Source organism: Rhopalosiphum padi, chromosome 3 (genome assembly GCF_020882245.1).
Source record: "Rhopalosiphum padi isolate XX-2018 chromosome 3, ASM2088224v1, whole genome shotgun sequence".
NCBI classification, from domain to species: Eukaryota; Metazoa; Arthropoda; class Insecta; order Hemiptera; family Aphididae; genus Rhopalosiphum; species Rhopalosiphum padi.
The window spans coordinates 74,749,114-74,850,565 of NC_083599.1; the positions used below are offsets into that span (position 1 = coordinate 74,749,114).

At 27.6% G+C, this 101,452-nt stretch overlaps 6 protein-coding genes, 1 long non-coding RNA gene, 1 other non-coding gene and 3 pseudogenes across 8 annotated transcripts; 6 read left to right on the forward strand and 5 right to left on the reverse strand.

The window, feature by feature from the left end:
* Positions 1 to 5,106: 5,106 nt before the first annotated feature.
* Positions 5,107 to 6,063, forward strand: LOC132925663 (zinc finger BED domain-containing protein 4-like). The gene is made up of 3 exons (XM_060990036.1): positions 5,107 to 5,395; positions 5,454 to 5,818; positions 6,055 to 6,063. Exons 1-3 carry the CDS (start codon positions 5,107 to 5,109, stop codon positions 6,061 to 6,063), a joined length of 663 nt encoding a protein of 220 aa, XP_060846019.1.
* A 5,710-nt stretch (positions 6,064 to 11,773) lies between these two features.
* Positions 11,774 to 13,784, reverse strand: LOC132925664 (uncharacterized). The gene is made up of 4 exons (XM_060990037.1): positions 13,682 to 13,784; positions 13,114 to 13,377; positions 12,620 to 13,006; positions 11,774 to 12,306 (listed from the first exon to the last, which is right to left on the reverse strand). The coding sequence occupies exons 1-4, from the start codon at positions 13,782 to 13,784 to the stop codon at positions 11,774 to 11,776; spliced, it is 1,287 nt and encodes a 428-aa protein (XP_060846020.1).
* A 12-nt stretch (positions 13,785 to 13,796) lies between these two features.
* Positions 13,797 to 15,391, reverse strand: LOC132925665 (uncharacterized; the record flags this gene model as incomplete). Its single annotated transcript, XM_060990039.1, has 6 exons — positions 15,282 to 15,391; positions 15,126 to 15,215; positions 14,875 to 14,964; positions 14,666 to 14,772; positions 13,978 to 14,504; positions 13,797 to 13,904 (listed from the first exon to the last, which is right to left on the reverse strand). Coding segments are annotated over exons 1-6 (1,032 nt in total), but the record flags the coding sequence as incomplete, so codon positions are not given.
* A 9,355-nt stretch (positions 15,392 to 24,746) lies between these two features.
* Positions 24,747 to 27,437, reverse strand: LOC132925666 (uncharacterized; annotated as a pseudogene).
* A 6,104-nt stretch (positions 27,438 to 33,541) lies between these two features.
* LOC132927937 (uncharacterized) lies at positions 33,542 to 41,550 on the forward strand. The gene is made up of 3 exons (XR_009661906.1): positions 33,542 to 33,825; positions 35,695 to 35,893; positions 41,497 to 41,550. It is a non-coding gene; the product is annotated as an uncharacterized LOC132927937 (long non-coding RNA).
* A 451-nt stretch (positions 41,551 to 42,001) lies between these two features.
* Positions 42,002 to 44,267, forward strand: LOC132925667 (uncharacterized; annotated as a pseudogene).
* A 3,265-nt stretch (positions 44,268 to 47,532) lies between these two features.
* Positions 47,533 to 47,604, forward strand: Trnad-guc (transfer RNA aspartic acid (anticodon GUC)). The gene has a single exon. It is a non-coding gene; the product is annotated as a tRNA-Asp (tRNA).
* A 3,032-nt stretch (positions 47,605 to 50,636) lies between these two features.
* Positions 50,637 to 52,596, forward strand: LOC132927314 (uncharacterized). Its single transcript, XM_060991827.1, has 2 exons — positions 50,637 to 50,943; positions 51,051 to 52,596. The coding sequence occupies exons 1-2, from the start codon at positions 50,824 to 50,826 to the stop codon at positions 52,371 to 52,373; spliced, it is 1,443 nt and encodes a 480-aa protein (XP_060847810.1). The 5' UTR covers positions 50,637 to 50,823; the 3' UTR covers positions 52,374 to 52,596.
* Positions 52,597 to 53,682: 1,086 nt separating this feature from the next.
* On the reverse strand, positions 53,683 to 54,753 carry LOC132925668 (zinc finger MYM-type protein 5-like). The gene has a single exon (XM_060990040.1). The coding sequence runs from the start codon at positions 54,751 to 54,753 to the stop codon at positions 53,683 to 53,685; it is 1,071 nt and encodes a 356-aa protein (XP_060846023.1).
* A 13,379-nt stretch (positions 54,754 to 68,132) lies between these two features.
* LOC132925669 (E3 SUMO-protein ligase ZBED1-like) lies at positions 68,133 to 69,717 on the forward strand. Its single transcript, XM_060990041.1, has 2 exons — positions 68,133 to 69,316; positions 69,383 to 69,717. Exons 1-2 carry the CDS (start codon positions 68,383 to 68,385, stop codon positions 69,715 to 69,717), a joined length of 1,269 nt encoding a protein of 422 aa, XP_060846024.1. The 5' UTR covers positions 68,133 to 68,382.
* Positions 69,718 to 86,771: 17,054 nt separating this feature from the next.
* Positions 86,772 to 95,313, reverse strand: LOC132925670 (uncharacterized; annotated as a pseudogene).
* Between the last annotated feature and the right edge of the window lie 6,139 nt (positions 95,314 to 101,452).

Consider the following 101,452-nt stretch of genomic DNA (forward strand, 5'->3'; position numbering starts at 1 on the left):
TATCTAATGATTTAATCAGTATTGGATAAGCTGAACTTTTTGTATGTGGAATTGTGGAAGTGTAGATTTTAAAATATGTTCAAAAATATATATATATCATAGTCTATAAACGGGTATCAATAACACACGGATAAATACGACAATAATTCCATTAGATAAGACAAATAATAGCAGAGATATTTATAATTTATAGATTTGAACTGGCGAAAAAGACATGAAATTAGTTTCATATATTGATATTAGTATCAGTTATTCTCAGCGGGGAAATTTCTAATACTATTTCTATCCCTATTGTTGAACAAATATTTGATTTATTACGCCATAATATATAACTGTATCTTCCTACGTCAATTTGATCACTTTTTTTTTAATATATAATTTTTTTTTTTTAACTTAAATAAATTATAATTATATTTGTTCTGATTTTATAAATATAAGTAATTGTATTATAAAATACGTAAATCTGGTTTTTAATTTCTTGTAAATGTACACATTTAACTGAACCGTCTATTATTATTAAAAACCCAATATTCACTCATACCTAGTCCTGTCAGGTCCAGAACGAGCATTCTATACATTAGTTTCAATTTCAAGTGCTTACAATATTGGTTATATATAGGGTTCGGATTTGAAGGCAAATGCCTTTCTTTTATTAATAATAATAGAAAAATAATTTTTATACAAAAATGTGTTTCATTTAATTTCTTAGACGATGGATTTTTTTTTTTTGCCTTTTTGCCTTTTTTACCTTTTGTACTTATAAATGCCTATTTTAGTAGCAATCTTAATTTAGATAATTATTTAAGTATGAAATACGCCCCGATAACTTCGATGGACGTAGAAAGATCCTTTTCGATGTACAAAAATATTTTGAGTCCTAACCGTAACCGTTTTTCTGAAGACAGCTTATCAAAATACATGGTAGTCAATTTTTTTTTAATACCAACTAGTTTATTTTGCATTAAATTAACTGGTATAACTCAAGTCAGTTAATATTTAAAATTGTTTGTAATTTGTATTTTTCTCAAAATGTGTGCATTTAAAAGTGTTTAAAAAATGTTCACTATTTTATTTTGTAGTTTATTTATGAATTGCCTTTTTATATAAATTAAATGCCTTTTTTTACATTTTAAATGCTTTTTTTTATTGATTATATAGCCTTCAAATCCGAACCCTAGTTATATACTAAATAGCTATAGATAATAATAAAATGTATAGAAAACCCAACGAACATTTTCGACGCACCGGTCGGTGATATTCAACGTATCATAAAATACCGGTCGTATATAAACTGCGTCAAAACCGATAAGATACATTATACAAACTGCGACAATGTAATTATATATATAAATATATATAGATACTATTTACACACCGATACCATAACATATATAGGTATATAAATGCATCATATAGGTATACCAGGGATGGGCAACTGAGCAACTGAAAGTTATTAGAGGGTCAATTTTTAAAAAATTAATATTCAGCGGGTCAGAGTATATAGAGAGCAAAAAAAAAGTCATTCAAAATACACATTTTAATTTAGCATAGACGTAGCATAGAATTAGACGATTGACTTTGAAATTGTATGATGTAATTTGAAAATGTAGCGCGAGCCGCCGTTGTCCCCCGGGGTGACATGAATTTGCTCAAAGAAAACATGCAGAGCCAAATTGGTCTTAAACAACGAAAACATTACTCAGTATTGGCAATACTATAACATATATATTATGTATTTAGTTAAATTATTAACTTATATGTGTTATAGTATCGGTTATGTACATAGTATTTATATACATTATACATATAAAATAAATGTCGTAGTTTGTATAATGACATAATGTCAATTTTTTGGCGCAGTTTACATATCGGCTTTTAGAAAAGGTGTAATTTTGTCGCAGTTTACCATCTCCCAAAATACCTAAGTTTCAGAATATTATTTTTACACGCGATGTAAGCTATTTTTTTTTATTCGTATACATAATTGAAAAATACGATTATTTTTACAGGCGACGATAATAATATTATATGCAAAGGTCGAGGCATTAACTTGTTCAATACTTCAATAGTTATTTTTTTTTAACTTTTTAACTTACCTAGTCATTTATTTTTGTTTTTAACTTATTCAGTTAAAATTGTTATTGTATTAATTTAATTTTTTATAGTTATCCCATAAATCAATTACTTAACATTAATATTATTAAAATTGTAGTAGGTGCCTTATACTTGGTTATATTTAAAATATTATAATTTTTACGTCATAATAACATTATTCGATGTTTAAAAATGTAATATAATAACTGAAATATTTCTTAAATGTGCTCGCTACATTTTTTTATAACATTAAAATTTAAAATTTAAATCAAATAAGAGTATTGTAATAAAATGTATTTTTTAAACTTAAAGAAATATTATATATAATTACAAAATAAATAAATATATATTATGATCTAATCATTTTATTTTACATAGTTATTACCAATACTAACAAAACCATCATATATCTCCTAAGATGATTAACAAAAAATAACAGAACTTGATCAAACGAAGGTTTATTACTAACTGAACTAAAGTGGATAAATAAACAATTTATAACTTTTTTTAAAAATACAGTGTAACCAATATGTATGATATACAGGGAAAAAAATGGCTTGAGGGGGAAACTCCTGCTTAAACTTTTAAAATCTCCCTGCCTAAAAGTGCTCAGAACATACATTATGGTTTTTGAAAAACAGTATTTTTTTCGTGTTACAGGGAAAAAAAATGGCTTGAGCGGGAAACTCTTCCTTGAATTTTTAAAATCTCCCTGCCCAAAAGTGCTCAGAACATACAAATACATACTATTCAGGATTATCTAAAATAAGAACTATTCTATACTATATTTTAGTATTTAATATTTATTATTCATATCTATTTCGATATAATTATTTATAGTTTACATTTAATATTTTATTGGTACACATATTTAAACATACAAATAATAATAATACATACACAATAAGAAAACTAATAAAGAATTATTTTAGTTTCTTATTTCTTTCCCTGATGTGGTCTGATATGCACGTGCCAGTTTTTGTTACATTATAATATAATTTTGATTTTTTTCAACTTTAAATTGAAAGAGTATAATTAGTGATTACATACAATATAGGTATACTAACATTTTTATTGCATTGCATACCTAAATATCGCATATATTTTAATAGGTAAGTAATAAAATAAATTGTTTAAATATGATTTCTTGGATTTGTAATTTTAAATATTATTATTCTATAGTCTATATTCTCCATATTTTCACTGCAGGTTTTTACACTTTCGTATATATAAACATTTTCTTGCCTAATAGTATTTTTTTTAAATGCGACCAGGTAATAGGCAGCGATCTGTAGTGTGGGAACATTTTAAAAAATATACAAATAAAACTGTTATTTGCCAGATATGCAAAAAAAGTTTCAATTATTATGGAAATACAACTAATTTAAAAGGTAAGCTTAAATTAATCTTCTGGACTTTGAAAAATAGTTCTATACTTTAACTATTAGCTAATACGTATTGTATATTGTTACAAGAGCTACCAGTTTTATTTTAGCGCCTATATTAAATCAATAAAATAATACCTATAAATAATTAAAAATTAAATAATGGTGTTTTTTTAAAAAAAAAATAGTAATTTTTAATATATAAAAGAAGTACATTATTAAGTATTTATTTCAATAGTAAGTTCTTACAATTTATTTTAAAACAGAACATTTATTTAAGCAAATACATACAAGGTGATCACTGATCATTGATCAATATAAGACATGCACTTATTTTTTCAAAGTTAAAATATTTCGAAAATATTATCTTAGATAATTTTAGGTCATTATAAAACATAATTTTTTTAAAATAATCATTATATTTTCATTTTTTTTATCGTTAAATATTTGAGTTTTTACTTTTTTGAATTTTGAATTTTATATCTAAGGCAAAATATTTTTCGATGTATTTCTATAGATAAAAATTAAAAATTAAATATTATTTTGCAAAATAATGAATAATAATTAATAACAATATAAATATATAATTGTTTATCTTATATAACATTATTTTTCAAAGCTTAGAGCAAATATATAATATTATAATTTTAGTATAACTATCAACGATCTATTTTTAATTTTAATTTGTTATACCTTCCCAAGACCATCTAAAATGAAAACACCCAACTGCACTAAATGTTACACTTACTAATGAAGATGATCCCGACTCTGAAGTGCAAAATGTCCAAAATTTAGCAAGTACATCTGCATCAATTACTTTTCCAACATCATCTCTAACTTTAGAACAAAATTGTATTCCCCCTGCTAAGCGTCAACGACAACTTAAATTATTTGGTTCAACGAAAAAAAAACAACTTAGTGACACAGAAAATAAATCTATTGACAAGGCTTTAATAAAATTGATTATTGTTGACTATCAACCTCTGTCTATAGTAGAAAATATCGGTTTTTTAGAATACTCCAAAATGTTGCAACCTTTATATTCTCCCCCGAGTAGGAAATTGCTTACAATAAAATTATTATACCGGACGAGTATAATACAATAGTCTCTAAATTAAAACGTATGCTTGTAACCATTGATTATGTGTCAATTACAACCGATATGTGGACTTCAGATTCTAATAAAGGCTATATTACTGTAACATGACATTTTATATTCGACGACAAATTATACTCGCCAGTTTTGGCCACTAGAGAAGTACATGGAGCACATACCGGAGAGAATATTGCGGCTGTGCTTTCGGAGATATTTAATGAGTGGGAAATAAATAATAAAATTGTAACTATAGTGTCTGATAACGGCTCAAATATTAAAAACGCTATCAACACACATCTTCAAAAGTATCACCATCCTTGCGTAGCACACACAATAAATTTAAGTGTTAATGAAGCGATCACAAACAATACAGAGCTAAGTCGAGTGGTAAAATCATGTAAAATAATAGTATGGCACTTTAAACATAGTACTTTTGCTGATGAAAAATTAAAAAATTACCAAATCCAAACGGGTTTACCATAACTAAAAGTCAAACAAGACGTACCTACAAGATGGAACTCGAGTTTAATTATGATGGAAAAACTCCTCGAGATTAAAGCCCCTTTATCTGTTGCATTAACATCACTTCCACGTGCTCCAAACGGCTTAACTGCTATAGAATGGCAATTAATTGAAGATTGTATTCCACTATTGAAACCATTTGAGAGCATGACCACTGAACTATCTGGACAAACTTATCCAACTTTATCTATGGTAATACCACTTGTACGAGGCCTGCAGTATACTATTGGAAAGAGAACGCCAAAGACTGCCACAGGTCAAATATTAAAAACAACACTATCAAATGCAGTTTCCAGACGTTTGGGGTCTTTGGAAGGCAATAAAATAATTGCCAAATCTACATTTATTGATCCTAGATTTAAAAAAAAATGCTTTTGGTCTGACTGAAAATGCGAGCAACGTCCAAAAATGGATATGTGATGAACTATGTGCCATAACTTCCGAACCAGATAATTTAAATACTACAACTGTAAGTGCTAATATTAATGCTCATAAACAAGAACAATCGAATTCGCTATGGCAACAATTTGACTCAAAAGTATTACAAGTAAAAACTACAATCACTCCAAGTGTGATGAGCACACTGATGTTACGCCAGTACTTAGACATTCCACACTTGGAAAGAACAAAAAATCCATTGGAATATTGGCAACAATATAAACAAACGTTTCCAGAAATGTACAAGTTAAGTTTAAAATATTTATCTATTCCAGCAACTTCAGTACCTTCAGAACGTGTCTTTTCTATAACTGGACAAATCACAAATGACCGCCGAAATAGACTTTCACCGAAAAATTTGGATATTATAATTTTTTTAAATTCAAATTTAAACATATTTTAATTTTTTTTTTTAGATTTCATTATTATATAAAATATTAAGTTGTATCATAATAATTAATAAAGTAATCATGTTAAAATTATGAGTTATTGCTAATAATAAACTTTAAATATGTCCAGGAAATATGACTATACTAATATAATAATAAAAAATAAAAATAAATAAGTAGTATACAATGTTTGGTAAGTTTGGTTTGCTTTATTAAGAGGCCGTCTTGGTAAAAGTGTTACGTATACAACGCTCAAGAGATGGCGTTGAATTCCATCTCGCCGCCGTCGCGGTAGGCCGTAACCACGCCCATCGTGTACGCGACGGGGTCCGCGTGTTGTAATCGCGGGAGAGGTGCATTATTATTTCACGGACGGTCGTGCTGAACGTTTCGCGTCATACGTCATTACAGGCCGTTACGTAAATTGTCACCCGTGAATTCTATACGGTGCGCTGGCTCGCTACTAGCTCGCGTGTCGCAAACCTATTTTTTAATTAAAGCTCCTGTTTGCTTAAAAACATTAACCAATAAATTAAGCATACAAATTATTATACACCAGAACTCGATTTATATTTCTAACCCAATTACTTTTTAAAATACATGTAAAATAATAATTTCATTACGATTAAATAGATTTTTTAGTAAAAGTATTGCGTATTTTACGTTGTAACTTATAAGTGACATGAAGCAATTTTTGTACAATAATTTAAACTTCTAAATAAATATTAGTAACATTTTAAATAGTTCTAATTAGTAAATATTGATGTATTTACTTATTTTAATTTTAAACATAATCCTACATAAAATATGAAGTTGATTGTTGTACATAATATTTATTAAATAAATACCTACTATAATACTATAATTATTTATATTATTGCAATTGCAGTACCTATATGTAAAAAAAAACAATCCATATAAACTAAACATTTTCATTGTTCATATAATGTATATAAATTAAAATTAAATTATGTAGTACTTACAAATGTTCAGAACATATTTATTGATACATAATAATTAATTAAAACACAACATTTGGATTAATGACAATTTATTATAAGTGATGACTTAAATTAATGCTAGCGTTCATATAGATAATGGATAACTGACGTACTATATAATATTATATTACACCTATGCTTTTATTTTTTAAATGTATTTATAATATGTTATATGTACATGAAATTATCCATGTAAAAAGTGCATAGTTATGTGTACAATAATAAAATGAAATATAATACATAACATTATGCAATTAACATTTTACGTATTTATTTTGCGTTGTAATAAAAAAAAAAAACCATATGTATCAATATTTATAGTTACATATAAAATTAATTTTTATACAAATTAAATAATTTAATATATTAATTAATACATTAATTCACATGATACAAATATTTTTAAATAAAAATGGTTACAAATATTTTTTTATTTTTTAATTTTGACGGTTTTAAACCATTTCAAGCGGAAGATTTGGATAAATATTGTTTTTATTATTATAACGCCGAACATTTTTTCTTTCCAAAGAGTCTTCATCAAACTCTTGATTTTTAATATATTTTTGTTTATGATGGGACCGGAGTATTAAGTTATGGGTAATGCTAGAAAAAAATCCTGCTAGAAGCTTTGTACTCCACCCAAAGGTTTGATATAAAAAAGTTATATTAATACCTGTGTCAACAAGTGTTAATATTAATTTAGCAACAAAGAACATTCCCATTAGCCCAGACACAAAAGTTCCAATTGTCGTAAACCAACCCCATAGTTTATACAACTTATCTTCTACCATTTTTCCAAGCGTGTTTTCATCTATTAAATATTTAAATTGCAGACCTTGGTTAGTGGTATCATATCCCATAGATTGTCTGATTATATTATTCGTAGCAGCTTTCACTTCTTGTGGAAACAATATATGCTGTTGAAAAGCTTTCATTGTATCCTGCGTATATATGCCGGCATTCATAAGAAAATCTGGACTTTTATACGACCATGTCCAGGACATGGCCGGTTTAAGCCTTTGTGGTTTTTTGATTTCTTGTATATTTGGTAGAACGGCAAACCAATCACCGCCCAATTCGAATGCAGGTGGTAGTAGTACATTACAGTCCACTTGCGTTCCAAATTGCTGTAAAATATGGGTTTTGGGCGCCATAAATAATGTTTTGTTATTGTACAACACTGGCAGTTCATTAAAACAATTTTTTTTTTGTGAAATTTCTACGTTAACTTTTTTGCATTTTATCAAGTAGATAATTTCACTGACTTTTATTGCCGTAAACCCCGGTCCACCGCCCATGAAATATGCAAACTCCGAAAGACTAGAAGACGCTAATGTGAGTCGTTGCTCTAATAATTTTCTGTCTAGCTCACATTGTTTAAGTATTAAATCGTTATACAACGATGTAATTGTTGATTTGAAGAAATTTTCGACATAAACAAATTTTGTGTTTATGTAGGCTAACAAATCAGTATTTTGAGCAGTTATGGTTTTTCGTGTAAAATAATTAAAAAATGTAGGATCTGTTAAAATTAATAACTGCATATGTTCAGTCTGAATAACTGGGATTCCTGTGCAGGCGAACGTTTTTTTGACTTTTTTTAAAGCAAAGACTATTTTGTCAGTCTCCACAATATAAGTATATGTATTTGAAATTTCATCAATAGTATTTGACGTAATTAATGACGCTGGTCCATCATATAGGACACTGAAATCGTGTTCTTCGCAGTTGATGTTATTGTTTGACCAGATAATTTCACCTTTAAAGGCATCAATGCCGTAATTGTCTGATAATTTAAGTTTTGTACCCGTTGGAAGTATAAGAACGTTATCTTTGGTGTTTGCTGTAGCCATACCTTCCGATAGCAATATTTTAAATTTTGCTTGGACAACGACGTTTTCCCAATCCCCTTTACTTGATTTAAAAGTTGAGCCTTTACAATTGCCATACTTATCTAGTGACCCTACCATTGTATTTGAAACATATGTTGTTTCGTTTATTTTTAAGTCTGTCACTACACCTCCTAGTGGGAAATTATAAGATTGTTTCTGATGAACCTCGGAACATCGAGCACTTCCTAGTTCAATAATGTCAGAAAAGTAACCGCCATCCACCACTTGCGCGTCTTCAAATGCCGAGCATCTCGTTATTAAATAATCCACAGATATTAAACACGATTTAAAAATAACTGGATATGTTTCAACTTTTTGTAATAATTGTATTCGTTGTATCTGTTGCGTTTGTGTTGGTATTGGAATATCACATTTTTCTACTTCCAGGCTGTCAAATGAAGTGATATTTAGATTCGACCCTCCACAATCGTACGCAATAAATCCAAGAGTGAAATTCATAATATTTGCAATAAGTACTAATAGTATTTGGTTAAAATACATATTGACTGATTACCTATAATAACAACAGAATATAAATATTACCTACAATTTTAAGTAATAAATATTTAAAGTATAAAATAAAAATTGAATTAATAATGTTATTATTATTATTATTAATTAATAATTTCTAATTTCCTAAAAAGCCTGAGCTTCACGAGCGTCTGAAGTTAGAATTTTGACAAAAATGATAATTATTATATATCTAAATTAAATGATAAAAATATTAAAAAATATGCACAAAAAAATAGAAATAAGTAAAATATTCAAAATATAATTTTGTATTTATATCTGTTGAGACGTAATTCACATTCCCAACGGAAAATATACTGAAGTTGAAAATCGATGCATTATTTTTCAACTGTTATTGTAACAATATATCGGGAATCTTGTATTACATTTAGGAATCTTAGATTTAAAAAGCAAAATTTTCATGAATTTCTCACTTAAAATAATTTGCACACTTTCGTTGTTTTTACGTATTTTTTATTTTGTCCAAATTCTAACTTTAAATGCTTATAAAAAAAATGTAACTACTGTATGTATTATTAATATTTTATGTATTATAAAAAATAATTTGACTTACAACAAATTTCAAGTTATCAAAATTTTAATGTGTTATTGTTATTTAAATGAGAATTTTATTTGTTCGAGATGTCGAGACTTTCGAGTTATCAAGGTTCGAGTTACCGTGAGTACACTGTATAAGCATTAATTTGTTTATAACTGTTTACGGATATACTCAGTTTCAAACTTTTTTAGGTTTTTTTCTATAAATGTCAATAAAATATTATTTGTTGTGTAAAAAAGCTTGAAAAATTTAATAGAAGGCTCCTAACAGTAGTTGAAAAATATTAATAATACATAGTCAGTACTTCAGTAGTCACATTTTTTTTTATAAGCATTTAAAGTTCGAATTTTGACAAAATAGAATCACGAATGAGTTACTACAAATAAAAATAATTTAAAAAATATGTAATACTTTTATTATAATATTAGTATAAAAATATATCGTACCTGATTTTTAGTGTTTCCGTTTGTTTTTATTAATTACGACGACACGACGTGTATTCAACTTAGTTTGAGCTCGAACTGTGAAAGAACACTAACGACACTATGAACTGCTGCACTAATATTTGTATCATATATAATTAAATAATTATTGAGATGATGATTAACAGAATCATATGATATTTTAACTCTAAAATATTATCTCATCATATATATTATGTTATTATAATGTCATCAGACAATCAATGGTGACTTATCATGCAATGTTTTATGACGTTGTATCAATACTGCGGCTTATGATAATTGATTTAATAATATTATTTTATTTAACGAAATGTCATGATAATATTATATACATAGTAATATCATCGATTAGGAAATAGATATATATTATATACAATTTAAATAACCAATTATATTATTATTTATGTAAAAAGGGTATAATTGTGTGTAAAATAATAAAAATAATCGTAACGCTGGTTCGTAACTATAACATAACTTAATCTGACTTAACCTTTGAAGTGACAATGCGTCAATGCTTGTTGCTTTACGACTTCGTAGGATAAAAACCTAATATACGAGTAATAAATTAAACGATGTATTTTTTGTTAATCGTATTTATAATCAATTAAAATATTTCTTTACAGTACTATATAATATTATAAAATTAATACAAAATTATTCATAATTTACAATTTATTTCAAATTTTTGTTTATTTTGTTTTTTGTTTTAATGTTTTCCAAAATGTGTTCAGGATCTTTTATATCATCTACTAACAAACGTTTTCCATACTGAGGATTGATTATCTCTGGTAGTAAGCATTCCATATAAAAACTTAAAAAAAGTCCAACGAGTATACAATTAATAAACTAGTAATTGATAAACAGACCCTGAGATTAAAATGAAATAATTTTTTTAACTTACATTTTTAACTTGTCAATCATTTTGTTGTACCAGAAAGATTCATCATAATTTATTAATTGTATTTTCGTCCAATTTTTTGAGTGGACGACGAAATAACAAAATTTTCGTTTAGAAATGTGCATTTGTCCCTGGACTTGATAATAATAATGATGATCAATTTTTAATTCCATCGTTCCATTGTCATTGAGACGACAAAATAATAGCTAAACAAAAAAAAAATATAAAAAAGTAATGAAAACCTTTTACATTTCTTTATACTAAAACTATAATATTTTAATAATTAAATTAATTATAGATTTGGTACCTATATTATAGGATATTATAATATTATAGTTATACTCACTTTTTTACTGCTTATCGCTTCCGAGAATGTAATTGAATCTCTGACTGCAAATGGACATTTGATTTCAACTAAGAAATCATCATCAATTATACCATCTGTGTATTATACAAAAAAAATGTGTTGATTAGTATTTTAATGTTTATTTTGGATTTTGATAAAATATCTCTTGATTTTCCAAATTATATATTACCTGGAGTTGTTGCTAAGTAAGGTAAATGTTCATCAATGATAAGTCCACATGGATTGACTTTGCATTTTAATATGTTTTCCAATGCAACAATAGCTTCTGGTTCGGTGGCTTTACCATAATCAGTTGCCTTTGAAAAAAATGTTCGGTATAATATATCGTAAACTGTTTTTTTACAAGACGTAGTTGGTCGTAATTTACAAACACGACCAAAATTTGATGTTGTAAGTCTATTTCTTCGTTCAGAATGCCAAATTTGAGAGTTAGCCTGTTGTCTAGTTAGTGTTTCAATATTTAAGCGACCACTTCTATCTAATTTCAAGGAATTGATAAAATCTTCTTTTAATTTATGTAGTGTTTCTTTAGACATATTTTCTTCCTCGGGTAGTGGTTCGGCCAAACCATAATGTTCATCTGGGCCAACATGACTTTTTTTCTTAATATGTTTTGGAAAAAGAAGTTTTCTAGATTTTAATTGTACCCTTTTTTTTTCAGTCAATGTTAGGAACTTCTTTCCTATAATACCTATATATAAATACAATTTATCATAACTATTATTTTAAATAGTGGTTCTAACTTATTTATTTTTTATTTTTATGGGCAATTAACTTTGTTTTAAACCTATCACGCATTTATTTATATATCTTTAAAACTTTTCAACATTTTGACGTAATTTTTTTTATCTTAAAGCTATTGAGTACAAATTTGAAAAATTAAACATTTCTCAACAAAATTTAGAATTTTTAAAAGGATTACAAATAATTTAGTATTTACTACGTGTTCATTTTTAAATGGTCACTTTTTTAGTAAAATATTTGACACAAAAACTCATAGTTACCTGGGCTTATATCATTTACAATATTTTTGTGTAATAATCGAAGAAATTGTCCATTTGAATTGTACGATATTACTGCAGCTTCAACTCGAGAATTGTACGAATTTCTTTGTGAATAATTTATACGTTTACCCGCTAAATATTTATTGATCACACTATTAAATTGTTCACACACGTTGTTATCGACATTCATGAGTAAACTATCAACATTTGTGACCAAACGAGATATTATTTGAGATATATCGCTCAAGAACCCTGATTCCTCGGCAGATTTAATCATATTTTTTTCATTTGGTAAATTGCGGTTAGCGGGCTTACAAAAATATTCCTCACATTGATCATGACTACCCAAAATGTGACGAAAACTATTATTTATATCTTTCCGTAATCCTATAATAGTTATATAACATAAAAAATAATACAATTAAATTCAATAGAACAATTATATAAAAAACAAAATTATACGAAAAAAAAATTGTATTTTTCGCTCAGCTTACCAACTTCTTTTTCGTAATCTAATTGCCCCTGTAAACTATTACGATATTCAATTGCCTTAGTTATGGCATATCTAAAACGTAATATATTTGCCTTTACATGGTTTCTTAGTGGAATTGGATATTTTTTATTTATTGTCATAGCCATTAATTTTGTTCCATAATTTCGCAATAAATGATTACGACATTCTATTTTTTTTATAAGCAGTCTACAACCATAAGGCATGATTTCAGCAAGCCTTTTTGAAACACTTGAATCTCCATCTCCTGGTAAAATTATTTAATTGTACTACATTTATTAATAATTATAAATATATTTTAAAAAGTAGATAGTCGCAACTATATGAGTATTTAATTTTATTACTACCCAATGATATTATTATTATTATTATTTAACCACGTAAGTGATACAGTCATTGTGAACTATGCCGAAAGGGCCGTTATTTATTATCTATAATAAAGTTCACTATGATAAGTTGATAACTCTTATTATAATGTTGAATTATTATGTGTCAAACATGTATTTAGGAATATCGGTATCGCAGCTAATATAATAAACGTTATAACGTACCTATTAGTTTATTGTATTTGAGTCCGTGCAGTTCTACACTTTGTTTAAACCCATCAGCGATGGCATCAGCTTCCATGCTAGTAGCGCCTTTTTTCCAATTCATAAAACATGTATGTTCAGGAGGAGATGACTTCTTATTTTTGGCTCTTTGGCAAATGATACAATAACGGTTTCTAATACCCACAAACAAAATTTTTCTCGATTTGTAACCAATTATTGTTGCCTATAGAATAATACAAACTGTAATTCAAAACCGGTACCTATACATTTTTATAATATTATATATGTAATATTACCACTCCGGATAATGCATCGTATTTGGTCTTGTAACTGCGTTTGGACCATTGTCCGTCAGCAACTACAGTGCACATCGGGGTTCCGTCAGTATCTATCTCACCAGCTTCTATTGCTAACTGACGTTCCTCATCACCAGCAATTTTCATTTGCACCTCGGCGACTTCATGGATTCTTTTGCTAATAAATTCTTGTACTAAGAGAAAAGTAGACGAAGACATACAAGGGATATCCATAACCGCACACATTTCTGATAATTGTGTAAAACCAATTCCAGCTGCTATTGATCCGTTTACGGCGGCATCGTTAATCGGCATAAAGGTCTCAGGTTTCAACTTTTCTGAGTTAATAAACGTAATAATGTTACATACATCGCACTGAAACCTAAATGTTGATCTAAATCCGTGTCTTTTTTCAGAAATAAATGTCATGTTCAAAAATGAACAACCAAATGACCCTTGATGAACACTATTTTTAATTTGACTAAAAACGTAATGTATATCCACTATTCGTCTTCCCGAACTTTCATTTACATCGCATGGCCTGTTGTAACAATTAAATAATAATGTTTAATTTTTAAAACTGTTATAACCAATATCCGAAATGAATGAAATACGCTAATTTTTGGTTCAAAAATAATAACAAATTAGTAGGCTCATCTATTCAATCAAATTTTAAATTAAAAATCATACTTGGTTTCTTGATTACTAGATATAGATTCATCAAATGTCAAGTTATGTAAAATGTCTTCAGTACCCCAATCATTAGTTTCGTTATCCCTCAAATCCACCATTTTGCTAAAAAATTAAAAAAAAACATATGTATTATAAATAAAAAATAAATATAGTTTTAGTTTACATACAATAAAACTTAGATGGCTATAAATTATTAAAATTTACCTAATTGTTTCTTTCGATGAGCATGGTGGTTGATTGTCAGCACCTAAGAAAAAAGGTTCCACAACAGATTCTACAGTCTCTGAGTTGTGACTTAAAAAAAAAAAAAAAAAATGCTATTATAAAATAATCACACTAATACATACGTATTTATAATTATTATTATAAGTAGATATGTTATTTATAATAACCTAATTAAAATAAATTTAAATAGCAACCTAGCTACAATTAGTTATTACATTTTAAAACTTTACCTAATCGTTTCCCTCGATGAGCATGGTGGTTGATTGTCAGCACCTAAGAAAAAAGGTTCCACAACAGGTTCTACGACATCTGGGTTGGGACTTTGTTAACACAAATTTAGTAAAATTAATAACCATATTTGAAAATAATATAATAAATAGTTATACTTAGTTTTGGCACGAATTCCTAGAACATTCATCACTCGAGAACTCAGCGATTTTTTAACTGATAATTTTTTTGATGGGAAGCGATGAGTTGTTTTTTTAGGTTGATCCATTTTCACGTTAAAAAAAATTGAAAAAATATAAAACCGTAATAAAATTCCGGCGAAAATCTAAGTTGTTACTGGTGTTAACAGTTGGACAGAATGACAATGTTTGTGTCCATTTACTTTGATATATACTGTCATCGTTTATAATCAATAATTGAATAATTAAATAATTATTATTTAGATACTTACCCTCTTTCATGTTACCGACGGGCGACGACGTGAATATGATAAGTGTCGATAACAAATAAAAATATAAAATTTATACGGATCAAGCGAATGATTGACCTTTGCCATATAATAGGCTATATGGATTATTTATCTGTTATATCATACATTTATTCAAATCGTATTAACTCATGATTAGGATACTATATACATCTAGCTATCAATGAATGCGAGTATAGGAGATAGATAGTTAGACTAAAAGACGCGAGTACATCTTCGAATACAATATAAATTAATAAATGACGTAATACGTAATATTGGTAAAATATATTTGTAAATAATATATAAATTATTGTTTTATGTATTAGGCATTAGCAAATCGTGTTTGATAGAAAATAACAAAATTTCCGTGTATTATCACAGAATAGAAAATACGTAAAAATGAAGAAATGTGCAAATTATTTTGTTGGAAATTTATAACAATTTTTCTTTTTAAATCTAAGATTTAAAAATTTAGTATAAGATTCTTTGTAATGTTGTCTAGTTTTATCAAAAAAATATCTCTACCAGAAATACAAATTTAATTTTTATGAGCGTTTGAAGTTCAAATTTTTACAACATTGGATATTCATTCGATATATCATGTAGCGATTTTCTTATATTGTTGTAATTAAAAAAAAACGAATAACTGTAGATACTTTTAATAATTTACACTATTTATCTATTTTATCAATTCCTATACTTGATACATTTTCACTCTTTCTGAGCTGTTTACGGACATTTACAAATTTTTTTTTCTATAGTTGTTGATAAATTAGTAATTAAATTTGTTGGGTCAAGAAGCGTGAAAATTTAATTCAAGGCTCCTGCAGATAATATATTGTTACAATAGCAGTTGAAAAATATTAAAAATCAATGTGCACAAGTTTTTTTTTATAAGTATTTTATGTTTTAATTTTGAAAAAATTTTTCAAATTTTAAATTATTGTAGTTAAAAATATATATTATAATATATCATAGGCTGACTCTCCATCTTTGCTAAGATTCGTTTTTCTTATACAATGATATTATATCATTGAATTCAAATTTAACACAATAATCCAGTAAGTATATAGTGACTCACTTGTAACCTACTGTAAAGCAGATCGACACCCACTTGCCTACCTTTTTTTACTTATACAGTTATACTAATTTAAATTTAAAAAATTTCGTCTTGAATGTCAATACGCTAATTTTATAGAACAATTGTCTATAATTGAAAAAAAAAATTGTTTAAATCGTACGTTTTCTAGCCGATTTGTGACAATTTTACGATATAGTATTATGTCGTAGTTCCATTTTGCGTAAAATACGATAGTAAATAAAATTACGAATTATAACATCGAAAAATAAAATAATATTATTTATTGACAAAATTATTATTTTCGTATTGACGTACTTGGCTATTTATAACCAGTGCGCGGTTGCGATAAATAACCAGTTTTGACCTATGGTGCGGTACGGCTGCATATGCAAGCGGGGTGGTGGAAGAAGTACTATTTCAGAACGCTGCCGCTGTAATCGCTTTAGCAGCACATGACGACGGCAAATTCGTAATTTTTTTGCCAAAAACATGCTTTCGTACTTCCAATAGTACTCAGGCCTCGTTGATCATAGAAACATGATTTTGGTATCAAAATAATCACGAGAAGTTGTACTAAATATTCTTGGAACAGATTTTTGATATCTAAATTTGCCGATTTTATATGATTTTTTAAAAAAAAGAAAAATTTTACAAATTTCAAATGCAAATATCTCCGGTTTGAAAAAAAAATTTAAAATTCTGTTCCAAGAATATTTAGTACAACTTCTCGTGATTATTTTGATACCAAAATCATGTTTCTACGATCAACGAGGCCTGAGTACTATTGGAAGTACGAAAGCATGTTTTTCGGTCGATTTTTTTCTACTGGGACGGCCTCTTAATGAGATAAGTGAGCGAGCGAAATCCCACACTACCTAGTAGGCTAGTACCTACCATCTATTTAGTATTTGTAGTAACCGAGTGATTTTTTCGAGTACAGAGTAAGTGAGTGGATTGAGTGTAATAATACTAAATTAATAAAATACTTAATTGACCGAGAGGTTTTTTCGAGTGAATCTCTCGATTGTTATAACTTCTCGATTATTGAAATCACTCGATTGTTCCCATCACTAATATATACTGTATACATACAGGTCTTTGGGGGAAATCTGCATCATAACACATATCAAACATTGAATTTTTATCTGATCAGTTTGATACTAATTCCATTAGATTCAGTGAATTATTTTTAGTAAGTATGACTGTACATTATGTTATGTTTAAGGAAATTTGAATTAATATTAAAAGTATTATTTTTGTTTACTTTATTGAATTAAAAGTATGACTGTATAAAATGTTATTAAAAGTTGAATTATCATAAATTTAAAACCTAATACATACGTATACTGCGATACATATGGATTGTAGGATTGATTTTCAATCAATTTACACCTCTATATATCCACCTTGAACATAAGATTTTGATGATCTCCATCAATAATAATAATAATTTGTAGATTTATAAATAATAATGGAACAAAAACAGAAAGAACGATATTTTACCCACCATCGTCTAATAACATTGCACATAATAATATTTCAGTTCAATTCAATTATATTTGCACAATTTTAATAATAATACCTAACAATATAAAATTAAATCAATTTTCACTTTTCCCCTGTTCAATCTAAATTACAGCTATATTATTAATTTTATGCTATAATATGTTGACAGCCCGTCGGGCAGCGCAACGAGAACAGTTGCGAATAGTTTCGTCGGGTTCTATCGCGCATTGAACAATGACGGCATACCAATGCCAATGAGCGCGACGCGTTATCTGGCCTCTGCAGAACGAACGAATTAATATTATACAACGCGTCGTCCGGATAAGCAGTTTTGGGCGGCACGTGAATAATAATTTATTATCAGAACGATAGTAGGTGTACACGATGTACCGCCAGCGACAACGGCTTGGTATAACGCGTACGTAAGTCGGCAAAACGGCACAACGACTTGAAGCACAATAAACGCGTTGTCCGCACACGCGGTTTGGTTGCACAACACGGCGCGAGGCGGAGATCGAACCCAACGATGCGTCGGGATCGTCCGCCTGAAAAAGGGTAAACAAAATTAGACAAATTTAAAAGGCTGGCGGCACAGCTTATAGTCAGCACTCACGGCAGACGAGGTGGCGGCGACCTTTGGAGAGGAGATAAAACCGATTCTATAGAAGATTCGACACTCGTTGCATCGTCTAGTTGTCTAGTACCACTGTCCACGGAGATTATCGATGATGGTAATGTGGCGCGATAACGGACCCGCGTTCAACAAGTTCATTTTTCCCATGTTTTATCTACAGGAATTGTATTTGTTATTATTGCTAGTTTAATTCCCTGATTCCCTATTTTTACTGGATATTCAATAAATAATTTTATTCTAATATTTTCTAGAGTAGTAAATATAATTTTTTCCAACGTTATTTTTTAAGTTTAAATGGTATACCTTGATGGGCTCGATGATATACTGATTATCCTAATAACTTTTTATTATGAAATATAATTTCATCAATTGGATCAATAATTTCTACGTTTAGAATTATTATTTTAATTTACTGTAATTGAAAGATAATTTTTTCTATATTTTTTTTTTAATGATCATGCAATTTTTATTATTAATACAATTATAAATATAACAATTACTTTCATAATAATATTTATTAATATTAAAATTTCTGAATTTTAAATTATTGAATTTATTTGAATTACGACTCTCCATTATTCTTATTTTTATTGCCATACTTTCTGAACTTAATTTATTTTTAAAATTTTATTGATTATTAAAATGAATAATCATATGCATTTCAAGTTTTTCTTCTGTGAAGCTGTGTCATTTATCGCCTTATCTGTTAACATATTTTTAAAGACTGAGAACGAACGTTCGACGTCAACCGAAGTTATTGGGGCATATTTGAAGCAACTTAGTATTGTCGGGTCTTGATCTTCGAGCAGAATGTTTTCGCCTAATAACACTGAATTAATTTTTACGTTGTAATCGATTATTTATCTTATAACGAAATATATATATAAATTATTATTTAATGACTATGAAATTTGGTTTTAATTTTTCTACTTGACAAAATATTATTTTATACATTTTTTAAATTTTTGCTTCAATATGCAATAAATTTTGAATTTTTCCAAAATATGCAAAAATATTCAATAACCTTTAATTAATATGCAGAAATATGCAAAATTGCAAATTTCACCATTAGCTTCTAATTATGATGATTTGTGGAGATAACTGATAAAAATCCAAAACTATTAAAAGGAAAAAAATATGCAATTGCATAGAAATCCGTGCTCTAATAATAAATAAAGAAAATTTCAAACTAATAGAAGTAGATAATAAAACTGTTTTCCCATTTAAATTTAAATAATTTAATATTCGACTTTTAATTTCATCAGATTCAATTTTATGAGCAATTCCTAATAAATTAGGAGGGGTAATTTCATGAAAAAACTAAAACAAAAAAAAAACCAAGTATTTTTAATTTACATACATACTTTGTTTTTAATCATTAATAAGAAAATACAAAAAATACAGAATAAAAACAAATAAAATGCTATATTTTTGTGTTTAACAGATTATTGATAATGGCAGATAGTAACAATTATCTTTATAACCATATAAAATTGAATCTATTTTTAGTTTATACTTTATTTAATGTTTTTATTTGTACAGTTTGTACAATTAGAGCATATGGTTTTTGAGTTATTTATTTTCCAATTTTATAATTTGCTTTTCATTCGACAAGTGTTTATTAAAAAAAAATAATAATTTTAAACATTTAAGAGCTTAATAAAATAAAAATGAATGATAGACAAATTGACAGACCTATACATTTAATATTTAATTACTACTAACTTCATTATACAGGTTGATTCTTTTACAATTATACACTCATTATTTTTTCAAGTGTTGACTTTTTTTCATTTTTTTTTTTCATATTATTTAAACATTTTTTATTTAAAATGTATTTTTACACCCAAATTTTAGTATAATACAACAGTTTGAATCATGATATAAAATCTTTAGTACCTATTACATTGCACTTTGATTTGCAAAGACTTTAAATGTTTTAAGTATTTGGTTTAAATTTAAATTTTTTTTATTTCCATGTATGCAAAACAATAATAAATTCAATACTAAGAGTATTAAGTTGTATAATATATGTCAATTTTATACTGGCAATTTGATAAAAGAACAATTTTTTTTTATAATTTATTTTTCCTAACTGTAGGGCACTAATTTATTTTTTAAATTTACCACTAGGGGAGCAGTAAACACAAATATTTCATGTTGATTTATTTATTTTCCAATTTTATAATTTGCTTTTCATTTGACAATTCCCAACTTAAGAAAATATATAATAGTTCAATGTATTGCTGAAGGTAATTAGTACTATATTAAAAATATACAAATGTATTCAATTTAAGATTTAAAAAACTTTAAAAATGTTTGTTTTAGACTAAAACACAATATAAGATGAAAATAAATCTGAAAAAAAGAAAATAATTATCTCAGAATTAATCAAATTAATCTGTATAATCAAATTTATCTATTTATGTATCATATCTATAAATAATATTATTATTTATTACAAATATACTTTATTTAAATGCATATCTAATGATTCTTTATGGCATAAATACATGCATATTTTAAGATTTTTAAGGGCATGAAGTCCCTAGCCCTAATTATTACATTGTCCAAAATGTTTTCTACTTTGCCCGTAACATACATATCGTCTACCAAATTTATACATAATATTAAGCACATGACTCTATCCCACAAACTAAAATTGCTTATTATATTGCCTAACTAAATTCATATTCAATATTCATTATATTAATTTAAAGAAATTGAATGTGGTATAGGTCCTTTTAACATTTTTATTTTTACTAATACTCTCTTAAACATATCATTATTAATGGTGTATATATATATGCACATTATTTCAACTTAACTTTTCAAATTATTCTTCAAATTAAATTTACTACTGGACACAACTACAACCATTTAATATACATTTAAACTTTTCCAAACTCAAATTGTCTTTTGTACAGTTATTAATAGTAGCAGTTTGATGTTCAAACCTTTGAGACCACTCTCTTAATAACTCAATCCTTCCTACATACTCCCTGAATTCATTTATCTTCTCGACATTGTTAAGTTGTGTATAAGCTTTAATCAATTGGTCAGAAACTCTTCATATGAAGGATCACTGATATTTTCATCTACAATAAAATAATTTGGTTTGTAATATAATTTGATATTTTTAAATAATTATTAATATGATATTGATTAACTTATTGTAACTTACAAATGTTTATTGATTGCAATAAAAATTCTTCAGCCTGTTGAAAGTTCTGCAAGTAATTTAAGGACAAATCACCCAATTGGCTTAAAGATAGAGCAACTTCTTGATGGTTTCTACCTAAAATTGTTTGTTTGATTTCCAATGCTTTTGAAAACAATTCTACGGATTTCTGTGAGCATATAAACAATAATTATCAAGTATAACAAATTAATTTCTCTAAAGAGAAAAAAAATTTAAATATTACCGAATAATTGTCATTATAAATATAAAAAGTTCCTAGCAAAGTGTATGCATTTGCTGCAAGTAAAGAGTTTGCTCTAGATGAATTCAAAATAAAGTTTAATATATCTTTATGAATTAATTCAGCTTCTTGTAATACGTAATTCTTCCACAGTGTTGTTACTCTATTTTGACTAGGATCTAAAAAATGATTTTTTTATTTTAAGAACCATAAAAAAACCCAACTAACATATTTAAAATATCCAAATGCTATAATAAAAATTCAACTGATACATTAAAATATAATTATTATAATAATTAAACAGTGATGGGAAAGTTCTTTTTAAAAATAAGCTAGTTAAAGTTAAGTTCAAGACATTAAAATAAGAATAAGTTCAAATTCTAGTTCACATATATAAATTTTTTTTTTAATTTAAAATTTATATGTGAAAATAAAAATAACCATAGGTTAATACATATTTAGCAATGGGAAATAACTAATAAGCTAATTAATTTATTAAATTGCTTGATCTTTTTTCTGTTGAGATGTTATCACTTTATCAGTTTTAATTTTTATTAATTTATAATGATAACTGAACGTCTAAGGGTTTACCTATGTTTTCTATATGTTGTTATTTATAGGATAAAAAATATTAAATATTATAAATATTACTAGGGTCTATAAAAATTTTAATTGTCAATTAACAAACCTAAAACGTTCAAGATCATAATAAATAAGAACTTAGTTAACGTTCAAGTTCATTTCTTGAAAGTTGAACTCATTCATGTCATGTTTACACGATCTTTCCCATCACTGTAATTAAATAAATAAATGAGTAAATGCATATAATTCAACCATAATTGCTAACTAAGGCAAGAATATTTTTCATTTACCTTATACTATCAAAGGGCTGCTAGAAAGTTTTTAAATGATCATTAAAATGTATAAATAAATGTCTCTATCTATTGCTATGAAACGAACATTTTATCCAAAGATCAAACAAAAATCTACATTTGTAAATCAGTAGTTAGTTATAAAGTTAACATATTTTTGGTAATTCTCACAAATGTTTTAATTATTTAAACAAAATTGATATAATTTTGAAAATATCAACACATTATAGAATTACGTTAATTACTTAACTGATAATAATTGATACTTTTTAAGCCACTATTATAATTAGAATATTATACTGAAATAATCAAATTTCGTTTAGTTTAATCATTTAGTTTAGTCAAAATCATTGAAATATGCAAAAAATAATTATTTATTTTGTAGATTCTGAACAGAGTGATGAATGTATTGATTGTACAATGATGTATGTTTTTTTTTTTTGTGTGTCATCACGTTTTGGAGTAGAAATAATGCTTTGATTTTTTACTTCAGCCCTTCTTTGAAAAGGAAAATTCATCTAGTTGGTACTTTGGGAGGGCAAAAGTAAAAAATTTCCAGTATTTTTCTAATATTTAGGCATAACCAATTTTTGACAAAATCGATTTTTTATTTTGCTGTAACTCAAAAACGAATCATTTTAAATACTAGAAATTTTAACCAAATGTTTATATTAGCGTTATCTATTTATTATACAAATTTTCAAATTTTGACTTTTTTAAGCTATTTGCAGACATTTGAAATTTTTGATTATTCTAAAAATTTTTTATTGAAATGCCGATAAAATTAATTTGGCTATCCAAAAAATTTTTAAAATTTAATACAAGGTGTATTATAAGTTGTACTTATTGTATTAAAAAAAAATCAAAAATCGTTAATCACAGTTTTTGTTTATAAGAATTTAAAGTTCAAATGTTTACGAAATATGTCAAAATCGCAAAAATTTGCAAAGCATGTTTCTAACTTCTAAATAATCATGTATAATATCAATTATGCAAAATATTTTATATATTTTATATTTAATTTATTATTATACATTTACTTATCTGAGGATATTACATAAAATAATTAAAAAGTAAAATAATAAATGCACAATTAATGAACATGAATGTTAAAATTGGAACAACACTTACGTACAAGGAGTGCTGTTTCTCCTAGTATTAATGATTTCATCAGACAAGCATTCTTTAAAAACATATTATTTTCTGGTATACCAATTTTACTCATAATGGATAAAGCTTGAAGTGTGCACCACCTGAGACAGTTGTAATTGTTAAACAAAGTTTAAATTTATCATTAAAAAATATATAAATACATTTTTTGCTTTACACAGATTCGCCGTTTTCAACTGATGGTTCACTTAAATTAAAATAAGCAAGTGCATACTCGGCCAAAACCATTGCAGTATTTAAATTGTAGTAACCAAATACAATTCGTGCTGAATTTAATGTAATCTAAAATGTAATAAAGCTTAATTAATAATTTCATTTTATGATGTTTAAAAAAAAAAAATTCTTACATAGTATTGCTTAATAGCTTCATCTGTGTATTCTAAAGTATTAAAGTAATATGCGATATTCCACATCATATTAATATTATGAATACAAGAGATGGACATGTTGTGTGATACATTTATCTGTTCTAACAACCGTCGTTTATGAATGCACTAACTCTAATGGCATGACTTATAACCATAATTTTTAAGACTCCACTATCTTCATGAAGTTCAAGGATAGCTTTAACTACCCAAAACCAAGCCTAAATAGTCACATTTCATATAAAAATATAAAATTAAATACCCCCAAAAAGTAACAAACTTCATTAAATGCCATTAATGTATAATGGTATTGCGAAACAGCTAAATACGCATGTGCTATACACAATGTTCTTTCTTCTATTTGTTCAATGATGTTGATAGTGCGAAGCATATGTTGTAAAACTACATCATCAAAATTTTGATATTTTGATGTCACTATTAACCACCTAGGAAAATATGTTTTTGTAAAATCAACTATTATTTGATAGTAAATCATTTTTAATTCAAGGTTTTCTATAACTTGGTCAAGCATTCAATAGTCTTGAGCAGTTGTACATTTTGGTCGTGACACACCCATTTTGTGGTAATTATTTTGTATGCGTGTGATAAGACTAGGGCACTTTCATTGAACCAGCCAGCGTCACCAAGAAAAATGCCTATGTATTAATCATGATTTTAATACATTTTCAAAAAAAAAAAATAATAATTTATTTACCAAACTTAATTTAAGACCTTTTTCTAGATGCGGAAAATAGAAGTCTTCATTGCCATCTTGTATTACTGTTTTGATCTATTCTTGAGCAAAGTTTGATGGCAAATTAAAACCTTTAATTTGTACACAAAACTAAAACATACATTTTTAAATAAAATCATATACCTAACTGAAGATTTCTAAATAATAAGTGTCCACCAACTGTTTCAGTTTTGTTTTATTTAAATACCTGAAATAAAATAATTAGTTGATCGTGATTGACTCCTTCCCTTTCAGCTAATTTAAAGAATAATCCTTTGTCACAAAGACTAGACCAATTAAAATAATTAGCAACTTTAATCTAAAACATAAAAATAAATATATAATTAATAAGAATTACAATTTAATTCTAAAACAATATTGATAAATTATTGATTATAAAAAAAAAAATGAATAGAGACTTAAAAATAACATAATAATATTATTTATTTGACAAATCAACAAACAAAACACGAATAATATATACATAATAAAAGATTTGTAACTTCCCTATAAGCATAGATTGTATTGGGGAGTGTTAATTGTTTTAAATGAGTTGCGATACATCTAATAAGATATTTACAATTAATTATAAATATATATGAATAAAATGAACATTTTTTAAGTATAACTTAAGAGTATTTACTTAATTACTGATTATATTATTTATTTTAAGATATGTTCAATATTAAATAAGTATATAAATGAAGCATATTATTTATTCAACTTTTATTATTCCACTATATACAAAATTATTTAATAATTTAATTTATTGTAAAAAAAAAAATTTAATTTGAAGAAATGCATTTTAATATTACTAAACATTATGAACAATATTCTGTTGGTATTTATTCAGAAAAATATGTTATTTAGCACAATATGAACCTTATATTTAATATATTAATTGTAAAATAAATATTAAAAACTAATTAACTTTTGCAACATATTTTTTTTAAATAAAATGAAATAACTTCTAAACAATTAATGATATTTTGAGTTTTACCTTTTTATATTTTTTTAGCAATTTTTAATATGTAAAACTAAAATTGTTGGCAGTGCCTATCGTAAAAAAATGATCTACATAAATCAGATTGAAAGTAGTTAATTTAATATATTTAAATTTTCAAGTTAACATAAAATAAAAATATAATTTAAGGTTAACAATTATTTTTAAACAATTAACCACAGTATAAAATAATTATTAAACGATTCAACTATATTGAAATTACATTGATGTATAATATTTTCTCGGTTGAACTATCTTTATTGATGCTGTGAATTCTCTATTTATGGAAACATATCAATAAAAAATATTTTAAAAATCCTATTAAATATATGTATAAATTAAGCATATTTAATAACTTGTACTATATTAAGTTCAGTAGCAGAATTATGGGAGGGGATCTATGGGGTTTGAACCCCCTCAGACACTTTTATAATATTATACAATTTATAATAATACATATAATACATAATATTATAAAATATACTTTTTACATTATATTTTTCAGAACCACCCTCCCCCAAATGTTGATTAAATTAATCCTGAAATTACATGAATTTATATTCAAATACTATGCAAGTATGTTCATTTCATACTATCCGCATTTAGTTAGTACAGTATCATTATAGTGTTTATTGTTAATGTTATCCTTTTTTAAGTTAATATAATTTGTACCATTGTTTTATTATAAGTTATCATACTAACCCAAATGTATTGTGAGTTAAAGATAATGCAGAACTACTATAATTAAGTACTATGAACAAAAATGTATTTAATATACTTGTTGAGTTATCCCAAATTCTTCAATTTTTTCATCGGTTATATGGAAAATATCATATAAACAAAGTTGAGCTATTTCAGATCCTGCATCAACTTGATTCCTATCAGCATTATTGTGGTAATTCTCACTGGCACCCTAGACCTATATACAACAAAAATTGATATTTTTTATTTAACAAATAAAATTGTATGTATAAAATCATTTCTAACCTGCCATAAGACATCTAAACATATTTTTGGTGGTAACTGTTTTAACACATACTGCAGTGTACTTTCATTCATCGTATTACATATTTCACTTAATGATAGGTAGTAAAGGGGCATAATGCCAAGATTTGAAAAATTCATAATAAACTAGAAAATAAAAATATTTCAACAAAATTACAATAAAAATATAATATGTTGGTATCTACATACTTTCTTAGTTTAGCGTGTAGTTTTAATTACCAACAATGAAACAAATCAATAATATTTCGCAGGCACCGTATTTGGCACCTACTTAGTTCAACAGTTTGATGTTGAATAAAAATCGAATTGTGTGATAGGTTTATGTTATGACCACCAGTATCTCAACTCTTGGGAAAGTTCCAATAAAAAAGATAACGATGTCGACGATCGAACACGTTGTCTGAGAATCGCTGCACAATAATACTGACATGACCGCGCAAAATTGCAAAGCGTTTCTTCGCCTACTGGATTTCATCGATCCATGACTTTTTATAGATTTTTCGTGCTGTTGCTCGGCGTAAACGTAGGTTGCACTTGCGCACAGACGCGTAAAATGACGAGAAAAGGATTTCATCAACAGTGCACGTCCGCCAATTGTCGCACTGATAATATTTACGTCGGGTGGGTGCGATAACTGTTGAACGGCTTATCGGAGCCGTCTGGTACTCTGGTTACTTAATACTGTGAAACGGTGAACCGTCACCACTTAATTCCCCTCCGGGTTAGGTAAACTTGTTAGACGGTTGGTCACCATGTTTCAGGCGGCACAACCGGTCGCCTACTCGGGCGGCGGCCGGCCTACCGCCAGTGGCGCCAGTTCCATTCGATTCGAGCGTACCGACTCACCGCAAGAGCGACTCGCGACCGACCGCCATTTTTTGGTTACCTTTAACGCGCTCTCCCCAAAACCTCGTGACCACCGTCATCGCGTCTCGTACGCATTCGTCTGTATATAAAATTAGCCTCTTGCTAAACTAATAAACGTTGAATACCTATATCTACGATATTGTTCACTCATTAGCAGCTCCTACCTCCATACGGAAATCACGTGTTGGTGATCGTCGGGGGTCAGAGCGACGTCGGTCATATTCGTCCTCCATACGGCGTGACCGAGTCGTTTCGTCGACGTTGGAGATACCGCGGGGGAAACTCGTCGTACCTCGCCCGTGGATCTCCACAATACCATTGATTATAGAATAGACAGATAGCCCACGGCATAGGAGTATTCGGTGACTAAAATAATGTTTTACCGGGTTGCCTATAGATGGCGTTGTATCAATTAACAGTTATTAATTACAGCAACCACGATCAAACGATAAACATCGCGTTCAATTATTATTATTATTATTATCACCATTATTACCATTTTGTAGTTTTTGTACAATACGAATACGACAATATTGTTTATAAATTTTACCAAGATTTATTTTTATGTATTAAGATTTAAAATTTACTCTAATGAAAAAATATTACAATACTTAAATTAATGACTAGTGTAATAATAGGTAATTGGATTTGGAATAAAATACTAGGCTTAAAGAACAAACACATTGGAAATTTCGTAAGAATATATTTAATTCATACAATGAAAAATAATATATTACATTAAAAGAATACATACATTTTATTATAAAAATACTAAAAGGCTCGCTGTAATAAAAGAATACATCGATTTTATTAATTTTTCATATGATCACAGTTGTTAGTCCTAAAAAGAACTGTTTAAGTAAAGTATTCGCTTTCTGAATCAATATAATAAAAGACTATTCAATTGTATTATTTGTTACATGACCAGAGGATAGTCCTAAAAAGAACTGGTTAAGTAAAGTATTCGCTTTCTGAATCAATATAATAAAAGACTATTCAATTTTATTATTTGTTACATGACCAGAGGTTAGTCCTAAAAAGAACAATTTTAGTGAAATGTAATTGGCTAATAATACTGAAATTACTATAAGTTATTTCTAGTTGCCTTTAATAAATGAGGTGGGTCAAATATTATATTATAAATTATAATGCTCAATTTTTACATTTTAACAAGGGTTACAATAAAATATATATCTTGAGTCTCCTAGTGACTCCTGTAGCATGTAGACACTGGTTGCAATTCTCATAGGTAGGTACATTGTCAGAACCAAGAATAATTAATGAAAATATTATTATTATTTAAATGTGGTTTAATATTTTTAATTTTGAAAGTTTAGCTAATTTTGATGTGGTTGAAAACATTTTCGTTTTATTAAATATTTTACAAATTAAAAGTTGATCAATTATATACATTTTATGCTCTATACAATTTTTAATTGATTCTTCTAACCATTTTATAACTGTTTCATTATTTTTTACCCGCTCGGTTAATTGAAATCTAATTTTCTTTTTATTTAAATAGTTTTCATAGTTGTTTTCAAAAATATTTAAAACTTTATTTATGATATTATTGAAATTATTTGATGGTGCCTTAAGTCCACTTTCATTATAAATAGAAGTATAATTTTTATTAAGTAAAAGTAATTGTTTTTTATCGTTTAAGTTTTTATCTGTGAATAATTCAAGTTGACAATGGTTACAATTAAATTTTTTCATACATTTATAGCCCAAATATCCTGCAAAATATGTAACAGAGCAGTCTTCTAAAGTAACATCAGTATTTTTATCAATATTAACTGAGTCCTCATCAGATGATGAAAAACAGAGAGATAAATTAGAATTAGATTCTTTATTTGAATCTGAAGATAATGTTGAAATGTTAAAATTTATTTTATTTAGTGGTCTAACTGGATCAATTATAACTGGATTATCATCTTATTGGGTTACCTCACAATTTGTCCCTTTAGATGTACATAAAGAAAAAATACAATTACTTCTTATTGAAGTTCTAATCGTTCTCGCTGTTGGGTTTTTGTTATAACCACCATTTTGTCGAAAAATACTAAAAAGATTTTCTAACTTATCCTGATTTAAACGATTAGTGATTAAAAATACAATATTATTAGATTTCTCTGCTTCAAAAAATTGCAATATACCATTAATGGTCTGCGTAAAACCTTTAAAACAGGGAGGTTGTGTTAATTTTCCTTTTTTTAATTTTTCCAAATTTATGAAATATTGTGAAGCTCCCGTTAAAAAAGTTTTTACAGTACCTACATCAGTTAATGCACAGAGATATGGATTATTGCTATATAAAGACTCAAATCTTTTTTGTATATGACTGAAAAATAATTTACTAAAACCTGGTAAGAATTTTGATTGACCAATCCAACGACGAATAGTTGATGGCCCGGGTAAATTGACTTTTTGTGTACGTAAAAATTTATATGCTGTTGGCGATTATAATATAAATTTAAAGCCAAATTTTTTTCATTTAATGTCCATGGACGACGCCTATCTTTTAATTGCATTGTTACGATTGCCTTGGAATTAATTGATGGAAAGTTATGCATATTTATTGAGTTCTTAACATTATTATGGGTGTTAAAAGTATTAACTCTTTTTTTTTAATTTTGAAATGTGAGATATTTTATTATGAATTAATTTGGTTTTTTAGTTTTCATTTTTGTCTTAGGTTTATTTTTCTAGGTGTATCTATTTCAATCAAATCAGATTTCCTTTTTAAATTTGGACTAGGCATGTCTATTATATTTGTTATTTTTATTTTTTGAGGAGTAGAAAACATTGAAGGGGGGCTTGGAAAAACTAACTCTACCATGTCTGATTTTGAGCGTATATATGTTTTAGTTGGGGTTGACTTTAAAATATTATACTCCTGTGTTCAGATTTGTCATTTTGGTCAAAGCCTAATTATTGAAGTATTATATAATTGGCTGTCCGATTTATTTTGTACAATAGTGACTTATAGTGTCACTTGTGAAAATGAGGTCAGGATTATAGCCTCTTTTCCATCTTCCACTGTTGAAGGATGCCGGTAATTTGGGGTCATAAATTAAAGATAAATTTTCACCTTCAGCCCATTCTTCCACCTTTTGTCCATCATGGTTCATATTTCCGTAACCCCAATCGGGCTGTGACTATTGAAATCGCCAATTACTACTCTGATCTTCTGTTTTACGTCTTGATTAGATATCGTGGTTGAATTGAATGTTGTATTTGGAGGTTTATATATAGATGAAATTGAAATGGTTCCCAAATCAATTGTTAATACTTCCATATCCCCTGCTCCATGTATTTGCGTTGATTTGATAGCTATCGTGTTCTTTATAAACACGGCACTTCCATGTTTTTTGTGGTGGATGATGTTGACGAGCTTCATTCCATCAATCTTGGGTGTGTTCATATTCTGGTCTCCGTGTGTTTCTTGTACACACAGTACGTCACATTAAGCATCTTTACACAATTGCGCTAGTAGAGTTTCTTTTTCTTGTGATATACCTTCGATATTTATCGAAGCGATCGTCATAGTTGGCCCTGATAAGGGCCGTTTGTTGTTCATCATTCTTTATATTTTATTGTTTAAGTAATATACTATACTATGAAAGGCATAAGAGGATACATACATAGACAAGTGTGCGTGTCTGTGTTTGGAAAAATTAGCCGTTAAAAACGTTGCCTCGGGTACACCACGTAGAGGTTTTTTCCACGTACCCGGTACAAAATAAATAATATTTATTGCTGTTTATTTTGTAGATTTTTAAATATAAATTTAATAAAAAAAATATAAAGACATAAAAACTATTATTTTATTTAAATAATAATGATTTTTGTAATAATGTCGATGTTGATACATATTTATCTAATGCTTCTTATAAATCAATTGGAATATCCTTTTCACATGATAATAAAATTAAACATTCCAAGCAAGTTTGATGCATAGTTGACCTTAATCTGGTTTTAATTAATTTAAGTTTGGAGAAAGATCGCTCATTTGACACTGAAGTGGATGGAATGGTACACAAATATTTATAAGCTGTATATAAATTGGGAAATGCTGCAATTAAGTTATAAGAATTTAAAAGTTTTAATATTTGTAGTGAATTGAGTTTGTTTTTATTAGTTGTACTATCTTCATTTTCAGAATTTTCACACATTGATCAGTTGTATTTTCACCTGGCATCCTTTTTTTCTTCGAACTCGTTCTTGAAGAAAACCAATTTCAGTAAGACCTTTACTTATAGCGAATTGTTTAGCTTCCATCAATAGATCATCTGCACACTTAACTGTTCTGATATTTTTTATTTTTTTTGTAGTTGAATCAACAATGCATAGTGCTTGTATAAAGTCAATAGATGGTGATTGAAGGTATTTTGATAAAGGAAAGGTAAATGCAAAAATATTTTACAAAAGATTTGTAACAAATATAAAAGAAGACATGATTTCTAACAAGTTTTTAGCTGTAGATGAACATTCACGATCCATAGATTTTGACAATATTTCTAAAGTGTTTATTACAGCATCATATTTTTTTTCAATAACTAAAATGGCTTTATCATGTGATCATGTGATGTCCAACATGTTGAAGAAAAATTCTTTATTCTGAGAACTCTATCATTTGGATAACATTTTTTTGTTCTTCTAAAAATATTACAGTTCGTTTTCTTGCTCTCACGGCCTATCATTGTACGTTCCCGGTCTGAACACTATTATTTCCTTGATTTGCATTGCAACTTCTGCTTGTCATGATAATATTATGTTTATTTTTGTAAATACATATTGCAGTTATTCTAAGAATAGCATTATATTGAAAATACTATTATTTATATTTAAAATATTATTACAATTTACTCTATGGAAATATCAAATTTATGTGTACAATAACAGTATTTACATCATATTATCTTAGTGTACTCTTTTCATTTTTGCAGTATAGTTATTAATTTAAGTACCAACACAACCACAACATACTCTTTTTGTACAAATGTAGTGTGATATTTATTTATTTTTTCTTATATAGGTACTAGGTAGTAGGTACCTATGCGCCTCTTAAGTGTTTTGTGCCTGGGTGTAATTCTGAGTTATGCAAATAAAATAAAATATAATAGAAACAGCAGGGAATAAAACTGCAGAAGACATGAGCTTAAAGTAAGAATAAATGCTAAAATGCATTATACCTATGTATATAATATGTGCCATACAAACTTTATTATGTTTGAGCCCTCATCGGGTAGTGAGCGCTCCAGGTGGCAGTTACGAGTGGTGTACTAAGGTACCTATATATCCATAGAGCATTGAGATGACGTGAGAGAGTGACTTTAAATAAGACGATACATGTGAGATAATCAGATAAACATTAAACTAGTAACAACTATATTATTTAAGAAAAATTAAGTTTTGTCAGTGATTTAACACAACAATGAAACTTGTTAGCTATTTTATAAAATAATATTTTACCCACCGTAATAAATATTGTCGTTCGTGGTTGACTACTGTGATTGTTGAACTTTGAAGGAGATTTGTCATGTTCAAGCCCCCGTACGTATGAGTGGAATTGGTGAGTAAAACCATTTTGTTCGTTAATTAAGCCTGCTATAAAATCGAATTCAAATTAATTATTTTCTGTTATTTTATTTTCTTGATTCAACGGGTACAGTAAACCATATAAACTTTGACTGTAAACAAAATTATATATTATTAGAGTAATGTGAAAAAAATCATCCACCGAATAATTTAATTGTAATATTTATTTATTGTGACTTTTTAAATATGTGTACCTCCTTAATTCCAAATTAAAAACATCATACCTTTTTTTTTTTTTTTTTATTAAGAAAAATATATTTACAATCTATTTTACAATAATCAGTAAGTATGATGACAAAGTTTATATAACATTATAAAATATTCGAATAGGAAGACCCTCAGTAGTGTCACCTGACCAGAGATTACATTAAGTTATTGTTTAGTTAGGTCATAAGTTATGACTCGTATCATTATAATTTTATGCTTTGAGCAAGTCTCGGGGCCATAGCCTTTTTAGTCTTTTAGGGACGTGTGTTGCAGAGGATAATTTTTGGATTAAAGGATTATAATGAGAGTGTAGCTTAGAAAAGAATTTGGTATAATGGGACTTGGCCAATTCGTTAAGAGTGGGTAGTTTTAAATCTTTGTGGAGATTTTTATTTGTTACGTACCAGGGGGAGGAGGTGATTAGGCGTAAGCATATTGATTGAAGTGCTTGTAGTGTTCTAGTGTTTGAAGGCTTTGAAGACCCCCATAACTGGATGCCATAGAGCCAGACCGGACGGATTATCACTTTATATATTGTCACCTTGTTTGTTAGGGATAGTTTGGATTTTAAAAGAGGTCTAAGGAGGTGCAGCCTGGAGTTGACTTGTTTACGCTTTAGTTTCAGGTGAGGGCCCCACGTTAGACGTTTGTCAGTACTTAACTTCATTTGCTGTTGGAAGGACTTTGTTGTTGAGCATAACTGGGGGGCAGTCAGAGTTTCGTAAAGTGAATGTTACGTGAGTTGATTTGGTTTCGTTAAACATCATACCTAAGTATGTAATTTATACTTTGTCTGAAATTTACTTTAAATGTGTGTCGAAAACATTTATAATGCTTAAATTACCTACTTACAATATTTTGTGTTATTATTTTATTGTGGAGCAGTCTTATCTTTGTTCTGGGTTTAGAGTAAAATTTGGTTTGAACTCAGGATTTTTGTTGTTGACCAACTTTTTTTTTACTCTGTCCCTTGCAACTTGTCCTTTGTTGATGAATTTAAAATTGTTTCTGTTGTATGCTTTTTCTGATTTGAAATAATACATATGCAAGTGTTTATACTTTATATGAATAACAAGTATTAGTTAGTAGATTAGTGTTAATAATGCAAATACTATTATTAAAAAAACATTATTTATCCGGTCAGCATTCACCAATTGCGTACATTCATAGTAATATATATTTTAAATTATATCATATATTATTTCATTCTATTTTTTTCTTTAGTTTGAATTATTAATATTATTTTATAATATGCATTTCTTAATTTTATTTTTTATAAATTTAACAGTTAGGTATATGCATTATAAAATATTATATTATGATACCTATGAAGAACATAACTACTTAATATTTTCGATTTTATTAATTAAATCAAATTATATAACTTGTTGTGTGCAAAATTATCTAGTGATAATACAGACTAAAATAGGTATGTAAAAAGATGATCGCGTCTACGATAGATATGTATATTATAATAATAAAATACAAACACTGTAATGGTGTTTCATACCATTATTCCTACATATATATATATATATATATATATATATATAAATATGTAATATATGTTAATATAGTGAAATATTACCTTTCCATCATAATCATTACCTGTTATTTATTATTATTATTATTTCAGTTTTGAAAATAGTGTAAAGTGGTATACTGTATGATCTCATCTAAAAGAATTGTAAGAATTTTATGGAGTGTTAACAAGAAAATTGTACGACTTAACATTGCTAAAATTTGTGACATACATGACAATTTGAGTAAAGAAATTTTAGAGGCATGAAATAATGAATAAATAGCAAAAGCATTGAAAATGGTCATTTGAATATGTAAGTATTCATTGGTTTTAGTTATTATTTAATGTTTTTAATTTGTTTGTACATTGGTAATTTAGAAGCAAATCATAATTTGACATGACCTAAAAAATATGAAATTGACTACACAAGTATGTGTAATAAACAAATGCAAACAGATCACAAAAAAATTGTTTCATACGTGTTATAATGCAAATTTTATCCTACAACCCATATGTATCACAATATATGTGAGGTATTAAATTTATGACTATTCAAATTTTGATAAACTCAACAATTTGTACAGTAATACATACTGAAATTTACTTGCTAAATCCAGTGGCATGGGTAACAAACTAATCAGATAATAATTAAATGTTTGATATTTGTTGTGATACAGATTTTCTCCAGAGACCCGTATGTATACAGTATAATATGTGATTTTTTAGATTTATAATAACTTAAATTTTAAGAAAATCGACACTGTGTACAGTTAAGCTTACTGAAAGTTACTCACTGATGTTAATAGAATAGGTTTCAATCTGATCAGATAAAAAGTAAAAGTTTTAAAATTATTATAGTACTCATTTTGTCCAACTGCTCATTAGTATAAAAGAATATGTGAGGTTTTAATTTATAAAATTATCAAATTTTTAACAAAATATCATATAATCTATACATAATGCATATTAATAATGTTAAAGGTAAACAAACAAAGGTTAATATATTATACAAAATACAATATACACAATACATTAGTAAAGTTATAATTACAAAAAAAGTTTACAAATATTTACATAACTATATATATTAGAATCTTCTGGAACGGGACAACAGATAAAGAAATAATATGTAACATGATTCACTTTTTTTATATACTTAATGTTGAGCATCACATCTTATAGTGATAACAACGACAGTAAATTCAATTTAAAAGCTTATGATGTGACAGAAAAAACAAACAAATTGTTATACTTTGCAGGAACATATTGTTACCATGAAACAAATGAGATGATGCTGAACCTTAATGAAACGCACAATTTAATATGCATAACAGACCATAAAATAATACATAGCCAATACATGATCCGGTAGCAGTCTAATTATATCAATAAATATATATATATTCAATCATATTATTGGTAAAAATGAGACAAATATAAGTTTATAAGACATGCAAAACAATTTTAAAATATTTAGTTTTTATTATAAACTTGTTTGGCACGCTTTGATTAATTGTATAAGGCCCATTTTTTTAATAATATTATTAAAAATACATTTTGTAATTATAACATCTGCTACCGGGTCATGACTATGTGTTATTTTGTGTTTTATATTACATATTGCGTCATGAGTTTCCATCAAATTTAACATTCGCCCATTTTTTTCATGGTACCCAATGCTCGACGAATATAATAATTTATGTGTATTTTCTGTCATGTCAAATAATTTTAAATTAAAATAACTATCATTGTTATCACTATAGGACGTGATATTTAATATTTTCTTCATATTTAATTTTAACCGATTTATTATTTCTTTATCCGTTGTGCCGTTCCATAATACAATAATAGGTTCTCTATTATCAGATTGCAAATAATTATTTATAAATGTAGGTGATAAATTAGACCCCTTCTTAATTTCTAAACTTAATTGAAGTTGCTCCAATATTGGATTTAAAACATTTGTTTTATTTTTAAAAATTTTTTTTAAATGTGTTTTTAGTGGAGCAACTTCATGATTTTTTAATATTTCAATTTTATTCTTTGTTAAAACTAGCGGTCTTCCTGCTAATTTTATTGGAATACAATTCTCTTTGTTGTCTGCCATAGACCCCGATACTAGAAGTAGATCTATTCGATGTATCATTGTGAATTCAAAATCCACAATGATAAATTTAATCTTGTCACTGTAACATAAAATCATTGTGTTATTATTAAGTTTTATAATATTTATAATAATTTTCTATAATATAAAATAAATTCTAATTTACAATGGACTAATAATAGTCGAAAGAAAACAAATATAATTTATGCTTACAATATTGATTTGTTATTTATCCATTTTTTTGATTCTAAAAGATCTTCTGTGGGTGTATCTAGACAAATAAAAAAAACGTATTAAAATAATATGACCACAAATGTCTATAAATTAAAATACAATCTTTATTGTTAAATTATTTAAATCAATGATTCATTATTAATATAATATGCATTGATATGCATTAAAACTTAAAATATGTAACATTATATATTGATAGAATTAAAACTTATAATTTAATAACTAAAAAAAATCTTCAACTGTTAAAGATTTTCATTAAATTTATCAAAAAAAAAAAAAAAAATCAATGTATAAATATATTATTTTATATAATACATTATTTTTAAAATAAAATGAAATTAATGAATTATAATTATTTTTATATTTAAAAAGAAAAAGATGACAAGTCATTGAGGGATTTAATACACATAGTTAAGATAGCTGAAACAAGAGTAGAAAAACTGAGTGAATGAAAGACAGAATTCAGAAACTAATAAAGATTTAATATTGAAATGGCCGAACAAAATAAAGGAAGAAAATTAACTAAAAACATTTTTATCAAATAAAGTCAGAATTAGTAGTTAAAGATGAATAGTATATATTGAAAATATACCAAGAGCTTTGAGAGATGAAATATTAAAGAGAATTCATGAAAGTCATCGTGTGGAAAAAACAAAACAATTGTCTAAACATAAAAAAAATATATTATGACAATAAAGGGACTACCTATAAAAGAAATAGTATTTGAGGAAAAAGAAATGGTATGGTTATAGGATAAAAAAAAAACATCGAGAGAGGCGACATTATTGAATAAATTGAAACGGTTAAGATATTATTTAGTTAAGGATTAGAAAGGAAGAGAGTTGAGAAGAAATATAATATTTATTAGGAAAATGAAAACGGTAAGTTTAGTTTGATGAGGAAGAAGTAAAGAGTAAAGAAGGGAGGACCAGGAAAAAACCTGAGAGGTTAATGTATAATGAATATGATATGTATTTTATTTTAAATTAGTTATTAGTTAAGTTATAAAAATTGTATTTCATTTTTATTGCCATTTGTTTAAAAAAAAAAGTGTTTATAACTTAATATTATGATTAGCAAAGGGGAATGATAATGATAATGTTATGATAATATATATATATATATATATATTATTATTATTACGTTTATGTGACATTTGTAGGTTATTTTCAAACTAATATTAAAAACTAATGTGCTTTTGGTGCTTATTATGAGATCGACTCATGCTCCATATTATGCGTGTATTATTTAAACATTAATAAATGTTTTCTTTATAAATTATACTTAGTATATTTAATATAATAATAATACCTAAGTATAACCTGGCACAGTCACAAGGATGAACTAGATTGATCAGATATTCAACGATCAAAACGATGGAATTGGAATTTAATAGATTCAATTTTTTTTTTTCAAATAAAATGTCACTTACTCATAATAAATATTTTTATATATTTTTAAAACCGACACTTATGTGGTACTAGGCCATACATAAATTAATAATCCTTAGCCATACTCAAATCTAATAAATTATTAATCTTTAACAAAAAAATAAAAGTATAATTATTATATAAAATCAAATGATATGCACGAATTATTTATATTTTTATACATATATTTTAAAACAAAATTTATGTAGTACCAAGCTTTAAATTATAAACACTTAGTTTTTCAACAAGAATAACCTAATAAATTTTTAACTATAAAATTTCTTTCTAAATATTTGAAATTATTTTTTTGAAATATTTATTTAAAAAATGTAAAGTATAAATGTTTTTTTTTAAATAAAAATGATCGTCACTACGAATAATAATTACATTTTTTAACTATGAAAGAAGGAGAATATTATTTTAAAAAAACTTTAAATATATTGTATTTTTTACTCACCAGTAGTCTTGGCTATGTCATGCGAAACTACGTCCATCTTTGTATGAATATAATGTTATATTGAATATCGACAAGTGTTGGTGAACCTTGTTCGTGTTGTTCGTAAGGGATGTCTAAATTGACTGATCTAGAGATGCGCGTTTTGTCAGTTGCTCTAGTGCCGTTCCGACGATCGTCTTCGTCTATTGGTCAACACCAAAACAAAACACTGGCAACGTCGCACATAATTTCGTTCGCCTTAGAATAGTTAAAATCATGCTCTTTGTTATTCTGACACTGGCAGCACTGCTTGCTATCTTGCCGGTGTACCGTAAGCTCGTCCAATCAGAAAATTAAATTTCTTATCAAGCCTTGCCTTGATGGGCAACATCGATCGGTGTTCCGTACCGCACTGTCACGTTTTCGTTATCGGGATTGATATGAACATATTATTACTATTAAGGACTGGTGTGATTCGCTTATTGTCGCCAGTTCATTAATATCCCGCTAGGAGCGCTACGCATACGTTTGCCCTAGAGTGCCTTGATAGAGAGAGTGTAGCCACGGTTTAAGATATATTGGTTAGCTATCGGCGGCCCATCACCCGAACAGATTGTGTACGGTTCGGTAGTTCATATTTTCACCACAAGCGTTCATCGCTAGTAGTAATAAGGGCTATATTTTACTATTGGTATATCCCACGATTAAAGATAATACTGGTTACACATCGAAATTGTAAAACGCGACTCGAAATGCGCGATTGTAAATGTACTGACTAGTAGCACTATCTAGTGGTCTTCTCAACTTATTTTAACCGCGTAAATTTATCAACTATAAAAACTTAGTATCTACTAAGTACTATAATTAGTAATTAGTATCTACTATTTACTATTAATATTAAAACAGTATTACTCAATAACTTTAAGACACTTTAAGTCAATAAACAACACAATGAATTGTTATATAAAAAGGCCCCACGAAGTTTCCAAAATAACATTTGGCATACCTAAAGATGAAGAAGAAAAATAATGGGATGTAGCTTTAGGTGTAGTGTTTAAAAATCAAATCGGGTTTGTTCAAATCACTTTTATAAAGAAGACATAAATAGTGCACGGACGTCAGGTTCCACAAACCCTTTAACAGTACCTAAGCTATACTCGCCGCGGAATAAGAACGTACCTCGTCGCGCCGGCGGCAGACCAGTTCCCCACCGCAACCTTGTCATAGTTAGGCACCACTGATATTGCATACAGAACGTCGATATTAATTAACTATTAATTATTATACACCACGCTCAAGTGACGACGCGTACGAGTGTAAGACATGACCGTTATTTAAAATTTTTACTATTTGTAAAATAATAACTTAATAACAATTATTATATGAATTTATTTATATATTATTATTAATATGCATTAAGCTGTGTACAAGGTGCATATTTGACACAGCGCTATATATCAATTTCATTTCGTTCTTGTTAGCCAATTAGCGACGACCTGCGCGCGACGAACCTGTTTTGGTCCGCCGCCCAGGTACGTTCTTATTCCGCGGCTGGTATATTATGTCTAATTTAAATATTTTTTTTTGTTTATAGGTACCCACCTAATAAAATATCGATAAAGATTATGTTTATTCTATAATACAATCAAAATTTATTTTAATAATAAAACAATAAAAAATTGATATGGTTAATATTAGTTTCTTATTTTTAGGTTTGCTTGATGAGATGGCAACTAAAAAAAGGGGCATTACCATTTATATATCCTATAAAAAAAATAGAAAGTGATAATATAGAGGTTTGTTAATTTGTAATGTAATAATTAATAGTAGTACCTATGTAATATTATTTAATTGAATATGTTTGGTGTATTGTTTATATAACAGGATGATCCAATTGATCCATATTTTAGTGATTTACCATTACAATTGTCAAAGAGACAAAAAGTATGTAAATTTCAAGCATATAGTAAAAACAATATAATATAAGCCAAATTGCAATATAATAAGATAGGTACCTATTTTAAAAATAAAATGTATCAAATTTTTCTTTAGATTGAACTCATTGATTATCACAAATCATTATTCCAACAATGTTTTTATATTTATATATGTATGTTCATGGTGTAAGCGTTTGACATTTTCTGTTCAAAGAAAGTGTACAAAAATTAAAAAAGAAGAAAACACCAGAGTATATTTTTCACCAAATAAAAAAAAATTGTACAAACACTTCAAAAGGCCAAAGCAATCATAAAAAAAAGACATTTTCAGGCTATTAGAAAAATCATTCAACTAGAAAATCAATTAAATAAAGTAAAAAATGAAATGAGTGCATTTGGAGAATGGAGACAAAGAGTTAAATGCAATTTTTGAGAGGTTAAATATATCAAATGAACAATCTGAATTAATTAAAGAAATAGTTGCTGTTGTTAAAGTTAAAAACCCTAAAAATCGACATTATATTAAAAACTGGATGATGCTGTGTTTGCTATTTCAAATAAGATATCAGGAGAAATAAAGTTTTTTAAATAGGTATTTATTTTTAATTTGTAAATTTCTTTCGTAGATCTCCTTGCTGCTATACATTTTTGTTAGAACAAAAGATTTTGCCATTACCTTGTGTAAATACACTGAGAAATCACTTATTGGCTATTAAAGTTGGTTCTTTGGATTGTTCAAGAAAAAATTTTCCAATAAAACTGATCATCAAAAAAAGGTAATGTGTTCGACGAGATATTTTTTAGGGAGAGCATTAGTGTCAACACTAGAACACTAACATATCTCGGACTACAAGATTTTGGTGAAGGCTTTGAGTCTAGAGAATATAAGAAGGCTAACCATGAGTTAGTACTAATGATTCAAAGTTTAGCAGATAATGTCCATATGTCAATAGCAGTGTTTGCTTCAAATGGTTCAATAAAAGGTTTATATTTAAGAAAAACAGGTTAGATATTATATATATTTTTTTTTAATTTATTTGGTTTTTTTTTTTTTGTAGGTGTAGATTTGGCTAAAATAGTTTTAAAATCAATTTTATTACTTGAGAATGCTGGAATTCAAGTGATGGAGCAACTACAAATAGGAATATGTGGAGCTGGTTGGGCATAAGTGCAAAAAGCCACAACTTTAAAAATAGTTTTGAAAATCCTTTCGATAACCAACGCAGTGTCTATGTATTTTCAGATGCCCCTCATTTGATGAAGACCATCAGAAATAGGTTGTATACAAAAAAAGCATTAAAGGTACCTTTAAACCTATTATAATAATACTTAAAATTAGTTAAATACACTTTTTATTTGTTTGTTTTAGATTCACCCAACAAAGTCATTTATAAAATGGAAAGTTTATGAAGATCTTTATATACATGATTCCAAAAATATAACTAAAGTATGTCCAAGATTGACTAAGAATCATTTTGAACTTAACAACTTCTCAAAAATGAAAGTTAAATTTGCCGTACAAGTAATTTGTTACCATTTTTTTTAAAAAATATTTCTTCAGTAAATTTTTAATACTGATAGTCAATTAATTAAATGTTATTTATTTTAACATTTAACAATTTAAGTGTACCAATTATATATAATTTAATTTAACATTTACATTTAGGATTAAGTAAATAAATAATATACTATCAAAGGTCACATAGATAAATGTTTTGTAAGATGTAATGATATATACAATATATTAATTTTCATATACTAATATTAAATTAGAACATTATACCTTATTTTTAATTCATTAGAATAAACTAGCTGACCCGGCAAACGTTGTTTTGCCAAAAAGAAAATACTCTTAAAAAAAAACTGCAAAAAAGTTTTGATACCTTGGGCGGGTTCACCACTCTTTAAATGACACCTTAACCCATTCGCCCTACTGTTGGAATTATGGGAGCTACGAAAGCATGTTTTTACGGTCGAATTTTGCTACCAGAAAGGCCTTTTAAAGGATTACCTACTAAGGACCAGTATTACATTTCCGGTTACCTGACCGTCCATTTAAGCCTTGATTATCGATGGCATATATTATTGGCTAGAGCTGTAAATTCTTTATAATTTATAATTTCATATTCATTAAGTGCCTTTGACATATTATTATAATATTATTAGTCTATGGTGTGTTGTTTTTTTGTAATGTTACACTCGTATGTGGCTTTAATCGATGGTGAGATAAATCAAGAAAATAATACTTTAAAAATGTGTCTAAACTACAATTGAAAGTTACACTGTAACAGTGTTTTATTATGTACTGGAAAAATATCATAATTTTTAAGTACTTATAAATATATTATTTATAAAATCTCATAATTTTATAAAATGTTACCCTATTTTTTACGGATAAAACCCGTCAATTAAAAAAAATAATAATAATTATAAAGATTTGTTTGATTATATTATATTTGTCTATACATCTGTACTTATGTTAATTGTATTACAACATAATTTTTCTAATTAAATTACAGGGGCAAGTTGTAAAATTGAAAATTTAATCCAAAAATAAACGCTATGGCTTTTAAAACAACAGTGATTCTTGCACTAATTATTTTTTAAATAAACCGTCTCCACCATCTAACCTAGTCCCTACTTCCTTCAATGCAACAAGATACTGTTATTCATTCTACTACTACCATACAGTTGAAAAGAAGTTTTAAACAGATGTGATATGGCACATAAAAAAATTGGGAATACCCGGTACCTAAATATTTATTATTATGAGATTAGCTGTAGCCTGTAGATGTAATACTCTAAAATAAAATAATATTATTTTTCACAGCTTTATAACATATTAATGCTTAATACTGTTGTATATTTTCTTCTCCATTTATATACTACTACTCAAAAATAAGCAGAAAAAAAATAAATGTACATAAAATCCTTTAATAATTTAACATGTTTAATATAAAAGTATAAGTACTTGAAAAATGTTTACACTTTTGCCAACAACCGACAATATAGTAGACCCCTTGCTCAATATTATTGTGTTGATTTGGCAATAGTAATAATTTGGTCAACTCGTCGATAGCTTAACTAACCTGTATACTAAATTAACAACTTAGTTTGCTATTCTGAATAAGAATATTATTATATTGTGAAATACCAATCAATGGCTGTAATCTACAATAATATATTATTTTTATATTTATTTACAAAGATCAAATTCAATTTTGTAGATCATAGATAAATAGTAGATAAATAGATAATTTTCATAAAATACAATATATTATAAGATTTATACGAGATAAAGTTTAAATTAAAACTATTATAATTTTATTAGGTACACTATTTTATGTTTCTCTAGATAGATGATTTCGATTTGTATACTATTTTTGTTAACGAGATGACGTATGTTTTGTGTTTAGTAATTAAGTTATTATTCATATAATTTAAATGTTTTTAATATTTGTGATATATTTTCAAATTACATACATAACAATAGTTAACTACTATATTTATTATTTTAAGAGGACACTAAACCCGTGTGTGTTGTCTCCGTCTTACACATGTAAAACATAGCAAAAGCTGTTTTGCACGGAATAGAGCCACTCAGACTGAAGTGATAGCAGTGGCGACTCGTACATATTTGCGATGGTGCGGTCGCACTCCCTACAATAATTAACAATTTATAGTACAAATATATTATTTACAAAATAAATAGGTACATATTTTAGTACATGGTATATTATACATTAACAAATTAACAATTAAATATATTTTTAATCATTATTAAAATTATTTTCATAATTTATTAGAATATCGTTACGAACTCACGATGTTATTATACGGGTATACATTCTTTTCGTATATTAACAATATAACGACTTGGTGATTCGATTTGATGGTACTTATTTCACATTTATAATAATATAATAGTGTGTTAAAAGTATTTAATAATATAAATGCTTAAATTCCAGTCTTAATGTCTAATTGAAAATTAAGTATACCTACGTAGTTAATGTGATTGAATTCCTTTTTATAAGTTATGCATTAAACATTAAACGAATAATAATGAATCATTATTAATGATCAATGATTAATGATTTTAGTTGAGATATTGTGAGAAAAAAAAAATACCACAAAAAATAATTTCTAGACGTATCGTATTTTAAAAAGTTGAGACAAAATTTAGTCCACCGTGTTCATTCCTGTTTTTAAACAACTGAGTAATGCATTTGACGAAATTCGTCAAAATCGCAAAGTATTATCAACTGTTATGTAGTTAAAAATTCGTAAAAATTTTTCTTTTTATATGTAAGTTTTGAAAATGTAGTAGAAGATTCCTCTCATAATGGAATCATACATTCGAAAATATTTCAAACAATTATTTGTATAGATATTTAAAGTTCTAATTTGGACATAAGTACTTATTGAAACGATAAATAACGATTTTAATTATTTTGTTATTACTTAAAAAAGTTATTCTAGGGAACTTAAACCTTTACGTATTTTATATTAGGTATTATGAATTTTACTTTAAGCAATAATATTTTTGATTAAATTTAAAATATATCTATTTTTATTGTTTTATGATATTTACAGAAAGGTGTTATATTTTGACTATTTTGAGGTATATTGGTTGATATATCCTATGGAATAAATATATATTATTTTAATAATTAAATACATACTAAAAATATGATAAATGCAATAGTTTTAAAAAAAATGATATCAACCTTCCATTATAATAGATACTAAAAGTAAAATAAATGACTAATAGTTATATTAGAAAAACGTATCACTTTGTGATATTATAGGTTGATAGATCGTTTTCGTTTAGAGTTGTTATTTATTTAATCGTTTTACAATTGTTTGTACCTATTCAAATTTAACACGCCTATATAGTTATGACTCATTCGACACCTTATGTACAATGTACAGCAGAGCGGTACCCACTTACCTACCTTTTTTTAATTTTTTTATCTCCTAAATTTCATGGTCTTGATTATACAAAACAATAGATCAGTATTTTTGCTTTCTGTTATGTTATTGTATTATCTATATAAAATCGAAATGATGAGTAATGGATTCAGAATTCGTATACTAAGTCTTCGATACTTACTGAGCGAAGTGATGATTATATTAATTCTACAATGTATCATATTATTTTAAAATCATTTACTATCAAATAATACTGCTTAGAAATTCAAAAAACGTATAGCGAAAAGTGGTTCAATATATCATACCTAACACTTATAACTACTAAAGTAGACAACAAAATATGCCTTGTACATAATAATATTATATAATATTAATAAATAATATATGATAAGTGTCACAGAAAATAGTAAGAAAAATAAAATTAATAAAAAAGTAAGAAGCGTCGCCGTGCTAGATATACAGATAAAATTCAGAAAAAGTATGTTTTGCTATGACAATAAATAAATCACAAGGACAAACCTTGAAAATTGCAGGGAACGATGTAAGAGAAGATTGTTTTTCACATGGACAATTTTATGTGGCATGCTCCAGAGTAAGTATGCCCACAAATTTAGTTATTTTGGCACCACCAGAAAAAACATCAAATGTAGTTAATAGAGAAATTTTGTAATAAGATTGTTGTCATACATTATTATTTTTTATTATATACCTATTAAAATTAATCGTCTGTCTTGGTCTGCGGCCGTCCGGTTAAAGTTGGGCTGTAGACATTTTTTATACTTAAACCCGGCAACGACGGGTAATTCAGCTAGTATTATATAATGTTAAAAATACAACGAATACAATGAAAAGACATTAAATTCGGTCACATAGACACAATCCTCGGTAGTATAGTGGTAAGTATCCCCGCCTGTCACGCGGGAGACCGGGGTTCGATTCCCCGCCGGGGAGGAACATTTTTTACATGTTTAAAATATTTTTACGTAAAAAATATTTCAATATATTTTCTTATATGAAAGTGAATCTTGTTAATAATAAATGGACTGTTAACAGGACGCCAGCGTAGTATTTGTTATCTCTCTCTAACCCATGCGTAACATGACAAATTTTACGTTCACAAAAATGACTATAACCATATTAATTTCTCAAATTAGAGTGAAATGACCTATTATAAAATTTAAAGTGAGTAATGAGTATTTTAAAATTGTAAATTGTTTATACATCTTCAAAAACTCATAACTCGCTTTAAAATAAAAATTTAATAAAACGCTTATGAGATGCCCTAGATAATGTTCTTAACTATAAATTCTATATTTTGTCATTTCACTCATCATAATGATTATAGTCATTTTTGTGAACGTAAAATTTTCTATGTTTCGCGTGGGTTAGAGAGAGATAACAAATACTACGCTGGCATCCTCTTAAAATAAAAATAGTTTTAAAAAATAGAATTATTGAAACAAAAAAAAAAATCATACCATGTTAAATTTATTTTAGGTTATTTAATCTGAGGAAGGAAGGTGGAGGGGTTAAACCCCTAAGCAGTAAGCACCCAATAAGACCTTGAGCATTGTATTATTATATTATTATAATTTATAATGTTTGAAAGGACGGTGGTAAACTCTCCCGATTTTATGTTAAACTCTTCCGATTTTTAAAAATAGTACTCTCCCGATGTTAAGCTCTCCCGGCTCAACATTATGTTTACCTGAAGTAAATGTGTAAACTCTCTCAGTCTCTCGGGTCAACATTTTCAAACTGAAATATATATTAAAATTCAAAGTTGCAATAAATTAAACAAAACAAGTAAAACTGTAATACCAAAAATAATGAAAAAACTACATCTCAAAAAATATTAGATTAGGATTTAGGATTGGATACTATAAGTTTTTTAATTTTAATTTTTTATTGTATTTTGACTATAATATTATAGCTCATAGCAGCTAAAGGCATTAATTTATATTATTATTATTATTATATGATTGACTATTTTTAAATCATTAATTTATATTAGATTTATTTTATGATTTTTATTAAATTAAATAAGTAGTATTGAAGAAACGGGAGAGTTTACATGTTTCCGTCAGGTAGTACTGGAGTAGACCCGGGAGAGTTTACCATCGGGATAGTTTACAATCGCCCGTATGAAATATAGTAAAAGGGTAAAATTACTAAAATTACATACGTTAAGTCTTACATATGTGATTTATAAGTTCTTACACGGAAGAAAAAGGCATTTGCGCCAAATCTAAAAATGAATTTTGGTAATTTGCGCCACTTTTTAAGATTGTATGGTTTGCGCTTTTGTACCTTGGTAGTGGGATAAAAGCGTAAAAATAAATTGTATTACCTTATACAATATTTTACAGACCTAACGCGCGACGCTTCCATGTACGCGTGGCCTTACCCGTTCCACGAGTCACGACAGATAGCAGCAACATGTCGCGACGGTTATTGCATTTATCTGTGCATTAAAGATAACTATATTTCAAATTTAATTTTAAGGTGCCTACTCATTATATTATTCATGCTCACTTATATTAGTTAAATATATTTATTTGTTTATTCATGATACGAATATCATTTAACATGATATGTTTAACTAAATTATAAAATATCACTAATTTTGATATCACTGTAAATGTTTAATTTAATATTAGTAATAACTACAATTTTAATTAAATACACGTTATTATAAAATCGATTTGCGCTTATAGCCCGTCTTGGTGCAACTAGATATAATTGTTAAAACCTTAAATTGTAATATTTTATATTTATACAACAGTTTAAACATAGAAAAAACAATTTTTTTAAATATTTTTTTATGGTTTGCCATTTCTAGCACAGTAGCCAGAGCCGTCTTAAGGTTTTATGGGGCCCTGGGCCAAACATATTTCGGGGGCCTTATAATACTAAATTATAATATATACATTTTTTAACACATAATGTATTATTATTTATTAAATATTACACTTTATTAGTAAAAAGTGAATTTTTGTTTAAATCTCTGTTACATTATTCTTTATTTTACTTTCAAAATAAACGGTCAAAAAATACTTTCCTATTAATTATAACGTCAAGATATTAATTATTCATACATCAATATGTTTTATAGTTAAAAAATAAATGTAATTCATTAAACAAAATTAATATAATTTTAAAAAAAACATGATATAAATTTGTCAATTATTAAATACTCTTTAATGGTTTCTTCCTAGCTTTTTCATTCGCAAAGTCTTCAATAACATTTTCATAATCTAAACTTGATAGTAGTTCATGTTCAATACTCATTAAAGATAGGGAGTTTAACCGTTTCTGGCTCATTGTACTTCTAAGCTCTTCTTTAATTAAATTTAACTTAGAAAATGAACGTTCCCCACTGCAGTTGGTAATCATCATTGATAAAAAAATTCGGAAAGATATTATTATGTTTGGAAATGTTTCTTCTAGTCTATTTGATTTTAAACATTTGTATGTACTAGAAATACTGAATTCAGAAATATCAAGTTCCGATAGATACGCTTTTAAGTGTATACATTCTAAAATTAATTCATTTTCATTAATATCTACGTGATAAAATTCCGCAAATGTTTTACAATGGACTTGTACTTCTTTTGTCTCTAAATTTTTTAAATTAAAGAAAAATCCAAACAGTTTATTTATTGATTTGTATGATTTACCACGAATTTTTAACTGAGTTATTAATGTATCTATTATTGGGAAGTAAGTTTCTATTTTGAATTTTTCACTACCTGAAAACGATGTACTTTTGTTTGTCAGTTCACCGGGTAATGTTAAATGAATACTCCTCTTCTTAGTTCGTTGGTGTAAATCTTTATAGTCAGAATCTGGAAATTTTTCTCTAGCGGAACTTTCATAACTATAAAAGTTATCTCTATAGTCTATTCCAAATGAGATCAGCCTTGCGCGGCAACCAGTTTTCGTCCGGAGGCGGTTCTGGCTCCCCCACCTAGTAGTTGTTCGACTGGAGCTCTACCAGCGGCGGCGGCCGATGTCGACGCCGCCGGTATGTGTGTATCGTGTTTACGTGCCTGGCGCCTGCATTTAACGACTCGACGCCTTCGTGTTTGCCGCTGAATTACGCGCCTGTCCGTTTTATTTTACTGATTTATTTGTTTGTTATTGAAATTGTGTTTTGCATATTGTATAATGAGTGATAATAACGAAATAAATACGGGTGATATCCCTGAAATAGAAGGTTGTATGCCTCTGCAGCCTGAAGAAGGTGTACCTACTACTTCTCCAAAAACAAAAAATAAAAATGGAAAAGTAAGTAACAATGATTAATATAATATTCAAATATTTACTTATTTAATATTTGATATTTCAAAATGTATTACGTATATATTATTATTTATATAATATGTTTTTTACAGTTTGTGTCCAGTCGTCAAAAAATAATGATAGTCAATATTTATAAAGATATCATTTCTAATACACCAGACAAAAAATATGGGGACATTATTAACCGTATTAGAGAGTTAACTGGTTTGGGACGAGACACAATAAGGAATACCATCAGCGAATATAAAACGACGAAAACAGTATCATCTCCTAACAGAAAAAGATTAAAGGCTTCACTATTTGAAAAAATTGATGATCTGGACCGCACAGGATTACGTCGGACAATTCATTCTATTTGGTTAAAACGTGAACTACCAACTATCGATCGAATTTTATTCGATGTAAACGCAGATCCATCGCTTCCAAATTTTAAAAGGACGTCTCTGTATCGGGTTATCAAAAAATTGGACTTCGTATTTACAAAAAGAAAAAGGTGCAGTGTGCTGACCGAGAGGGAGGACTTAATTGTTTGGCGTCGTAAGTATTTATACGACATTCGGAAATATAGAGCTGAAGGTCGATCTATATATTATCTGGATGAAACATGGTTGAACGCCGGCGATTGTGTCGATCGTGTTTGGAAGGACAATACGGTTCTCTCTAAACACGATGCATTCAACAAAGGTCTTTCAACCGGTTTACCAAATCCATCAGGTAAAGGGAAACGACTCATTGTATTACACATTGGGTCAGAGCATGGTTTTCTGCCAGGTGGCCTACTATGTTTCGTTTCCAAAAAAAATACAGGAGACTACCACGACGAGATGAATGGGGATAACTTTAAACAGTGGTTTGAGTCCATTATCCCTGTACTCGATCCAAATTCAATCATCGTCATGGACAATGCGCCGTACCATTCAGTAGAGCAAGAAAAATATCCAAATAGTTCTTGGAAAAAGGCTGATATATTGGAGTGGCTCATTTCCAGAGACGTTGTTCGTGAACGACCGCTATCGTCATTGTTGAAGCCCGAACTTCTGGCGATATCAAAAGAAATGCGACCACAACAAAAATCGTATGTAATCGACAACTTGGCAAAAGACAACGGGCACACCGTACTCCGATTGCCACCGTACCATTGCGAATTCAATCCCATTGAATTAGCATGGGCGATGGTAAAAGGATACGTGAAACAAAAAAACACGACTTTTAAAATCGACGATGTTCGCCAACTGCTAAATACAGCGATTGAAAGGGTTACACCTGAAAACTGGAAAAACTTTATAAAGCACGTAATTGAAGAAGAGGACAAAATATGGAAAGCGGACGATATCATGGATGAATTGATAGATGCAATGGAACCTTGTATTATGACGATAACAGGAGAAACAACCTCAACAGATGATTCGGAGTAATTAATTTTTATTTTTTTATCATGTATTATATTTTTTATCATGCTTTATGTTTTATCATTTTTTTATCATGTATTATATTTATCATTTTTTTTATCATGTATTATATTTATCATTGTTTTATCATGTATTATATTTTTTTATCATGCTTTATGTTTTATAATTTTTTATCATGTATTATACTTTTTTTATCATGCTTAAATATAATAAATTGTTACTAATTAAATTATAGGAATTTGTTTTTACATACCTATAACATTAGGTAATAAAAAAAATATATAGGTGTTAAAAATTGAACAAAAGAAATTGGTGTTGTACCGATAGCGTACACTGACGTACGTGTGATCATGCGGCGCGCGCGACTGTGCGAGTGACGGTACGGAAAAATACATCACGACGTACAGCTCCGCAGTCCATCTGTTTCAGAGTATACAATGCAATTTAAGTTATTTGTACAGGTCGCTGGTCTATAATAGACTAATTACGTCGCTCTAGTCATGCGCCGCGACGACAAAGTTCGAGACCGTGCTCGTAGTGAAGCCACGCCTCCGTGCGCACAACCGGCCGCCGAAGGCTGATCTCATTTGGAATGGACTATAATCTCACTTAGAAAACCAGCAAGAGAATCAAATAATTTTGAACCAACGTCAATAGTAAGGTTTTCTTTTTGTAAATTTTTGTTTGTTTCATTTATTCTTGATAAGATTTTACTCCAAATTTCAGTAAGAACAATATTTTCCAACTTTTTCATTTTCTTAATTAAGCCATGGGTTTCGTTTTTAACATTTGGTGAAGTCTTATCATCTATTTCAATTGTTTTTAGAGCATCTAAAATTTCCTTGTAACCATTACACAAAGCAGTAACAGCATCAGCTCGAGCAGACCATCTAGTTTCTGATAGTGACTTTAAAACATGATGTGAGTCTAGGCACTTTTTCATGATACTCCAACGATAGATAGAATTTGAAAAAAAATTATACAAATTTTGTACAAATTGAAAATAACTTACTGCTTCCATAACACATTCTGCTGCACGAACCCCTACCAAGTTCAAAGAATGAGCTGCAAATGGAATAAAAATAGCAAAATTACACTTTTCTTTTATTCTAGCTTGTAGACCAGCATATTGTCCTGACATATTTGCAGCATTGTCATACGACTGGCCACGACAGTTATTCAAACTAATCTGATTTTTTTTCAAGAAAAGATAAAATAACTTTAAATAAATACTCAGATCCATGTTCATCAATAGGAATAAATTCAAAAAAACGTTCAACTGGAGTATCATCATTAACATACCGAATAATGAATGTCATTTGATCAATATGAGAAAGATCAGGAGTGGAATCAACACTAATTGAATAATATTAGCCACTTTTAATTCCGAAAGAATTGCATTTAGCACTTGTCTCCCCATTATGTTAATAAATTCATTACAAATATTAGCTGACAAATATGAAGGATTTCCTTTGCCTTGATTTCCATATTTATTTAAATGTTCTAAAAGAAATGGATCAAATTGGCTTATTAACTCTAAACAGCCCAAATAGTTCCCATTGTGTTGAGATCCAATTATTTGATTTTCTCCGCGAAACGCAATTCCTCGTGACGACAAAAATTTTATTACAGCAACAATTCTCTTTAATACTTCTTTCCAATAATTTACTTCTAAGTTTATTTGATAAGATATTTCTTGATCTATGCGACCATTATTTTTGGTCCTAACAGAAAAAGTCATGACAGATTCTCTGTGCATTAAGCTATTTTCATGCTCCAAGACAACCGTATGAACATGTTTCCAGTCATTAAATCCTTGTTCACAACTAAATCCAGTTTTTGTAGAAGAAAAGAGACGACATACAAAACAAAACAAAGCTTTTTTCGAGGGAGAATATAAAAGCCACGATCTATCGACATTTTCACCATTTTTTAGTTGACGAGTGAATATTGACTTGGTTAAGTGTCTCACTTTAATTTTACCATTTGATTCTGTATAATTTCGTGTGGAATTTAAAAAGTCACTATCTTTATTTTGAAAAAATTTGGAACCTTTTTTAATATACATATTTCGTTTTTCCTCAGTTAATGTATTCCAATTTCCGGGATCATTTGATACTAATGAATTGTCCTCAACTGTTTCTGGAGAATCAACGAAATATTTATTAGGGCTTAAAGTAGGATTTTGAGATACTTGTGATTGTTGGTTAATTGTTATCGTTTCTTGGGATATTGGTAAAACTAAATTAGTTTCTTCTTTGGGAGGAACAGAAGAAAAAAAATCTGTAAGCTTAGGTAAAGAATTTATGATTTTTTTTTCGTTGATATCTTTTACGATTGCTCTCTGCCTTTTTGAAGCACCACTAGGATATGAACGCTTTGACATTTTGAAATGACAATATTTTTGTCGATAGTTAGAACATCTGGAAAAAATACAGTCGTCTTCTACAAATATTCGATTCTGCTCTATCAATTTTAAACAGTAACTACTAGACCTACATGACTACGTCATATGACAAATTAAATACCTATTTTATAATAATACTAAGGAAACAGTTTGTATCAAATTCGCAACATTTTTAATAAATTAAATAATAATTTTAAATAAACTCTCGTCTTGAGCGTATCGAATATATCATAGATAAAATAATAGGTACACAGGAACTGAATACGATTCACGGTCGGCAAATTGTCAATCACTGGTGATGTAGAAATAATAGAAAGAAAAACAATCGTTAAAAACCTAATATTTTTCACACAAACAGATTTAATTATTGAGGTTCAGCACCTCCATTTCGACAATCATTCTTACACAGTTACACATTGATTATTTTCTTCGTCATAAACGCATAATTAAGAACCGTTCTTAAATTGTTATTTTCTATTTAGTTGAGTGTGTAATTTATTAATTTATAATTATAATAATAAAGAAAATAATAAATATTAAAGTTAGTATAAAGTTTACTTACGTAAGACAAATTTTTTTTGAATTAAAAATTAAACGCACACGAGCCAAAATGTAGATATTTATGTGGATTATCCGATTATATGTGTGTGTAATGTTCTATGAACTGCAGCTGTACAGTCAACAATGACGATTGACGACGGCGTCGACGCTACAGCTTATAAGATAAGATATTTCATATTATTTTATAAATAGCACTCGCAATACTTCTATGTGCTTCTACGTAAAACAAATCGAAATAACCGATAACATAGCGCACGTAATAATAATGTACGTGTTATGTGGACCAGAAATAACAATACAATTTAGAAATTAATCAAATTGTATTATTTTGATACAAAGCTAATTTAAAAATTTTTTCGTTCGAGATTTATATTAAAAACATTCAAAAAAATGTAAAATTATGATATTCGGTAAATAATGTAATCTATGTGAATTTGGGGCCCTTAAAATTTCGGGGCCCCGGGCCCGGGCCCTACGGGCCCATGCCTTAAGACGGCACTGACAGTAGCACTTGAAGAAGTTGGTGAATGACGCACGATGACGATTGTTTTGTAGAAGATTTAATAGCGTACAACAAAATGACGAGCAAATACAGATATTTTGCGAATATATAATAGACACTTACACTGATGCTACATTTCCTGCAAATAATTGGTCTGAATTGTGTAATACATCATTATATACCTATCATTATTTAAATTTTCATAAAATATCAGTGCAGCTGCACAAACATAGACTAAGCAAATACATATTATTGTGAACTAAATTAATCAACTATAAGATAAAATTACAATTAATTAAATTACCCTTAGACTTAGAAATAATCACAATCATTGCAGCTGTACAAATATGGGCTATTTAGTAAATAAGATACTAATGATGAGCAACGCCGCAATCTCGTCGTCGGTTCGCAGCTCGTATATCTGATCGGCCAAAGACCGACCTTACACAAACACGCGTCATAGTAGATACACTTTTTATTATATATAAAATATAATAGTTATCGACTTATCGTATATCAACTTATTAATACAAAAAACTTGGTATTCCAATCAATGATTTATTAATGATTTATAAATTTATCATTATTTTTACTAACACCACGATTAGCACAATGGTCACTATTTTTTCAGTTATTTGAGTTCAAATATCAATGAATTATTTAATCAATTTTATTTTACATTTTACGAATCTGCTAATAGTATAATAATAGTTTTTACATTTTAGAAATTAGATGTACATTGAATAGTTAAACATTTAAGAGTTTCTGGCTTAAACCATTTTCGAAATAAAACTCGTAAATTAATAAAAAAAAAAACCTCTATTATTTTCATTGAATATCCGGGACGAATTAACTTTTACTTGGATTTTTATTTTTTCTTTAAAACATGCATTAACAATCTAACAACTATTACTCACATTTGTATGCATTAGATGTAATTTGAATTTTTTCCGTGTAAGTAGGTATACAAATTGTCATAAATATACTTATATTATATACACTAGCTAAATAACCCGGCTTCGCTCGTGTGTTAAATAATCGATTCGTACCTAACCTAAGCAACATGTTTAGACGGCTATAACACGATTCCGCAAATTTTACGAAATCGTGTTGATTTTAATAGCCACTGATATACCATAGATTAAATATACATAGATAGCCCATAGGCATGGGCGATATGGAAACCGATAATTTAATTGAACAATACGTCTACAGATAGCGCAAATTGTTTTGTCAATATAGACATAGATATAGAATTTCAAAGTTTATATTTTGGCATTCATCATAATGCGTATATACTTTGTCCAGCGAGAGAACACGATGCCGCTCGATCACAATCGGCTCGGTCTGCCGGCTGCGCGTCTAAAAATAAATCTATATTGTATAATTTTATATTAATATCCCAAACACTACGACTTTTAATCAATTTATTATTATGTTATTAGTTAGAATCTATAAACAATTATAGTTCCCGATCACACGTTCACAAATAATGTGACAGTGACAACAGCAACTTATGACACCACTCATACATACAATACGTATTTTGACGAGTTTTATAAAAATACTAACTTCAATCGGTCATTTAAATATGTTTTTTTTTAATTCTTAGGTAATATCTTACTCGCTGATTTGAGTTTCGAACAACTAAATAACCGTCATGTTTGCCATTTGCATTTCAAACCCACGGATTATAATAATATTAACACACAGCAACGACTAAAATCAACTGCAATTCCAATGAAATATGATTCATCCGAATTTAATACATCTCCTGTAACTAATGTTTTAGTAAATGCATTGCCAAACCAAAATTATAATCCTGAATCGCCAAACTTACACGTAAAAACACCACTGAAGACGTATAAAAAAAAATCTCAAAGAACGCCAATTGAATCTCCACATCTTCCGGCTACTTTAAATAAATCTCCGTTTTCACCGATTTTAAACTTTGAATGTTCACCATCAACTAGTTTAATGGTTAAAACGTTTATAGATATGCCTTCTCCTATCAGTACATATACAAATAAAGCAAAAAAAGTTCTTTTTCCTACCAAATATAGTTTAGAAACGAGCGAAAAAAATTTAAAAGAAATAATTAAAAAAAAAAATATTTTGTTAAAAAATAAATCGTCCACTATTTGTAAATTGAAAAAGATAATACAAATGACTCGTAATAAATTTAAGTTGTGTAAATTAAAGAACGAAGTGTTATTTCCCAGTTTAGGCTCTAAAGTTATTGCAGAAATGCAAATTTTTCGTAAACATAATTCAAGGTTACCGTGGACATTAACAGAAAAAAATTTTGCAATTAATTTATATTATAAATCTGCAACTAAATACAAATATCTTAGGAAATACCAACAAATTATTTTACCAAGTGAGACAACTATACGTAGGTGGATTGGAAATTCAAAATTTTGTCCTGGTTTTAATTCTCTTTGGCTAAAACAAATTAAAAATAAATTAAATACTATGTCAAATGAGGAAAAGTATTGTGTTATAGTATTTGATGAGATGAAAATTAAATCGTTTTTAGAATATTCAAAATATTTAGATATGGTTGAAGGCTTTGAGGATTTGGGGCACAAAGGAAGAACAAAAAAAATGGCTACACAGTCCATGGTTTTTTTAGTTCGAGGTTTATATAGTACATGGAAATTACCTTTAGCTTATTTTTTATCTGGTTCATCAATGAATAGTGTGATATTAAAAGATTTAATAGTAGATATTATTGAAAAATGTATTGAACTGGGTTTTCATCCTGTGGCACTAGTTTGTGACCAAGGTTCTAACAATTATTCAGCTTTAAAACATTTAGGATTTAATAAAGATAAACCATTCATTGAAATAAAACAACATACAATTTTTTCTATTTTCGATGTACCACATATTATCAAAAATTTTTGAAATAATTTTTTAAAAAATAATTTTAAATTTAAAGGTCAAGAAGTTTCTTTTTCGGATATAAAATTAGCTTATAACAGATAAATCTAGTAGTACCAGTAGAGCCCTTTTAAAACTCACCGACAGCCATATGAATCCCGGACCGTTTCAAAAAATGAACTGTAAACTAGCTCTACAAGTTTTTGGTAACTCTGTAGCAGCTGTTTTAAAAACGTGTGTAACTACGGGTCAAATAAAATCTAAAACTGCTCCCGCGACCGCTGAATTTGTTAGAGAAATGAATAATCTATTCGACTGTCTTAACTCTAAAACTTTGTATAGTTCAAATACGTATGCATGTGCTTTAAATGAAGATAAACCTCAAATATATAATTTTTTGATGTCAGCTAAAGAGTGGTGTGAACAATTAGAGTTGGTAAAACCTATAAAAATATATGGAAAAGTCCTCCCATGTTTTGATGCAATGGTGTGGTCTATAAATGCTATAAGTATGCTTTTTATTCAACAAAAAAATGAAAGTTTTAAATATCTCCTTACTAGTCGCTTAAACCAAGACATAATAGAAAATACTTTTTCAGTTTTTTGTCAACGAGGAGGTTTTAACAGAAATCCTACCGCTCGTACTTTTAGAACTTCATTTCGATTTCAAGCTAAACACAACCTTATGAAATCTACTGATTTATCAAACTGTGAAACTAATTATGAATATAATTTATTTGATAATAGTAGTTCACAGAGTACGACTATTTCAAATACATGTGATAACTCTAATGATTCTGACTCATGTAAATCTTTATCTGATAATGATGGTTACGATGATGAGTACAAAAATATTAACAACGATGATGAACAATATATAACCCTTGAAAGCTGTTCAAACACCTATTTTGCGGGATATTTGGCTAAAAAATGTATGGACCAATTTAAATGCACTAAATGTGAACTGATAATATTAAAATGTAATGAATTTTTTTTTGACGATCAAGAATATTTAATTTTTTATAAACAGTTCAAAAGTACCGATCCTGAAAAATTTAGTCTGAAAAAACCTTCAGTCTTATTTACAAAATTTGTTATGCAAGCTCAGATAATTTTAAAACATTTCATAGAAGTTAACCCTCAAAAGAGAAAATTGTACACAACAATCCAACTAAAAATTAAAAACGAAATTTTTTTTGATTTAAATGTTGATAAAGATTGTGAACAACATTTTGATTTTATTATTCAAAAATTAATTTATTGCAAATTATTGAGACATTTTAACTGGACTTCTAAACATTTAAAAGGGCGATCCAATAAATCGACAGTTAGTAAGTTAAACATTTTGAAAAATTTGTAGATTTGTTAACTATTTATCTATATGTTTTAACTTTAATTATTTTAAAACAATTACAACTTATAAATTGGTTAATAAAAACAAAAAACCCAAAAAGCAATTTATTTTATTTTAATTTGCAAAATAATATCTACAATAACAATTATTTTTATAATTATTAGTTTTTTGTATTTTTTTTGTGGACTATTTATTTTTTGATTGTATTTTAATATTATTATATACCTTTATTTACAAGGCGCATAATTTATATATTTAATTGATTTATATAGGAATTAAATACCTATATTAATTATTATATATATATTTTAATCTATAAAAATAACTATTTGTGTTATGGCTACTTTTGTTATATTATATTTTACTAGTGTAAATAGTGTTATATAATATTATACCAGCTACCATTATTATGTTGTTTTTAAATAAAAGTAATTTGTTGATATTAAATTAAAAGTTTATAAATGATATTGTAATTGTTTGTAATATTAATTGAAAATATTTTTTGAATTGTAATATAAATTACATAGGTATATTTATATATTATGTAATTCATATTACTTATTTATAAATCTGCCAAGTTGTCAATATTTTAATATGATTAATCGAAAATCGGTAAAAAATATTAGGAAAAAGAAATATGTTTATTAAATATGTTTATTTTTATTTTGTTTTTTTTCTATTTTATGTTAGAAATAGAAATCATAATAATAATCTCAATGTTAAACAGCAATAAAGGTGCGGCGCTGCGTGAGAAGCCTACATACGCTAGTGGCGCCCCCAACAATCCTATCGGCGTCCAGTGGAACTTTGATGCCGGGGTCCAAATAGTTGGCATATGTGGTTGCCGCTTTTCCCCTTGGCATGGGCTATCTATGTATATTTAATCTATGGATATACATACATGACTTCGCAAATTTAATATCTATATATATTATATACACGATTTCGCATAATTTTAAATGCAACGTTGCCATACAAATATATAAATAATTACTCTTGTTATATAAATTGTAATTTTTTTTTAGCAATAAATATAGTCAAAAAAAGTTATAAAAATTATCAGCTATTAATTATACAATTTAAAACATTTGTTATTATAAAACATATAAAAATATTATAGTTATCAAAATGATATGGGGTAATAATATATTAGATTTGCTATTCACTTCATACAAAAAAATATTAAAATTATCAATATAGTCAAAAAAGTTATAAAAATAAAAGTTATAATAATATATAAAATATATGATGTATGTAAATAAAAATTTTAATATGTAAGTTAAAAATAATAATGAGTATAATAATTTTAAAAATATATGTAATATGAATTATAATGATTTACCTTGATAAGTATGGCCAGTTAGTGATAAATAATATAATAAATGATCTTGGGATTTACAAGATTTATACCTATCGTATGCCCTAATAATAGTTTCAATACGTTCTGTTTCTCTAAGAGTCATTTTCTTTTTTTCATTATTAGAAATAATTGAATATATTTTTACATCTGTTTCGGACTGTGTTTCTAATAAGACTGTTAGCACTGAATAAAATGGGTGGATGTGAGTATAGTAAAATTGGCCATTGTATGTTCGATGAAAACTTTCGGCTGCATTTGTTGTTCTGTGATAACATTATAATAATTAATAATATTATAAAAATTATACAGTTTAAATAATAATTATAGAACCTACCTTGGGTTTTTTGATGGTTCTTCAGCCCAAATTAGTGGTGGAAAAGGACAGTCTTTGTCAATATAATTGTTTAAAACATAATCAGAAAATACAAAACCAGACTCATCAGGACATGTACTTATTAAATCTGCAAATGCATCTTCAACATCATTGCTTGATAGAAATGGTAAACCAAAAAAATGTTTTAACCACTTTCCAAGGTATCGCCTGAGTACCACGCGTCATTTTAACGCGCGTACCAGGTGCCACCATCGTATGCGTACCGCGCGCCAAAATCACTCAAGTGTGGCTCGGCCCTTACAATAATATAGATTTTGTTTTCGGAATGGCAACGTTGCATTTAAAGTTATGCGGAATCGTGTATACATATATTAAATTTGCGGAATCGTTCTCCACCGGTTTAGACCATAATTAAGAACAACGTGCCACGTGGAGATATACTCGAGAGAGAGTATTTGGAACAACTCACTATACAGTCTTTATCTTTAAATGTTATAGTATCTCTGTATATAAGTATTTTTTAAATTTAATAATTGATTATTTTTTGTCTTGACACTAAATCTCAAATCACAATTTTTTATTGTTACCATGATTTGAGTGGGTATTCAGGTCTCAAGTCACCTATAAATATTATGGAACTACAACCTGTACCCAGACTATCATCTATTCTGTATAAATATACAGGATACTACGATACATAAACATAATACTTTTTACTCGTGAAAAGAGAGACATAATATTATTTTTAATTACTCTATATTATTATTTATTACCTATAAATAAAAATAATAATATGATTAAAACGTATAACTGAATCTCCATGAGTATATCTATATAATAGCATTGTAATAATTAATAAAACACTTATTGTGCTATTTAAGAAAAAATAAAATAAAACTAAATAATATTGTACAGTCAATTACTCATATTATGGATAACAATATCCCATGTCGGAAGACGGAAATTATTTAGATAATAAATAATTATTGATACTTGGAAATAATTATTATGTTGAATATTATTATCACTAACCAATTAATAACTGTAAAATTTAATGTACCTAATCCGTTCAAATAAATTATACAGTTTAAAATGTAATTATTTTAATTATATTTGTTACAATATATTATAACAAAAATTATGGAATTTATCCCATATTTGACTTTTCCAAACGTATTTTCAACAGATATCGTGTTATAATTGTGTTTAATCATTATCTGATGCTTCTGTAAATATATATTATCAACTATCAAACTATGTACATAATATTACGAATAACTGTATATAGTATAATGCTAAGAATTATTAGTGTAACTTGAAATTTTAAATTTGTATAGATGTACATACAAATATAATGTGTATACTATGTATAAATTTTTTTAAGTATGATATATACCTATTATTGGAGTCAAAATTAAAATCATCGAAACTAAACGTTTAAATATGAAACACTTAGTTATTTTCACAAACCATATCTTATAAATACAGATAATCGTTATTCATTTCTGTTTTATTGCGATTGGTAATTTGCGCATGTACTCAAAACGTGTTATACATTTATGGCTTTATGTACCCAAATGTGTTCTACATTGTATTTGTTTTTTTCTAATAGCTCCCTTAAACCTAAATTTCACATTTTAACACATTATGGTCGCTTACTTCTTAAAAATGGTCCTATTTCACTTATTTCCTCATTAAGATATGAAGCAAAACACAAAGTTTTAAAGGTATATGCCAACACTATACCATGTAGAATAAATTTAGAACATACATTATCACACAAACTTCAAATAGCAATGATTCATCGTTTTCTAGTTCAAAAAGGGCTGGAACTAGATTTAAAAATGAGGTCATGTTTAAAAATGATTACTGCTGAAGATTTCAATATCGATTTTTTTAATTCATTCCCTAATGAATTAAAAAGTGATACATTTTCAGTTTCATGGGTCAATTTTAAAGGAGTTAAGTATAAACCTGGAATGTTATTAATAATTGATATTGATTTAAACGGTTGTATTTTTGATGAGATACTTAATATACTTGTTAACAAGTCTAGGATGCCATATTTAGTGTGTAAATTATTTTTAACAGTGGGTTTTGATAGCCATTTTTATGCTTATGAAATTAAAAAATATAATGAAAGAGAATCTAACCTTATTGGTTGTTATTTAAAAGATTTAAAATATTCTACCCCAACTATTCTTCGTGTTCTTGAAAATGGTAAGTTATTTGCAAGTTTAAGATATGCATTATAAATAATTATTTATGATTCTTATTATCTATGCAGGCAGGTAGGTTGCTTTAAGGCTACAAACTAGCTTTATTAGGTAGGTACCTATTTGTTTATTATGTATTACGTTTTTATTATATTATATTTTTAAAATTTACATTAATATTGTATGAGTAAAATGTTAATTTGAAAAATTATATATGCTTATGTACTTATTTATCTATATGGAATAAAGTAAACTGTTAATTTTTTATTTATGGCTTGATTTGTGTTGTCAAAAATGCAAGTATTCATATTATGAATATATAATATTATATAATGGAGATATGCTGTATACTGGTTGAATGGACTAAATCCTTTTTTCTATATATATCAGTGCACATATATTATAATTATAATTATACTGGGACTACACTAATGATGGATTTGATTTATCATCAGGTTGTTGTTATTTTAACAATTTGATAATAAATTCTAGAGTTAATTTAGCTTTTGTTGATACAAATTACATAACTATTTATTAGTGTTATTTCTACAACAATCTTCAAATTTCAAATTTACACCTTATGGACTATTTTTAACATTTAATAGTTGCTATTTCTACATTTAACTATAGTAGTAACTAATTGTTTCAAAGTTAATGTGACTGTTATAATACTATATTTTAACATAAGTTGTTGTTATTTTAACAATATACTATGACTATGGTCAAAACGAATTAATTAAGTGTTTATTCTACACTTGACGTTTAAGTGCAGACGTGTTGGTGTTGTATCAACACCAAACTCGTCTAAGCTGGAAAATAACGTGCAAATGTGTATAATATTAACAGTTAACACCATTTAGTATTGAATCGACTGCAATTTTCTAAGTGTGCACTCAGACTGTAGTGAAAGCAGTGGCGGCTCGTACATATGTCGCACTCCCTACAAAAATTAAGAATTTATAGTACAAATATATTATTTACAAAATAAATAGGTACATATTTTAGTACATAGTATATTATACATTAACAATTGGATGTTTTGGCTAAAATAAATGTCCGCCACCGATCCCCTTAAATATATTTTTAATTATTATAAAAATTATTTTCATAATTTATTAGAATATCGTTACGAACTCGCGATGTTATTATACGTGTATATGGATACTGCCATACTGGATAGCTATATAGGCCTATGCAACGCTGCAGCTTGTGCGACATTTTGAATCGCACATAAAAATATCGGTTTCCCGTATAAACTATAGATATAATATTAATATACGAGTAATAAAGTAATAATAAGATTATCACGATGACGCGGCGACTATAGAAGCTTATGATGTGTGGTGAATTTTGTCGCTCAAATCGGACGGCAACGACGCGCGACGTGTTTAATTTTAAATTATTATTTTATCATTTTAATTTTTTGTGTGATGTATTATAGTTCTTAAATTTTTTCATCGCACTCCTGTGCTAAACTACTACGAGTCGCCACTGTAGTTAAGACTCCAAATTGATATATAATATAGTTAAGAATATTATCTGTGAAATATCGTTTTTATTTTTTTAATATTACTTATACGAAAAAATGTCTTATTGTTTCAAAATCCATTATTCTTGAACTTGTATAACTTTTTTTTTAGTTACAATATTTAAAAAATAAAAACGATATTTTACAGCCAAAGTTCTCCTTTTTATGTGATGCAAGTTTTTTTTTTTTTTAGTTATTAGTTATTAGTTATTACTGTAGCCTTCTCGGTTTTTTCTCAAAACAGTTTTTGCCATGTCTTACATTTGTAAGACGGAGACAACATATTCGGGTATACTTAGCGTCTTCTTAGTAATATAATAATAATAGTAATAATTATGTTTATTCAAATAATTAAATAATTGAATAAAACGGGCCTAGGCCCAGTGGTAGATAGTACTTAAAATTACACTATGACTAATATATATACAGAAATAATAATAACTAAAATAATAAACTGTACAACTTATAAAAAGATTAAGCTCGTGTTTTTATTAATATTAAAATATTAATATTTTACTTCAATTTTCAATTGAAAATATTCTATTAACGATATTCTTTTTTTTTTCAAAAAGATTTTCAATCTTTTTTAAGGATTTATCGTTTAGTTAAATATTCTTTCAGCTTTAAAAAATTGTTTTTTGATTTATAATAACCGAGGACTAATATATTGTTTAACGGTGCCCATATAGATAATCAATCAGAGGAAAAAATAGCCAACTGTGTTCATTATTGTATTCTTTTTGGATAAAATATTTTTTTGGCGTAGATACGGTTTTAATGAAATATTTTTGTACATTTTATTCGTGAGGACAACATACTTATATATTGCGTTTTTCACTGGAAATTAAATTTAATTGTTTAAAATTCCTGTTTTACTGCCATCACGTTTCCATGGGTGTGTCAAATACACATTAGCTGTCTAGACGAATTTAATGTAAATATAATAGTAAGTTTTGCTCGATAAGGATAGTGGATACTAGTGATGGGCAGCACCAACTAATGACTATCGACTTAGTCGGTAGTAAACAATAAGAAAATAAGTCGGTTATTAACACTGACTAATCACTACCGAATAAAAAACCAACTAACGAATAATAAACCAACTAATGAATCATTTTTCATTTTTCTAATGAATAAATGAATAAAATATAAATAATCAAATAATTATCTTATGAAAATAAACACTAGTTATTACCTACCAGGCTACCAAAATAAAATCCAGCTGAAATAACACATAAATAGAACGATATTAGATTATCAGAGCCTATTAATATTTACCAAACTATTTATAGAAAACAATGAGTTAATTCCGTCCGTCTTTATTTTATTTGGTCATTTTTATTTATTTTGGTAATCAGTAATCACTAATCGCTCAGTCAGTACTCACTAGTTGACTAGTGACTACTGACTACTCAGTATATCGTGGTCCGCAATATTTTAAAGTTTAAACAATCATGTCCAGAAAAAATACGTCGGACGTTTGGAAATACTTCAAAAAATTGCCAAACACCCCAAATGAAGCAGTTTGCTTAATTTGTTCAACCCATTATAAACATGGTCATGGGACATCTAATTTGCACGAACATTTGCGGCGTGTTCATCAATCCAAATTAGATGCTGATAAACGCAATGCAGAATTAGAAAAAGATTTAGATATGTCAAGTAGTAACCAACCAAGTAGTTCAAAAACCTTAAATTATGGTAAGTACTAACTACTAAGTAGTATGCTAAAACTATAATTCGCCTAGTGTAAATAATAAGAAATTAGTTAGTTAAAAATTATATTTAATTGGAAAAATTAATGTAGGGGAGAGTGTAAGTTGTACCTTGGACCGCAGTCCGCAATACCGCATGTACCTTGGTCCATTTTTTTATTTTTTTTAAAAATAAAATTATCTCAAAAGGCAGTTGATTTAGGATTTGGAAAAAAAATACTCATGTATAGATTTATTATATCTACAATATTTATAATATGCATTAACGTGAAATATTAACAATTTGAGCTGTTAGGGGACATTTAATAAAAATGGTCCCAAGGTACAACACTCTCCCCTATTATTTATTACTTTTTATAATATTTATTATAGACTACAAAATAAATATTTTTATAATTAAATTTACTAATATATTCCAATTTATAAATGAAACAGATCAAGAACCGGACCAAGAACAGCCACCTACCAAAAAAACCAAGCAATTGTTGTTATCAAAACGGTAAGAAATTAATTATTGCACTTGTTTAATTATATACAAAATTTATTAATATTAAATTTTGGACAAGTTTTAATACTTCACACTTCACAGCAGTAGAGGTGGAGTAATTTAGTTCTTTAAATATTATAGACTATTATAGTACTTCATTGCACGGGTACATTGTACAACTATACAACATTTTATATATTTAGTGTTTACATTATATTTTTAATTTTTTTTTTTTTAAATTTTAACATTTATTACTATCAAATAAAAATTTATTTTTTTCTTTGACAGTATTATAAAATATTGTATATTTTGTTATTAAATTACCAAAATTCCAACTTACATGGAGGTGCTTAAAAATAATTATTTCCTCCATAAAATATTTTTATACATTTTATTTTAATATTTTATTGTACTTCCAAATATTCTCTAATGTATTGAGTATTCGCTAACCCCTAAAACATGCTTTTTAATGCAAAGTAAATTTTTTCCTATGAAGTTGGCATTTCACGAATCGTTAAGAAATCTTACTCCCATTTAACTGCATAGGCCATAAATACCTACTACCTCTAATTATCAATTTAAAAATAATAATTATTATTTGTATTTAATGTAACAGATTTAACGAACCATCAACAAAACAAAAAAATGACTTCATATCTATTATAATGGATATGATAGCAGGAGATTTACAACCCATTTCATACTTGGAAAATAATGGTTTTCGAAAAATTGTCAGTTTTTTAGATTCCCGTTATTTGGAGCATATTCCTAGTCGTCGTACCCTTACTAGGAAAATAATGCCTGACATTTATCAATCTACCAAAGTAAAAGTGCAACAAATGTTAATTGAATCTAATTATGTTGCCATTACATCAGATATTTGGACATCTTTAAATGCTGATTCTTTTTTAACAGTTACTGCTCATGTATATAATACAAATTATGTACTGAAAACATTTGTACTAACAACAGAAAAACTTAATAAAAATCATACAGCACAATACTTATATGAAACATTGATTGAAATATTTGAAGAATGGAAAATAATTAATAAAGTAGTAGCTATTGTAACCGATTCTGGTGCTAACATAAAGGCTGCAATAAAAAAAATGAATGGCATACCTCATATTCCATGTACTGCACATAAGTTGAACTTAGTGGTGACAAACGCACTAAAAATTCAGTGTGGTGCAGATGAAAGTGACGTAGATAACAATATTGGTTGGGATGGAGTTAACGATTTAAACATTTTATTAAAAAAATGTCGTTCAATAGTAACATTTTTTAAAAAAAGTGAAATTGGACATCGCTGTTTACAAGACAAGTTAAAACAACTAAGTTTACCCGATTTGAAATTAAAGCAAGATGTGTCAACCCGTTGGAACAGTAGCCTCTTAATGCTTGAAAGGTTGGTAACATTAAAAGAACCACTTACTTGTGTCATGATGTCGCTAAAGGATGGTCCAACAATGCTCCTACCAATGGAATGGAGAATTATAGAGGATATTATACCACTGCTAACACCATTTAATTTAATGACAACAGAACTTTCAGGAGAAAAATACCCAACACTTGCCATGGTTATACCTTTAGTGAGAGGTATTAAAATTTATTATAAATTTAATTTTTTATAGTATGTCTAATTATTAACAAACTTTTTTGTAGGTGTGAATATTGCTCTTAATTCTAAAATAATGGAGACAGAATTAGGTGTAGCATTAAAAACTAAATTGATAAAAAATATGTCAGATCGTTTTAATCTGATTGAAGATAATGATGTTTCACCTTGTTTTTCAATTTCAACAGTTCTTGACCCAAGGTTTAAGAAAGTAGCTTTTACAAATATAGAGTTGGCCAATAAAGCTATACAGAGTATAAATAATGAATTAGCTGCATCAATTGGTAATGAACTAATGAATAATGATTATTTGAGAACCCACTGGCTACTGCCTACTACCTATTATTTTCATATATATGCTAACCTTAATATTATTTTCTAAGGAGAAAACAGAGAGCATTCAGCACCCATAGTAAATCATGAACCCCAAGAAAATCAATGCTCTGACTTATGGGCATTTTTGGCAACTGAAGTAGAAGAAGAAAGGACAACTTTAACGTCAAACACAACCGCGCAAACACTTATAAATCAATATATAAGTCTTCCTCTGGAAAAACGGTCAAGTATTCCACTAGATTTCTGGATCAAACATCAGTCACTTCTGGACTCATTATTTAAAATAGCTGTGAAATACTCTATAATTCCAGCGACTTCGGTTCCCTCAGAAAGAGTTTTTTCAAAAGCAGGGGAAATAATGAGTGCCAAAAGGAATCGGCTAGATCCAAAAAATTTAGATGTTTTAATTTTTTTAAACAAAAATTTAAAAGAATTAGCATAGACATAATATTGCTATGCTATTGTCTTTTTGTGTTTTATTTAAATAAAAGATAAAATTTCATTACTATAAAAAGTACTTACAATATTTTTTCTTGTAAAAATATCTAATTATGCTAATGAACCATTAAATACATTTATTTATTAGCTTTAAGATAAATATTTATTTTTGGTGGTAATATCATAAGTTGACAAATTTCTCCTTTAGTTATTTAGTCGGTTTTCGTTAGTTACCTAGTTGTTTTTTTAAAAGTCATAAGTCGTTAGTCGTTTTTCGATAGTTTATAGTCATTAGTCGTTTTTTGTTAGTGTTAGTCATTGAGCAGTTTGTTAGTTGGCCATGATAATTGTAAATTTGTAACCAACTGTTAGTCGGTTTTTTGTAGTAAAATATAACTATTAGTCGGTTATTCAAATTATTCGGTTGTGCCCATCACTAGTGGATACCCAAGAAATAATAACGCGTGTATAAATATATAGTCGCTTATATATAAACGTCGTCTAATAGAAATTTAAGTTCCGTAAAAGAATACGGGCACATTTTAGCAACGCTAAGTGCATGCGTACACAGGATAATTAATATAATAGTACATGGTTTGCTTACAGTATGAATACTAAATTACATATTATTATTTTTATCGTGTTACATTTATAAATATATTATTATTATCATTATTATTATATATTTATATATTATAATATTTAAACTATAAAATATCAACTTATGTACGAGTAGGTACCTTAACACAGCAAAAATAAGTTGAAAAATAAAAATATAATATACGTAAAAGTTTTAAGTTTCCACGAATACTGTTTTTAAATTATAACGATATAATAAAAATCGTTATTTATCGTTTAAATAAGTAATTTAGTACAAATTTGAACTTAGAATTTCTACGAAAAATAATTGTCACATTTACTTTTCAATTGCAAATAATGTCATTAAATTTTTTTTTAACATTTATAAGACAAATATATAATCTGTAATAACAGTTACAATATAAAGATATGAGTGATGAAAAAAAAGAATAATTACCCAGCAGTATAACACTCAGATAAAATAAAAAATCAAGGTATATCTTTTATTTATAAACTCACAACACATTTTATAAAGAAATATAATATAGTACCTACTTCTAAGTTTAGTAAAATATTTACCATTAACTATATTTAAAAATTCACTTTGAATTATATTAGGTATATAGGACTTTTAATAGTTCACCAACTTAACCAAATAACTTTTAAAAACAAATAATTTTTCACTAATATAATAGTACATAAATATTAATGTGACAGTGTGTTTTATTCGTAAATTATACATAAAAAAAAATTTGTAGGTATTTGGTTAAGTATTTACGTTAATACGTATAAATAAAAGTAAATCATTGGCGGCGTATATGAAAAATGAAAGGTGACATTTCAAATCGTACTATTTCCTATAATAAAAATGAGATAAAACGCACCAACTCCTAATATTTTGACAAAGCGAACTATATTCATATTATTTCAGTTTGCACTATATTATAAATATATATACATAATAACAAACGAAATTAAAGTAACATAAAATGTACTATTTCCAGTTGTTTTAAAATACATAAAACCTTTTTTGTAGATTTTTAATAATTAATTAATTTAAACGATGTATTTATTTCTATTTGTACATCTGACATTTTGACAACATTATCGTCATACACTGTCATCGAGTACCTATTGTTATTATTGATAGTAAATTGTGCTTAAAGTTTAGATGATCGGTGATATCACCTATCTTATTATTATATTGATTATTCATCTAAAAAAAATAGATAGAAAGAATTTATATTTAATCCAATATATTAGTGAATAGGTTTCTATCAGCAATGATGTAATGCAACACAACAATAATTAATTAATTAATGTAAATTTAATAATACAATAAATTATAAAATTAGTTATTTATACATGGACACATAAAGGTACATGCCTACTAGGTAACTATCAGGAAACCTACTAGATTATGAAAATTTAAAAGTTGTAATATTTTACATAGCTATAATTCACTTTAAAATTATAATATCAATAAAAGCAGCCTATGTCATTTTCTAATATTCTTGCCTATAAATTTGATAATAGGTAAATTTACTCTAATATTAACTATACTCTAATTTACACTAACATCACAGAATGTGTTCTACAGTACTCAAATTTTTTATGATGTACATTAGGCCGGGGTTATACATGGCGTATTCGGATGAAAACGCGGCGTATTACGCCCATCGTGTATAATAGTTACTCCGATATAAGACAATGAATCTTGAATTCGACGGAAAACGCGGCGGAATATGCCATATATAGCCCCAGCCCAAGGCCTTACTGCCTGTACCAACTGTAGCCGCACTCGGCTTTAATATTAAATAGTAGTGAATATTAAGGCGCCTTTACGGCAGGAAGGTAGGCCACCCAAGGTGCTGCACTACCAACCAGATAAATAATAAGGAATAGTGAAAAGTAATAATATAATATAGTATGTATAATAATAATTGATTTTTATGCAAACAGTAGTGTATAATTAAACAAATGTAAATTGTTAAAAAAAATGAATAACGTAGTATGTATAATAATTGAGTTTTGACAGTGAAAGTGTATAATTAATTAAATAAATGTAAATACTGTAAACAATAATAATATCAGGCCTCACAATGGCTCAGGTAATGAGGAACAATACAATTTTTTAATGGTGAATAATAAGTAACAGCCCGTCGGCTATAAAGAAAAATTAAATATATAATATAACACAATTAATGGTCGACCAATACTCACATGTGGCTATGTCAGGTAATGCGCGCACCGGTTACGTAATAATAATTTAATACAATAAAAAAATGACAACCGCGTGCGCGATTAGCTAGCCACAGCCACCAACGATGAATTCAAACACAAAGCACAGACGTGCACACAGCAGGAGTAGAAGAATACGAAAACCACGACTCACAATGACTGTTGGTAACAATAATGACTACCCTAGACTGGGGAAATAAAATATGAAAATGTTGACAATATAAATTGTTCGAACGATATTTACCAACAACCAATTCACGAAATCACAGACAACGTGGTTTTCGACAGCGGACAATGGACAACACGGAGCTCTTCACCACAGCAAAACGACGAAAAGAAAAGAGAACGAGCCGGTCTGTCACACGGTTTTAACGAACCGGTCCCGAAGACAAAAGAAGTACGAAACGAAAGCTCAGTGCCATCTACACAAATGAAAACACGCGAACTTATGGAACTGTCGGTGACACTGAGGTGAATGACTTGAAAAAATACACAAAACATAACCGAATTTATTTCAACCGCACACACATGACACGAAATAACGAAAAACATTTTAAACGAAAACGAGATAACGGCCGCACGCACGCACCGGACGGTTATCACACAACAGTTGTTGTCAACCGCACCGCGGTGCCACACGATACGAACCGATACCTCAACACGAAATTGACAGAACGAAAACCCCGCCGAAAGACTGTATACCAATGTTGGCGACAACACGTTCATTAATCATTCCCGATATTCTTTTGTATTGCGATAGTGAGTTTATCTGCGTATTTTTCTACTATAGAGGACAATATTATTATAACACTACTTCTGTCTTCTGTTATTTTATACCTACTACTAAAATGTATAGATTAGTTGACCGTCGACAATTAATTGACACTAACACTGACACTGTAATAACGCAATAGCATATATTATACAGAAAATCATAAGTGAGTACGAACTTATTTAAAAGTTAAAAAAACTTATTTCAATAAAATGTCGTCTAAAAACTAAACTATTAAAAAAATTTTTTTACCTATTCAAATTTCAAATGTTAATCAAACTAGTACCTTTAAAGAAAATGTATCAACTAAAAGACCACTTTCACCTAATGATGTTACTGATATTAGTGCAAAAAAATCTATGTATGATTTAGCAACTTCGTCTTCGTCCTTAACTTATAATAATTATGATATCAGTTAATTCTGCAACAAAACAGTTTTTAATATTTATTTTTATAATTTTTTTTTGAATATAGTATATATACTGCATAAACATAATATAATATAAACCATTTGTTTTTATAAAAATAAAAATAATACATTTGAAATACATATTATTTTTAGGACCCCCCCAGAAAAATTTTGAAAATCCGCCACTGCTCTCAATCTCAATTTTTTCTATATTATTGACACACTCTTTACCGGCTTTACTCCTCTAGATCTTAAAATATTTGTATTAAATGTTTATATTTGAATATTTGATGATAGAGTATAGGTACTCTCAAAAAAATAAATGAGAACACCACTGAATATATAATTAATTAGTTAAATAAATGTATTTTATTTTAACATTTAACAATTTAAAAATACCAATTATATATAATTTAATTTAATATTTACATTTAGGATTAAGTAAATAAATATATCAAAGGTCATATAAATAAATCCTTTGTAAGATGTAATGATATATATAATATAACATTATTAAATAATAAATTAAATATAATTTAATGTTACATTCACATTTAGGATTAAGTAGATAAATAATATACTATCAAAGGTCACATAGATAAATGTTTTGTAAGATGTAATGATATATACAATATATTAATTTTCATATACTAATATTAAATTAGAACATACCTTATTTTTAACTCATTACAATAAACTAGCTGACCCGGCAAACGCTGTTTTGCCAAAAAGAAAATACTCTTAAAAAAAAACTGCAAAAAAGTTTTGATAGGTACCTTGGGCGGGTTCACCACTCTTTAAATGACACCTTAACCCATTCGGCCTACTGTTGGAATTATGGGAGTTCAACTACACCTCTGTTATGTACAAATATAATATTTATATAACGTATGTATAAATAAATTGTATACATAGACAGTCGAATCGCAATAACTCGAAGTTGAAGGGAGATAAAAATTAGCTTTGAGATATCTAACTTGAATTGATATTAATTTATATTTATAGAAGAATAAAAAAAAAATTTGAGTTATCGCCACTCGAGTGTTTATTATACATATATGGACAAATATCATGGGCAATTTGTATGTATATATGTTACTATAAATGTCCGCAATTGGTGAATGTTAAAAAATTATAATAATTTATACATTTTCATCAGAATTTTGGTCAATGCTGACATAAACAGTTTTGGTTAATGTTAACATAGGTATTCGCACATATTGTTATAGTATAATACTATAGTTGAATACTTAAATATATAATAGAAAATAGAAACAACAAATTATTATTATTATTAATTAATAATAAATTATTATATATATTTGTATTATTTAAATTATGATTATTTTACTATACAAAAACTATTATTTTTAAAAAAATGGGGAAAATTATTCTACTCATTATAACATTAACTGTTATGTTATGTTAACATTGACATAAACTGTCATGACATTGTGTACTACATAAAATTCCAAAATTTCTACAATCTAACTTTTTGAGGTGAATTTGATGCAGGTGCTTGCTTTAAGGAAATTTGTTGATCCCTTTGTGCACCAGTAATTGATATTAAATTTTCTTTACACATTGAAAACTGATTGCTAGTGTATAATTGATTTATAATATCATTTTTGGTACCTAATTTATAAAAATCATTATCTACTTTATCTAATAAATAATAATACTAGTACTACAGCTAAAATATTTTGGAGATCCATTTTACTACGATCAACATCTAGAACTTGAATACAGATAGTTTCTCCAACGTTTATATATTAATATGTTTGAATATCAACAAGATCTATTTGATATCGGAAATTCAACTTTGAGCTTATTAAAGGCTTTACAACAATGCCTTTTCTGAGTGTTTTTTAATTTGTTTACCTTTGAACTCCAATACTGTATAACAATTACATACATGTAATATTTTTGTACCTTTATTGCAATTATTTAATCATCTGAGGTTAAGTTACTTACTCTTCTGTTATCCCTAAATTAGATAAAATATTATGGACATTATCAACATTTACTAATCGTTGTATTAATTTCGACATTCACTAATGAATGTTTAACTAAAATACAAATTTAATCAATATGTCAACATTCAGCAATGACTTTGGTGTACTGCGACATTATTTATCCGGTAACTGTCAACATTCACCAATTGCGTACATTCATTGTAATATATATTTTAAATTAATTAATACATAAAATACATTTTAAATTATAGCATATATTTCCTTCTGTTTTTTTCTTTAGTTTGATTTATTAATATTATTTTTTAATATGCATTTCTTAATTTTATTTTTTATAAATTTAACAGTATTATAAAATATTATATTATGATACCTATGAAAAACATAACTACTTATTATTTTCGATTTTATTAATTAAATCAAATTATATAACTTGTTGTGTGCAAAATTATCTAGTGATAATGCGTCTACCATAGATATGTATATTATAATAATAAAATACAAACACTGTAATGGTGTTTCATACCATTATACCTACATATATATATATATAAATATGTAATATATGTTAATATAGTGAAATATTACTTTTCCATCATAATCATTACCTGTTATTTATTATTATTATTATATCAGTTTTGAAAATAGTGCAGAGTGATACTGTATGAACTCATCTAAAAGAATTTTAAGAATTTTATCCAGATGGAGTGTTAACAAGAAACCTATACGACTTAACATTGCTAAAATTTGTGATACACATGGCAATCTGAGTAAAGAAATTATAGTGGTATGGAATAATGAATAAATAGCAAAATTATTCAAAATGGTCATTTAAATATGTAAGTATTTATTGGGTTTAGTTATTATTTAATGTTTTTAATTTGTTTATACGTTGGTAAACCTTTTTTAGTATACTAAATTTTAAAAGTACGCTTTTGAAATTATATCCAAGCCAATTTGTTCTTGTATTAGAGCTATTTGGATTATTTCAATATACAGTATTTAAGAGACTCCAATCTAAATAAGAAATAATTATGATTAATGGTTATAGATACAGTTACATTAAATATATATATATTTATCATATTTTTTTATTTTAGTGGTTGTGTATTCAGAATCTTCTGGATAAATTTACTCCATGTATGGTATCAAATGTAGCAAATGAAACTTGTAAAAATCTGTCATTTGAAATTGGATCCATCCTGATGTTTGAAGATTGTACATCAAAGCAGCTATTCTGCCTATTCTTCACATTTACAATGTTTTTTTAATAAAATGTTGCTCTTTTAAAATTTATAAAAATATATAGCATTGATTTTAAAATATACAGATAAATCATGCATTAGACAATAGTAATGGCCGATTCTGTACTGTTAGCTGCCTTACAGTCTTGTTATTGTTGTTGTTGTAAGCTCAATAGGAAACTAACTTGCTTTAGTAGGAGCATTGTTATTCAAACAATTTTCCGGGGACAATAAAAAAAATAATATTGTTTCCATCTATTTTTATTATTTTTTTTTATTTGAAATTAATACTGGATTTGGCAATAAATGTCTGTATTTTAATTATTAATCAAATAACCTGGCTTAAATATGTTCCAATTCCCTACAGACAGAATAATATCTGAAATCTGGTAATTGTACTTACTAGCTACTGTTCATTTAAAAATATTAAATTACTAAAATAGTTTGTGATTGCAGATAAAATATAACTTATACGACACCAACAATACCTACTGACTAATTAATAAACAACATTTTACTCACCGAAAACTACTATTCTATTGGCTTACAGTGGCGGATTACATGTTTTTTTCAACACTGGGCAGTGTTTTAGCACCCCCTTCCTACCACAACATAAGTAGTCTGTATAAAATATTTCAACTTGAACTGGACAGATCGACAAACTTTTGACTGCAGTTGTGACCTATATTGATACTTTTTCTTAAAATTTTTTCCAAAAAATGAAGCTATATTATATATTGAGCTCTGCTTCAGTTATCTGCTGTTCGTTGGCCTCTACGGTCGTGTTGCATTTTTCGTTGGTCGCTTATCGCTTTTTCTATATTTATTACCTATACTCCAGTGTATATCGATATATCATTTGTTTTTTACGTACTTTATATTTATTTTATTCTTTCTCCGTCTATTTAAGATGCCCATATGCAATAAATGTTCCGTTAATATTACTAAAGCATCCTCCATACAATGCAATGATTGTGACTTAACATGGCACGCAAAATGCCAACAACTCACTAAAGAGGATATCGACTACTTAAAAGAAGCCAATAACATATGGCGATGCAGCAAATGCGCTAGCGCCAAAAGAGCCTCTTTTAGACTCGAAAATCCAACCAACATAGAAAGTAACGAACTACATGAGATCAAAGAAATTATTTTACAACTCAGGGATTGCTTTCAAAATCACAAGGACGATACAGCCAAAAATTTTGAAATTCTGAATACTAAATTCAACGCTATTGATAAAATTATCACAGAAAACCAAGCACTGAAAACACACATATCTCAATTGGAAAAACAGATTGAATCCATAGAACGTCGCCAAATCGCCAACGACATTATCATTGATGGTGTCCCCGAAAATAAAAATGAAAACTGCGCAATACTTATTAAAAATATTGGTAAACAGCTAAGCGTAAACATAAATGACTCTATGATTAATGATTGTCATAGAATTGGTTTTAACCATAATAATACGCGCCCTAGAAGAATCCTAGTCAGCTTTAGTAACCACCAACTTAAAGTTGATTTTCTCAAAGCTCGACAAATATTTAGGAATTTCTCTAGTAAATATATTGACATCCAACCGGATGTACCCATATATATTAGAGAAAACTTAACAACCAAGGGAAATAAATTATTCAAAGAAGCCAGAGACCTAAAAAAACAGCTTAACTTTCAATTTGTGTGGACAAAAAACGCCATAATCTTCTTACGCAAAAACGAAACAGATAAGATAATACGTGTCGACAGCGAGGACACAATTCAAAACATCAAAGGACAATATGAAGATTTAAACTCCTACAACAAAAATTCGTAAATACTAATCCTACATATTTATTACTGATTTACTATATATATCTTTCTCCTCAAATTGTAACTCTAATACTCATAACATACCATATAATTTGCTCTTATCTCACTAAATTACCTATCATTATTACCATGTATCAAACCTTTTATAATCGCTATTTTAATGTTAAACAATTTATCAACTATTATTATTTAATATTAGCTTTAATGGATTTATCTGTTAACACCATATTCATATCGATTCCAGAATTACAAATTACATTTAGCCAGCTTATATTACTTTCTCTCAAATCATTATTTGAACGATATCGCTATCTGCGTTTCCATAACAATAATTGGCTCTACGATCAGTTTTACGTCATAAATAACAAATTGTATATTATACCCTACACCATATTATAATGAATGATAACACTAATTACGCATTTGTTCACGAAAGAGTAAATAACGTGAACTCGGTTAGTTGCTCTTTTGATAGTCTGGATACCTTTGTATACAAACAAAACTCACTCAATATATTGACAACAAATATCTGTAGTATTAAAAAACACTTCGATGAACTATGTATTATTCTTGATAACATTGAAACCAAATTTGAAGTGATCGTTTTAACTGAAGCATGGCTAGGTTTAGATAACATATCAATTAATAACTTCGCAATAAACGGCTATACAACATACTCCACCACAAACAATAAAAATCAAAATGATGGTGTTGTAGTTTACCTAAAGGACACATTAAGTAATATCATTGTTACCGAAACCAATACACAAGCATTAACAGCACTAGAGATTTCTTTTAAGATGTCAAATATTGATTTCCTGATTTACGCGATTTATAGATCACCCAATAGTAATACAGACGTAACGCTACTCGAGCTTAATGATATACTACTTTTAAATTCCACTTTAAAAACAGCTAGTTACAAAATGTTATTAGGTGACTTAAATATTGATTTGATCAAGCATTCTAAAATACGAGAAGAGTACCTACTAGCAATGGCACAGTTCGGTTTTGCATCGCTTATCGATACCATCACTAGACCAATTTCAAATACCTGTATAGATCATATTTTTATTAAAACAAAGTCCCATGCTAACATAGTACCAATAATTGTACTCTCTAACATTACGGACCACTACCCGACAATACTTAGCTTAGGCAATATATTAGATAAAAGAAATAATATGCCAAATCCACTTAAAATATTAAAAACTGATAATCAAAAACTATCAAACTCAATTGAAAATCACAATTGGTCAGAATTACTTGAATTCACTGATGTAAATAAAGCCACTGAATATTTCACTAGCACTTTAAATAACCTAAAAAACCAAGCCTCGGCTGAAATATCCATCCCCTCAAAAACCAAAAAACTGAAACCATGGGCCACTACCGCGATTATTAACTCAATAAGACAAAGAGACCGTCTCCATTTACAAGTTAAGAAACACCCCCTTAATTTAAAATTAAAAGATTACTACGTAAAATTTAGAAACAAAATTACAAAAATAATAAAAAATGCAAAGATCCTTTACTATAAATCAGAATTATTAAAATCTGGAAATAACACAAAACTTAAATGGCAGACTATTAACAATATCTTAGCAAAAAATAAGAAATCAAGTAACCTTAAAGAATTATTAAATAACTCTAAAAACAAAAATGATTATACTGATGAAAACCCCGAATATATTCTGGCTGAAAAATTTAATAAGTATTTTACAAATGTAGCTACCGATTTAATTACGTCACTAAAAAACCGTAAAAATACCTATAATTGCACTACAAACTTCGACAACAATTCACAAAACAAAGTTTGCTTTAATAAATTCGACCCAATCACTCATACTGAAATTTTTGAAGCTATCTCTAAATTAAAAAACGGATCTTCACCCGGTCTTGATAAGATATCCTCCGATTTACTAAAAAAACATAGTTTAACATTTTGTAAACCATTAAGTCATATTTTTAATCTATGCATATCACAAAATAAAGTACCAGATGCCTTTAAAGTAGCTATAATAACCCCCATACATAAGAAAGGTCCTATCTCAGCTCTCGAAAACTTTCGTCCGATATCAGTTATCTCAAACATAGCTAAAACATTTGAAAAAATTCTAAAAAAAAAACTTATATTCTACTTAGAATCAAATAACCTTCTTTTTGAATATCAATTCGGTTTTAGACCTCATAGAAGCACGGACCAAGCAATAGCTAATGTCACAAAACTTATCTATACTGCACTCGATGAAAAAAAAAAATGTGCTACAATTTATTTAGATCTGGCTAAAGCCTTCGATACAGTGGATCACTATAAACTTCTAAATAAAACTCAGAACATAGGCATAACTGGATCGGCCTTGTCTCTCATTAAATCCTATCTAGAAAACAGAAAACAGAGGGTAAAAATAAACAGTACTATTTCTAATGAAAATACTATAAAATGCGGAGTACCTCAAGGTACTACACTATCTCCGGTTCTCTTTAACATCCATTTAAACGATATAAAATTACTTAAGTTAAATAGCAAAATAGTGTGTTATGCAGACGACACCGTACTGATCTGTGTTGGTAGCTCTTGGAATGAAGTATTAAAAAACATTGAAGTCGATCTTAAATCTATCCATAATTGGTTGAGCGATAACAGTTTATTTCTAAATCTCAATAAATCAACCATCTTACTCCACTCACTGTCTGAGCAAACTTTACCACCCATACACAATATAAAAATCCACGAATCGAACTGTAATACATTAGATAGCTGTGATTGTAACTCGGTTAGTATTGTCAAAAACTGTAAGTATTTAGGCATAGAAATGTGCTCTGATATGAAATGGATAAACCAGATTACATCCGTCACAAATAAACTAAAAAAAATGATATACATAATGAAAGAATTACGTGAAATATTGCCTTTCAAAGACATCAGAACTATATACCTAACACTATTCGAGTCAATAATATCGTATGGCATAATCGGATGGGGTGGTGCCTACAACAACGCCCTTCTAACGCTCCAGAAATGCCAAAACACTATACTCAGGGTCGCATACAAAAAAAATTGGAGATTTCCAACCGAAAAACTATTCGAAGACTTTAATGTCCTCAATATAGAACTCTTATACCTAAAAACAATCACCATATATCTGAAAAAACATAATCAGTTGGATTCTATAAACCATGGGGTGAACACCAGGTATGCAGCTAGTAATTTTTCCTTAGATTGGCCCTCTAAAACTAGTTGCCGAAAAGTTTATTATTTTTTGGGCAAACAGATACTTAACTTGATGCCCAATGATATGGTTATATTACCGTTACCCATATTCAAAAAAAAAATTAACCACTGGTTACGATATGAATATGTGTGTAAAACTAAAAATTGTATGTAACATTCTAATTCACCACTTATTTTAGTGATTTAATGTGATTTATTTATGAAAAACTCATTATCTGTATTTTAAAAATGTAACATGTACCTTAAAACATTAATAATTATTTGTAATCTAAGATAACCCATGGGCCTCCACACGAGTTTTTTTCTCAGTGAGGCCCATTAATCTGTTGATATTAATTTAAATAAAAAATAAAAAAAAAAATAATATGGCGTAATCATTTAACAAATCTTCATTTAATACCATTGGATTATCTGTATATTATAAAATTAGTGGTTATAACAGTTTTAAGTATACCAGTAATCTATTAATCACATGGTATGTAAAATATTATTAGTGCAGAATAATTGGAATTTTGGTTAATTTGAATAATAATTATGTTGAAGAAAGTGCAAAGATATATTATTAACACATAAACATAGTTTTTTAATCAAGTCAATTTGTTGAAATCTATTATAACTAATGCTGTTTTTTAAAAGTTAAAGAACATTTATTTGCAGAAATAAACACAAAATATGAACATTGTCAAATTTCTTCAAATTGTATATCTGAAATTAGATTAATTGAAGTGGATTATAAAGAATCATTCAGGAAGATCTACATAAGCTCGATGATATTGTCTGGTGATGTAATTTATAAAATCTTCAGTTTGTATATTATTTTTAAATCATTATTTATGCTTTAAAAACGGTTTTCAACTAATTATTTTTAATAGTGTACATTTATTTTCAGTGGATTTGCAGTGAAAGCAGAAAATCTTATCAATTTAAATAGTTAAATGTGAATATGGCAGTTTGTTTTAATATTTTAATCGTGTCTTAACCATACTATATTAGATATAAATATACAACTAAATGCTGTTTGGTTATTATTATTTAAATCATGAAGACAGTTTTATTTATATGCACACTAAAAAGTAAACCATACTAAAGCTAACTTTAATCAATATTACATATTACATATATAATATAAATATTAATAGTTATGGCTTTAACTAATTAAGCATACATTTTTATACTCTGAAATAAATTATAATAAAATTGGGTGTTAAAATAATCAAATGTAAAATTATGGACTCATTAAATACTTAAATAGTTTAAAAATATTTTATTATCACTTATAAATTAGAATTTATTAAATAGATAAAATAAAACAAAATTTCAGATATAAGATATTGATTATAACGTGGTATGATAAATTATTAAATCAAAACTTTAGTATACAATTAGAAAATGTTCAACTAGAAATAATAATAATATTTAAAGCAGACATAGATACTTTAAAATAAAAGAGGAAGTTTGTTTAATTTAGAAGCAAGACATTATTTGATATGACCTAAAAAATATGAAATTGACTAGCCAATATGTGTAATACACAGATGCAAACAGATCAAAAAAAAAATTAAGTTAATTATGTAAATTATGTTAAATATGTATGTAAAGAAAACAATACACAGAAATTAATAAATTAAAATTAACTTACACACAGAAAATCAAAGTGATCGTTTGGAACTTGAATTTGGCCCGCTTCATTTTTTTTTTTTATGTTTCAATGACGTGTTGTAATGCAAATTTTGTCCTATGACCCATACGTATCACAGTTTATGTGAGGTTTTCATTCTATAATGATTTAAATTTTTACAAACTCAACAATATGTATAGTCATACTTTCTGAGACTTGCTGAATTTAATGGTATGGGTATCAAACTGATCAGATAAATAATGAATGTTCTATAGATGTGTTATGATGCAAATTTTGTCCGACTATAGGCATGAGTAAAATTGCCTATACACCACGCCGCTTTATAAATTTTTTTATTTTTTTACATTAAAAATGTTTTGAAAACGAACCTGTCCGTATCTCAGTGTATCCAATACACACACACTAACGGGCTCATGTCGTAGATAATCAAAGTGACTGTTTCTAACGTGAATTTGGACCGCTTAAATATTTTAGTCGAGTTGCCTATACTTAGCGCCGTATTATGGTTATTTTGACATTAATAAAATGAAATGAATAACTTACCTAACTAGAATAACTAGCCGTCATTAGCCCAACACATCAAACACACACACGCACACACCGTTGAAAAGGAAAGTAATTATTGCAACCGTGAATTTGGTATGCTGTATCATTTTAACGTTTCATGTGTGTTATGATGCAATTTGTTTCAATGACCCTTATGTATTACAATATATGTTAGGTTTTAAATTCATTATAATTCCAATTTGGACTAACTCGATATTTTATGAGCAGTTCTACTTATTGAAAATTATACGGTCAATCTATATAATAATCCCTAATATAGGTCTCAAAATCATCAGTTAAAAATTAAATGTTTTATGTGTGTTATGATGCACATTTTGTTCTGCGGCCCACACGTATTACAGTATATGTGAGGTTTTAAATTTATGATTATTCAAATTTTCTTAAACTCAACATTATATAGAGTCATGCTTACTAAAAATTAATCGCCGAATCTAATGGTATCGGTATCAAACTGATCAGGTTACTATTGAATGTTCTATGGATATGTTTTGATACAATTTTTTTTGCAATTGAATGTATAAGTCAAATTGCCTATACAACACGCCGCTTTATAGTAATTTTAGATTTTGAGTGATGAACAATGACGTGTTTATTTTTGTGTCTGTCATCATGTTTTGGAGTAGTAATAGACAATAGTGCTTAGATTTTTGACTTCAGCCTCTCTTTGAAAAGGAAAATTAATCTTGTTAGTACTTTCCAAGTAGGGTCAATAGTATAAAATGTTCAGTAGTTTTCAAAAGCGTCAAGAAAAACCCTAAAAAAGTATCGGAAAAACTGAAAATTTTACTCATAATCAGTTTTCGACGAAATCAATTTTTTTATTTTGTTGTAACTCAAAAACGAATACATGTAAATACTTGAAATTTAAACCAAATGTTTATTTGAGCATTATCTATTTATGATTAAGCTTTTAAAATATTTTGACTTTTTAAAGCTATTTATGGGCAATTTATTTTCGATTTTTCCGAGTTTTTTTTTTTGAAATGCAACAATTTAGCAATAATTTTTTTAATTAAATATAAGGTTTATTATAAGTTGTACTTATTGTAGTAAAAAAAAGATCAAAAATAGTTACTCACAATTTTTGTTTATAAACATTAAAAGTTCAAATATTTACGAAATATGTAATTATAAATATGTATTCATAATATTTTTATGATTTATACCCAAGGTTAAAAAACCCAACACAAGGTTCTCCTTAATTTTTTTTCATATAACTGTAAAAATAAATTCTAGCGTCATTAAAGAAAAAATGTTATTAGCGTATGAAATTTAATTTATTACGAAATTGCGTAAAATAAGAATAACGATATATTACAATTAAAATATATAGCTTATATTCTAATAATATAATCTTACTCACTATCCTAGACTGACAAAAAAATCATCTCCGTTCAGAATCGTTTTTCGTATAGAATATCCCACCATGCAAAAAACAGTTACAATTATATAAAAGGAATATTCCAAATTCCAACGGAATTCTAACGGAACTTCCATTAAAGTTCTAAAAACATTCCGATAACGCCATATGCCGTGTTGTTTGAAACAGTAAATAAAACATAAATGTAGTATATTAAGTTTATATTCCATTTATAGTAGGTACTCTGGAATATAAAATTAATATTACTAAAAACCATCACAGTTTTTTTTTTATTTTGTTTCGGTAAATATAATAAAATGTTATATTCTTTTCACGTTTTTTTTTATTGAATTCATAATTTAAATGTTGTAATTCAAAATGCTAAAAAAGGCTCGTTATGCTATTAAGTTCTTTTTTACATAAAAAAAACTTAGTCATTTTTAATGTAATAATAAAATTTATTAGATGAAATAATTAATTCTTAAATTACTAAGTAACAAAAAAAAAAAAAAAAAATTGTTAACTGCCTAATTTTTAATTTTGATTATAAAAATAGTATAAAATATAATAACCAGTTAATTTTAAAATAAAATAATATTGAAATTTTTAACTTTTTTTATATTATAATCATAAAAAATTATAAAAAATAAAAATATTATATATACATATATAATATAATGACTAGTTCATTTGAAAATAAAATAATACTAAAATTGTTTTTTTTTTAATTATAAAAAATATATAATTAATAATAATATAGTATAATAACAAGTTAACCTGAAAATAAAATAATACTGAAATAGTGAAATTGTATTTATAATATTCATAATCTTAAAGCCCTACATCTGATAAGAATGTGTTAACTGCGGTGAAGTTTTTATCAAATGGTGTTTGTAAATTATAAAAACCCTTTTGAATAAAATACCAAACTGCTTCACATTCTATAGAATACTCTGCATTAAATGTTATAATAATTTTGAAACAACAGTCAATTGAGGCAGCAATTGTATTCAATTGATAAAATATGTTATCAATGACAACTAAGGGCCGGTATTTCAATGTAAACTTAAGCTTAAGCTTAAGACTAAATAAAGCTTAACTATAGTTTTCTGTATTTCAATTGAGGTTTAAGAGATAAGCTCCACTTTTTTGTGGTTTATCTTAAGGAACGATCAAGGTATGGTTTAAGCTAATAAGTGTGGTTTATCTATGATTTTTTTTTTATCATAAACAATATTATAATCAAAATTCAAATAAACAGTTTACTTAACCTCGTATAGTCGTACAATTATGGATTCTTCGTCAAGTTCAAGTGATGATGAATCCATAATTGCATTTGTAACTAGACTTGGTCAGCCAAGAAAACAACGAGTTTTTCGAAACAGAACCGATAATTTTCTCGAGTGGAACGAAAATGAATTTTTTAATCGATTTTGTTTAACTAAACGATGTGTGAATATTGTATTGGGCCTAATCACATTCAAAATTCAATCGTCTACTGACCGGTAAAAATGGATTCCTAATATATATTTTTTTATAATAAGAACTAACTTACTATATAACATATTTTATATATTTAGGAATCATGCAGTTACACCGGCACAAATGATTCTACTTGCAATTCGTTTCCTTGCGTCTGGTGGTATGTTAATTACAGTAGGAGATTTTGCAGGAATACATAAAACAACTGCTGGAAAACATATATGGAAGGTTTTACAAGCTATAGCTAAATTAAAAACTACATTTTTAATGTTTCCAAATGATCCAATGATTATTCAAAATATTAAAAAAGATTTTTATAGTATTTCAAAATTTCCAAAAGTTGTTGGTGCATTGGATTGTACATGTAAAAATACAGTCACCTGGTATGTACCTACATAAGTACATAACAATTAATAGTTCTTATAAATTAAGAATACTTTGTTTTATAGGTGGATTAAATGCAGAGATATACAGAAATAGGAAACAGTTTTTTTCAATTAATGTTCAGGCTATTTGTGATTCTCATCTAAATTTTCATGATGTAGTTTCAAGGTGGCAGGGGTCAGCTCACGATTCGCGAATTTTTCAACATTCCAAAATTTACTCACGTTTTCAAAACGGAGAATTCGGTGACAGTATTCTCTTAGGAGATAGTGGCTATCCTCTGAAAATCTTTTGTATTACTCGACTTCAAAATGTAAATACTCCAGCGGAGAACTTATTTAATGAGGCACAAATCAGAACTAGAAATCCTATCGAAAGGGCATTTGGTGTCTGGAAACGACGATTCCCTATTTTATCTACTGGAATAAGGTTAAACATAAGTAAAGCGTAATGTTTAATTATAGCAACAGCTATTTTGCATAACATTGCAACAATAGATAATGAACAAAATCATGCATTACCTCCATTACCAGTAGAAATTGAAGAAGTCATTAACTTTGTAAATAATGTTCCAAATAATATACACATTAATAATAATAATTATTTAAGAAATAGATATGTACAATATTTTGAACATTTATTGTAAAAATTATACAAAATATAACATATTAAAACATTTAAAAGTTAAACAATGTAAATAAAAATAAGAAAATATAATATTTATGTTACTTAATAATAAGGTATAAAAGTTTTTTAAGAAATTATTAAAATTTTAATAATATTAAAAACAGTTTATAAAATTAAAACAATATAACTAAAAATAAAAAAATATAATAAAATTTAAACAAGGAACTTTTTGTTACTAATAAGACTCTTTTTTTTAAGAAACTATTAAAATTTTAATATTATTAAAAACATTTTATAAAATTTAAACAATATAAATAAAAAATTAAAAAATATAATAAAAATTAAACAACAAGGAACTTTTTGTTACTTTTAGAAGGTTATATTGTAATGTATATGTTTGATTAAATTAATTCATAAAATATATTTAGTTCATTAGTTCTAATTTCCTTTTTTTAATTTCTAATTCAATTTTTAATATTTCCATTTCAACAAAATATTTTTCTTTCATTTGAGAAATTTCAAGCTCAATTTTGGTCTTGTTTAAACATGCAATTTTCATTTTCTCATCTGCAAGATTGCACCATTTTTTATTGGTAGTTGTGCCTGTGCACTTTTTGGGTGTCTTTTCAATTACAAAAGTAATTTCTTCCTATAGAAAAAAATTATAACAGTACTAAAATGTACTTACTTAAATGATTCTTACATTAGTAGTTGTTAGTTAGTTAATTAATTACTTAAAAACTTTATTTAAGTTCAACAGAAAATAATTTTGATATAGGATGGTTATAGAGTTAACAAGAGTAAAAATTACAACAATATTAAATTACAAAATGTAATGTGATAAACTGATAACAATAATAACCTGTACAGGATCTGATGGTGAAGACACGAATGTCACTAATTGTTTAGATAATGGAGTCTTTAATAATGCTGGCGAATAATCATCCCAATCTTGCTTTCCAGGATTACTGGATACTGAATTAAATTCTAGTTTTGATGTTGATTGATTGTTTGAAATTTCATTATTATCGTTATTATAAGTAATATCTATAAAAAAATGTTTGATTTCATTAAACCTTTTAAAATATATTTTATTATACATCTATAAAATACAACTAATCTGGTTCATTGTCCCCATCGCAATCAAATACTGCATAATCTCCAGTTGCTTGAATAGTAAGATTATCAAGTGTTTCCAATTCTGATTGACTATACACCAATAAATTTTTGGCTGGTCCACCACCAGTTCCTTTAAGATATGACTTTTCAGCAGTCACTTTTTGTTTTAATGTTTTTTTTATATTATCCCATTTCTTTTTTAGTATATTCACTGGACGGTGTTCAAGAGATTTACTGTTGCAATTATATTCTTTAGCTAAGTCTTCCCAACTAGACTGTTTTTGTTTCCATGTTAATGAATCCGATTTTTTGCATTCAATTTTGTCCCATCTTTTATGTATTAATGTTTTCAGCAACTCGATTTCGTCTGATGAAAAATTAGCACTCCTCTTTGCCATCTTTCTTCTCTAAACAACTATATAAAACTATTATAATATTTATTAGTTAACAACATTGAACTTGGTTAAAACAAAATGCATTGACTTTTACTTACTGTCTAAAACAATTTCACAAATTAAATTAAAATATTAAAAAATGATCACATTAACAATAATTATATATCACATTATCACTGATAACATACTGTTATGTACACTATCGCGTGCGCTTAACATGATATTATAATGATAAGCCATGGAACAATAAACAATATAGTCATAGTAAGGCTTAAACTAAAGCTTAGTTAAGTAGAAGATTGAAATACTCGTTCTAATTTAAGGTTCACCTTAATCATAGTTTTTGGTTTATCCTAATCCTAAGATAAACCCCCATTGAAATACCGGCCCTAAATAATTAGAAATTTCTTTTAACGTAGGACCTACAATTATAATAAATGGCTGAAGTGTATGGCCCAATCCTACCAGTTTTTCTCTCCTACGTGTAATAGTTGCTTGAACCTCAGCGTTGCTTCTTACATGAGTTATAAATCCATCTCTAGTTTCTAGTTTAGATGGTCGCCATTGTATTTTTGATTTCTTCCCTCACGAAATCGAAACACCAATCAAAAATGAGAGACAGAGTAATACAGCAATATTAGAATATTAGACACTTCTTCATTATCTGTGAACATAGTGATTAATATGTATTATTATTACTATTATGAACCAAAAATGTAATTAATTAAAATTAAATTAATAGGTATTACTAACCTTCAACCCCTGATTATTGTACATATTCTTTTAAAATTTGTTTGATTGTATTTTCTTTAGTTTTTTTAATTTTTTCATCGGTTAGTTCAAATATCTTTTTTGAATAATGATAAACTTTGATATAGTTTGTTGGAATAACCAGGATAAGCTACATCAAAATCTTTTAAAATCTGTAACCATAATAGAATAATTATAAAAGTTCACAATTATGTAAATAATATATATTACTTACAAGAAAATATCCTGTCGGTTTTTTTAATGCAGGGTACTCAGCCATATATGAACAGACATATATGTCTGGCCATCTTTAGATATTTGTGTTTTTAAACGAGTAACTGCTGTTAGACTCCAATTTTCCTCAACTAGTGATCAAGGGTCACTACAGTTACGTAGCCAATTTAAACTGTCTTCCACAGATTAAGAATTTTCTACCAGATTTTCCAAAGATTTTTGTAGTGCTTCTGGAAGCAACATAGCAGGAGAGGCACGCCCAGAAGAAGGAGTTGAACTTCGTCTTAATGATTTTATAATTCCAGATTTTCTAAATCCCCTACGACGGTTATTAAGGCAATCTAAAAGCTTACCTTTTGCAGCTATTTTTAAACCCGGCCCATAAGATAAATACGGTATAAAATAAGTAGGGGTTCGTACTTTATTAAATATTGTTGTTATTTCGTATGCAAGCTCTTGTAACCTAACTGAAGAAACCCTAACATTTACATCTACACTAAGTTCATTACTAATTATTAAATTGCAAAAACGTTTGCGACCAATGCTATCCAACAGACCACTTTTTTGGTAGGAGGCCAATAAAGACCTACCTTCATTGGTATTCTTGAGTAATTCCAATAACCTCTGCAAAAAAAAATAATGTATAAAAATATTATAAACTACAATGCTATTAAAATGGTCAACATACAATTGTATTGCTCCTAGAACTACACCATAATTGTATCATTACTTACAGAAGTTGGTAGTGGAGGAACAGATAATATAGTCGTCTTTTGAGGTTGTGTGGACTTTGTGTTATTGGTTATAGTTTAAAGATCTTCATAAAATAATTTATCTGTATCAATCAACTGTTGAAATATGAAAAAAAATATTTTTAGATTTGTAACAAAACAAATTATAGAACATAAATACACTAAATTAAATATTTTTATTGATAATTACCTCAGAAGAAGTGCTGGGGATGTCACAGTAATGACTAATTAATAAAGATTCACTATGAGATGATTGATTAAGCTGAAATAAAAACATAAATATAAATGGTGAAAAATATTAAAATGGAATTTTTTGAAGTTTGATAAACCATTCATAACAAAAGCATTTCAAATATAAATTTTAACTAGGACCGATATAATTATAGTATTAAGAAAATATAACTTATATTCACCTCAGACAATGTACTTGGTTGAGTAAAAACATTATCACAAGATTCAACAACCTATAAATGTAAAATCACAAATTAAAATTATTGTGACAGATTAATAAAAAAAAACATTGTAAAACCAATTAATTCGTTGCTTCGTTCAGAATCTACAAAACATGTATATACCAATATTAGGTTAGGTTCAGTTAGTATATATTAGTGGGTAAATTAATAAACTAATAAATTAATGAATATCTTATCCACTAATCATATATATATATATATATATTTAAATGTATATACATAATACACATTCAACTTTAAACAAATATGCATAATTAATAGGATTTACATTGGGTATTCCTTGAATTATAATAGATTTCCATTGTTCCAAATTTGATATAAATCGAGCTCTATGTCCAATAACAGGTATTAATTCTTTGATCATATTGTTATTTAAACATGGAAGTGTTTTCATGTCAATTTCATTAGCTATATTTAAAACAAAAAAATCTTGAAATCGTAATAAACATTCTGTTACTAACTTATATTATGGAGTAGTTTTTAAAAAAAATTTTTGCTTTTTTAAATAAAAATAGAAAGTATTCTATAGATGTGTTATGATGCAAATTTTGTCCAACTATAGGCATGAGTAAAATTGCCTATACACCACGCCGCTTTATAAAAATTTTTATTTTTTTACATTAAAAATGTTTTGAAAACGAACCTGTCCGTATCTCAGTGTATCCAATACACACACTAACGGGCTCATGTCGTAGATAATCAAAGTGACTGTTTCTAACGTGAATTTGGACCGCTTAAATATTTTAGTCGAGTTGCCTATACTTAGCGCCGTATTATGGTTATTTTGACATTAATAAAATGATATGAATAACTAGCCGTCATTAGCCCAACACATCAAACACACACACGCACACACCGTTGAAAAGGAAAGTAATTATTGCAACCGTGAATTTGGTATGCTGTATCATTTTAACGTTTCATGTGTGTTATGATGAAATTTGTTTCAATGACCCTTATGTATTACAATATATGTTAGGTTTTAAATTCATTATAATTCCAATTTGGACTAACTCGACATTTTATGAGCAGTTCTACTTACTGAAAATAACCTGCTGAATCTAGTAATATAGGTTTCAAACTAATCAGTATAATATTGAATGTTCTATATGTGTGATGAAAAAATTTGTTCAACTACAATTTGAGTCAAATTGCCTATACACTGCGCCGCTTTATAGTAATTTTTATTTTTTTACTTTAATAATTTTTTGAAAACGAACGTGTCCGTACCTCAGTGTATCTAACACACACACACACACGTACTCATGCGGTAATAAATCAAAGTAATTGTTTCTTTTGTGAATTTGGAGCGCTAAAAATGTATTAGTCAAATTGCTTTTATAAAGCGCCGTATTATGGTCTTTTTGACGTTAAATAAGTATTTGAATAACTACCTGTCATTAGCCCAATGCACCAAACACACAGTTAAATAGAAAATTAATCATTTCAACCACAAATTTGGACCGCCTAGCCATTTTAACATTTCATGTGTGTTATCATGCAATTCGTTCCAATGACCCATTTATGGCCATGTTATGTATCACAGTATATTATACGAGGTTTTAATTCTATAATAATTCCAATTTGGACCAACTCAACATTATGAGCAGTCATAATTACTGTAAACCATCTGCTGATGATGAATCTATTGGATTAGGTTTCATTCTGATCAGATAAATATTGAATGTACTATAGATGTGTTATAAGGCAAATTTTGTCCTATATGACCATTATATTACAGAGTATGTTAGGTTTTAGATTTGTGATACAAATTTTGATAAACTCAACACTTTGTACAATTATATTTACTGAAAATTACTCGCTAAATCTAATGATATTGGTATTAAACTGATTAGATAAAAATTAAATGTTTGATATGTGTTGTGATACAGATTTTCTCCAGAGACCCGTATGCATGCAGTATAATGTGTGATTTTTTAGATTTATAATTACTTAAATATTGAGAAAATCGACATTGTTTACAGTTAAGCTTACTGAAAGTTACTCACTAATGTTAATGGAATAGGTTTCAATATGATCAGATAAAAACTAAAAGTTTTATAATTATTATAATACTCATTTTGTCCACCGGCTCATAAGTATAAAAGTATATGTGATTATGTGAGGTTTTAATTTATAAAATGATCAAATTTTTGACAAAATGTCATACAATATACAAAATACAATCTATACATAATGCATATTTATAATGACAAAGGTATACAAACAAAGTTTAATATATTATACAAAATACAATATAAACAATACATTAGTTATAATTACAAAAATAGTGCACAATTATGTACATAATTATATATATATATATTAGAGTCTTCTGGAACGGGACAGCAGATAAAGAAATAATAGATAACTCGATTAAATTTCTTTTATAAGCTTAATGTTGAGCATCACGTCTTATAGTGAAATCGACAACAGTAATTTCAACATAAAAGTTTACGATTTGACAGAAAAAACAAACAAATTGTTATGATCTGCAAGAACATATTGTTACCGTGAAACGAATGAGATGACGTAGTTGAACCTTAATGAAACGTACAATTTAATATGCAAAACAGACCATGGTTTATGCAGACCATAAAATAATACATAGCCATGATCCGGAAGCAGTCTAACTATATCAAAATATTTATTCAATCACGTAATTGGTCAAAATGAGACAAATTCAAGTTTATAAGATATGCAAAACAATTTTAAAATAACAAGACGTCGTTCAGTTTGTAGATTATGCATTATACCTTATGAGTGGGTGATAGGAATCTACATATTTGAATGGACGGAACTTGGGTACATAATAATAATTAATAAAGTAAGACGTACATTTAGGAACAATATATATTTTTTATTATAAACTTGTTTTGCAAGCTTTGTATAATTGTTTCGGGCCTATTTTTTTATAATATAATTAAAAACACATTTTGTTATCATAACGTCTGCTACCAGGTTATGACTAGGTATGTCATTTCGTGTTTTATATTATGAGTACATATCGAGTCATGGGTTTCCATCAAATTTAAAGCCGGGATCCCACGGCGCGTGGCGCGGCGCAAGGCGCGAAACGCGGTATAGCGCGGTATTATACACGCGCCGTGGGATCGGTGAGGCTCGGCGCGTCTCGTGTAAGCGCGGCGCAGCTTAACATTCGCACGGTTTCTCATCATGGTACCCAATGCTCGACGAATATAATAATTTATGTATTTTTTCAGTTATGTCAAACAGTTTTAAATTAAAATAACTATCATCGTTGTCACTATAGGACGTGATATTTAATATTTTTTTAATATTTATCTAATATTTCTTTATCCGTTGTGCCGATCCATAGAATAACAAAATTGGTCCCATATCGCCAGAATGAAGGTATTGGTTCATAAATGTTGACGATATAGGGTTGAACAATCATTAATATTTAAACTTAATTGAAATTGACACAAATATGGTTTTAATAATTCCGGTATGTTTTTAAAAATTCTTTATACATTTTTAACTTTTCATCTTTAGTACACACAATTGGTTTACTTTCTAATTTAATAGCCCTATATTTTTTAAGTCTACTTGACATAGACTACTGATACCAGAAGAAGATCTTTTCGATTTATTACTGTGAATTCAAAATCCATAACGATAAATTTAATCTTGTCACTTTAACATAAAAATCATTGTCTTATTATCAAGTTTTATAATAATTTTTTATAAACTAAATATATAAAATTTCTAATTTATGATGGATCCATTATAGACCAAAGAAGACAAATTTAATTTATACTTACAATATATAGACTTGTTGACTTCTTAAAAAGATTTCTTCTGGGTGAATCTAGACAAACAGACAAACAAAAAAAAACACATAAAATAATACGACTTCAAACGCCTATAAATTAAAATACGGCTCTTTATTTTAGAATGCATTAGATCAATGATTTATTAATATAATATTGTAGTAATCCTTGTTATTATTACTTTGAGCTGATTCAAATATTGTTTTCGTGTATTCGTATCTATTAGATTTATTATCTATAATTACTATATTATTAGATCATATTCTATAAATGTTGATTATTAAATTATGTATTTAGATAGTTAGTGTTAGTAAACACGAAATAGAAACTTATAGATGAATTTTCTGTTTGCCATAACACGCACTTATATTTTGAGGGACTACGCCCATATAGTTTTGTATAAAAAGGGTTGTAGTTTTATTATTAAATTAGACATAGTTCAACTACAATTACGCATAGACCGGTGGCGTTGTTCTACATTTAACAACCTATCGAACTGGCGTTTTACATTGTCTCAGTGAATAAACATTATTTCTAAATTCCAATTATAAACGTGTTGTTTATTTACTACAAACTTATAACGCTAACTGAAGCAGACCTACGACAATGTGAACTTCGTCGTTAAATCGTGCTGAGCTATCTCCACCGAGACCGGCTCATTACAATATGCATTAATATGCTTAAAATCTTTAAATATGCAACATCATATATTGATAACTTTATAACTTGTAATTTAATACCCATCTCAAAAAAAAATCTTCAACTGTTCAAGATTTTTGTTAAATTAAATATAATGTCACTAACTTATAATAAATATTTTTATATATTTTTAAAACTAAAACTTATATGGTACTAGTCATTAAACTAATAATCCTTAGCCATATTTAAATCTAATAAATTATTAACCTTTAACAAAAAAAAAATCAAATTATGTGAACTAAATTTTAAATTATAAACACTTAGCTATTCAACAAGAATAATTATAAAAATGTTTTCTAAATATTTGCAATTATTTTTTTGAAATATTTATTTAAAAAAAGTAAAGTATAAAACTATAAATGTTTTTTTTTAAATAACAATGATAGGTATCTACGAATAATAATTAAATGTTTTAAATATGAAAGAGGGAAAATATTATTTTAAAAAAACTTTAAGTATATTGTATATTTAACTTGCTAGTAGTCCTGTCTATGTCATGCGCAACTACGTCCATCTTTGTTATAAATTATAATATATTGAGTATGGAAGTGTTAATGAACCTCGTGTTCTTCTTATGGGATGTTCCAACGTCACGACATTCTGCAGAATGTTAATTTTAAAAAAAGAAACAAAACTATAACCGTATAAATCGTATAATACATTTTTATTAATTCTGCGCGCCCAACTCGGCGAATGGTGCAGGCGGACTAGACAGACTATAGACTGCTAAAAAATATAAAATAACTAATCGGTCTCTATTGTCGTCGTGGTCCGTCCGAATCGACCGTCCAGTGACCCACGCCGACAACGTACCCAAGATAATATAATAATAATAAATTGTATTGTAAAAAATGCCCTCGAGGTCTGCACGACGCACGGCGATAAAACAAAATATACAAATAATAATAATATTCAAAATCACTATACAACATAAATACATAATATAATTTAAAGCTGGTCACACACGGAGCGATACGAACGCGCGCAACCGCGTTTTTAAATCACAGACAATAATTGTCCAAAATAGTAGTTAGTACACGTGATGCATTTAGATAATATGTATATTATTGACTATATTCAAACGGAGAAAAACGGGAGCGGTCGTTCGCGAGCACACGCAAAGTATCAAGCCCTTTAAGGTTGAAACTTTGAATGTGTCTGTGGGAACTGGGAAGTGCCGTATTTCAATGGCATACTCGAATCGGCGTAGTATTTGCGACTTTTGCGTGAAGGGTGGTGGGCGGAATAGTGCGTATAGTTAATATATCGCGGAACTTCAAAATAAAAAAAAACTATATTCACTGGTGTCTGGTACCGACCGCAATATTTAAGCCAGTATTTATCATTTATTTAATAATAATTTATGTACGATAAAATCAAAAGACTTAACACAACGTATGTTTCTCTGTGTGTGGTATTTTAGAAAGATCGAGTCAAGTGTGGTTCATATTATTTGTATATTTGAATGCATGTAGTAGCCTTTGTTCTATATATATATATATATATTTTTTTTTTTTGATTTAACAATATCAGCACTGCCTATATGAGACATTCATATGAAATTGATAAATTTTTCTATGTAGTGCTATGTGGCATGTGCCTATGTCAATGGAATGATTCGATAAGATATATTTTAACAATGCGTCGTCGGGTTGCGGATGTGATAATAATCATATACGTATCACTTTGTCATTTTTCCATAATTTCATTTCCTTAGGAGCTGTATGGGTTTCAGTCGGAAGGCGGCGTATTTAGATCTCGGACGTATACACGTAAATCGGCGTATTAATAGGAAGGGTTGGGGCGGAGTACCGCGTATAACAAACTATACACTATACACGGCGACACTTAAAAAACAAAAAATCTATTCATTTGTCCCGATTGTTTATTAAATCGTATTTTACCGATTTATACATGGATGTATTCGGATGAATATGAAAGAGCCATAGGAATGTAAAAGGTAATTTTTTGATCGTTTGTTTTCCGTAGTACTCAGTTACCAGAAAAATTCAATAAAATATTTTTCGGTATGTTTCCGATGGGATCGTGTTGCAGATGTGATAATAAACACTTTTAGTAACTTAGCTAAAAGTAACTTAACTTTAACTTTTTAACTCGTTAATGCTCAGCCTTGAAAGACTCACGACATTAAAGTAAGTGGATAATCAAGTAACAATAGTAATATCTATAAGGTATACCTACTTATTAAGTAATAACATAAGGACAAACGGCTTGGAAAAGTGCAATCAAAACGAATGAAAACGTTCAAAATGTTATTAATTTATTATTATAATAGTATCGTGTATCTTATTTTTCAAAAGTTACTAGATACTAATGATACTATTATTGTAAACATTTGTACTGAATAGTACTAAAAAATGCTAATTAAATTTGCAGGACACTCGAAACTTAAAATAAATGCAACAATTGTGGTATTTTTTTTTTTGCGAGTGTATTATAATTATTATTGTATTAAATTTTTTATGATATTAAAGAATTACCTAAGGTTTCTTTACTTTAAAACTGTGTATTTACGATTAAAACTGTCTGCATTTTTAAAAATGTATACAGATGTAAGAACAACTCTAAGATTAATGCCAAATGCCAATCGCCAATCCTATTTCCACATTTTCATTAATTATAGCTAATGCGGATGCTTTCATTTAAAGCTTCCTCTTTACATTTAAATATTATATAAGCATTCAAAAATTAGAAAAATGGAAATATTATCACTTGTGGCCCAGTGGACCGGATGTATAAGTATATAATGTGAAACAGTTATTATTATTATTACATATTATAAGATTTGTTACGATAAAATAAAAATACTCAGTATCAACATCCGAATGCTCGAGGAGACGACGAATTAGAAAACAAATTATTTATTTCGCGATTAAATAATATTAACCATTTTATACGCGTCAGTATCGAGTCAAATCCAAAAAAAAAAATCAAATAATAGGTAATTATTGAACTATTATTTATTATTATATAAAGTGAAATAAAAATAAATCTTTTTTAAACAAAAAATTATTGATATGATCTCAAAACTATACTGACGACAACAATATTCGCAATCGGATCAACGTATTATATATAAACATCACGGCGAATATCTCCCGGACAACGAACAAAATGCAATACGAGTTTTGTAGCTGATACATTATTTTTCCAAAGATGAGTATATAATATATACTGCGGATGCATCTACTATGAGGTATAGTGTGTTCTATAAAATTTAATCGTCAAAATGACAAGTCGAAAATGAAAATTTAAAATTATAATAATTTATAATATTAAAATATATTAATACCTAATATAGTAATATACTCGTAATAATAATGCTAATGAGTTTTAATGAAAGTAACTTGACCAAATATATGTTTGTAAATTTCTTTTTTAATATTTAATTTAAATTTGTTTTTATAATTAAATTTTATGGATGCTTTTTTTTGGCTACTTAAAATGAGTTTTAAGGATTTATTTTGCTGCAAAGTCTAAGCCGTATAGAAATAACGATCAACTAAAGAACAAATTTCATAATAATGCACGATTCTACGCAAAGTTGTTGAGTGTTTTCAATTAGCGTTTACACACTATAAACTCTGATACTCATCTATATATCTATAGTAATCTCGATATGTACACTTATATACTAAAATTAACTAGATAATATAATAGTAGCCACTAGCCACAACATCTATAGTCGGTATTCCATTACATAAAATACAATTTACTTATAGTTATTAGTTGTTACCAGCTACTCACATAATGTTATATGATTATGTGTATATATAGCTATACACATAATCATATAAGAAAAAAACAAAAACAATATTATTATATTATTGAATTATACTTATACAATAACAATAATTATTGTATTATTTACCTTGAAATACGTGAAATGTAAAAATATTATTTTGATAGATTAGCTATAAACCTATAAATGGCTATAACATAGAATATAAAAATTATATAGTTCATAACTTAAAATGGTAATAGTATTTATCAATACATCGATATGGGATAAACGTATATTATGGGTGACTGAGATGGTGATTGGAGAGAGCTAGTGTAAAAGTCTATAACTATGGAAAAATCCAAAAACGGCACCGTATCTATATAGCATAAATGTAATATGGGTACAAGAGTAATAAATACTTAATACCTATACAAATAATTGTTATAAAAATCATGGCAATAGCCACGATGATTGATGAAAATTGAAAACACGAATAATTTAAATTTTAAACCAGCTTTAATGAAGTAATGTTAAAACACGACAAACAATAAACAATAATACAACTCTACTAGCAATCATACGATAAACTACATTGACATAGGATTTTTGCGGAATATTGAACAATATTTTACAGCACACGCTATATATTCCTATAAAAACCCAAAGGTTTACCTATAGTTAATTCGTTATTAATTACTTATTAGTATTAATTAAAACTGTAGAACAATTAGTATACCTATACTATAAAATATTGTAGTAGGTATCTATAACGACTAATAATCTATACTCTATAGCAGTGGTTCTTAAGAGGATGTCGCACACTGTTTGTTTTCTCTCTCTAGCCCACGCGCAACATAGACAAAACGCATTTACGCAGTCTGTGTAGAACTCGCTCAATTTTGGTTCTAGAGTAAATATACCTATTATAAAATTAAATTTTGATAATATTTCTGAGTACAAGACAATGAGTTTTTTCCATCATACTCAATACAACGTTAATTATATCGTTTAGAAATAGCTATAAATTACAACATTTTAAATAACCTTTAAATTTTCTAAAT

Bases quoted from the DNA above. Each gene is read 5' to 3' on its own strand.
- LOC132925663 (XM_060990036.1), top strand. From the start codon at position 5,107: ATGATGGAAAAACTCCTCGAGATTAAAGCCCCTTTATCTGTTGCATTA. The intron at 5,396-5,453 runs GTTTGGGGTCTT...TATTGATCCTAG, and splicing joins ATCAAATGCAGTTTCCAGAC to ATTTAAAAAAAAATGCTTTT.
- LOC132925664 (XM_060990037.1), bottom strand. From the start codon at position 13,784: ATGAATTGGAAAAAAGGCGCTACTAGCATGGAAGCTGATGCCATCGCT. The intron at 13,378-13,681 runs GTACGTTATAAC...TAATTTTACCAG, and splicing joins CAAATACAATAAACTAATAG to GAGATGGAGATTCAAGTGTT. The intron at 13,007-13,113 runs GTAAGCTGAGCG...TAACTATTATAG, and splicing joins AGATTACGAAAAAGAAGTTG to GATTACGGAAAGATATAAAT.
- LOC132927314 (XM_060991827.1), top strand. From the start codon at position 50,824: ATGAGTGATAATAACGAAATAAATACGGGTGATATCCCTGAAATAGAA. The intron at 50,944-51,050 runs GTAAGTAACAAT...TGTTTTTTACAG, and splicing joins CAAAAAATAAAAATGGAAAA to TTTGTGTCCAGTCGTCAAAA.
- LOC132925668 (XM_060990040.1), bottom strand. From the start codon at position 54,753: ATGTCAAAGCGTTCATATCCTAGTGGTGCTTCAAAAAGGCAGAGAGCA.
- LOC132925669 (XM_060990041.1), top strand. From the start codon at position 68,383: ATGGATATGATAGCAGGAGATTTACAACCCATTTCATACTTGGAAAAT. The intron at 69,317-69,382 runs GTATTAAAATTT...ACTTTTTTGTAG, and splicing joins GGTTATACCTTTAGTGAGAG to GTGTGAATATTGCTCTTAAT.